At 40.8% G+C, this 144,179-nt stretch overlaps 4 protein-coding genes across 7 annotated transcripts in view; 3 read left to right on the top strand and 1 right to left on the bottom strand.

Annotated features, from left to right (window-relative positions):
* N4BP1 (NEDD4 binding protein 1) overlaps positions 1-3,633 on the top strand; it is a 22,238-nt gene extending 18,605 nt beyond the window's left edge. Inside the window, exons 5-7 of the mRNA XM_063312710.1 lie at positions 1,357-1,464; positions 1,990-2,097; positions 2,972-3,633. Coding sequence (XP_063168780.1) covers positions 1,357-1,464; positions 1,990-2,097; positions 2,972-3,305 — 550 coding nt within the window. The 3' untranslated portion in view covers positions 3,306-3,633. The remainder of the gene's footprint in view (positions 1-1,356; positions 1,465-1,989; positions 2,098-2,971) is intronic.
* Positions 3,634-25,214: 21,581 nt separating this feature from the next.
* On the top strand, positions 25,215-39,211 carry SIAH1 (siah E3 ubiquitin protein ligase 1). 4 transcript variants are annotated; one of them, XM_063313265.1, is made up of 2 exons: positions 25,215-25,316; positions 37,717-39,211. In XM_063313265.1, exon 2 carries the CDS (start codon positions 37,719-37,721, stop codon positions 38,565-38,567), a length of 849 nt encoding a protein of 282 aa, XP_063169335.1. In that variant the 5' UTR covers positions 25,215-25,316; positions 37,717-37,718; the 3' UTR covers positions 38,568-39,211. The 4 variants fall into 4 exon arrangements, with proteins under 4 accessions (XP_063169335.1, XP_063169337.1, XP_063169336.1 ...); XM_063313267.1 differs by lacking the exon at positions 25,215-25,316 and adding an exon at positions 25,553-25,614; XM_063313266.1 differs by lacking the exon at positions 25,215-25,316 and adding an exon at positions 26,573-26,703.
* A 5,935-nt stretch (positions 39,212-45,146) lies between these two features.
* Positions 45,147-85,763, bottom strand: LONP2 (lon peptidase 2, peroxisomal). Its single transcript, XM_063313166.1, has 15 exons — positions 85,454-85,763; positions 83,770-84,004; positions 82,370-82,501; positions 81,057-81,179; positions 80,448-80,611; positions 79,376-79,470; positions 78,972-79,230; positions 70,951-71,092; positions 60,035-60,185; positions 59,077-59,203; positions 58,125-58,255; positions 52,902-53,044; positions 49,137-49,344; positions 48,223-48,413; positions 45,147-46,486 (listed from the first exon to the last, which is right to left on the bottom strand). The coding sequence occupies exons 1-15, from the start codon at positions 85,687-85,689 to the stop codon at positions 46,265-46,267; spliced, it is 2,559 nt and encodes an 852-aa protein (XP_063169236.1). The 5' UTR covers positions 85,690-85,763; the 3' UTR covers positions 45,147-46,264.
* Positions 85,764-91,811: 6,048 nt separating this feature from the next.
* LOC134504090 (ATP-binding cassette sub-family C member 12-like) lies at positions 91,812-140,069 on the top strand. Its single transcript, XM_063313107.1, has 28 exons — positions 91,812-91,975; positions 93,603-93,758; positions 96,341-96,488; positions 97,509-97,742; positions 99,293-99,466; positions 99,924-100,071; positions 100,262-100,410; positions 101,262-101,369; positions 103,342-103,596; positions 103,756-103,827; positions 104,660-104,784; positions 109,493-109,565; positions 112,994-113,197; positions 115,509-115,643; positions 116,848-116,926; positions 118,933-119,022; positions 120,366-120,469; positions 122,344-122,538; positions 124,999-125,225; positions 126,435-126,572; positions 129,552-129,735; positions 131,941-132,030; positions 132,691-132,880; positions 134,157-134,316; positions 135,486-135,564; positions 136,636-136,749; positions 138,901-139,065; positions 139,980-140,069. The coding sequence occupies exons 1-28, from the start codon at positions 91,812-91,814 to the stop codon at positions 140,067-140,069; spliced, it is 4,050 nt and encodes a 1,349-aa protein (XP_063169177.1).
* Positions 140,070-144,179: the final 4,110 nt, after the last annotated feature.

Here is a 144,179-nt window from a genome sequence, read left to right as displayed (position 1 = left end):
AACTGGAAGGAGATCTGTGAAGATATCAGGGAAAAAAAGCTGCATTGAAAAACCCTAATTGTTTAAAAATAACTTGTGATTATTTATATAAACACAGTATCATGCTATGACATCATAAAAAGCTAATGATTTTCTTAACGATTTGGGGGTTAGTTTTCTTTTTTTCACCCCTTTCACTGTTTTTCTTGCTGATTGTGGCCTGGTGGGAAATTATCCCATCTGTGTTTCTCTAAAAGGAAGGGAGTCACCCTGAACAGCACTGCCTGACAGTCTTCTACACAAAGCATATTGTCTCTTCGTCACTCTTACTCACCAGATGTAAGACCAAACTTGGGCTCATAACCTTGTTTGCTCCCCAGTAAGCCAAAGAGATCTCTGGGATCCGTGTAGAGACAGGCCACTGGGAGGCAGTGTCATCCAGTGTTCCCGTGGTCTCTGTATTCCAGAGTTCAGTGAGGGTTCTGGCAGAACTGCCCTCCCCAATGCTAAAAAACCCCCACTACCAGCTGTTAACCAAGTAAATCCATTGCATGTCTGGGGCAGAGCATCCTAATTGTTCCTTCCGCTTGCAGAGGTCAGTGGCAATTGACCTCTAGATTGATGAACCACCAGTTGGAGGATAGGATCCAACCAACATCTTACCCAGAAACTGCATGTAAATCAGGCTTGTTATCTTAGTCTAGTAGTTAAGGCAACGGGCTAGAAACCAGGAGACAGTGAGTTCTAGTCCCACCTTACTGTAGGCATGAAAGCCAACTGGGTGACCTTGGGCCAGTCACTCTCTCTCAGCCCAACTCACCTCACAGGGTTGCTGTTGTGGGGAAAACAGGAAGACGAAGGAGTATTAGGTCTGTTCACCACCTCGAGTTATTTATAAAAATATTATAAAATTATTATAAAAATAATAACAGCAGGATAGAAAATAAATTTAAATTAAATTAAGAAATAACTAGGAACACTCTAAACATGAATTAATATTGATATCACCACTATTTGTCATTGTTCCAAAGATAGAAGCATATAAATCATATAAAGGAAAAGCAAAAGAATTGGGAAAAGAATTGAAAAAAATAATAAAGAGAAAAATAATGAACCTAGTTCTGTAAGTTTAATTAATACATGAAATAATGAATTTTAAATTTTATGATAATTTTAAACTTTGTTTATTTACTTATAAACAAAGTAAATAAAAGAATTTACAATTATAAAATTTAAAATTCCATTCTTTACTATGTCTCTACCTTCTTTTTTCTTTTAGGTAGCTATTTATTCTGTTCCTTTAAATGTCTTAATAATTTATTTTTTTTTAAGAATTTTTTCAGTGCGTTGATACTGATTCTCATGAATGTGTTATAGGTTTTTGCTGCACCTTGCTGAAAAAACTGGAGGAGTTATCGTTACCAATGATAACTTCAGAGAATTTGTAGATGAATCCACGACCTGGAGGGAGATTATTCAGAGGAGGTACTTGCGTTTTTGATCACCTTGCAAGTTGTGTTTGTGTGTGTACACAGTATAAATAATGACATCTCTTTATACAGGTAGTCCTTGCTTAATTTATCACAATTGAGACCGGCATTTCGGTTGCTAAGCAAAGCGGTCATTGAGCGAATCCAACCCAATTTTATGACTTTTTTTGCAGCAGTCATTAAGCAAATCACTGTGGTCATTAAGTGAACCACGTGGTTGTTAAGTGAATCATGTGGTTCCCCATTGATTTTGTTTGCCAGAAGCCAACCGGGAAGGTCAAGAATGGCAATCACGAGACCACGGGATGCTGCGATGGTCATAAATGCGAACCAGTTGCCAAGCACCCAAATCATGACCGCTGGGACGCTGCAACAAGTGTGAGCACTGGTTGTAAGCCGGTTTTTTGAGCACCGTCCTAAGTCTGAACTGTCACTAAACAAATGGCCATTAAGTGAGGACTACCTGTACTTTTGATACTTGCTTTCTTATTGCAAACCTCCCTCTCTTTCGCTGTGGTAGGCTTCTGCAATACACTTTTGCTGGAGACATTTTCATGGTTCCTGATGATCCCATGGGACGGAATGGACCAGGATTGGACCATTTTCTTCAGGAGGAAACGGGTTTCAGGTAGAATGTTTTAGGGGCTTCCCAAGCACTATCTTCCTTTTTTTCAAAAGAGGAAACAGAAATAAAAATGAGTTCTGGATCTCACGAAAAGATCATGAGATACAGAAAGACTGTATGTGCCTTTCTTTTGTGGAGCCCATGTAGGAGTGGCTCTGCTGTCAGATTTGATTTAACTTTTGTTGCCATAACTTAATTTATGAGATGTGTGTATATTTGCATCACATACTTGTATCATTAAGATGAGCCCAGCGTATTCTTACTAATCATCTCTTGCACATAGAAAATGCAGTAGGTTCCTTGTAAATATGATGTTACCCTGGTATCAGAGAGCATGCAACAGAGGGATCCGTGATGCAATTATTTCAAAGGTTGAAGTTTAAGCTGGAAGAAAATTGTACCAAGACACAAAGATCTAATAAAGCTTTTAAAAGTTTTCTTGGCTGCTTATATCAAATGATAAAGTACAAAGTGACGTAATTTTAAGGCTACAGTAAGAGCTAGATTGAGAACCAGTTTGGTGTAGTGGCTAAGGCATCAGGCTAGAACCCGGGAGACTGCGTTCTAGTCCCACAAAGCCAGCCGGGGGACCTTGGGCCAGTCCCTCCCTTTCAGCCCTAGGAAGGAGGCAGTGACAAACCACTTCTGAAAAACCTTGCCAAGGAAACTGCAGGGACTTGTCCAGACAGTCACCAGGAGTCGACACTGACTCAGAGGCACTCCCCCTCCAAAGAAAGACAAACCCCGCCCCCCAAGATTACCAAATGTAGGCTGTCTTCACGATGACTGGAGGTAGGCCCTCTTCCAGGGGCAAGCTTGCTTGTTTGTTTACCATTCAAAGACTCTTCACACTGAACGTTGTTCCTTTCTTCTCCAGAGCTGTTCCAACCCAGTACGGCCTTGCAAGTGGAAGTCATCTTCCTCTGGGGATATCGCCTTTCCTGATGCAATCTGAAGGGAATGGACAGTTGCCCCCAAGCCCACTATCTGCTCTCACCCCGGCCTTGCCTCTGTTTCCTACAGCGCCCCTGGCAAACTCAGGCCTTCCCCCGTCTCCAAGATCTGCCACAGAAACAACCCATTTAAAAGAAGCCTTGAAAAAAATATTCCCTACTTCTGAGCAGGGGGAGAAGATTGAGGAGATCCTTGCCCAGCATCCCCACATGAGAGACATGAATGCTTTGTCTGCAATGGTACTTGATTTAAGCTGATGAACTAAAACCCCCAAAACTCAGTTTTGCCGTTTGGATTGTTAATGTAAAGATGCATCTGAGTTGAAGTCAGGCCATCTGTGAATGGTCAAAGCTTAACCCTTTTGTATAAAAAATGTGAATATTCAGAGGATTTGAGATGCCCTCTTTGTTCACTTAAGTTCACTTTTTTTCCTTTTTTACAAATTTATACTGTGTACTTTTGAAAGAAAAAGTATTTATTGAGTTGGCTTTAAATCATTTACAAAAGCTACTGCAAGTTTTCTGAGAAGTGATCTGAAAGCAGCTCTAAATTCTACTGAAAGTAAATTCACACTTCTGGACTAAATGGCAGGTCATTAATGGATTTAATTTCTTACACTGGATTCTCGTTGTTGAGTAATTCCTTATTAAACTATGCACATTTAAGAAACCTAAATGAATGCAAGCAGCTTGACTTGTGTTCAGAAATAAAATGTGGGTGTAGAGATACCTTTGAAGAATTGGTGCAGGAGAATTGGTGCAATTTGTCTTCTATAACTAATTTTTTTAGGAAGACAAATTGCCGTTTTGGAGGACTTTCTAAAGCATGTTAGCAAATTGCTAGGTTCAAATGGCAGATGTACCAAAGGAACCTTTGATGTGATTCTCTATGCTAGTTTTTATTATGTTCTGTGCTCTTCCTTGGTTTTAAAAACAAAAGAGGCATTTAATTCCCAGATATAGGTTAATAAAAACATGGTGTTCTATGGCACACCTTGTAAACATAGCATTTTGCAGACAATTTGTGCCTTCTGGAAGCTCTGACAGATGAATGTGTCCAGACAAATAGGTCCTTGTCTGTTTGTGTGGCAATAAGGAATGTCGATCACAACGTACCATTTAACATTATATGATATCGGGAGTTCTGAAATCAAACATATTTTACTCAACCTAGAAATGGATATCAATAGGCTTTCAGGTATACAAGAAACAGCGGGGAGGGGAAGGGGGGGTGCTGAGATGCACAAAACATAAAATTTTCAAATAGGTTGTACTTAAAGGATGCCTATGTTTTTCATAAGATACTCCTTGTAAATGTAACCATCTTTGGTAAAGTGGGTACCTGTGTCTTCACAGCATGTCAAAAAGGTGCTGTAGCTCAGTGGTAGTATGTATGCCTCTAGATAAAGCCATCCAGATTTTATCTATGTCTGAAAATCTGGAGAGCTAGAGGAACAGAGATAAAGGACCGTGCAATTTTCTTTCTTTTTCTTGCCTGCTTCTTCTGCTCCATAGGAAAAACAACAGTTTTAGTGCAAGACTCTCAACATGCATCTCAGCTCCTCAGGAACTCCTCTGTGCTTAAAAAATGATAGAGGAGTAAACCAGTCTATTTATGCTGCAGTCCTATCTACCAGCTGTGTGTTTGTTTACTCACCGTTCACTAAACAAAATGATCTTGCAAAGAAACTAATACCATGAGTGGATCGCACAATTTGCTCATGTACAGAAAACGTCTATATGAGATTCTTGGACTATGCAACAACTATTGACTCGGTTAATTAAGAAACTCCAGCTAATGGTGGAATACAGGAGCCAATCTTTAATGGTCCATGAAATAAAGTCATTAAGGGGTGAATTACCAGCAAAGCCTATTCACAGTAGGGTTGGGCTGACTTTGTTATTTATGAAAACTGTCATGGCCCATTGAGGCTTTAAATTTACAAAGCAATAATTTGTGTTAAGTCATCCTGAGTATGTGCTTTTGCTTAAGAAGCCAAGTGTCTTACAAGCTTCCTCTAATATTCTTTGCAGCAACCCTTGCAAGTTTTCATTAGTCCATTGGAAGATCACCAATGGATTAGCGATTGCTTTTTGCTTATCTCTGGACTATAGCCTAAAGCATTGGTAAAATGCATACCAATAGAAGAACATAGAAGCTGTTAAGTGGGATACAGGGCATGTTCTTAAAATTCAAGCTAGCTGTGTTCCCTAATACCTGGGACAAAATTGCACACTCTGCAGCCCTATTGTGGCCTTCTCATTTGCTTCAGCTTGAGAGGGACTGTTGAACCTTTCTGCTCTTGTTCTCTATCTAATTCACTTCCTGTGAATGTATACACAGGTGAAGCCTTACTGTGCTACCATATCATCATCATCATCATCATCATCATCACAGTCTCCCTGGTAACTATGTGGATTCATGACCCTGCTTCTGCAAACATTCATCTTTGGGTTTTCTCAGCCTGATTTGTGGCTATTTGTGTTTCAATCTTTCTAATTACCTGAATTTCTTGAGTAGAGTTCCAACAAACAGGGATCATATATAGGATGTGAATAAGGATTTGATCTTGACTCTGTGTCACCATTGAAAGGAAAGCAAGATCAAAAACAAAAGGCTGAAGTTGTGTGAGCTAATTATCTTTGCTTCAAAACGGCTATAGGCAAAGTAATCTGGGTTCCATACTGCAAGAGTTGCTAAAACAGTAACCGTTTCAACAATTGCCAAGCGTGTTTTTGAAATGTCCTGTGAAAGACAAACAAGCTTGCAACATTTTTTTTTCTGGGTGGGAACAAGATAACATTGTTTTATTTCAGGGCAGGGGATGGCCACAGATAGCAGTCTTTGATTAGTTTAAGCTGTACAATTAGCTTAACCTCAGTACAAAAGTTTTGCTTCATCTACGCACACCCACTCTGAAATGAGGGACGGTGTGGGGAAAGATGTTTGAATCCTTTTGGTAATATTCAAAGCAAAGTTGAACCAATCAACAGGAAGCAGTTTTAAGAAACCATTTCAGCCAAGTTAGCTAGAAGAAAACAAGGAAGTGTACTCAAGATTTGTCTACAAACTATCCATGAGAAATGAAGAGACTTGGAATGACAATTTGCTGATCAAGTTTGGTCCCATCAGATTTTACGAGCAAGTTTCTGTTGTGAACTTTAATGATACAGAGACTTGGTTTGTTGCTAATTTGTTAGTTGACTCCCATCTGCTGAAAGTTTGGCCAGTCACTTTTCCAAGAAGGAAGACCTGCATTCTTTCATGAATCTGATAAGAGCCATTGCAACCTAGAACAGTATTTCTTGGAAGACTGGGAACAATGACAAGTTGTTAGATCACTGTGAGCTCCAAGCCCAATCGTGTGCCTCCTGGGCTAGCTAGCTGGCTGTGATGAAACAAAAATTTACAAAATACAGAGATGTAACGTTTTGGTACAAAGGGTCTGTTTAATTGCCCAAGCTGCTTTAGATTTTAAAGCTTTCTCAGCATTCATTGTTCCACTGTTTTAATACTTTGAATGTTAGGGATGTCATCTTGAGAGAGTACTATCTAAAGCAGGGTTTCTCAGCCAGGTTCCACAGCACCCTAGGTTCCACAAGAGGTCACTAGGGGTTCCCTGGGAGATCACGGTTTATTTAAAAAATTCACATTAAAGAGGTAGGTTTCATTATTTTTAGTTTAAGAATACTATTAAGGCATCTTTACAGGCCTACACATGAAATGAATATAATTTTCTAACTTCTGGCCTATATTTGAGCCTGAATATTCAGGGCTTCTCCAAGGCCTGAAAAATATTTCAAGGGTCCCTCCAGGATTAAAAGGTTGAGAAAGGCTGAGTTAGATGGTAACACTGCAGGTTGCTGGAGCCTCTCAAAGGACAAAATGTTTGGAAACTCCTGTAGCTCAGCTTGGGGGGGGCGGGGGGGGAAAGGCATATATAAACTATTACCACCAGATGGAGGTAGAACCTTGAAAACACCATGGCTTTGGAAGGGTAAGTGCAAAGCTGGCCCAAATTTTGGAGCAACAACAAGCGAGCAAGGGGCCTCACGTAGCTGAACAGCACCACAAATTTGGCAGTAAAAGAACTGATTATATATTGGGGAGGGGGGGCTGTTTAAAAAATAAGGAACAGAAGGAGGAACAAACTTGTTCCCATGTCCCCCATTAAAACCTCCAGAAATCCTGCAAACACACATTTTACCAAGAGAATTCAGGCAGCTTGGCATCAAAAATCGGTGGTGGGATTTAGAGGTGGGATTTTGAGGGTGGCAGCATTATGGGTGGGAAAGGGAGCAGTTTGCCTCCCATGGACTTCCAGTGTCAGATCTCACCTTTAAGATGTCTCAAAAACATGAAAAGGATTGAGAAGAATTCAGACTTCTGGTGACACTTTCACATCACTGAAGTTGCCCATCCACACTGCTGGAGGACAGCAGATGGAGCAAGCATTCAGGACATTTGATCACAGACTTCCTGGCCTTGGTGAGATGTGTAATTAATCTTTCAGGCCAGTCTGTACAATTGGAAGGGTTTGATATTACCCAACCACAAGCATTTGGCATGTGTAAAATAATAGAAGGCACTTGAAAGCTTTGTTTACTCTAAAAGGACCAAAAAGAGCTGCCAGCAGACATTGTCAGAAAGCCAACCAACATTATGTGACTGCACTGGAGGGAAAGTGTCTTTGGCTCATACTTGACTTGTTACACCATCAGCAGGATGGAACCCAGGGCATCCCTGGAGAGTATCTTACATAATGTGGCATCAAGCCTTCACTGGCTCACAAGAAGCCTCCAAAGATGAATATTTCATACTGAGAAAGAGAAAACAGCAACTGCTCCTAGATTGTTTTGCATTTAAATAAACATGGACATACCGTATGTCTGAGAGCCAGTTTGGTGTAGTGGTTAAGACATCAGGCTAGAAACTGGGAGACCATGAGTTCTAGTCCTACCTTAGGCACAAAGCCAGCTGGGTGACCCTGGGCCAGTCACTTTCTCTCAGCCATAGGAAGGAGGCAATAGCAAACCACTTCTGAACAACCTTGCCAAGAAAACTGCAGGGATTTATCCAGGCAGTCTCCAAGAATCGGATATGATTGAATGGATTAATATCTATATATCTATATATCTATATATATCTATATCTATATATCTATATCTATATCTATATCTATATCTATATCTATATCTATATCTACCTACCTACCTACAGTACTTACAAGCTGTGTTCTGGGCTTGTTTAAACAAATTATCCAATTAACACAACTTTTTTGGGGGGGGGGATCATACACCACATTGAACCCTAAGCTTTTGGGAAGCTGGGTTGGTGGGGCCAAAAGACACACAAGGGGGCAGGTTTGGGGAAATAGTCCTCTTTGTTTAAGAGGGCTATGCCTATTTTAAATTCAGAGTTCAGGCTAAAAGTAAAGTCTCCTTCCTGCTGTGTGTGACTTCTGCTGTCTTAAAGGACCTATCCAGGTTTTCTTGGCAACAGTACGGAAATAGTTGGCTCTTGTCTTCTTCCGGGAAGTCTGTTCAATGTCCCAGTCTAGCCTACAGCTCTGAGATTTTCTGGTAGCCTCCCATCCAAATACTAACCAACCTGTTCCTGGTTAGCTTCTAAGCCCAGACAGAATTAGCTAGGTACTACTGTCACCTGCTAAGGTGATGATCTTCATGCACAATCTTCATGCAGTAGAGCAAAAATGATGGGAAGTGCTGTCAGTTTCCAATAGTCTGGTTGGGAGTGGCTCAAAGGACTACAAAAGGCAACAAGGGAGCCGCAGGATACCCTTCCTGCCATTGGTGTCTGGCAGGGTGGAAGCAAGATAGTGGCTGTGGCATGCAATCAATGCCCCACCCTTTCGTCTGCACCCACAAAAGGGACAGGGCTTCATTCATGCAGCCACAACCACCATCTTACTTTTTTTTTTGGCTTCCACCCCATTCCATCTGTTTCCTGCAGTAGGCTAAAAGGTGTTGGCTAGTGAGTCATGGGAACAGAGAGAGAAGGAGAGAAAGAAGAAGAAGAAGAAGAAGAAGAAGAAGAAGAAGAAGAAGAAGAAGAAGAAGAAGAAGAAGAAGAAGAAGAAGAAGAAGAAGAAGAAGAAGAAGAAGAGATTTTTGAAAGACTTGATTGTACGGATTGACAGACACCCTTTTTGCTAACATTGCTAATTTTTTTCCAATTTTTTTTATCCCGCCTTTATTATTTTTATAAATAACTCAAGGCAGCAAACATACCTAATATTCCTTCCTCCTCCTATTTTCCTCACAACAACAACCCTGTGAGGTGAGTTGGGCTGAGAGAGAGGGACTGGCCCAAGGTCATCCAGCCTGCTTTCATGCCTAAGGCAGGACTACAACTCACAGTCTCCTGGTTTCTAGCCCGTTGCCTTCACCACTAAACCGAACTGGCTCTTTTCACGTAGCAGGCTAAATTTAAAGCCTTCATCATCATGATCTGAGTCAGAGAATCTGATTTCCATTTAGATAGATAGACAGAGATGGTCCTCAACCTTTTCCCCTGACATCTCCATTTAAAATAGTCTCAGTATTTACATCCTGCCTTTTCTCTGAAAGCTCAGGGTGGCATGCATGACACTATCCCCTCTTTTTATTCTTACAACAGCATCCCTGTGAACCAGACTGGGCTGAGAGTGAGTGACTGGCCCAAAGTCACCCAGGGAGCTCTATAGTCAAGGGGGGACTAGAATATGGATACAGTTTAACCACTGTACTTCAGTCAGTGCAAAAATGTGATTTATGAAACTAGGTCTGTAAATGTCAGTATTATGGAGCCTCATGGGATTAAATTTCTCTGAGGCTTTTGAAGGCAGTAGAAGGTTTGCATCTGGAGGCATGGACCATGATGGTGATCAAGCATACTAAGCACAATTGGCTGGGTTACATAGAATGCTAAACCAGAACAAAACAAATCAGGTTATAGCTTAGTGAGACTTATCCAGCCAATGTATGTGTATGCTGAGATCTCTGTGTACATATGGAATTATATTTGAGCAGGATTGTCTCCTTCAGAACATCCAGCGTATTCCCATTTGAGAAGCTCTGTCTGCTCAGTAAAGACTGCAAGGATCTCTGAGAATGAGAAGCATATCATCCTTGACCTCAACAGGGAGAGTTGGTAGCTCAGACTGAAGCGCATTGCATGCAGAAATTCCCAAGTGAATCCTTGGCATCTTCTACTGGAATGATCACACAGCAGGGGATGGGAACAACCTTGGCCAGAAACCCTGGAAAAGAGCTGTTTGTGCCTGTCAGACTGGACACCCTTGTACCCAATTAACAAATAGCATAACCTGGAGAAAGACAAGTTACTATGTTTATAGCATGACATTACATCTATCATAATACAATCGTACAGCCACAGACCAAGCTCTGAAGGGCTCTAGAAGACGATTTATGATTCCAATTTGGAGCAAACCATTATTCTTCAAATGTGTTAAGGTTACAGTTTCTGAACTCCCAAGAAGATGCATCCTGGAAGAGACCAGGATTGTAGAAACCTACATCAGACCTAGATCCTGGACTGTTCAAACTGTGATCTGAAAGAATCCAAGTCTCCAAATAGGTATTAAAATAAATTAGGTCTAGTTAATTTGGCAGCTATGCCTATTCTTAGTTTGGCTACATCAGAAGCTTTAATCCAGCCTTGCAGATGTCCACTTCTAGATACTTTAGTCTACCAAAGATATTTTCATATTCCAGAGATGATCAGGGACAAGGAGATTTAAAGGCCACCACATTGAGGAAGGCTGATGATCATGGTATGTCAGGGTGGAATGTCTGAGGATAGCACTTCATACCTTGCCTTCGCAGTGATAGCATGCCCATGTGTCTCTGCTCCTATCTATTCATGGCATTTGGGTACATGGATAAAGGTTTGATCTCGTCTCTTATCTGACAATGTTGTGAGGCATATTCTGTAAGATTTGAAGTTGGTTTCCATGCAGGTGATTGGTTTTTATTGGTGGTAAAAAATTACTGTAAAATATAAATGGTTTTATATTTTAAAACATTGCTGAAAAGAAATTGAAATAAGCTATAGCAAAAGCTTAGCTAGCAGATTGGCAGCTCTGTTACATTACTTGGGAACTAATGTTAGAAGCTAATGTGTTATGAACTGATGCCAAGATCTTTCTGCGCAGCACAGGAAAAAGTAAAAGTGTCAGTTTATTCTGGGATCTGCTTCATAGCATGCATGCCATCATGGGAAATGCCAAGATAACAAAGGGTGCATAGATAACCCAGTCAATTAGGGGTAATTGCTCAGTGGTTAGGATACAAGTACCCCCTTTATTGGATGGTTCTTAAAAAGCAGCATAGAGATTGACAGAAGAATGAAAATAAATTTTGCAGCGGCAATCTAGAGGGCTGTATAGAGAATGCCACTTTTCATAGCCATCCAAATATCCTGTCATTCTTTTTAAACAAAAAGTTATTTAAGTAATATCGAACAAATGAGTGCTTGAAAGAGCTAAACCAATAGAAGCAACTTAAGAGGTGATGAGAGTGGTGGCAGTAAAATATTAGCAAGTTGTTAAAGATTTCAGCAATGTCCTAGCAACTTTTTTTTAAAAAAGATCAAATCTACATCTGCCAGTCTATCATGTTCAAGCAGCTGTTTACCTGATACCACTCAAAATATTAACTGAATAGCAGCCAGGTGGTCAAGATGTAATTTTACTAACATTTTGCAGCTTTTGTGTTTTAAAAGTCTGTTTCTCGTTCCTATGATTTTTTTTTAATTAAAAAAACCCACATACAAATTAATTTTCAAAAGCATCCCATGTTAAAAACGGTCTGGGGAAAGTTGCTCAACCCTGCTAAAATTTCCTAGAGTTGTCTATCAGCAGAAAGAACACTTACCAATAAGGGTGTTGGCAGGAGTGGGGGTAAAAAATCAAGATGGTGGTCATGACTCTATGATTGAAGCCCCTACTTTTTAGTGTGCTTCAATTGTGTAGTTGTGGCCACCATCTTGCCTTTTTTAAAATGATCCCCCTGCTTACAAGATAGGACGCTATGAGGCTTTCTGATGAATCAGGGGTCTTCCCTTAGATCAGTGTTTCTCAACCTTGGCAACTTTAAGATGTGTGGACTTCAACTCCTAGAATTCCTCAGCCAGCATCTGCCTTAGATACTGGAGCTGGTTTCACACATTACAACTAAGCTAGAAATCCAAAACCAAATAAACAACATTACAGTTTAACATGCCTAATAACAAGTCACATAAAGTCATAAACCCTTTTTTTGTTTGCGTTTTAATTCACACAATCCTTGAACCCAGAACTGGGGGTTTATGACAATGTTGCACTATGGCTTCTTCAACAAACCAAGATCAAGCAAAGTATAGCCAATCCAGCATGTGAACCACCTTGGAGTTGCTAGAAAGAGCTGCAAAAAAAAAGTTGCTAGAAAGAAAGTCCTTCCAGTGAAAGAGGATCACTTGATATCTCTTGGAACAGGAGACTGTCAAACTGGACCTGTGGCCGCAGGATCTAGGATTACAGCAATGTGAAATTCTTTTGCTGGAAGTGTTGTCATCTTCATGGACTTCACTACTGACAGGCCTGCAGATCTGCTGACAGTGATAAAGTCAGAATCTATTTTCAATCACGACTTTTCTCAGTACTGTAAGCCATAAAATTTTATAATGTTCACAACTAGATGTCAAAAGCTAACTTTAAACAAAAGTCCCATGGATTTGGGAGGCCTAAGTAAAGCTCAGGTGACATTATCCTGTCCATGGACTATATGCAACAGACGAATAATCCAACACACTAATAAATTCACAGAATCCCAATTTGATAGCAACAGTAATGGCTGTTACTTGGGCATCATTGATAAACCAATTAAATATTTCCAGAATAAAAAGGGGGAAATGCTTTTTTTCCCCCCTTTCTACAAGCACACAACAGTTAACATAACTGTAATTTTCATTTACAAATCAGTTTTAGTTTCATGTGAATGTTTGAGATAAATCTCTCTTCTTAACTGGCAACTAAGAAACTGTTATGTCGAATGTATTTCTGTGGGTGATTTTAAGGTAGATAATATTCTTTTTAATGTTTCTTCTTTTAAAAGTTTCACAGCTCATTGTTGAATTCATGGACTGGTTTTACACTTTGCATTTAGATCAGCATTTGGTTTATGCTTATTCAATGTGTAGGTCAGCCTTGGATACTGCAGATAATTGGAGGGATGGGACTGAACAAGGCTAGTGGGCCACTGAACAAATGAAATTGTGTTAGCATTTTATAAATCTTATGCTGATGAGCCACTAATGCATGTAATATAAGCTTCGTACTGGACTTCCCTTGCATTCACTGGTTTGGGTGCTATGATGTCATAGCATTTCAGTGATAACTGCACCACAGTCTAGAGCAGTGTTTGGCAACTTTAAGATGTGTGGACTTCAACGCCCAGAATTCCCTAGCCAGCATGTGGGATGGATGGATTGATGGATGGATGGATGATGGATAACTGGCCAGTAAAAGCAAAGATGGGAATCAAAATCCTTCAAGACTGTTCCGGGCTTACTGTCATATTGAATATAACATGTCAATAACCTGCACTTGTTCCTGAATTAACCCGCCAGTTGTTCATTTAGGAACCTCAAAACAGCCTCTGCCCCCTTCACCCTATTATATTTTAGGCTTTTCTTGCTTAAGAAGATTGAGGAAAATAAGCTAATGAACTTCAGATGTCTCTTCTCTCCCTCTTGCCAAGTATGTGTAACTTCATGTCAACACAGATTTAAGATACAGACAAGTAGGAAGTCCACAGCCAGAAACCAACCTAGCATCTTCTCATTATGCAGACAGCTACATTTCCCTTGGTAAAATGAAAGAAAAGGATGTCTCAGTTTCTGGTCTTTCCCAGCTTAAGTTCACACTGTAAATCAAGCACACCAGGGTAGTGATCGCAAAAGTGCCAAGGGGGTGGGGGGAAATCCAGGAATGCCCATATTAATTATTATTATTATTATAGAAATGTCCAAATAAATAAATGTGCCAGCTGAATAAACTAGAGGTAATCCAGGATTCAGGAGTAAAAGAAAACACAGGAGTATTTTATCCAGAAAAAAAAACCCAATACAGTTCTAGAGGGCTGCAGGACTGTTCACCTTGAATGGGCAAAAATGTGATGGATGACTAAGGCACCTTTTGGACAGCTCCAGTGAGGTCATCAATTTGTCATGCACTTCCAAACCGTAGAACCAGTTTTGCTGTTTCTTTAAATGCTTTTGAAAGAATTTCCTACTTAAGTATCTTAGTAATGTTAAGAACCAAATTACATACTGTACAAAGAAAAATGTACACATGGTGATAGATAGTAATGCTCCAGTCGGCAAGAAGGAGCTTCATTTTCAGTTGCCACTTTTCTTTTCCATACAGGTAGTCCTCGCTTAACAATCACAATTGGGACTGGAATTTCAGTTGTTAAGCGAAGCAGTCATTAAGTGAATCTGACCGGATTTTACGACCTTTTTTGTGGTGGTTGTTAAGCGGATCACCGCTGTCATTAAGCAAACCACGTGGTTGTTAAGTGAATCTCATGGTTCTCCATTGATTTTGCTTGCCAGAAGCTGGCTGGGAAGGTCAAAAATGGCAATCACATGCCCACAGGGACGCGGCGATGTTTATAAGTGTGAGGACCGGTTGTAAATCAGTTTTTCAGCACCATTGTAAGTCCAAACCTCCACAAAATGAATGGTTGTTACATGAGGACCACCTGTACATTACACTAGACAAAGCTTTCTTCAAGGCAACTGAAAAGGAAAAAAGACTGAGACTTTGATTATAGGACACACACACACCAGCCCAAAATCTTTAAAAAGTGGGGGTGCAAGGTAGATGATGCCATGGTTCATGATTTTCCTGACAATGAACAATTAGACTATTTCATGGTTGCCAAAGAAAACAGTGTTACTCAAATATAAATCAATTATGCACTTTGATGTTCTTTCCAAACTTTGATTAAGCTTGGGATGGCAGTGAGAATTTCTAGCTTAGAAGAATAAGACAGGATTAATCTCTAGATACAGTGACAGCCCTGCAAACAACCCAGGAGCACATGGAAAACATATATGCTAAATCTGTCTTTGTACAATCTCTAATGGAAAAGTTATTTATCTATTTTTATTGGTTTTTAATTAATAACAAAGAAAAAGAAAAGAACAAAACAATTATAATACTGATGGAGATACATACATTGTCATATAGAGGAAAAAACATAAAAAGTGCTTTACAAAAAAGTCTAAGAAGTACAACAAAAAAAGCTAAGAAAAAGAAAAAAAAATAATGTAATCTGTCATTAGAGCAGTAACCAGTTACAATTCTATATATACTTATCTAACAGAAATATTATTCAAGGTCAAATATATTTCTAATACATTTGTGACTATCTTTTTTTTAACCTACTGTAATTTGTATAAATGAATGCCATTTTTCATTGTACTTGTCCATACAAAGTCTACGTCTATAGGCAATCCACTCATAGGTGGCAAGCGCAATCAGGTTTTCAATCCATTGAGTGAATGGGGCCATACATTTATCTTTCCAATGCTGCAATATCAGTCTTTTAGCCATAGTAAGGGAACGGAGAATCCATTTACTTTGTCCAGCTGTCAATGTACTAGTTCCATGTATTAGGTACTGCATATAAAACCATCTTTAATGGAAAAGTTAATCCAGGTCTATCCATCTAAATAAGGAATTGTGAGATAAAATGAGGTGGTGGTGGTGTTACAGTGCACAGCCCAAGGCAATAATCCAGGCAAACACCACTTTAAAATGGCTGTAATTAATTAAATTAGAGTAACGTGCCTTGCTTTTATTAAAACAAACAAACAAAACAAATAAATAGTAGATGTTTGGTCCAAAAAATGTGTTATTCATCCTAATGATTCTTCTCTTTGCTCCATTTATTAATTTCCAGCTCAATAACAACTGGCTGTCCCAGGAGATGTTTGTTAATATTTTATGCCATGTAAACATCTGGATCCAATTTAGCCAAGGAGCATTTGTGAGTTAAACTGGCATTTTGCCAAACCACTCCAGGCAACTCAGATGCTCCATCTGCATTTATTCTTGGGAGATAAAATTACTATCAATTTAGTTTTGCCACAAGTTATTTAGGATATATGCCTGCCTCCAAGCAGTTAGCATCTTAAGGGCAACAAGGAGATGAAACCTTCAGTCAAAAATAGGATTCCTCGAAGGTAGAATTGCAGAATTATTAGGTGGTACCTGTCTATAATAGCTGAGACGAAAACTTTCTTAAACCTGCAAAGAAAAGTAACAGGTCAGAAAAAGCCAGAGTAAAATCTGGACTCCGACAATTCGCTTTGTATCTAAAGGGAAAGCAGAGGGCATGCAAAGAAAGCCATATACATCTTTTTTGCAATATTTTAAAACATTATATTTGCTTATATTTACAAATTGAAGCAAGATTGGCTCCCCTATATATCATACATTAAATAGCAAGGCAAATTCAGACCCTCAGAGTACTGTTTTTAAGGGTGAATAATGGGTGTAAGGAGATCAGAAATAATTTCAATAAGCATGTTGATATAGTAGGAAGGTACAATGGGAAGGAATTTAAAACAATGCAGTTTTCCAGTATTGTTTTTCTTTCTCTTTTACTTTTTGTTCATTTTTGATATTCAGAGTTTCACAGAAATTTCTAGTTTTTTTTTAAAATGACCCAATGAACTTTAATTCCATGAAAAAAAATATATCCAGGTTATTCTTTATGCTGGTACACATGATAAAATTAGGGGTTAGATTCAGATTATGTTATAATGACAGTTTGTTGTTTATTCATTTAGTCGCCTCCGACTCTTCGTGACTTCATGGACCAACCCACGCCAGAGCTTCCTGTCGGTCATCAACACCCCCAGCTCCCCCAGGGATGAGTCCGTCACCTCTAGAATATCATCCACCCACCTTGCCCTTGGTCGGCCCCTCTTCCTTTTGCCTTCCACTCTCCCTAGCATCAGCATCTTCCGCAGGGTGTCCTGTCTTCTCATTATGTGGCCAAAGTATTTCATTTTTGCCTTTAATACCATTCCCTCAAGTGAGCAGTCTGGCTTTATTTCCTGGAAGATGGACTGGTTTGATCTTCTTGCAGTCCAAGGCACTCTCAGAATTTTCCTCCAACACCACAGTTCCAAAGCATCGATCTTCCTTCTCTCAGCCTTCCTTATGGTCCAGCTCTCACAGCCATATGTTACTATGGGGAACACCATTGCTTTAACTATGCGGACCTTTGTTGTCAGTGTGATGTCTCTACTCTTGACTATTTTATCAAGATTGGTCATTGCTCTTCTCCCAAGGATTAAGCGTCTTCTGATTTCCTGACTGCAGTCAGCATCTGCAGTAATCTTCGCACCTAGAAATACAAAGTCTTTCACTGCCTTTACATTTTCTCCCTCTGTTTGCCAGTTATCAATCAAGCTGGTTGCCATAATCTTGTTTTTTTTGAGGTTTAGCTGCCAGCCAGCTTTTGCACTTTCTTCTTTCACCTTCATCATGAGGCTCCTCAGTTCCTCTTCGCTTTCAGCCATCAAAGTGGTATCATCTGCATATCTGAGATCATTAATGTTTCCTCCAGTGATTTTAACTCCAGCCTTGGATTCCTCAAGCCCAGCATGTCTCATGATGTGTTCTACATACAAGTTGAATAGGTAGGGTGAGAGTATACAGCCCTGCTGTACTCCTTTCCCAATCTTAAACCAGTCCGTTGTTCCGTGGTCTGTTCTTACTGTTGCTACTTGGTCGTTATACAGATTCTTCAGGAGGCATACAAGATGACTTGGTATCCCCATACCACTAAGAGCTTGCCACAATTTGTTATGGTCCACACAGTCAAAGGCTTTAGAATAGTCAATAAAACAGAAATAGATGTTTTTCTGAAACTCCCTGGCTTTTTCCATTATCCAGCAGATATTGGCAATTTGGTCCCTAGTTCCTCTGCCTTTTCTAAACCCAGCATGTACATCTGGCAATTCTCACTCCATGAATTGCTGAAGTCTGCTCTAATCCTATATATTAATGGTATCTAATTTCTAAACTTGTTTCAGTTACGTTCAGTTTCAGCTACTCATGATCCTTCTTCCTTCTCATTGTTTATTTTCTGTTTACCCAAACAATCCTGCTAAACTCTTAAGAACAAAACCCTAAGATGGAAAAGCCTGCTCTTTTGCAGATATCAGTCGATTCAACTGATAGAATAATACATCAAAGCCCAGTTATGTTTGGCCCACGGCCCCATTTATCACGGGCAAATTGTTCCTTTTTTTTTTTATCTAAGCCTTTAAAGAGGAAGGTGGCTACATGTAAGGACTGCCGCTCAGCCAAAATAAACTTTTGGGGCATTCCAGGGCCTCACTCCACTTTTACAATTTCTGCTAGTGCTAAATCAGCAGCTATACCTTCTGGCTGTATAACTTTGTGCACCTGGCTCTGCTAAAACCGCCTAATCAATCTCTTTACAATGGTTGGAAGTCCAAAGGTGTTCACTGTATGCAAACACAAACTGTCAAACGCACACAGCCCCAAGATGTGTCAACAGCTATGGGCTCATATTCACCATTAACAAGTGAAATAGGTCAAATGTTCTGTTCTGAGCAAGGATATTACCTTATTCTTCCCTCTAGTAAACCTGATTGAGCCTCTCTTCTCTTACATCTCTTCCTGTTCTGTACAATCCGAATATCTGCCTTAAAGAAGAGTGATCAGAAACAGAAACCATCCTTGGTATGTAAGAGTAGTTGACGCATTTGGTCATAGGAGTCAGTCATATGCATGAATCAAAGGCCCAAGTCTATCCGGAGCACCTCTAGATGTGTAGTGATATGTGGGAATGACCTTGGGAGACAGGGGGAAAGAAGTACTGCCTAGGGAATGATCAGATAAGAGAGGGCATAGCCCACAGCTGCATAATGGGAAGTGAAAGAAACTCAGAAAGGAGCCTCCCTAACTTCTCAGGCTGTAGAAGAGATGGCGGGAGATTTGTACTTTCAGACTTGCAAGGTTCTGTTAATGTAGCCTCATAATAAATTAGAATTAGCTCATCTGGACATGTTTTCCATCTGGTCTAACTGGGAAGGCTGACAAGATGGGCTAGGAAAAAAACAGCCTAACATCCCAAAAAGTCACTGAAGCAAGGCACCCCATAACAAAGGGGCAGGGCATCAATCGTGCGGGCGTGACCACCATCCTGACTTTTTTGACCACCCCTTGCGGACACACCTGCACTGAATTCGGTAGACGGGCCGGTATGCTTTCAAATGTGAGCCATAACATCATTTAAACGTTCATATTCAATCTTCCTACCTTGCAGCTTCATTTTAGAAAATGATGCGATCGTTACATTTAGGCACACATCCACACAATTTATCATCTGTCTTGCCTAAGACTGACCTGTCTTACAAGTCAGTCACAGGCATGGTAGTTGTTGGCCTCTTAAATTGTGCCTACAAAGAAATAGCTGATGTTTCTCTCCCACCACTTAATCATCTTCAGGTTCCAGAGAAATGTTTCTACTGTGCTGAACAGCAGTAAAAATTTTATACAGCTCTAGTTTAAACAACCATTTCCCAGTGGATGGAGGAGGGGGGGGGGGTTTTGGGGGGGGGGAAGGAGGGAATTTCTAAGATGAAATGTAAACATGATTGCCTACGCTTGAAGATGCATCCAGGAGACACATAAGCAGCTTAAAGCAGATTGATTTTGCTCTATGGCCATGGAAGGTTTATTAGGGAAGAAACTGATAACTGGGGGAGACTGTGGCTTGCCTGGAATCTTGAGGACTAGCACCCCACTTCCCTACTTGTGTCAGGCCTGATTTTTGCATAGTGACCCGTTAAAACACTGTATTAAAAATGTCTTGCGGCCTATCTGTACAGTGACTCAAACTGGCAGCTGGCTGGATAGCTTCTAAGTTTCGCTTTCATTCCTCCACTTATCTAGTAGCAGGATTATTAACGTCTCTAGCGTATTGGCTCCTGTGCCTTTAACAACAGCCTGATAACCAGAAATTCATTGGGAGTCATCACACTGTTTCTTGCTGCAGAAACGCATCAAATTGATACTGCTCAGTTGCAGAGTATTTTCCTGCCAAAATGGTACAACCCTCTCACGTATCTTTTAATTGCAACTACCCACAGAAATTCTCTCCCTACAAGAGGCTGACAGGATGAAGCCACAGCCTGATGGCTTTTTAATTTCCCTGATCAGACCCACCTCTTGTTAATCCTTGCTAATTCATCAAACATGCTCTCTGCTTCTCCCCGCCTTCCTTCCTGCTGGGAAGCATCCCATTAACAAATAACAGCCTTCTCCTCTTCTGGCTGCTTCCAGATGTGCTGATCTTCTTTTACTGGGGCAGAAAAGGACAATAAATAATTGTAAATTATCATCACCATCACCGTTCTTGTCATCCCCAGCCAACACACTCACACTATGCTTAACGGAGATGGCAAGGCGTTGTAAGGCATTGCCATAAAGGGTACCAGTCTGGCAATGCTTCTGATTCCCAGCCAATAAGCAGGAGAGGCCTACAGCTCACCACTTTCTTGTTATGGTAAAGGTAAAGGTAAAGGTTTCCCTTGACGTAAAGTCCAGTCGAGTCCGACTCTAGGGGGCGGTGCTCATCTCCGTTTCTAAGCCTTGGAGCCGGCGTTGTCATAGACACTTCCGGGTCATGTGGCCAGCATGACGACTCGGAACGCCGTTACCTTCCCGCCGAAGCGGTACCAATTAATCTACTCACATTTGCATGTTTTCGAACTGCTTGGTGTGCAGGAGCTGGGACGAGCAACGGGAGCTCACCCCGCCGCGCGGTTTCGAACCGCCGACCTTCCGATCGACAGCTCAGCGGTTTAACCCGCAGCGCCACCGCGTCCCTTGTTATGGATGTGCCACATAATGCCTCTTCTCATCCCCTCGGGCCAGCTTGATCAAGATTCCGATAACTTCACATCTTACCGAACAGGATATTTATTTTCTTCCACACAGATGTTCAGACAATGCCAGGGCACCCACTGTTGCTCCTATGGAGACTGGGAGAAAATCACTTTCCAGCAGTCTCCACCAAAAACCGCAGGCAGAGTTGGGAAAGGATTATAACTGATTGTTTCATCAGATACCATTGCCGTGTCTTTCACTCCTGTGCATGCACACAAGTTAAAACATTCGATGGAAGAAGATATTTTTATGGAGTTGAGAGATAAAAAATTTTTTCGGGCTGAGCTATGAATGGAGCATTTTCCAAAAGAATTATGTGTTCAGAACAGAGAAGATGGGGAAGACCTGAGAATTGCCTTGAAGAGAAGAGCTTAAGAGAGGTTTGTATTTAATGTTCTGTTTGCTTTGGAATATACTGTATATTTATCCTTGCACGGATGAAGACTTTTGAGCTGGAAGTCAGGAACAGAAATCCTTCCAAAGAAGGGCAATGGTCAAAGAACCAGCTCCTTGAGGACAAGATAATATGACACTGTAGCTGTCTAGGAAGCAACATTTTAATAAGGAGAACACTGCCAGCAATGCTCAATATTACCATAGTAAATTGGATGGTTTACATAATCCTACTGTATTAACTTTCATCGAATTATCCTTGCTTTCGAGCAGTCAGTGCTTGCCAGATGTATCTCATGAGGCCAGGATAAGATGACAATGATGATGGATTATCAGAGAATAAGAAGCTAGTGTGCTGCAAGCTTTCTTCTATAACAGTAAAGGGAAGAGGGGTGCCTTCTTCTGACAAAACCTTTTCTTCCTAGTTATTCATCCCAAGGAACATTACGCTCTAGGCTTCTTCAGCACTTGGATGCACAAAATATGTCTGTTTTAGAGTCCTCTCAATCCTCTAGTACAAAAAAATTGCTGCTTTGATTTCCTCTGGTTTTCTTTAAGAGTTACTGATCCATAAGCAGAGCTATCCTCTTCTCCTATAGGTTGGACTTATATGTGCCTAGTACAAACCCTGATGATATCACACATAACATGACACCATCATACAAATGGCACAAATTATGCAATTTGTGTCATAAAATCAAGACACATGTGAAAGCTGTTCTGGATGCCTATGGCCGATATATTCCTGTGGGCTAAGCACTCAAGGTCTCAATCTCCAGGAAATGAGGGAGGATGTCGCACAGCATGGTCAAAAAGTCAAGATGGTGGCCACAATGATGAGATCAAAGGTCCACACATAAAAAATGGACAGAGCTTCAGTCGCATTGTTGCAGCCACCATCTTGACTTTTTTGACTATTTATTTATCTATCTATCTATCTATCTGTCTGTCTGCCTGTCTATCAGATTTATAAGTGCCCATCTCCCCCCTAGGAGGGACATTTGAACTATACTCTGCAGATACCACTGAACAGAAGCAGAAGCATTGTGTGTGATTATACCTTGCAACGGGTCTGAAGGCCTGGCTTTTCAGGATCCAATTTAACAGTTCCCCATCTTGTTCTCCCTGACTCAAGGACAATTTGAAAGCCAGGGGCACGAGACCCAGAAGCTGGCAATTTGTATCAAGAAGTCCTAGAATGTCATGTCTTGAAACCCCAGCTTGTTCCAGTCATCCCTCTACAAATAACTTGTGAAGATTTGTAACCCCATATAATACAGTCAGAAAACCATCTAGGAGTCAAAGAGAGGAAGATGCATATTACTTCAGGCAAACTAACTGCAACAAGATCCATCACATTGTTCATTAGCTATCTGAAACTCATGTTCCAGACAGCAACATTCAATCATTCATGAAAACGATAAACAAAAGCTAAATAAATTTTAAAGATCCTCCAACACTAGATTGTGATAAGCTGCAGGCTTCTGTATTCCAGCCTGTTAGACCCTTACACTCACCCAGCTGGTACTTTTTAAAATCTAACCAACAAGAAGAACCAGGCCTTCCTCTTACGTAGCTCAGTTACAACACAATTGCACGTGGCATTCTGTGGCTCTGCCTCTATGGATGTCCAAATTCCTAGAAATACTCTGGTGTTAACTCTTTCTAGCTCCAGTAAAGGTGACCCAGATGTTCTTCCTCTAGTATAATTTTAATAATCAGACTTCTAAGGTGGTGCCTCATACCAAAGGATGTCTCTATCCGATGACTCAAAACCTTTCAAAACATTACTTTATCTTTTCTAATATATGCAGATGGAAAGAACACTTTTTCCTCTGTTATCTTCATATCTTTCATTTACCACAACTTAAGATTCATTTGTTATACAATGGTCCAGTTGCCTCCCTAACTTCTTTCTGGACATTTGAATGCTTAATTTTTATATACTGTATATATTACTGATACTACTATGCCTATCTGGTTATTAACTGTCCCCATTTCTGTTTCTGATGCACGTTTATACCATATTCTTTTTTGTTCTCATTTGCAAAGCACCCACTTTTAAACCTTTGCTGTGTTGCTTTTTAACTATGGTGGTAGACTTAGTAATCTTTTCTCATCTGTGGTTCTCCTTTCTTTCTATGTTAACTGCATATTTTAGTACAGTTGGGATTCTTTTTTCAGTTACAATTTGCCCACCCCAAGCTCCAGACCTGTGTGGTTCTTCAGAATATGGAACAGGCAATAGAAGCACTATGAGTCTCATTAATTCAGCTCTATGTAAAAAGATATTCAGCCCTATTGACAGAAGGGATTACAAGCAATAATGTTTTTCCTGAACCCGACCTGCTAAAACATATTCATAGAAAGAGCTGGATATCTTTGAAGTGGAGGAGATTAAGAGGAAGGCAGTGATAGGTGTCTTCAAATACCTGAAAGGCTATCCTGCAGAAAGGGTGTCTAGTATTTATCTTCGCTTTAGGTAATCTTGTGGCCTAGATGTTTTAAACTACAACCCCACTGAAACTTCAGAAGTATGGTCATATGGTCAAGGACAATAGAAGTTGCTGTTTTGAAACTGGCTACTTTCTCTATAGGAATCAGATTTTGAGTAAAAAAAAAAAACCTGGAGAATCTGTAAGAATCATTCAACAATGCAACAGCTTGCCTTTGGAAGTAGCAAGTTCTCCTTCGCTGGAGATCCTGATGCAGAAGTTGATGGACCATTGTATCCTCCATTTCAGATGAGAGATTGGATCAGATGACCCCCAGATCCCTCTTATCACTAAACCCTTTTGAGTTTCCCAATACCCCACCTGAAGCTGAACGAGGGTCTTGCAGTTAAGTCTGCTAAGTCTTTGTTGGAAAAAGGCTTTCATTTGGCTTCCCTTGCTTGCCAATTTCTGGAGTGTTGTCCACTCATGATAAAAGGTATTGCTGTTGCACTCAAGCATAGCCATCTGAAATGCTGCCTAATTTTGTAAATATTTTCTCCTCATTTTTACACTTCCTGTCCCAAAGCCCCTAAATGCAATAGAGAAAAGGGACAAATAAAAAGAAATCAAGTTCTAGGACATTATTTGAAGGGACTAAAGGTCAAGATTGTTAAAACTAAAAGGAAGGAATATAAAGTTGGTCTATTTGATCAAGGTTAAAATAGATACAGTTATCTCTGGTAACCCTTAATGGACATTTGTTGATCAGGACTGAAATGATAAGGCTTGAAGGATTTGTTTATAGATAAGAGATGGGATATGGGAAGAAGAGATCATTTGTTGTATTTTAAGAGAAGATGATAAGTTATTGAAATTAATTTATTTTAAAAAGACAATTCAATTTCCCTGTTTTTCACATGAAGGTGAAAAGCAGTGCATTAAGTGGTTCCATTTGTACAGTAAGAGTTAAATGACCAAAATAAAGGGCAAAAGTGAGTTTTTGAAAAATATATAAATCTGAAGGACCACTTTCCTAAATAAAGGACTGTCCTTTCTAAGAAAGGACGTATGGGCACTGCATATATGAAATGGGTGGCTATATACATCTGTATAATAATTTTTCTTTTATTTTTTTCTTGAGCCGGGTGTTCTGCTGGGTTGGTAGAATAAGCCACCATTGCTGGACTATAATCCATGGTTTCTTCGCAAGGACCGACTCACCCCCCCCAAGGTCTCCTCCCTCCCTCCCTAACGGCAAGCCAGGTTCGAGTGCGCCTGCGCGTCAGGTGAAAGGGGCGGGGCAGTTGGCGGCAGCCTCGCAGCTGCCTTGGGAGGGCAGTGCCCGCAAAGCGGGTGCGCGCGCAGCCGCCGGAGAGCTCCTTCGTGCCCCCCTCCTGTCTCGGCCGCGCTTCGGAGAGAAGGGGTCGCCTCGTTCGGTCGGTCGCCTTTTTTCATTCTTCTCCTTCTTTCTTTTTAATCCTCGTCGGCTCGTTGTTTCGTAGCGCCCGCCCGTTCGCCCGCCCGCGAGTCCCCGTCGGAGACTAGAGGAGCCACGCAGCGCCGGCCGGCCCGCCTCCCCGCCTCGCTCCCTTTTTGTTTGTGTGTTTGCTGCCTCCCTCCCGCCTCCTTTTCTCCTCCTCCTCGCCCTCAGCGACGCCCGCTCGCTCCTCGCGGTCTCTCCGGGTGGGAGCCAGGCCGCGGCTCAGCCCAGCTCAGCCCAGCCAGCGCCCACAGGTGAGGAGGGAAGGAAGGCCGCCGCGCCGTCCAACTCTCGGCCCGGCCCGCGACTGCGGCGCTCCCCTCGCCGCGGCGTAGCGGCGCGCGCGGCCCTGCTTTGAGGGCAACGCCAGCCGGGCCTGGCGAAGCGGGGGCGCCCCAGGCCGGCCCGCCTGCCCCTCCCTCTCTCGGCTTAAGGGGGGGGAGCCCGGACGAGGCGGAAGGCCGGCCGGCCGGCCGGGAGGGATGCTGGCGACGGAGGAGGAACCAGGCCGCGGAACAAAAGCGGCTGCTCCGGCGGCGGGGAGGGGAGGGAGAAGGGTCGCCCCGAGCTGGGCTGCGCGTCGGAGGGTCGCAGGCCGAGGTGTGGGGCGGCCGAGACGGGCTCGTGCGCTGCGGCTGGGACGGAGCGAGGGGGTTCCCCTGCGCCCCCCCCACCCCACCCCACCCCACCGTTTAATAGTTAACTTAGTTTTGATGGTAGACTGCCTTGCAACAGGCCAGTCTTTGTGAGATGGAGAAGCAGAAGCTCTGTGTGTGTGTGTGTATGTATACATTTATCTCTATCTCTGTTCATCTAATCTGTCCACCATCTATCTATCCTATCTGTCTGTCTATCCACCATCTATCTATCCTATGTACCATCTAGCCTTGTCTGTCTGTCTGTCTGTCTGTCTATCGGATTGTAGCCTTATGGCTGAGAAAGACTAAGGTGCCCTTTCGCACCTCCTTCCTTTTTTTCTCTTCTTTGGCCCAGCCTTCATTCTTGTTCTAAAAAAGGGGGTGGTGGTGGATTGTTTTATAACCCTTCCTCTTCTCATGCCTGTCTTTAGAAAATATACTTCTTTGATCCAGGGGTTTGCCCTTTGGACAGTTTATGAATGCAGAGAGAAAGGGCCAAGGGAAGCTCAATTGCTTCTCTTTTTCTGGGCCCATTAAAAAAAAAAGCAGCTGCTGGATGGCAGTTCTGCATTTTGGCTTCAGGATAAATCACAGTCCTTTTCAGAGGTGGTTTCCCTTTGGTGGAGTGAGGTCAGAAGTGCAGCTTGACTATAGACTGATTACCTGGAAGTAAATCCCACTGGGTTGAGTAGAGCTTCCTCCCAGGTAAGTGTGCCTGGGACTGTAGCTCTGGTTATAAACTGTGCTGGATTTTTGCAGGCTGTCCCCATCCCTAATTGTCTTACCAGAGATTCCCAAAGACAGGGGCATTCTAGATCTCCTTTCTTTCTTTCCACCTTAGTTCACTTCTCTGGTGCTCCCCAGTTCTTACATTATGCCATGCCTGCCTATGATACACATTGCTATGTTTCTTTGATGTACATACACAGTTGTATCATATTTTATCTTTGTAGAGTAAGGGGGAACAATTCAGGGCTGAATTTGCCTTGTGAAAAATTTGGTACGTGCCACAGGTACTGAAACTGAGGGTGTTGAAATCAAGAAAACTTTCCATTTCCTCCCCAAATAAACGAAATTGTAAACGTCAAAGAAAGGCTTGCAGTGTGTCACAGGGAACTTGCATTTGTAAATATAAGTCCAGCTATCCCTTGGGCTGTGCAAGATAGTTGAATAATTTGGATCTTGGCCATTGCTTTTAAAGATAGCAGCATCCTTCACTATTGTGGAATCAGTGGAATGCATGGACACATTTTCTATTTTAACTACAGATAAGCAAAGTAACTTTTGTTCAGTTCAAAGCTTACACGTGTAGTTTGAAAGATTCAATACGTTTTTGTTTTATGTTTATAACTCTTAAGAATCTTTGAATCATATTAAAATGTGGCTTCTTTTGAGAGCAGATTATGGAATGGTGTTAAATGGTAATAGTAATCACCAGTCTGAGTTTGTTGTATTGTTATTTTCTAACTTTTCTCTCTGCTGTTTTGTTTGGTCTATGTATTAAATCATTTTGTATTGCTTGCAAAAGTGACAGTACTGATATCCTGTGTTGACAGATGAAGGGTACTGCAGGAATACTGCACTTTCTCAGTACCAGACTTAAAAAGCAAGCATAAGGCTCCTAGGTATATCTTGCACTGAGATTAGTTTTTGATTTTTCTTTAAATCCTGATCAACTGCGCCACACATTGATTTCTTACGTTAATTATATATAAAGATAGTTCATTTCTTTTCTAGATATAAATAATAGCTTAACTGAAAGAAAAAAATGCAAGCAAGTTGAAACTTCCGCAGTTCTAACTATGGAATTTGAAGACAAATTCATTCCTCATTGGAACTTGCTTATAATGAATTTGCTTTGAAATTAATGCAGATAGGACCTTCAGAAATATGCATATATAAATTGCAGGCCAAACGTAAATCGCTCCTAGTGATTATATATATAACCGCCCAGAGTCCCCCGTATGAGGGAGATGGGCGGTGATAAAAATATGGTAAATAAATAAATTTATGGTTTGTAAGAAGGTCATGAAAATAATTGGAAGTTCATTTCAAACTCACCAAGTATTCCAGGATTCTAAGGAGATGATGCTACACTGAAACAAAATTAAGTGTAGGTGAGCCTTTTTGTAGTTAATTGGAATATAAACTGCTCTACCTCCATCCCCCTAAAAACAATAGAGACAGGCACTTAGATATTAACTTTGATTTCCTATTGTCAGACACAAAACATCAGTTTGAGATGCTGGCCACAAGCAATTTGCACTTCAGAAATGGTTGCTAGTTCTTCAGCCTGAATCCATATACTATCTATTATCTGTTTTCATCAATTGAGTTGTGATATATCTCTTGTATTATGTAGTTTGCTAGATTAGTTTTGTTCTAGTTTGTAAGCACTTGATATATTAGGATATGTACTGAGAACTATATGTATTTCAAGTGATATCTATTCAAAAATATCTTTTTAAAGGATTTCAATAACATTGAAATGCATGTATTTATAGCCCACTTGGGTAGCAGCTTGTCACCAAATGTGGCTGAACTTGGAAAACTAAGCCTTGTTAGTACTGGATGGGAGACCACCAGGAAATATCAGGGCTGAAGGTTAGACTGGGAAGTTGGAAAAACATCCTGGGAAAAGGCAGAACTATACAATTTTTGTATTGCCAAGAAAACTTGAAGGATATGTTCATGAGGTCACCATAAATTGAATACAACGCCAAGAAGACTTGATTTGTTACTTTATACAGTATCTTAACGTTGAAAGTGTGTAAAAATAGAGTTTCTTGTGAACCTAGAAATGCCTCACAGCTTTTATATGAGAAATTGAAAGAGATTTTATTAGGTTTGTATTACAGATGTATGTGGATGGCACTATCTCTGTCTTCATTGAATGGCTAATTAACCAAGTTTCATGTGTGTGTGTGTGTGTGTGTTTGTGTATCTCCCCCAATACATACTAAAGGTTTATGCAGCATTTCTAGAGAGATGGGATTCAAGAAAAGTCTTAAACATTACTTTTCAGACTTCATGCTTGCAAGTGAAATCTCCTTTGAGTTGAACTAGACTCCTAGTGACTTATATATAGTGTTTTTGATAACAAGAAAGTGGCTTGCCTTGTTTTTTCTTTTTCAGTTTCTTAATTTAGCTTACAGCCCTGGTATTTCCTAAAGGTGTCCCATTCATATACTAACTAAACCCTGTCCTGGTTAAATTCCAAATCCAGATAAGGTCACAAGTGCTACCAGCTGAGTCTTTGTTTATGCAATTACATTCAATTTATCTCATTGATTCATTAACACATTGATTATGTTAGGACTCTGAAAAAATAGTATAGTCTTAAATAAGACATAAGTAGTAATTTCAGCATTGGTAACAGTGCATAACATGTGATCCACATAAATTTCAGTCTGCATCTTCAGAAAAGTGCAAAGAAATCCTTACTACTTGGGCCATCTTCTTTTGTTTTCTCAACTTTATTGTAATGTGTTGAGAAATACTTGAATCTCTTTCCACTGTGTTAAGAAATGGGATTAGCATTAGGGGAGGCTGTGGATTAATGGAGACTGTTTCAGAATTGTTTTACCAGAATTCTTTTTACTGAAATAAAGACTATTTAAAATGATTCCAAAATTGTAAGACCAAAATACTAATAAACAAATGCTGTGGTGGTGGTATTATCATCATTATTATATACACAACAATGTGAAATCACAGCTGCCAGTTCTTTAGCTGGTATTGCCCTTCATTCACATCAAGTTCTTCCCAATTACCTAGGATGTCCTAATGTATCATCATAGTGTATGCGCCGATCCAAGCAGTGTGGCCTTTTGTAATTGACACATGGAAATGTCAATGCACAGATTTTCTAAGTGCTGTCCAAGTTTTTTTGGAATGGCACCCAGTGTGCTGATAACCACTGCGACCACCATGGCCAGTTTATGCCATAACCTTTCAACTTCGATTTTCAGATCTTGACACTTTCTTGATACATTATTGTTGTTGCTGTTTCCCACCTTTATTTTGTATAACAGCAAACTGCTTGATATGTAGGTCTGAAATGAGTTAAGATTTAAGACTCAGCACTTCGATTTCTATTTTCAGCAAGATTTTCTCCAATAAAGAATTTAGAGATTGCAGTTTTGAATAAAACTAAAATATTATAATCATGAAATCCCTACATAATTTTAATAGCTGTATTCATTGCTGTGCTCCATATGTTTAAAAATATTGTTAAAATATTCCATGTGTGTGTGTGTGTGTGAGATTCATTTATCCTGCCTTTATTATGTTTATAAATAACTCAAAGCGGGGAACATACCTAATACTCCTATTTTATTATTAATTAATTGATTGATGTCCCCACTGCTATAATTATCATATTTTAGATTTTTAACTCCATTCTTTCTTACCTATAAAAACTTTTTGATACTTGAAAGAGTAAACCACTCACTAAGGGTCATATTCCTCCTAAATGACAAGTAGTTGTCACATTCTGACATGTAAAGCCCCCATGGAATATTCCAATGGAATATTACAGGACTTATTATGGAAGGGTGTTTCTTCAGGCAAAAGCTCAAAAGCCCTGAAAATGTCTTCATGACCCATCATTGCACAAGAGTTTCTCAAAATAGGGGATCAAGGCAGGAAATGAGAATGCAATTTTGGAGCTGGCCTGACACAAGAAAAAAAAAATATGTAGGTTTGAAGGAGGTGAAATTTTAGGCCCCCATTGCTATGTGATGACCTTCCTGTTAGCTGGTTTTCTGGAGCCTCCAGCGAACATAGCGCTGATTGTTACACAGCCTGAAATGGCCTTCCAGCCAGGAATGTACTTCCCATCTGTCTTCCTGTCCCCCTAGTCTCACCGTGCTGTTTTTAAAAGTTTAGTTTGTATCCGCTAACCATTTTTTAAAAATGGCAATTTAATTATATAAACCTATATGCAGTATTTATATAAATGCATATGCCTTTAAGTATAAAGCTGTAGGAACCCTAGGAATTCACAGCTGTTTGCTCCATGCGTCATCAGATAAGTCGTGTTGTATCTGGTGCTATTCCTGGCATTCAGTGCATCAGAGGGACAAACTTTTCTTGAAGGCTGCATGCTAAAAGTTAGTGACAGGGCCAAGACAGAAACCAGATTTGTTTTGATTTCATATAGACTTAAGTAAAATCAAATACAATTACTATTATTCTATAATCGTATGTTTAATAATTCCATTATGTCACATTAGCATTTAATAACTTTTGGGGAGATCCTTGGAGGCTTACTCAAGGCTTTCAAAGGGCATTTGTGGCTCTTGGATCAGGGGTATACATCTCTTTTTGCCTGCCTATATTGACTGCGAAGTGTGTTGTTCTCTCTCTCCTTTGCATTAAAGAAGCCTGGAATTTTGTCACCCTAAGTTGATCTACTGAGATTTGTCTTGCTCGTCTTTACCTGAACAATCTCAGTAGAAATTACTGCTCATCTATCTCAGGGGTGTGTGTGTGTGTTTTAAATACATCCAAGTATAAAGAGTAATTCTCATGGGAAGTCTCCTTGGTCTGTATAAAATGTCTTGTATTCCATTCTTGGCATTTCCAGGTATGGCAGGGACTCTTTTGTAACTGTCGGCCTATGGACAACATGGAGAGGACCAGTGGTCTGAATAATCATAAAAGGGATTGTTTATTTCAAAATAGTGTCCATATTATAGTTTAGTGAGTTGAGCTTATCTAGGGACTTGCATGGGGATATCCATGCAATTTTCTTGCTATTGTATACAAGAGATTTGCTGCTGTCTCTTTGAGAATATTGTTTTGATTTTTCACTCTAGCCTGCCATCCTGGGATTTCCTGGTGGTCTCCCCTCCAAGTATTAATCAGGTCTGAGCATGCTTAGCTTCTGAGCCCAGATAGAGTCTGCCACCTGCTGGACCTTTCTGGGAATAGGAAAGGAGAAGGTTAAGCTTAGCTGCTGGATAAATCACCTGATTGGCTTCACAGAAGTCGTCTGCCTTCGCTGCTCTTTCTGTTTTATATTAAACCATCTTTGCAAGAAGGCCACTAATTAAACTCACCAGCTGCTTTTGGAGACAGTCTGGTTGTCGGAGGGGGCGGGCCGGTGGAGTCCAGGGCTGTAGTTTGCATTTTGCCTTGAGCTCGTCTTCTAGTCTAGCTGTGGCTGGGGAAGGGCCTAGGGCTCCTTTTCCAGCTTTTCCTTTCCTTTCCTGCATTAAGCACGCTCTGCTTTGATGGAGGCCTGCACTAGTTGGCTGCGTGCAGAGTCCAGCTGGTCACGTGAGACTGGCACGCCCGTTGGCTGGCCAGCTAGCCTCTTCCTTCCTTAGGCCGAGGTGAGGCACCGCCTCCGTTCCGTGGCTCCCTCCCGGGTGTGTATCAGGAGCCGAAGAATAGCCAACTCAGGGTTCCTTCAGCAGCCAGTGGCTTTGCTGCACAAGGCACTGGACTGAATTCTGGAGCTGCTGCTGCTGCATTTGGATTTGTGCTGTCGCTAGATCAGACTTCGGAGATCACACAAGATAACAAATAGGCTGGGTGGTGGAAGTGGAAATGCAGGAACCATTATAAGAAGCTTTTCTGATCAAAGTGGATCTAACTGGAGACTGGCTGGATTTGCAACTCTATGGTGGCTCGCCTTTCCCCCCTTCCTTTTCCCAGTTGGATTACTTCGGAAACTTTGCTGAAAAGAAGTGTTGGGTTTCCACGCCCTGGCCCTGTTCGAGAAACTGCCTGCCTTTCATGGATTTGTGCCCCCTTCTGGGTATTGTGTTTGCGCCGGCTGTCTGCAAGCCTAGGAATTTCCAGGAGGGGCCTCTGTTGTGGATTGTTTTTGTTTCTATGGAGAAACGCAATGAGCTGTTTTACTCCTGATGACTGGGAAATCCGCCTTCAGTTTTTTGTATGCGTGGAAAGGAGTACTCGATACATGTCTGCCAGGAAATAAAAGCAACAAAAGAAAAGGTAGCACATTTTTAAATTGGCCTTGTTCGGAGCCTCATATCCAAGAGTCCTAGAAGTCTGCTGTTGCCTGGCATATCTCAGGCATTTGTTGTATCTGTTTGTTTTAAGGGAATGTGAGAAACACCTCAGCAGATGGTAATTTAGTTGAATTAGTCCTTGCTCTAAGTAGTAGAACCACCTATCGCAAATAAAAACTTCACATCTTTAAATGGAAATAGAATCGCTGCTAATGTTTCCTTTAGCTTAAAATTCACTATATGTCTGACATGTGACAAAGAAAGAGAGGAATCACTATGCATATGTTTATGTTCTCTACAGTACCAAGTAACTCCATCACTTTGGAATTTAGCATGCCCTGAAACAGTATGCCAAAGAAATATAATTTGGCAATTTGTATCTGAATTCTTGAAAGCCTTCCAAGGACTGATCCCAATTCAAAATCATTATCTTTCTTGTCAGAATATTTTGGAGAAGAGTGGGCTCATAGTTTCTTGACTGACTGTACCTGATTTTTTTTTCCTAGTACCAAAACACAGCAGATTCCTAAGTGTTCCCCCCTTCTGCTAGAGCAGAAGTCCTAAAAATAACTGTGCATAATATAATTTTGGAATCTAACAAGTAGATAGTATTGTCACATAATTTCCGACTGTTGAGAACCAGGGGCTTTTAGTATAGGTTGCAAGTAAAGCTTTGATGTGGTCAGAAAACAGATTTATGTACATTGTATAATGTTTGAGATCTGTTTTACAATTGGGCATGATCTGACAAGCTCCATGATAACGAGGCAGGATCCCACATTTAACCACACCCTGTCATTTGTATTTTGAGAAGGTATACAAAATACTTAAAAGTGGTGAGTCACTGGCTGATTCTCTTGCTGGATAAAGATCAGCTTCAGTTCTCTACTCTCAGCACAGCAGGCTTTTGCATATATTTCTATTTGATATTGATGCATTTTGTTTTTGAAGATTTAAAGAATTGGGGAGGGGGATAAAAATGGACAGCATTGTAATTTCAGCTGTTAATAACTGGTAATTTGCATGTGTAAATATTTTAATTAATATAACATGGTATTAAATCTGGCCTATAGATAAAGGCAGTAGGGAAAGGTAATTGGAATCTCTGATTTTTTTTTCATGTAGTACTTCATATAACTGTTTGACAGTAATTTATACTTGGAATGTTACTGTTTTGGACCCAGAAGTGCTTTAAAAACATTTAATAATAAAGCATGAGCCGTATAATAGTGGGGCTAATTCTTCCTATCAACCAATAATCTACTAATGTGAGCACCATTATACTTAAAGAATTGGGAAATTAGTTTCTCATTAGGTCAAATAAGAATTTAGTACTTTAATAACATGCCCGGATTTTGTAACCTCTAGGAATGAAAAATCAGGTCAAGTAAGCTAGATTTTAAGTTCGCAAAACATGTTTTTAGTAAAGTCAGTTCAGTTTAAATTTAAAGAAAGAGCCAACATGATACACTGGTTGGGGTGCTGGATGATGACTCAAGATTAGGTTCAAGTCCACACTCAGCCATGGAAACTCACAACCTCTTTTCCCATTATACTTCACAGGATATTGTGAGGATAAAACTGGAGAAAGTACTATATATGGCAGGAAAGGAGTTAAATGAATAAATAGAAACTTGCACCTGACTAGCTAGATGACTATGATGGTGATCAGCTTCATCCACAGTGATAAGATTTCATCACACAAGGGCTTTCTCTTCTGGCAAAAGATTGGTAAAATGCAAGCTAAAAAGTTATTTTAAGCAAGCTCAATAAAACAGCCTGTAAAACATATGTACTAATACGTTTAATACAGCTTTATATATTCTGTTCCAAGAGGCCACCCAAATAAAATGTTTATAATTGGCAGAGAATCTGATTAGAAAACTTTTCTAGAGCATGCTCTTGTCAACATAGATAAACAGAAAATGTGTATGAGAATGAGTTGCCTTCCTCACTTTTCAAGAGTCAGTGTTACTAGATTCTTGATGGATTCTATAAATTGTGGGAATTGTTCTATAGTAAGTGTAAACCTGATGATTAATCTCTTGGTGTACTAAATAATTAGGGTTGAGCTTTGATAGACTTGATAAAGTAGTTGAGAGTACTTGCTGTATGATTAAAGGGTGTGGAAACATGATTTCTAAATCATTCTACAGGATTGAGAGGTTCTTGTACCTGTATTTTGAAATACGTGGCCTGGTTGAGTGTGGTTGTATGTGTGTAATGCCCAGCTTTTTGGGTGTGGGTACTTCACACAACAGGGTATCCAAATACATGTTTGACCATCCCCTCACTATAGTACATTTGATTTAAGGAAAGTCTGCTTGGTCAGAAAACAGTTCTGGAGGAAATTTATTCTGAGTTTAATACATACACAAGAGGCATTTCCTCCTCTTCTTTTTTTAACAAAAAGGATAAATGTCTTCCCAAGATGGTACATGTTGCCCTTGCTTTTTTAATTACAACAGCTGAAACATAGCAGTACTTTGTTTTAACCATGTTTTCTTAGATTCCTGGAGGAACCTGCTGCCAAGTAAATTGGGGCATTGTTTTAATTTGAATACTTTAACTGCTGAATCCTACCCATTAATTGGCTTAAGTATTTTCACCATAGTTTGCTAGAGCTTGCACATGTTTCTTGGTATGCACAGTGAGACTTCTAGCAGCCCACTGAGGTTAGCTATATTTAGATATAGGTATTTAATAGTGTTTCAGCCACACCAAAAATGTAGCCAGATGGCCAGGGAAATATTTTATGAAAATATTCTGATTAGTATGAAAAACAAATGTAAACTGTCATGCTGTTTGAAATGTGGCGCCTTCACAATATTGATGTTTTCGTCCCTCGTGTTTAAGAAGAAACTACTTTTCTATCTTCAGTTTAAATCCCTGCAAAGCATAACATGCTGAAACGTTGGCTAAGGGTGCTGCTGCTGCTACTCCTGTGCATAATGCCATCGCTTGCCTCCTGGGTGATTGTCACTAAGGTGAGAGCAATCTCTGCACTGCAAGTGGCCTGGCAGAATGGCCAATTATCACCCAGGGTGTCTTGAGGAAAGGCTCTCAATGTATCTGGAAGCAGGTTTCTTCAGCAGCGCAAAGCTACCCAGGGAAGCTTTTTATTTTTAGCTAGCAGCTGATTTGGTGATGTTCAAAAATCTTGACTGATCTCCATTATATTATTAGCAATGGGCATTTTCTGTCAGTTAAGGATTTCTCTATTTGGGGTAAAAAGATGCCATAAAACAAGCCAATTTTGATGACAAACACTGCTGGATTTCGCTCATAGTTTTGGCAAAAATATTGTGGCTACGTTGTGTTTTTGTGCTGTCTAGGGTGTGGCTACAATCACAAGTTTGGGACCTCTGAAAAGAAGCTTTCTTGATAATCCCAATTCCGGGGTGTGTGTGCATTACTCACAGATCCTTTTTAGTCAAGCAAATCATAATCAGAGTCCCCCTTTGGGGGGAGATGGGTGACAGAAATTTTATATATATATATATAAAATTATATATATATATATATATATATATATATATATATATATATATATAACTGGGACGCGGTGGCGCTGCGGGTTAAACCGCTGAGCTGTCGATCGGAAGGTCGGCGGTTTGAAACCGCCCGGCGGGGTGAGCTCCCGTTGCTCGTCCCAGCTCCTGCTCACCTAGCAGTTCAAAAACATGCAAATGTGAGTAGATCAATAGGTACCACTTCGGCGGGAAGGTAACGGCGTTCCGTGAGTCATGCTGGCCACATGACCCGGAAGTGTCCTATGGACAACGCCGGCTCTAAAGGCTTAGAAACGGAGATGAGCACCGCCCCCTAGAGTCGGACACGACTGGACTTTCCGTCAAGGGAAACCTTTACCTTTATATATATATATAAATAAAACATTTTGCCATACAAAATAATTTTTTTGAGTTACTTCTTGATACCTTAATTTGTTGCTTTATAAACTTCATAGGTACTTGGGCTGAAATGCAGGCTTACTTAAATATATTTGCATTCTGTTGTTTTCAGTGAGACATAAAAGTGCCTGAGGGTATCCCTTATGTTTTAAGGAACAGCATGAGGTGGGCACTGTTCCCAGATATTAAATAGAGTAACATTTTGTATTAATGGGTCACCTAGTGAAATTGATTAGTGAAGACATTCAGTGTTGACAAAAGAAGGTATCACTTCACACAATATTAAATATGTGGAATTCATACTCAGTGATGATATTCACTGGCTTAAGAAAGGCATTTAAAAAAATAGATTAAAAGTATCCTGAATCAGCTTACTAGAGTTGGTATTTAAACAAGCATTCTTTTTAAATATTAACTTTGTTAAGATCATAACAATGCTTGAGGAAAAAATGGGAGAAGTGCTCATATAGTGATTCCATTTCAGGTAAAACCTGTTGCTGTTATCAAAACCGCCACTATCTTTCAGAGGGCCTTCAGAGCAGATCTGAGACCTCGCTAGAGGGTAACTCCTTTAGCAGTGGTGGCTAGGGGAAATTTCATAGGCTATACACCTCTAAAAACCAGTTGCTCAGAGAGGGATATAGCTTTTATGCTCTCTTTATCTGGAAGTGAAAAATAGTTGCTGGAGTAAACGCACTGCAGGTTCTGCGGACCAGGCCAGTCTTGCATTTGGCTGTACGTGAGATTTTTTTCCCGTAAAAATAAGATTGAGACTATATTTGCTAGTTAAAAGGAGCTCACTTTTTCCTTTTTCCTTGCAGAAATGAGTCGCCAGACTGCCACAGCACTTCCTACAGGTACCTCCAAGTGTACACCGTCCCAGAGGGTACCTGCCTTGACGGGCACCACTGCTTCCAACAATGACTTGGCCAGCCTCTTTGAGTGTCCCGTCTGTTTTGACTATGTACTGCCACCCATCCTCCAGTGCCAAAGCGGCCACCTGGTCTGTAGCAATTGTCGCCCCAAGCTCACGTGCTGCCCAACTTGCCGAGGGCCATTGGGTTCTATTCGCAATTTGGCTATGGAAAAAGTTGCCAACTCTGTACTCTTTCCTTGTAAATATGCATCCTCTGGCTGTGAGATAACTTTGCCACATACCGAGAAAGCTGACCACGAAGAGCTTTGTGAATTTAGGCCTTACTCTTGTCCCTGCCCCGGTGCGTCTTGTAAGTGGCAGGGCTCTCTGGATGCTGTCATGCCACACCTCATGCACCAACATAAATCAATAACGACGCTACAGGGAGAAGATATTGTTTTCCTTGCTACAGACATTAATCTTCCGGGAGCTGTTGACTGGGTTATGATGCAGTCTTGTTTTGGCTTTCACTTCATGTTAGTGCTGGAGAAACAGGAAAAATACGACGGTCACCAGCAGTTCTTTGCAATCGTACAGTTGATAGGAACGCGGAAACAAGCGGAAAATTTTGCTTACCGCCTTGAGCTAAATGGTCACAGGCGGCGATTGACTTGGGAAGCAACTCCACGATCAATTCATGAGGGGATAGCAACTGCCATTATGAATAGTGACTGTTTAGTTTTTGACACCAGCATCGCACAGCTTTTTGCAGAGAATGGCAACTTAGGTATTAATGTGACAATTTCAATGTGCTGAAACCCCAATCTGACATTTTCAGGGCCAGTGTCTAAAAAAAAAAAAAGAAACAAAACCTCAACCCAGTCCACTGCATTCAGTTTCGCCAAAACCGTGGTAAACATCTGACTGCTAGATGTGAACAATTGGGAGGGAGAGGCTAGCATAAATGAAGGTAAATTAATGGGAAGACTGTTCAAGTGCAGATAACAGTTGCATGTAATAACACTAATATATTTAAAGTGAGTCAGCAGTAAACCACTGAATATATATATATATATGTGTGTGTGTGTATGTATATATATATATATATATATAATTATATTATATATATACCCAAAATGGGCATCCTTTTGTATTAAGAATTGATTCTATGAAAAGTGCTGTAAAATAATTCTAAACTTCTTTGTAGATTAATTGTACTTTTGAAAAGGATACTGTTTTGTGTTTCATTTGTGTTTCTTTTGACTGACAAGCCATGCAAGGCGGTCTAGGGTTTGACCGCTGTTTCTCCCCCTCTTCCTTCTTCTTCTTTCTCCCTTGCTTCTTTTCCTCCCAAGTCACTACATAGTATTGCTGCTGTTCTTGTATAAATTTTCTGTGTATTTGCTAATTTTTATTAACTTCTAGTTTTTCATTAAATAAATGACTTTTCTTTCCTGTGATTCAGGTTTTTTCTTTTCTTTTTTTTGGAAGGGGGCCTTTTGAAATAAATTACTGGTGTCATCTTCTGATACAAAGCAAAATTGCTTATGGTAAAGGGTAGACTTCCATATATTGGTAATTTATTTTTGGGGTGTTCTTCTGCCACTGAGGATGGTGCAGTTATACATATGACTTTAATAGAGACACCATTAGACAAATTCCACAAAAGACGTTTTTTAGATTGTAGATACCATTTTATTTTGATTTCAAACTTAATTTTGAATCATTTGTTCAATAATCTAATTTATTTTAAATTAATGGGAATTTCAGGCCCATTTTCAAAGGAATTGAGATCTTGAGATACTTTGAGGTCATTCTTGTATTAATTAGTTGTGCAATACAAGAAGGCATAGTTTACAGTATTTGTAACTATAAATGCAGGCCATTCGTTTAAAGGAGACAGTTGACATAAGCTGTTTTGGTCTTTTTAAAATTCTGTCATTAAAAGAATTTCTGGCAAACTGAAAAATCTTAAGTGATGTTGGCTGTTTCATTTTTTGTTTTTGCAATAAGGGAATGGAAGCAAACTAGAATGGAATTATTCCTTGCAGTTTCTTCTTCCATGCCAAGATCCTGCCTTTCTTGCAGCAGGCTATTCTGTGAATGCTTATCTGCCTAACTTTCTTTGGGGCATTTATAGATGGGAGAAATGTGAGTTTAGAAGTGTGTTTTCTCTCGCATTTTGTATTTGTTCCTGGAAGCCATGCATTTTTGCACAGATTATGCCAATACATTGTTTTTAAAGTTACCTAAAATGAAGGAAATTCTGGGTGATAAAAGTAATTGTTCTTTTGATGGCAAACACAAGATTTGAAGCAGCAAGTGAGGGGGAGGATCAAGGAATGAATGGGAGGGTGCTGTTTATGGGTTATAGGCTACTGGATGCAGATTAGCAAGGCATGTGAAACCTTTTATTAGGAATGTCCAGATACACCTTGACATAACAGCTATGGAAAGGTGTTATTTGCAGTTCATGTCATGCCTTGGCTGTGAGGGATACCATGTCCATATATTCTGTGCTCCAGATCCATAACACAATTGTAAACGAGTTGGCATAGAATGAAATGGGCTGCATGATGCAAGACAGTAGTACTAACCAGTTTTGACTTCAAAGGAGGCAGCTGCATTAAAGTAATGTATGCTTGCAAGTAAGCATTTTACTTAATGAGGTACAATGCATGTATGTCTCAGGTGTGCTCAAATGGTTTTTATACAATTTGATTTTGAGTATTTCCCCCTTTTTTATGTGAAACTGTACAAGGTAGAGCAAAACTGTCATGTATTTTTAGATACCCACTGAATACTGTCCAAGGGTATATCTCTAGAGGAAACTTGTCAATTTTTTAAAGAAGTACTGTGGGACTGGGATGATTTCACAAGCTTATTTGAGTCATTCTTTGAGGCAGCAATTATCTCAGGGCAGCAGTGAAACAGTAGTTGGATATGTACCAAAAATTTTGGTGTTTTTGCAGATGATACTTGAGAACCACTTTGAGTCACACAATACAACCAACTATGCTGGCTCTAGCAGCAATACCATACAAAACTATTGGACTCTTCTGTTAGGAGGTTTTTTGTTTTGACAAGAGTAAATTCATTTGAATTATAGATTGTTACTCTGCCTTTTTGCATGGTATATGTCTGTACTTACCTATGTACGTGGGATTCTAGGTGATGAATTGTCCCAAGATTGATAAAAACTTGCTTACCTTTAACAAGCTGGTTGCATCATCTGTCTTCAAACTTGTAACCATAGATAAAAGAAGTTGCTATAGGTCCATCTAGCCACTATGGTCTAGATAGTATAACCACCAGTGAGATCTGATGGGAAGCCTTTTCAGCCTTTCCGAGTAAAAGCCCTCTTCCTGCACAATTTTATTTTTAACAGAAGTTCTCTTAAAGATACCTAATAAATCAGAACTCCATGATTTTCTCTCTCCCATTCTTTCATATGTTGGTTGCCTTGTGGCAATTATTTCAGTTGGCATTAAAAAAAAAGTGGCCGCTATCACCCACTTGAGACAGAGAATGATATGCACGGAGCTTTTAATATTCCTGTGTAAATGACACAAAGATTAATGCAATGCTATCCTTGCATAATGAAGCAGAACAGTATTGCTGATCTCTCCATTGCATGCATCTTGAATGGGTTGCCTCTGAAACGGCAGCGGGAAATTTCTTGCCTGCTTCTTTTCTTTTTAAATCCCACTTAGAGTGAATCTGTATATTAAAAAAAGGAACAAAACACAGAACCCTGGTTATCCTTACGTATCCTTTTTTTAAAGTCCTACTGAATATACGCAGCTCTCTCCTTCATGTATTTACTTGGAAATAAGATCTGATCATTTTAATGTGAGTTATTTCAAATGATTTGGGAGGGCTGCAATTGTATTTGGAAACCCATGTTAGAAAATAAAAGCAATGCACATTTTAGTCAATTCTGGAATTCATTTATATGCAAGAGCAAAACAAATTACTTTTCAACTTGGTTGATTGGCTTTGATCTGGTTTGTTTTCCCTTTGTTTTTTGTATTTCTCAGGCTAAGTTCAAGAATGGAGTATGGAAGTATTACCGTAAAGGTGTGTGAGGATTATTGGAGCCAAATGTATAATGAGAGATGTAGATTAATGTAGAAACGTGGTTCATTCTCCAGGCCAGATGGTTTCACTGACGTGCAGTCTTGTGGGTGGGTCTCTGTGGCCTGTCCTTGAAGGACCTTGGTGTATCTGTCTGTAGGAGTGAAATATTTCCTTCATTCTGATTTGGTTTGTTCTAGGCAGGAACTCTAATAAGATTATGTGAAAAAGGAAATAGTTATTTGCCATCTGGAGCCCTCAACAGCAGTTAACTGCCCAGGTCTTCAAATACTAAATAAGTGGGAACAAGACTGTGATGCTAAGGGGAAAAAAAAACAATTCCCATTTTCTGGCTGCTTGAGAGAAATAGCTGGGTGCAAGTTTTCTGGATTGACTTGCAATCCCTCTTTGAGGGAAAACTTCAGATGCAAATTTCTTTGCCGGATAACTAGTCTTGATGGTCCTTGAACTTGTGAAATGGCATGTGTTCCTTTGTAATAAGTTCTGTTCCACAGTCACTTGGTTTGTATTTTAGTCAGCCTGAAGGCAGAAGGGAAAATTCTATGATAGGCTGCCATATGCCTTGGACCTTTGTATGTCTCACTGGGCCTGTAGTTTTCTGTTTTTTTCCTATTAATGGCTTATTTCAGGTTCTTGCTCTGAAGTTTACCCAAATGGTGTACAGCAGTGTTTCTCAACCATGTCAACTTTAAGATGTGTGGACTTCAATTCCCAGAATTCTCCAGCCAACATCTTAAAGTTGACAAGGTTGAGAAACATTGGTGTACAGTATTGGTGAGGAAAGGTTACTGTGCAGTTGGGGGAGGAAAAAAATCCCTGCTCTCCCAGCATTCCCCCTCAACATGTTTCCCCAGTCACTTCCTCTCACAAGTAAAATGTTATGGAAAGATAAGCTGCATAGCTTCCCATTCCAGCAGAGCCCAGGGAATTTGAAGGATTTTCTCAGATGTCACCAGACTAGCTAGGAGGAGGACAAAAGGTTGCATTCCTTAGCAGTGACAGTGGGCGGCTATAAATTCCCACAAGGCTTGCACTGCAGGAGTGAAGGGAGGTGGAGATCTGTTGTAGAACAGGCCATTGCTGAGCCAGGAAAGCCTACTCTTAAGCAAACACCAGTAAAGTAGGATTTAAGAATGATAACAGAAAAGGCAGGAGAGAGAGAATCAGGAGTGGTATGTCTCAGAGATAGGCTACTGCCATATTTAAGAAGATGCCTCCTCTCTAAAGTCTGATAAAAAGGACATTTAGGACTACAGCGATCAATAGGAAGCTACCCTCCTCTATAACACAGGCTGCTTTAAAAGAGCCTGAAATAATGCATCTTGCACTGCAAAACCTGCTCCAGAATTCTCTCTCAAGGAAAACTCCAGCAAAATGGAGTTTCTGCATTTGTGTATCCTTCAAGCTGGTCTTTCCCAAGATACTCTACCTTTTTCTAAACTATTGGCTGCACTGCTTTTAATGCTTACATTTTCATGAACTGCCTTGTGAGAATATTTTCCAAGTGGCAATGGATCTTCCCTCCAATAGCAAGCTCAAGTAGGGAATGCTAACAGGATTACAATCTAAATGGGGCCACTGAGAAAAAAAATGTTTTTGAAAACCTGAGAATGGGAACAAATATGACTAGCAGACATGCAATGTGGTCATGTAAGAAGAAAAAGTGGAAAACAATGGGAGGAGGAGGAGTAAATTGCCTTGTTTACTCAACTCTTGCAGCTGCGACCAAGAGGGGGCAGTCATTGGCTGCATGTGGGCTCCCAGATCGTACTGCCAAATGGAAATGGAATGAGTTTTCACTTTGAAAAAAATGGTTAAATAAATCTGTAAATCCAGATTGAGGCTTAACATCTCTGTTTTAGTAAAGGAAGAACCTATTCTGAAAATCCAGGCCTTATCCTCTCCAATGGCATCTCTGTAACTTAGTTGCTGGGAGAAAAAAAAATGAGCAAAACAATTGGTAGCTTCCAGCTACAAAATGACTCCCCCCGCTCCCCAAATCTTACACTGTCCTGAAGGCAACCTTGCATCAGAGTAGTTCCTCAACGCTCAAACTTTTTGTTACAGGTCATGCCTTTAACAAAAAGGAGAAACCTGTTTCTATTGGGGTAGGAATTGGCAAAGAAGCGTTTAGTGTCATATAGTGTTAATAGTTGTCTATATCATGATAGCATAATACATGGAGATGATTTCCTGATAAGCCTGCCACAGACTCTTCATTTAGGCCTATGCAGGCAAGTCCTGCTCAAATCTGGGGTCTTTATTTCTACGTTAAGTGCTCTGGATTAAAGCCTTGGCATGTTCTTAATGAATCTTCCAATTTGTTTTAAATAGTACTCCTACATTAAAGGACTTTAAAAACATTTGGCAGCTGGTTTGTTTTTTGGAGTAAAGATTTTTGACAACTTTTATTTTGGAGAGTGGGTGAAAATGAACAGCAGCTGCCCTACTTAAATATGTCTTATTTTGCAAGCCAGAGCATTTTTCTGTAGGTGTTGATATATTGACAAAGGGTGTGCCAAATGGTTCACACATATGCTGACCCAACCAGTACCACTTGAATCTAGCATTGATCAAGTACCATCTGATACGAGGAGGTAATGATGCTGGAAGGCTGTTTGTGACCAGAATAGACTTGCAGGGCTGGCATGGGGTATGAACAGCTGAAAGAGCAATAAATAAAATGCAGTGGAAAATGATCCAGCAGTTAAAGCAGATTGATTGTATGGCATGTTAGAAGAATACATACAATTCTAGTTGTACACGCAGTTAATAGTATAATTAAATGTAATGCTGTTTCTGTGTCTACTTGCTTTATTTGAATGACAACCTACAGTCTTGCAAGATTGGCTGTAAAGTTGCTTGGATTTGCAATCTTAAGTGACAGTGCATGTCAGGACAAGATCTGATTAAAACTAATGACAAATAACACTTTCCATGATGTCCTTATGGACAATGGCTGCTGCCACGTTGTATATACCCAATTTGTACTTCATGGAAGAGGACCAGTGTTCTTCCAAGGAGATGGTACTTAATACCAAGTAACATCATAATGTATTTTATTAAGCCATGTCATTCTACTAGGTTTCAGCTAGGTTCCCCACATATATAAAAGCATCCTAAAAATGTATCTAAATCTTGCAAAAGTGAGTTTTATATAGATGAATACATTCTCTGAAAGTGTGCCCTAAAGAAAAATCTGTGTGCTATCAAACCAGTGTTGACTTTTAGCAGCCACATAGATTTTCTCCATGAAAAGAAAAATACAATTATTAAAAAAAATAGGTCAAAACCAAATTTTCATATAGGAAGAGTGCATTTGCTCATAACATCCAACAATACGTTTGCTTATGCATTACAAAGACTTCACTTTTCTTTATGTCACATTTTACATTCATGGAACAGGAAAATGACTTGGGTTCATTGATGCCTGTATCAGCCAGCTAGCATTTTGAGATAGTTGAGGCTATCTGCCCTGACAGTGGTAAAAACAATCAGCATCTAATGGGCTAAATGTTCCTGTGATGCTCTATGCACTGTTGTAGGATGTGTGCCTGTCCCACGAGGGAAACGGTTGAACTATCATGAAAAGGAAGTTGTGTCTTACATGTTAATGCACCTGAACTTAAATGGCACAACTTCAGTAAATAAAATATTGTATATGCTGACAAAATTAAGTTTCCAATTAAACATTAAATAGCACCGTTACAAATTTGCCTGAAAGAAACCAATTGTTTCTTTGTCCATCACAATTATTAATTTTCAGGAGTTCAGAAGCAGCAGGAACCAGGAGTTCAATTCAGACACAGTTTCAAAGAAATTAATGCTTCCTGGTGGCCTCACCAGCCACTGTCTAATCTGAGGGGTTTGGCATTGGCCTATCAGTTATTGCACATTCAGACTTGAACATCTTCTCTGCACTGGCACTAGAGCTGGGGGCAGGGGCGCCTCTCAAGATTATGCTTGCAATGCTTCTTCATTTATGCATGCTTACTGGGGAAAGGAGAAAGCTTTGCCTGGCAACAACAATAAATTGACAAGAACTCTGACATTCCAGCAAAGTAAATCTCAGTATTCATTCACTGAATAAAGGGGGGGACAAAGCTTTCTTGAGGGCTCATGTGATGAGATACTGCTATTCTGTACATGTGTAAATCTATCCCTTAATAGCATTGGGAAATAACCATCCTTAAGAGTTTAAGCATTCAAATCTATCTCTGCAGAACATCCCCAATCAGAAGCAGCAGCAAGAGATGTAGCTGTTCCATTAAAAAATAACCCCTTCCCTCTCTGAAAAAAAAATCTAATGTCAGGTGGCCTACCATTGCCCTTTTTAACGCATGCTGGCATTTTACAGGCTACTAGGTAAATACCAGCTTTATATCTTGTTCTTTCGGTGAACTTCATCAATCTGTTTAGAGTTTACTATTCACGTGGTCAAGACTGGCCTTTGAGGAAAATCCCCCATCAAAGGCTGCATTAAGAACATCGTCCAGGGTGCTCGCCATCACAAAATTGAGGTCCTGCCGTACATTTGCTGGAATTTCTTCAAGATCCTTTTCATTCCTTTGAGGAATGATGACTCTCTTCAGGCCGGCTCTGTGCACTGCTAGCACTTTGTCCTTTATTCCACCAACCTATTCAATACACAAAATAGGGAGAATCAGAACAAGAGAAAATTGAGGGCTTTCAGCAAGAAAGCCATTCGGTGACTCATGTCAGTAGGGTACACATTGTGTTCCCAATCTTGGTAATTCTTTCGTGTTAACTGTATTATAAAGTAGGTTCAGTGCAGCAGCTGCAACCTTATTCTAGCTCAACAGAGAAAGCATAGCAGGCTCCTACTGTTAGTCTTCAACTAGGAGACAGGACTGGAACCTAACAGGCAGGGTCACAAGAATCCAAGAACTTGTGATAAGCTGTTTTTATTGATGCAAAGTTAGGATGCATAACAAAGGAACTCCAGCAACTCTCATTTTTCAATAGGAAGCTGCATATATAAAATCAATACAGTATACACATCCTTTTGTGCCCTTTTCTCTTGCACATCCTATATAACGAGTGGGAGTCCCAGTTTCTTCTGTTCCATGTTTTGGCAACAGTTGGATCTGCCACCATACTATTTCTGTCAGACTGTGTAAGAACTAACTTTTGCAAGAAGATGCCACCCTCTTTGGAAAGTAAAAATATAAAAAGACAGCCATGTTAGTTCCTTAGACTCTGAAGGAGAAAACCTCCCTTCAAAGCTTTTATGTTAAGGAGTCCTTTGGCATGGTACCATTTTGAGTTACTTATACTGGATTAGAGTGGAGGTTAAATGACGGCTGCTTGGCTTGTTCTTTGATAATAAAAGCTCTGGTAAGAGGTATTAATTTCAGAGTGGGAGAAACTGCCAGCAAGCAAGTTAAGCTAGTACAAGCCACTACCTTTAGCTTTCTAAACACATTCACTGTATTCAGTTATTGTGCTAAGCCATGTTTGAATGAATCACAACTAATTGAGTACATATGACACAGAAAGCCAAAACTAATAAGCTCATGCCTTAATATACTTAGTAAAGCTGGTTATAAAATGGCCTACTACTGGCTGGGTGCTGGTTAGCCTTCAGCTTTATCAGTCACAGGTTGCACAGGGTTATGGTTTATGGCTGGCTAAATGTTCCAAAAGGGCAACAGTTAGGAAAGAAGCAATCATCTGCCTGTCTCTAAGCAGGTTTTTCTCTGTGCCTTATAGCATGTTAGTGGCTGGCTGGCTGGCTGTAATCCATATCCATGCCAAGGGTTCCCACTCTAGATAAAGATGTACACCATGTGCCACACATCTGTAAAAAAACCTTCTGTTCTCCAATCCAGGTTTGCAATAAACCCAACACATTTTCATTCTGAAAGGAGATACATTTTAAGGAAATCTAGATGTTTATCAATACCCCCAAATCTTCAGCCGCAATGCTTCTCAAGATTAGAACATTCCTAGGTACCATCAAGATGGGAGTGGGGAAAGATTTCAGTCTGGTAAGGAATTCCTTAACAGTCCCCTGAGCTTAAGGTAATGATGTAGCCACAGTTTCCAATTAAGCATCATCTGACAAATTTAACCCTGCTGTTGCGAGAAATCACTGTTACCTGCTCTTTCATTATCTTGCAATTGCCATTGGATTGCTAGTTTACTCTAATGCAAAGGAGTTGTACAAAATCTAGTCTGCAGTAAGTGGCACAGCCCTGTAAAACAGAGAGCTAATAACAGAAGATTTCAGAATGCTCTCTAGGAAATGAAGATGGTCTGGATAGGTGTCTTAGAATAAAGAAGGGAAAATCGAAGCTCATATGGGGGCGGGTAAAAGGTTTAACAAGCATGATCTCTAAACAATACTTACTGGAAGAACGAGTCCTCTTAGTGTAATTTCCCCAGTCATGGCTACATCTGAACGCACAAGCCGCCCACTGAAGAGGGAGGCAAGGCAGGTTACTATGGTAACACCAGCAGATGGTCCATCTTTTGTGACAGCTCCAGCTGGGAAGTGCAGATGGATGTCTGTGTTGTCAAGGAGATCAAAACTTCCAGAAGCTTTAAGAAAGAAAGGGATTTTCAGATTGGTGGTATGCTGGTCTTTGTTCTAAAAATAAATAAATAAACCCACCCCAGCACTAGAGGACTTGAATTCCTAACATGCTTCCATTTGGAAGAAATGTGTTTGAAAGCAGAATCAGTGCCAGCAAAAAGGGTGGGAGAAGGGGGTGGGTGGGGAGAAAACACCTGCATCAATATACTCTTTCAGCCTTTAGGAAAAAACACTTCCCCGGATGAAATAGATTAGATTAATGGCAGAAGGAAGGTAATGCCTTTCTCATATGATGATGCATGCTAATGAACCATCTAAAAACAAAGACAATATTATTTACCCTTCAAAATCACAAGATTACTGCTTCTTTGTTGGTAAGTACATTTATGCTAACGGCATTCCGTGTAGTCATGCCGGCCACATGACCACGGAACTGTCTATGGACAAACGCCGGCTCTTCAGCTTTGAAACGGAGATGAGCACCGCCCCCTAGAGTCGGACACGACTGGACTTAATGTCAAGGGAAACCTTTACCTTTACCTTTACAGTTATGCTAACTGAACAAGAGACCTTCTGCATGTTCTTTGCCCATATAGGCTGCAACCTTTTCCCACAATTGGTGATGCTGCATCCCAAACAAAAAGTGTGACTGCTGGATGGCTGGTCTACAGATCTGTAGCAAGACCCCACTAAAAAAGACCCATCAGGTTTGCATCAGCCTTCTCTACCATTTGTCAGCTGGTATCTCTTTGCATTGCTGCGCAGCCAGCTGATCGCAAGATGGGCCGATTCCTTCATGACATCACCCAACTGCCCGGTCAGAGTCAACTGGCCTTCCCCATCCATCCGACTGGCTTCTACAAACATGATCTCTCCCCCTAATGGTGTCCAAGCCAAGCCTATTGCTACGCCTGGTTGATTCAGTCGCTCAGACACCTGAAAGAAAAGTGAGACAAGAGGTTTACAAGACATCCTTCATCTGACCTGGACCTCGAGTTAAGCCTACATGCAATTCTTGGCCTGAATTTTGAACTGAATTTTGAAATGCTAAACTAATTGCTTAGTGAAGAAGTGGACTGAAATTTGAAATTAGTGAAGAAGTGGACTGAAATTTGAAATTAGTGAAGAAGTGGACTGAAACTTGAAATGCTAAACTAATTGCTTTGACACACCATTACATTCAAACTGGCCCAAAATACAGCTGTTCCATGGTTGGGTGGGACAGGCTGGGCAGAATACATATCACTTGTTCTTAATGGTACCACAGGCAATCAAGTAGTTTTGAATACAATTCATTCTGGTTTTAAACTTTAAAGCACTGTGCAGTTTGGGATGTAGACTATAAAAGACAGCACACACACACACATAATCCAGTCCAACTGCAGCCATATTTAAAAGTCCTTTTCCAGATGCTACAAGCTCATTTTGAGATGAAGATAGCAACTAAAAGTACCTTTTCAATGGTAACCCTTGTGCTTAGGGTCAGATCTAGTTATAATGTGGATGCAAGCTAACCAGGGAATCCCAAGGTTGTAGTAATGGAAGAAAGAGGGAAGAAGACAATCCCACACCACCTCTCCACTTGGATGTATCCATGTAGTTGCCAGAGGTTAAGCTCAGCTTGAGAGAATCTTTATCTTTTAATACGGCTTAAGTACCACTGATCCAAACTCTGCCATTTTACAAAATGGTGTTTCAAATCCAAGTTCTTTTCAAGCTTGTATTTCAGAATTCTACTCAATTATACATATCCAGACTGCATCACTTTACTTCCCTAAATGAGCAGATTTTGATTCTGAAGTGTCCAGTTTCTTTGCAGGAGCTGCACAGAGCACTAGCACTTGTAAGGTTACAGGCCTAATGTATTCATTTTAAAGTATTTCATTTGGAGAAAAGGTTTTCCCCTTTCAGAAGGCTAATCGATTCAATTAATTTAGGTTTTCAATTTCTCCTCAGGATGCTTCCTTGAGCCAAGCACTGACAGGCGAATTGCCCTGGTGAGGTCTAGATTTCCAGCTAGTTATTGATGGCAGAGAGAAGGTCAGAGGTGAAACTCTCAGAGCCAAGGAGGAAAAAAGAGTGAGAGGCCCACTGCAAGCTGGAGAAAAGAAAAACAAATGGAGCCAATGTGGAATGTTTTCCACTGAGACCAAAAAGAACGGCAATGGCAGTTAAGGCAAAGGAAGCTGTTTTAAGCACACATCCTTTGAGGCTACTACCTAGTAATTTTGGCCAATGGCCACATTCAAATGATGTCCATCTGGAGCTGCTTTCAAAAATTCTAAGTTAAGGTTCAGGATGCATATATATTCCCTGAAGATTTGATCTTTGGTTCCAAAGCCACTGTACGTCTCCAGCTTTAGACCTACACTTTAATGGAAGCTACTACTACAAATCATACATCAAGGTAGTAGTTCCCACTCCCATCTTTCAGATGTGACCCGAATTGCTTTTATTTCCAAAGCAGTCAGAATACAATTTATTTGACTTTTGAAGAGCGTCTCTGAGCTGCTAGTCACAAAATTGGTGAGAACCTTTTGCTCTTATCAGAGAACTTTTGTTGGGTAGGGGGGTTACCTTCTGAGTCATGACCTCTGGAACAGAGGTAAGAACTGCTTGCTTTTGCCATAAATCTCACCTCATTTCTGGCCAAGAGCTTTTGAATTTAGGCAAAGGTCTCCATGGAATTAGGGCTACAGATTGTCTACCTATTGTATTCCCTAAGACAGAGAATCCAATTACACTGAATTCTTGCAATACTCAAAGGGAAAAAAATGGTTGCCAGAACAAAGCTACAATCTAGAAAGGGGTATGCAGGTTTTCCCAGGCTGGGGGCTATGCTTAATTTCTGAGCGATGGGGGCTGCACCCTCAAAAGTTATAGGGAGAACAGGTCAAACACCATATTTAATGAAACACATACATTTAATGAAGTTTGATGAACATGAAATACAGTCACGTATTTAATTATTTCCTTACACATTAAAAATAACAATTTAGTAACTGCTAGAGATTTGGGGGGCTGCTCCTAAGGATTTTATGGTCCACATCATGTTATCAAATTGCAAGCCTCTGCTTTAGCACTGTAACTGAACATCAAACTATAGACATTTCCTGGATAAACTTTTTTTTATATTAAAGCAATATTTTTCCACCGCAACCGCCCCCAGCCCCTGAAATTCCTACAATAGGCAAACACTGATTAAGAAATGAAGAAGAAAATGGTCAAAGCCATTTCAATCATTTTGGTACACCATCATCTTAAGTAAGCAAGCAAGCAAGCAAACAACTCATTCTGGCAGTAGGGTGATATAATGGGGGGCATGGGGCCAGGTTACCTGAGGGACCGCCTCTTCCCCATTACATCAGCCCGTCCCTCCCGATTGTGCAGAGAGGGCATGCTGCAGACCCCGTCTCTAAGGCAACTTCATTTGGCGGGGTCCAGGAAGCGGGCCTTCTCCGCAGTAGCTCCCGCCCTATGGAACATGCTGCCCCCAGAGGTGAGATGGGCCCCATCGTTCCTGGCCTTTCTGTGGAGTCTGAAGACCTGGTCCTGCCACCTCGCTTGGGGTGGAGAGGGGAACAGATCTACATGGGGATGGCTGCTACAGACCACTCCTCCCACACTTGGGCTGCTTCAGATTCTTTTGCCACTTGGACTTTTTTATTTTTTACTCTTATTTATATTATTTATTATTGTACTTTTATACTGTGGATTTTATGATGGTTGTTTTAACTGATTACCGTAAACCGCCCAGAGTCCCCCGAAGGGAGGAGATGGGTGGGGACAAATTGGATAAATAAATAAATAAAATAAATAATGTGGACTAATCATGAGTACTGTAGTAGTATAACAAGGAGAAAATAGGCTCTTCAACTATCCTCCCAAACTGATGGCCCTTGACTCTCAGAATTACCCACCAGCACAACATTTATGAGAGTTAGCCCAACGTAACAGGAGGACACCGGACTGGAGAGGACTGATTTTGGGAGTTCAGGTTGGCTCCTATTCTGTGATCCTAGTGATAAACACTGTCAAAGATGAGAGCATGCATGCATATACAAAGAGTATACACTGTTGCACTTATATAAAGACAGAGGATATATTCAGAGCCAAAAATTCAGAGCCAAATATAAAAAGACAGCATCTGCAAATAAATTCACAAACTAAGAATAGAGGCCAGCCTTGCCTCTGGGTGGAATGTGAGCAGAAATGGCGTAGCATCAATTAATGCTGAAATTACTGCCAAACTGCTGTCTGATTGTGGAGCTCCACAATCCAACAAACACCTCTTGTCTGCAGGTTGTTTAAGCTGTTTGAATTGGATGTGCTTATAGCTTCCAAAACCTTCAGATTCTAAGATGCCAGGGAGGGGGAGGATCCATCTTTGCAAAGATTATCCTATCAAACAAGATGACAATTGATTTGTACAAGCCACAAAGCCCGTCCCCCCCAAAAAACCCCAAACAAGAGAAGAAATTAAGAATTCATACTTCAAGTTCATACATAGGTGGCCCAAGGATGTCTTTCAGGGCATGGAAGTCAATTAAAATTGGCATTTCAGGTGGCAGAGCTAGGTCAGATGTGTCATTGATAGTATCAGATTTTGTATCTTCTGTGATATGCTCTTTCCAGTCTGGAAGATAGTTAGAAAAAAAAACCTATCACTTTCAAATTTGAATATGGAATAACGTTCTGATGGCAGCTTTTAAAGAGAACCACTATATTCTGTTGAATGAAGATCAATTTAATAACCCAAAATATGACTAAGCCATCGGGTCATATATGCACACAGCCCATCTGGACAAGCAAACATTGTCTAAAACCCTATAGAATCTAATCTTGGTACAAAAGGTTGTGCTGTATAAAAATGAATTCACCTAGACCAGGTTCTGTTTCAGGCTAAGGTGCAAGCTGAAGACAGACTGGGTTCAGATACCACATGAAGCCATGGTTTGCTGAATAAGCCAGGGTTTATGTCATTCAATCAAAGCAAAGTAACCATGGCTTCTTGGCCAATTTCTGATTTGTTCTCCCTCTTTGCACAGGCCTGCTTTCACTTTGCAGTTTTGTAGACCGGAACAAGCCAGGAACACATTTAAAAAACCATGAGTAAGGCAAGCAGGTCTCTTCACACATTGCCTTAAACTATAGCTTCAGTGAGTAAACCAACAACCAATTCTGGTTTCAACCTGATTTATTGCCTTAATACACACTAGTATTTCTTCCCTGAGCCTTGTTTGCACATTATGCTATGCACAAAAGCACAGTAGGCCAAGCTTCAAACTGGGTTCAAACAATATTTTGGCCATAATACAATTTCCTTTGTTATTTTTGGCTTAACATGATGGGCAAATGAGGAGAAAATTCACTTTCCAGTTCTGCTCTTGTTCAGTTTCTGACACTTGAATTAATCCCTCATGGAAGAATTTTGTGATGGGTCGTGCCAGGTTTTGAGATCTTTACGTCGATGGGATTAGATACAGGGCAGGTGCAAGAAATCTGAGACTTCATCCAAGTGCTACATTTTTGCCAACATTCTTTTAAGTGTGTTAACCAGAGTGCAGCTTTATTCAAAGCCTATAGCTGCCTGCAGATGTTTTACCTTGGGATTTGCTCTCATCAGATTTTCATTAATGGTCCTGCAGCAAGATGGGCTGAAGCTGAACTCTGACTTTTTAAGAAGGAATTGGCACAAAAATAAAATGCAAGTAAGGGAGACTGGCTAGAACACCAGATGTTTTTAAGTCTCATGCTAGGTATACACACAAATGAAATGGAAATGAAAAAACACCAACAACCAGAAATCACCCTGGGATTGTATACGTTGTTCATAAAAATCTGATTCTCCTGAAAACAAATCTTAGGTTGACCATACCCCTCCCCCCAAAAATTGTATATGCAGCAGAGGTTATCAAATACAACTCATAAAACAATGTTCCTTTGAAGGAAGATTCACATATTTCAGATTTCCTTTAAAATAAGGTCGAAAACATGACTTCAGAACACGCTTCAAGATCAGCTTACTATCTTTCTGTGTTATAAGATGGTATTTTGAGACTGTGTTCTACATACAAGCCAACATGCAACATGTTAGAGCTGGGGCCCACAGTTATCCATTGAGTGGCCACACTAAAAAAATAAAGGCAGATTTGGTGCTAAGACAAAGCAAAACTCAAATAAATTTATTTAAATTTCTCAGTATCACTACCCATGCACTTCATAATTATCCCCTTCTGCACATTAAGCTTTACAACCAGGCAACAGGTTAGGAACGCACTCCAAGCTTTGAGGCCAGCATATAATTTGGGGTTTCAGGCTGGGAATGTTGGGCATAAAACCATCAGATGAGGCCCCTGCAACATAAGACCCAAGATGGATATTCCCCATCAGTCCCACAGGACAAGCTATTGGGGGCTCAGCAAATCGCTCTTATTTTTGCTGCCTGCCCAACTGGAATTGAATGAAGCCTTGACAAACCACATGGCTGGTGAGCTGGGTTCAGCTTGGTGGTTGAAGCAGAGCAGGTCTCCCTTTGACTATTCAAGACAACTTGACTCGCTCTGGCATGGACAAGCGCAGCCTGCATGCTCTGAGACACTTGCTCTCCTCCTCTCTCGTTTTTTTAACAAAGGAAAACCCCTTGCTTTTTTTGAAAACGGGGGGATGCAATTCAAATGCCAGCACCAGGCAAAGGGCAAATCCTCTCCCTGCCCATTTTGTCAGCCTCTCTTTGATTACTCTGTTTTGCCTGCTGCCATTTCAGACCACACAAAGACAACTGGTCGCAGCATTGTGCTGTGGGGTTTCCTCCAAATGGTCAAAAACAAAGACTGAAAAGGGGAAAAAAAAAAACCCTTGAATTTTACACCATTTGGAAACATTCAGCTTGCTGTTCCTTTCCTTGCTGGCAGCAATTTCCAGCTCTAGTTTCAACACTGTAAATAACTCCTTTGCTGAATTAGGGGGGATGTAAAAGACAAGGCTGTCTTTTTGTTCTGAGTTTAATAGTAAACAAGTCACTCTAATGTTGGAAGGGAGGAGCTTTCAGACTCTTCCATAAGTAACCCTAGAAACCTAAAAAAAATGCATCTGTGGCCTGTGAGGCTTTGAAAGGGATGGGAGTTGACTACTGTAAATTGGCTATTGGCATTATAGGCAAAAACACTTCAGGATCTTATAATCTGGGCATCTCCTGCTGCTACAAAATCATCACTGTTCTGCTCTACTAAGTGAAGTCCCACGTATGTGTGTGCGTTTACATCCTGCTATACTCCATGTACTTGAGTAGGAAGGACATACATGCATAACGAGGGACAATTCACTTCTGTCCTCCCCCTCTAGCCTATCACAAGAGAAGTTACTGCAGCTCTGTATTTCATCCCATAGATACTTTGAGGCTAAAGGATAGATTCACTGATAAGGTAGGTTCTTTTTTAAGAAGGCAGAATGCCATTTTTGGGACCTAGCCCAGCAGCCCTGAAGAGCATCAGATCATGGAAGGGTCTCCTAGGAAAAAACTCTAGTCACCAGCAGTCATGTTGACCTTAAACCTCATAAGCTATTGAGTGAAAAAAGGTGGTATAATGATGGAAGGCAGAGAATGCTTTACACCAGGTCAGAGTGTCTGTCTAGGTAGACAGAATCAGGCCAGTACTGATGCTTACTCTGACTTGTACTGATATCACAGAGACTCAGGTAAAGGTCTTTCTCATTGCCTGCAGCCTGATCTTCCAACTAGAAATGCTAGGGGTTGGATTTGAAACCTTCTGATGTGGGCCCGTGATCCACTCTTGAGCCATGATACCTTCTAAAGTCTAGCTGAAGAGTGGAAAATCCAACTGTGAAGTATGAGAAGGAAGTCTACATATACAGTTCTAAACCACAAGGTCCAGACTGTAATGTTTGCTCAAACATCTATAGGCAAAATATCACCATGGGCAATGTCAACATGCTCTCTCCAAAGTTCTACTACAGAGAGTTCTAGGTGAGCTGGTGCTTCACTGTAAGGCAGAAAATTCTAAGAGAAGGGAATGGTGGATGCAGCAGGGCATCTTCTTGAAGCAAGAGCTCCACTGCACAGGGCAACCAGTGATTATCATATTAATGCTTTGTATGCCTACATTAAAAAAAAAAACTTTAACCATATGCACATGAGATTTGTTCTGATCATTCCCAAATTATGGGAAGTCCTCTATTGGCAGCTACTTTGATTTGCCACTCCTGCATTCCAGAAGGACTTTCAGTCTTTCTTTTTTAACTAGGCCTTTTGAATTAGGCTAAGAATAATTTCAACTCTTTTTAATTGCTCAATTCTTTCTCCTTTAGAATAAAAGGTGGGTGGGAACAGAAATATATTATAAATAATTAGAATACTTACAAGTTGCTTTTGAAATATATATTAACAATCTTTAGACAAGAAAACAGAGAAACATGCCAATAGAAATAATTGTGATAGGCTCCGGCTGACATCTGTTTCTCTCAAGTGTGTGTGTGTGTGTGTGTGTGTGTGTGTGTGTCACATCACACAAACTTATGGCTAGCAAACTCTGCATCAACTTCTCTCTTGCCACCCAAAAGAGTCCCATCTAAAAAAAAAGATTTGAGGTACAAGTTCAAGAGGTTACGATTTTCTCACATTGCACAAGATTGTAAAAATATTCCTCCAAATCTCCCTATGGTGACAGAATACATTCTCTGCAATGTCTAACTTGCTTTCAGCCACACATAAAATGACTGCTCTATAATAATGGTAAGTCTGCATCCAATATAAATATGTCTGAACAATCAGTGAGTTTTAAATCTCAGGTTATATTAATATGTGGGAAACACGCATAAGCTCAATGTTTTGATCATAATGAAGACATGCACATTTTTCAGGCAGCTTGCAAGAATTTCTGAATGCAAATATTGTAAGAGTTAGAGCCCATAGATGAAATACCTGCTACGACAGATAACTTTTTGTTTGTATGGCAATCCAGAGTTCTTTTCAGTGCAACAAATACAGACAAATTTCCAGCAATGCCGCTGGGATCAAACCCCAAAACTAGTCAGAATTGGAGTTGGAAGGTGTTAGTTTTAGCCCCAAACAAGCTTTTATCTTGTGAGCGTGGACGGTAAGTGGAAGGCAGAATGAACATGGGAAAAAAGGTATGGGGAAGTCTCCCCACCGTAACACTAGCCTCAGTCAAACCAGATTTTTTTTCTTCCATTTTTTCCAAAAAATGGCTAACTTGCAGAAAATGACTGGCTAATTTCATGGTGACTGGGAGGCTGTCACAGATTAGTATTCCCCCCACCCCTGGGTAGCAGCTGATTGGCTGTAAGCACAGCCTTTGAAGAGTAACACACGAAGGGGGGCCCGAAGGTAGCAACTTATAACAGATGGAAGATGCAAGCCATCCATAGCCTCAGAGATCAAATTGTGAGCCAAGCAACTGGTTCAATCATGCATTAACCTCTCAGCTACAAACTCGGCTAAGATTTCCCTTTGCCAGCAGATGTGGGGCAGATAATTCTATTGCTCGCTAGGAGAGATGAATGCCAAAACCCCAAAACTCTGCATTTTTATTTCTGTGAAGGACAAAACATATGCAAATCTAAAACTCAAACACGGCAAGGCCCCTTCTTGGGAAACCATCCAAGCCAGGAAGCTGGCAAGAGCCTGAGATTGGCAGAATTTTTTTAAAAAGGAAAAAGACAAAAAGATCACAAACCTCCTTCTGTCCCTTCAGAGCGATCCGGCCTTGTCTCCTTGTGTTGGCTTTCAGCCACTTTTACGGCAACTGCTCGGCAAATGGCTCCAAGTTTGCGATCCAAAGAGCGAACTCCTGCCTCTCGGGTGTAGCTAGCAAAAAGCAGCAGCCAAGGATGTTCAGTGCATGAACAGAAGCAGACACCATTCAGGAATCCTGGATGTGGCTATAGATGTTACTAACTATACTGCACTTCTGGGTTCGGTGAGATGCTATCTGCAAATTATCTAAAATGCACAACAGTATAGGCCAAGAGTTGCAATACAGCGGTATCCGCACCTCAGTATTTCTGCAGAGGATGCTGATTATGTACTGCAATGGTGGAGCCAAAACTCACAATGAAAACATGGCAAAATTTGGCTCTCAAAGTAACACAAAGGTAACCAAATAATAGGAAACACGCAAACTGGAAATAGTAGGCCAACACCACTGATCGGCCCTAAACTGTTTCTTCTAAGACTAACAAAAATTGTCCCCCACTCCATTTTTGTCCTCTTCCAGCTACTATAGTATAGCTTTTCTCCTTTGGATATCTCTTTTCCCTTTTCTGAAACCTAAATTGAGGAGGCCCCTTCACAGACTCAGGATGTAAAAGTCATTACCTGTGGAATGTTTTTAACACTGCCTGCCTTTTCAGCTCATTCAGCTAGTAATAATAGGTAACTGATGTTCAATATTATTGTTGTTGTTGTTGTTGTTATCATTGTTGTTATACTGTCTGAACTCCCAGTGACACTGGGTGGTGTAGATTTAAAATTACTAAGAATTAGAACCTTGTATTAATAAGCAGAGACATTTTTGTTGCAAAATCCTGCTCTTTAAAAGTTCTTTGATAGTAAAACACTCTAAATTCAAAATTACTCATTTCCCACAAGCAAAAATGTACAGAATTTAAAATGTAGTAAATCATTACCGGGTGATAATCAACAGTGTTGCTTCTTGGGGAATCTGAATCTGTTGAGGAGTCAGCCCATGCTGTTCCAGCTGTTTTGGAATCAAATGCCGATGCGCAATTTCTATCTTTTCTTCTTGTGTGTATCCTTTGAAACGGAACATGTTATTTATAAGAGATAGGAACTGACATTTAGAAATACCATTGCAACCTTAATTTGAAAGTGAGAGAGGAAGATGGGACAAGATATTCCAGATGATGCCTTATTAACGGATGGCAAATGGTACCAAGAAATGGAAGGCAGAAATCCTGGGTACGTTCATCCTGTGCAGATGATATACTTTACACCCCCAATGTATTCATCTCTGAAGAAATACAGTAAAAAGGGACACTCCTTGGGCAAATATTTCTTAGCCAGAACACCAGAGCTGAGATGGGCACCTCCCTGGCCATTACCTGTTATGCCTAATCATGGCAGGAGCACTCTGTGGAGGTCATCTGGACAGGATTCAAGGCAGGCCTTGGGACCTTTCCTGATCTGCTCAAACCACTGATTATGCAATGTAAACCCAGCTTCTCTGACAGTTAAACTGGGAGAAACCATTTGGATGTTCAAACAAATTTGGAAACTGCAGCTTAACGGTATCAGAAATACCATAAACTGCTTCAGGTAAGGCTGCTCATGGATACAAACAGGAAAGTGAAGGGGGAAACATCATGCCCAAAATTATATTATGAAATGCCCATTTATGAAGTAGAGTAGCAACCCATTTCAAAGCAAGGACAAAAATACCACGTCCTACTTCTGAACTTCCTAATGGCATCTGCCTGGCTGGCCCCTGCAAGAAACAGTGGCAAATCACAGACCTGTTGCAATGACAATATGTTTGCATTACAAGCAGTTACTGTTTCCCCACATCCCCCACACATACCTGTGTGGATGCACAATATGCACAAATGCAATTCATTTTTGTATTACCTGGAACCTGAATTATCTCCATTCTGTCCAATAAAGCAGCTGGGATGGTGGAAGTAGTGTTCGCAGTGGCTATGAAGAGGACTTGAGACAAATCAAAGGCCACATTTAAGTAATGGTCTGTGAAGCTATGGTTTTGCTCAGGATCCAAGACCTTTTAAAGCAGAAACAAATGATTTTTTATAAAATCACCTTGCATATGTAATTTCTCTCCTTTAGTCAAAGAGCTAAATACGTACTGTTACATTCTGTTGTGGGGTCATGCAACACAAAAATGCAGTTATAATTTTAGGGTAATTTCTAAACAGCAGCAAAAAAGATATTTTAAAAAAATCTCTTTGTAATCCTTAAAAATATGAGGAAAGTGAGTAGATGTGACTGGGAGTACTGGAAAACTAGAGAATGGTGTGTGAACTCTGACCTCCTGCTTCAAAAAAGAGGCCTTGTTATTGCAACTTTTAGCTAAAATTCTTCTAGGCACCTTCAAGTTCTGTCCCTTAAGCTACAGTTCCCAGGGTTCCATGGGAATAAGAGAGAATCCATTGATTGGAGGCTTCACATGCAAGTGGTCCCATGCTTCACTCCTGCCATAACCAAGTACATGACAGAAAAAAGCTCTGCCCAACAGCTCCGACAGCAACTGATGCTTTCAGTATATGAATATTGGGCTAGATCAATAAATAGTCTGATATGGTAATAACTCTGTTTCTCATTGTCCCCAGTAGCATCTGGGTATAAACTGATCCAAGAAGGGCAAGGGGAAAGAAGAGCATCTCCATTTTAAAAAACTAAAAAAGGTTGAGGCTGGATCCTACCAATGAAAAGGGTGAGGATTTATGTTTTGGACCACCCCAGTGCTGTATAGGGAGAGTCACACCACTAGGAAGGAGCATACTGGAAAGGCTACCATGACTGTAAATGCTACTATATAAACATTAACATTTAAAAAATCATGGCACATGAAAATCACTGAACAGTCAATCCTGACAAATATGATGAACCAGGCTTGAGCATGCCATAGTAATTTCTCGATCTAACAATGTTATAATTTCCTTGCAGATCAAAGAATAGGAAGAGAACCAAGGAGCAGGCAGAGGCAAAACTCTCTGGCATCTGTGCAGGCAAGAAATGTGCCCCACCCTATTGGTTAGCAAAATCAGTGGGATGCCGTAGTGGATGGATAAAAACAACCAGAGAAGAGAGTTCAAACATCAATAATCAATTTTTTAAAAGGAGGCTGAAACAGGTACATGTCAGAATCAAGGCAAGGAAAGAACACCAAATGCAACCAGCTTCTTTGGTTACATGCAGCTCAACTGCAGGCTGTTTATGTGGTTGAATGTTTATTAGCCAGAAACCCTGTGGAGATCATTAAGATGGAAACATGAGGATAATTCACCCACCATCAGAAGATGAGCAAATGCCAGAGATACAAACATTTACAACCAAGCTTGGTTGTATTTCACAATACAATATGTATTTGGTATATTTCTCTGCCGAACAGCCACCCAGGAAATATGTCACTGTCACTTGAATAATGGGGTGCTAATTAAAGCTACGTTAAATGAAAATGTCATCCTGATTCATGTTGCATTTCAAGGTGAACATCAGAGTTGCCAGGACCAGCCTACATCACTTGGCTAAAGATCTGGAGACTGAGGCGAGCAGCAGGCTGGCCATGGCAATGGCTTCTCCTTATTTCTAGATGTGTACTACATCTCAACTTCTGTTGATAGTTTAACAGAACTATCTTCGGAAGAACATATGCTGCAGGGATGGACATACAGTGAGTTCAGAGATGGCAACTGGGTCAGGGAAATTGTGTTTAAGTGGAACCTTGTAAAAAGACTAAGATGGTAGAAATGTGGACCGTGCTGTTTTAGTCCAGAGATGGGGTTAGTCCTTTTCCATAACATATAGTTACTTATAAAGTAGGTTTTCTACATGGCACACATACACCCACATCATTGACTGATTTGATACAGAACTCCACTGAACCTGGGAAACATTTAGAAACAGCTGGAAGAACCCTAGGCTGCAAGTACTAAGATAAAAAGGTACAGAATGTATTTTTTAACAACTCATTTTGGTAGGACACACCGATTAACCAAGAAACCTGAAATAAAAAGGTTCATAGGATGACAATGCATCCAACTCTATGGAGCCATTCCTCTGTTTGAAGGGCTACCACTCCAACTTTAGTTGAAAGATAACCAGAAGAACGCGGGGAGGGGGGCAGAACTGAAGTTGCCCATTACCAGTTAACATGGAGCCAGGAGGCAGAGGAAGCCCACAATTCCCCTGATCCCAGTCTCCAAGCCAAGACGGGAGATGCTCGATTTCTATGAAGTTGTAGTATTCGTTTCTAAAGTGACATTTAAACTTGTACATTATTCAGATCCATGTCTAGTTTTTCCTTGGGGGGGATGGTATATTTCATCTCATTCGATAATGCATGAGTGGCAACCTGCTACATATCAAATGTATATTAAGCCGCTGTCATTCTCTCCAATCTGTAGGCGTGCAAATTATTTCCAATCGTTTCCAAGCTCTCTTGTGCTCTTTCGTTGCTAAGGCAGCAAGCAAAAGCCAACAAACGGAACTCAGAGGAAATCGTGTAACTCTGAAGTAAACAAACTAAGTTGTGGTATGGCATTATGGCAACCTTTAAAGTGAGCCACCTTTTCAAAAAAGGAGGCTGCTGTACTTCTTACATGACCAAGGGAATTTCAGCTGGTTTGACTAAAAGGAGCAGGGCTGAAGTTCAAAATTAACATGTAACGTGTTGCGTTTTATTACCTTATCATTTTCATTATAAAAATAAAATAAAATTAGTGGGCATGGCTCTATTAAAGAGAGGTTTCAACTCCACTGAAGCATGAGCACTTCTCTTCTCCAAATGAAGACTCCCTAATTTCAGGAAGCCTTTGAGTGTTTTACACAACTGTAAAATGTGTACAAATTCCATATACTGGGAGTTAGATTCAAATCAAGATGGAAAAGAAGACCAGGTCCAGGCTATTCATACCACAAACCAGTTGCTTGCATGCACAATCCGGACCCTATTAGCTAGATGCTTCTACCTTTCGATTCTGTAACTCTGAGAAGACAACCAATTTGAGCGTTTCAACTCTCCTACACATGAAGCAGTTCCAGTGCAGAAAATACAGCCATGTAAAATTAGGATATGGATCTACAGTAACCATATTTTTTATTCTTTTTATTTTTATTTCTATTTATAGTATTTTTACAGTATTTTATTTTTTTGTATTATTCCGATGGTTTTAATCACTTGTTGTAAACCGCCCAGAGGCCTCCAACGGGAGGAGATGGGCGGGGATAAATTAGATAAATAAATAAATATTTTTGACCCTCCAAAGTTCTGCATGAACTCAGGAACAAGCTTTGTTGCATTAAGACATTGTGAGCAAGATCCCCTTGGAATCCCAGGAGGAGGACAAGACTTCACACCTGCAGCTTTGCTCTGGAATAAGGCATTCAAGCCACAAACCCACAGAACCTGACATCAACAAAACTGCTCAAAGGCAAGGGAAGACACCCAATGATTCATAGAATTACCACAAGGGATTACTTTCTATACACAGAAAGACAGCAGAAACTATGATAGCTTTCAGAGCCTATTCTAAGATCTACAGCAGCCTCCCATAACCTTCAGGTTGGTTGGAACTATAAATTCCAAATCAGCACAGGAAAAGCTGCTTTTCAGAATGAATTCTCAATTCTCAATTTAATTCTAAATAAATAAATAGAAAGCCAGTTTGGTCTAGTGGTGAAGGCACCAGGCTAGAAACCAGGAGACTGAGTTCTAGTTGTGCCTTAGGCACGAAAGCCGGCTGGGTGACTTTGGGCCAGTCACTCTCTCTCAGCCCTACTTGCCTCACAGGGTTGTTGTTGTGGGGAAAATAAGAGGAGGAAGGAGTATTAGGTATGTTCCCCGCCTTGAGTTATTTATAAAAACAATAAAGGCAGGATAAAAAATCTAAAAAAAAAAATCACACTTACTAGCCAAATATTTCATGTGCATCTTACGACCCATAAACATACAAGGTAATTAGAAAAGGCAGCAATATTCAAATAGGCAAATCCATACAAACCCTATAAAGGTAGTAGGAGATATACATCAATGGATGTAGCCCCTTGGTTAGTGAACAGACTTCATATTGTTTATTCGTTTAGTCGCTTCCAACTCTTCGTGACTTCATGGACCAGCCCACGCCAGAGCTTCCTGTCGGTCGTCAACACCCCCAGCTCCCCCAGGGGAGATCCATCACCTCTAGAATATCATCCATCCACCTTGCCCTTGGTCGGCCCCTCTTCCTTTTGCCTTCCACTCTCCCTAGCATCAGCATCTTCTCCAGGGTGTCCTGTCTTCTCATTATGTGGCCAAAGTATTTCAGTTTTGCCTTTAATATCATTCCCTCAAGTGAGCAGTCTGGCTTTATTTCCTGGAGGATGGACTGGTTGGATCTTCTTGCAGTCCAAGGCACTCTCAGGATTCTCCTCCAACACCACAGTTCAAAAGCATCAATCTTCCTTCTCTCAGCCTTCCTTATGGTCCAGCTCTCAGCCATATGTTACTACGGGCAACACCATTGCTTTAACTATGCAGACCTTTGTTGTCAGTGTGAGGTCTCTGCTCTTAATTATTTTATCGAGATTGGTCATTGCTCTTCTCCCAAGGATTAAGCGTCTTCTGATTTCCTGACTGCAGTCAGCATCTGCAGTAATCTTCGCACCTAGAAATACAAAGTCTTTCACTGCTTCTACATTTTCTCCCTCTATTTGCCAGTTATCAATCAAGCTGGTTGCCATAATCTTGGTTTTTTTGAGGTTTAGCTGCAAGCCAGCTTTTGCACTTTCTTCTTTCACCTTCATCATGAGGCTCCTCAGTTCCTCTTCGCTTTCAGCCATCAGAGTGGTATCATCTGCATATGTGAGATTGTTAATGTTTCTTCCAGCGATTTTAACTCCAGCCTTGGATTCCTCAAGCCCAGCATGTCTCATGATGTGTTCTGCATAGAAGTTGAATAGGTAGGGTGAGAGTATACAGCCCTGCCGTACTCCTTTCCCAATCTTAAACCAGTCCGTTGTTCCGTGGTCTGTTCTTACTGTTGCTACTTGGTCGTTATACAGATTCTTCAGGAGGCATACAAGATGACTTGTTATCCCCATACCGCTAAGAACTTGCCACAGTTTGTTATGGTCCACACAGTCAAAGGCTTTAGAATAGTCAATAAAACAGAAATAGATGTTTTTCTGAAACTTCCTGGCTTTTTCCATTATCCAGCGGATATTGGCAATTTGGTCCCTAGTTCCTCTGCCTTTTCTAAACCCAGCTTGTACCTCCGGCAATTCTCGCTCCATGAATTGCTGAAGTCTACCTTGCAGGATCTTGAGCATTAGCTTACTGCCATGTCAAATGAGTCCCACTGTTCGATAGTTTGAACATTCTTTAGTGTTTCCCTTTTTTGGTATGGGGATATAAGTTGATTTTTTCCAGTCTGATGGCCATTCTTGTGTTTTCCAAATTTGCTGGCATATAGCATGCATTACCTTGACAGCATCATCTTGCAAGATTTTGAACAGTTCAGCTGGGATGCCGTCATCTCCTGCTGCCTTGTTATTAGCAATGCTTCTTAAGGCCCATTCAACCTCACTCTTCAGGATGTCTGGCTCTAGCTCACTGACCACACCGTCAAAGCTATCCCCGATATTGTTATCCTTCCCATACAGGTCTTCTGTATATTCTTGCCACCTTTTCTTGATCTCTTCTTCTTCTGTTAGGTCCTTGCCATCTTTGTTTTTGATCATGCCCATTTTGGCCTGGAATTTACCTCCAATGTTTCTAATTTTCTGGAAGAGGTCTCTTGTCCTTCCTATTCTATTGTCTTCTTCCACTTCCGTGCATTGCTTGTTTAAAAATAATTCCTTATCTCTTCTGGCTAATCTCTGGAATTTTGCATTTAATTGGGCATATCTCCCCCTATTACTGTTGCCTTTTGCTTTCCTTCTTTCTTGGGCTACTTCTAGTGTCTCAGCAGACAGCCATTTTGCCTTCTTGGTTTTCTCTTTCTTTGGGATGTATTTTGTTGCCGCCTCCTGAACAATGTTGCAAACTTCTGTCCAGAGTTCTTCCGGGACCCTATCTACTAAGTCCAGTCCCTTAAATCAATTTTTCACCTCCACTGCATATTCCTTAGGAATATTAGTGAGCTCATATCTAGCTGATCTGTGGGTCTTCCCTAATCTCTTTAGTCGGATTCTAAATTGTGCAGTAAGAAGTTCGTGATCGGAACTACAGTCAGCTCCAGGTCTTGTTTTTACCGACTGTATAGATGTCCGCTACCTTTGGCTGCAAAGGATGTAGTCAATCTGATTTTGGTGTTGTCCATCTGGTGAAGTCCATGTATAAAGCCGTCTCTTAGGTTGCTGGAAGAGAATGTTTGTTATGCAGAGTGAGTTGTCTTGGCAAAATTCTATCAGCCTATGCCCTGCTTCATTTTGTTCTCCCAGGCCATGCTTACCTGTAATTCCAGGTGTCATTTGACTGCCCACCTTAGCATTCCAGTCTCCTGTGATGAAAATAACATCTCTTTTAGGCGTGTTGTCCAGTAGGTGCTGCAGATCCTCATAGAACTGCTCTACTTCAGCTTCTTCAGCATCTGTGGTTGGGGCGTATATTTGGATCACTGTGATGTTAGATGGCTTGCCCTGAATTCAAACTGAGATCATTCTATCATTTTTTGGATTGTATCCAAGCACTGCTTTAGCCACTTTACTATTAATTAGGAAGGCTACTCCATTTCTTCTGTGGTCCTCTTGTCCACAGTAGTAGATCTGGTGGTCATTTGATGTGAAGTGGCCCATTCCAGTCCATTTCAGTTCACTGACGCTCAAAATGTCTATCTTTAATCTTGACATCTCACCAATAACCACATCCAATTTGCCCTGGCTCATAGACCTTACATTCCAGGTTCCAATGGTGTGTTGATCCTTAGAACATCGGATTCGCCGTTCACCACCAGCACCGTCAGCCGCTAGCCGTCCTTTCGGCTTTGAGCTAGCTGCGTCATCACGTCTGGGGCTAGTTGAACTCATCCTCTGTTCCTCCCCAGTAGTATTTTGACCATCTTCTGACCTGGGGGTCTCATCTTCCGATGGTATACCGACATATCTCTGGTTGTACTGATCCATTTAGTTTTCACGGCAAGAATACTGGGGTGGGTTGCCATTACCTTCCCCAGGGATCGCATTTAGTCTGACCTCTCTGTCATGACCTTCCCGTCTTGGGTGGCCCTTCACGGTTTAGCTCATGGCTCAAGCTCCAGCACCACGACAAGGTAACAATCCTTTGCTGAAGGACTTCATATTACACAACATTCTTTTCTGCTAGCCACATTTATCAGTGATTAATGTATTATACACACATAAATCTCTCTCTCTATATATAATATGTATATATGACTATACAGATTATACATACAATCTACAAAATATGGATGATGGCCAGGAAACTAGCCAAAATCTCACCTCTGTATATTGATGTTTGAGAGACAGCTACTCTCATAAATTTTAGGTACTCACTGAAGACTTGACATAATAAGACTTCTATGAAAAAGTTATGCTTTTTGTTTTTTTCTCTTTCCCTAACCCCACTTTTTAATGCACATTTTTAGATTAACTCATTTTAATTTACTTGAATTTTATTACTGCATCATTATCATTTTTATCCTATGTATCACTTCAAGAAATGGATATGGAAAACTATATTAAAATATATCAGAAAAACAAATATTGAAACTTATGCTTATGCATACTGAGGCTCCCTTAATTTTTCATTGTTCATTAGTTTCCTTAACTCCAGCCTACCCGCATTCTGTGATTCATGCCTCTTCATTTCTGTATTTCCCGCTCCTCTAAAGCTCTCACTTGAAGTGTGTTAAGCAAGCAATGCTACATTAATATGAACAATTCTCACGTAATACATGATGAAACCTCCACAATGCTGAGCAATTGCATGCTGCTGTCAACATAATTTATCCTTTCCATTATGGCACGAAGACATCCTTTTTGCTTATCAGCTTGAGTTATGGTCTAGAATAGTGCTGCTAATTAAAATTATATATCACACATGGACATGCAGAGTTTGAACATTTGTCAAAGACAGAAAGCCATCTAAATTAGCTTCTTACTATAACTTTTTAAATAAGTATAATACACTGAAAGAGTTGAGAGAGACTCAACAGAGATGGATCAGAAGTTCTGCTGTCTCTTCTTCCAGGGAACTAAAGTTTCAGCCGAATCCCAGTCTATATCCTACTTCAAAGCTTCTTCCATGGCAATTCAAAGTAGCAAAAGAGGCACCAAACAGTTCTTCCTATCCTGTCCTTATAATAGAAATAAGTTATCTTGCCCAACTTTTATGCTGCAAAGACCTGAAATTAATTTTTAGCTATCAAGAAATGTTACAGTTATTTGAAATTCCCAATAGCTTCCCTTCGCACAGAAATAGGCTTTCATTCACAGGATTCAAGGCAATTATCCATCACAGAATCACTAGTCTTGTACTGAGTAGTCGTTTATTAGCATACAAGAAATCCCCTAGAGAAACTTTGCCTTTTCTAAGAACAGTACTGCTGCCTTAAATTAAGTTTTATTTAGCATGACATTCAGTCACAGAGGAGACCTTCACAAAACTCAAAAAGAGGGTGAAGGTAGTAGTCTGCCCCATTTGTTTTAGTACCAAGATACTGTTTTCAAATAGGAAAACATTCAGGTGGCTACTGTGATCCATAGCACCTGAGCAAAAAAGAAAGATGAAGTATCATCTTCAGACTCTTTGGATGATGTATTTGTGGCACAAAATCATTAAATACAATCCTCACTCTCTCAAACACCAAAGATGAATTAGAAATTGAAACAATGGAAAGTGCATTCTTTTTTCTTTGCATGTAAATAGGACAAAAAAGCAGCTTATGTGCACTCAAAATTCCTATCCCAGAACAGGCAGAATAATCTCTGCAAGCATTTAGTGACTAGCCTGTTCTTTCTGCATGATTTCTCTTGTCTACAAATGCTTTCCATTAAGAAGCACTTGGATCCTTTTCTGTCCACTCTGACCTTCAAAAGAGGACATCTAAATATAGAATGAATGTTCCCTTGTTGACGAACGTAACTGGAAATAGGAAGACATTCCACTCTGGTCAAGCAACAAATGCACCTTGACCCTAACCAGAAACTATCAACACATTTAAAAACTCGAGCCCTTTCGTCCAGCTACATATGACAGAAAATATTTATTTAATATTCAGACAAATTGAACCTCATGAATTATAGCGTCAGTTTTCTGAACTCTTCAGGTGTGTTCTCAAATATCATAGCTGAGGATGTATGACTAAATACTCAATGCTCAATATTAATATTCTTAATAACATGCTTTCCCTAAAGGGGTATAAGTATTTACAAGAAACTTCTAAGTGCTTATACCCTTAAAAAGTAAAGAGTTACTATGGGCAATTCACAGCTGGCAAATCACCATCAACTCTGTATTGCATCTGTTCTCAACTGTAAGTTGAGTAAATCATGGTCTCCCACAAAAAAAAACAAGACGGTGGGCTAGAAGGTCTTTCCAGTAAAGCTATCTTTGAGTCAGCTCAGCTCTTAGTGATTTTATGGAGGCATTTATATAATTTTATTAGCAACAATGTGGAAGTGGCTTTCTTCTATGACGCTCTTCAAATTCCCAGTCTAGATTACAGACCTGATATTCTTTAGTAGTCTGTCATCTAAGTCTTAACCAGGACTGATTCTGATTAGCTTCTGAACTTAGGCACGATTGATATTACTCCCAACTGTATTCTTGGCAGCATTTCATAGCCTGTTAGATAAGCTGACCAGCACAGATGCCAAAAGAAAAGGAAAGCATGGGTGTGTATTTGCATGTATGAGAATCAATGCAAAATGGGGAGAGAAGATACCAGCCATTGGTAGGACCATCTCAGTCACAGTGTGGCTTTTCATCTTCATCTCCCACTGTGCGTGAAAATGGGAAGCAAAATAGAGAGCCACTTTGGTGTAGTGGTAAAGGCACCAGGCTAGAAACCAGGAGACAGTGAGTTCTAGACCTGCCTTAGGCATGAAAGCTGGCTGGGTAACTTTGAGCCAGTCCCTCTCTCTCAGCCCAGCCTACCTCACAGGGTTGTTGTTGTGGGGAAAATAGGGGGAGGAAAGAGTATTAGGTAGGTTCCCTGCCTTGAGATGTTTATAAAAATAATAAAGGCGGGATAAAAAAATCTAAAAAAAAAAAAAAAATGCCAACTCTAACAGAATATTATTTGTAAATATTATGAATATCAATGGCAACAAAAAAAATATATTTTAGGGTAGTGCAGATATACAGAATCGAGGGAAAAATGATTCAGAGCATGCCACAGTGTGCATGCATAGTGTCTATTGGTACCTCCTTAAATCAAATGCATCTTTTCTTGGGATGGTGTGGTGGCAGCTGCACATGCCCAGGTAAATATCAAGTACTAAGGAGCTGCTGACAGACAGGTATTACATGCACGCACACGCATATGCACACAAATCTCCAAATTTCCTTTTCCCTTTGAATCCAAATCTCTGTACAGCTGTAATGCCCTTGTATCCTAGCCATGCATTTCCTAGTGGCACCTAATTTATCACTGAGCTTTCTTACTCTCATCGAATATGTCCCCACATCCTAAAGTCTTGTGTTTTGATCAGAAGATATATTTCTTCCCTACTTGGTGTACTCCAGATATGTGCAGCTTCCAGAATTTGGGCTGAGAACTTTGGAAGTTGAGATCCCAACCTATCTGGAGAGCATGAGATCAGAATCCAGGTCCTCGTTTGTTAGAATGCATTCAAATTCTTACCTCAAGTAATGCAGCTGCAGGATCCCCTTGCAAGCTCTTTCCAAGCTTGTCCACCTCATCTAGTAGGAAGACAGGATTGTTAACTCCAACAGTCTTCAAGCCATTGATGATACGCCCAGGCATACTGCCAACGTACGTGCGCCTTTTAAGAAGAAAATGGAGAGACTGAAACATAGACAATAAGAGTACTGAAAAAAACGAAGATGCAAGCTTGGCTCAAGTTATGTATGCACACCAGTAAGAACGAAAAATTACCTCGACAGACAGAAATACATGGGATATGTTGTGATTTTGAAAACAACGTATACAAATGAAATAAAGGTATGATCAGAGATATGAATACATATTTTAGAGAATCAGGTCAATTCAGCTAGTCCAGGTTTATCTGCTTGACTGTAGTTTTTCAAGATCTCAGCAAAGGGTCTCTCAAGAGTCCCTAAATCAGGCTTCTTTGTGAAATGGCCCATAATTTCAGAAAAATCACTTAATAAGGCACAAACAACCCAAACTGATTTTTCTGCTAAGTGCTCATCAACATTAATTGCAGGTGAAACTGGACATTCAAACATACCCACATGAGTTCTTGAATGCCAATTGATGGTGCTACCGATTTTTTTTTTTACATTTCTAGTTCAGTTAAACACTAAGAGGACCAGCTCAAATCTGAACCAAGAAAAAAATTAGAGAGTTGGAGAGCAGGCCTAGATGTAATAAGGGTTATGTTCAAGCATGATGATAAACCATATTTTTATTATGGCAGGGACAAATCTAGTCTCCCTTTAGGCTTTGGTACAAGTATGTTTTTATTTATCAAAAAATTTGTGTGTATGTGTATAGTTGCCTACTCTTACTTGCAGTTCATCTATGATATATTATCACTAAACAATACACAATAACTTTACATGGTGAAACCCTAGCAATGAGTTCATGAATTTCCTGCAACTAAATACACGCACAGAGAAATAAATCAAGTGATGTGGTGCATGATTATGAGCCCTATGTACTTCATTTAGCTAAACTGATGGAGAAAATATTGTGTTATATAATGGGGTAGCTGATAAAATCCAGCTGGGGACGGAATGTTTTGCCAGGCTCCTTCCCAGGACCCAAATGATGTCAGAGGGCAGGATGTAAGCCAAGCTCCACCCCAACCCCCCCAACCCCCAGCCTCCCCAGTTGCTTCTGCATAGGCTACAGTGCAGTGAGACCGAGAAAAACTCTTCTCCTGCATGGAATAGGAAAATAGTTCTTCAAAGCAGCTGACTTGCTTCTGTTGTCCTGCGATTTGCTTTCCCTCGCCTCAAAGGTTCATGTTTACGAACACTCTGTCACATCAGAGCAGTCTGCCCAAATGGCTCAGAGGGTGTGTAGGCTACTCCATGCAAACAAGTTCCTAACACTGCACTATTATTAGACCTAAAGAATGTAGGCAATAAAGGAGTCATTTTCCTTTTTTCGGCCCAGCACTGAGCACTGGCATGGCTGGTTATGACTACTATTTTCCTTGAGATCTTTGTTAGCTCTATCCTAGGATTAAAATGCAAAACCAAACAAAACAAAACTTCTCCCAGACAGCATCCAAGTCTAAGGTTTCCACTCTCTCTCCAGCATAAGTAGAGGAATTTAATAAGTTTATGTTGTTTCAAAGGAATAAATGATGAGAAACTTTCTAAGCTCAGGGCAAGATCATTTAATGTCTGCTTCCACAAAAGGGGCGGAAGAGCAAATGAACCATGCACAGAATCAGGCAAAGTAATATGTGAGATTTTGTCTTTTTTATTTGCCAGAAATAACAAATACTGGGTAGCATCAAGAAAAGTTAAGGATCCTCCTTATATAAATCCAATTAAAGAAGCATGAATAACTTGGTGACCTGATTCAGATGTGCTGGCTAATATGGATTTATTCGCCCCCGGTCTTTGGCAATTTCATGTCCACTCCTTAATTAACAGTAGCCATAGTTTGATTGTCAGGGCAACCAAACTGAGCAGAGCACTGATAATGTTAACCAATGTTTTCCTTTAAATAACAACTGGAAACCCACTTGAAACCACTGCCTGGATCAAACTCTTGCCACTAACAGCTACAGGTTTGCCTAATTTGAATGTTATGACCAAAATGTGGTTATATGAATCAGCAGGTGGAAAAGGGAAATGGTGTGCACAGAGAAGGAAATTTCTAATGATCAGACCACTCTAAAAAATGTCTAATGAAAGAGTACTTCTAGTACACTATCCCCAGCACGTGGTTGGACCAAATTGTTCACCTGCCCCCCCCCCCAAAAAAGAGTGTATTGTCCAACTGCTGTTTTATCCAAGGAAGACTGTATAAACTCTGTCAACTATAAGCAGCCCCAAAAATGAATATAGCATGGTGACATTTTCACAGTATAAAAGGTAAAGGTTTCCCTTGACGTAAAGTCCAGTCGTGTCCGACTCTAGGGGGCGGTGCTCATCTCCGTTTCTAAGCCTTGGAGCCGGCGTTGTCCCTAAGGACCCGTCCGTGGTCATGTATAGGAAGAAAATATTTACAGTATTTTCTACAAATAAATAAATAACCAACCAGATTTTTAAAAAATGCTTTTCAAGCTCACTGAATTAATTAATACTGATACTTTCTTGGCAGTGATTCTTCGTACAAAACATCTTAAAAAGCTGACTCAGCTACTCAAATACTGTATGTGAAACAACTACTTGAGGGTGAACAGAGTCATACATCTCAATGGAGCCAATCAGCTTTTTATAAAAAAAAGAAAAATTAAAACCCCAGAAACTCTACACTATTACGTGACTAGTTTCAAAGTGTCTTTTTGACTGCCGCCTGTAATGTGTGCAGGGAAATTATGATCTAGTGGTTACAAAGGTCTGTAACGTTCCACTGGGCAACAACCAGAAATTGGCTAATCTAGGGCTGAGCTCAGAGACTAAGAGCGAAATCCTTCTCCTTCCATTAGTCTAATTTATATGTAGTAAAAAAGAGAAAAGAGTAAAAGCAAAGCTACTATCAGGAGCTAAAAATTATTAAGTTTTCATCAGAAGCATGGTATTAAAAGCACTGGAAGCAGTGTGGTTATATAAGAATGAAATGTGCTAAGCCCAGACTTAACTGGCACTGAGTTCCAGCACTTACAGTTTGTTTAAAGATGTCAGGAGTCTTAAAAAGGACAGGAGGCATTGCACTAAGTCACCATTTTTAAGCCACGGTTTGTTGAACAAACTAAAAAGCCCGAGACCACAAATGAAGCTAAGACATTAAGTATGGATTCCAGTTTGCAATGTTTGGGCCTGCACATCACGCAGAATGAAACAAACAGCATTCTGGCTTAGCTGTGATATCTGAACCCAGCCAACCTGTTCCAACTAAAACAGATACTTCTCTGAAAATCTATAAGCAGTTGAAACTGAGTGCACAAGAAATCAGACAATTATCAGGCCTGGGAAAGTCAAGAGGAGGAAATTATTATAAATGTACGTGCCCTGCGAGACTTCCTCCACTTTTCACATATCCAAACCCACACCTATTAGGAAGACTTGGTGTGGATAAAAGGATTTTTAGGGAAAGGCCCAAGAGAACAATGGACATTGCAAAGCAGTCTGGAGTTCAAAGACACATATTCCCTTAAATCTATCTCACTGAAACAAATCAACGAGACTTTAAAGTGATTAATTTTAACTGGATTGCATTCCCAAGAAGTTAGCCTGATGCAGCAAATATACGTTGCATTTGGACTGGGGAGAGCAACATTCAAAGTCCTGCTAAGCCACAAAAATCACTCCGCACCCCCCACCCTCTCTCTCAGCTCTGAGTTATTGCAGTCAGAGAAATTTTGCCATGGAGGAGGGGAAACAGTTCACCTCAATGTATAACACTTGGAGCTCCTTGGAGGAGGATGGTAAATGAATTATTAACGTTTCTGCCAATCTCACAGAGTCAGAGACTTTAAACTGCAGCAGGGATAAGCTCTAATTAAATCCAAAGCACATCCTGTTTGATACACATAAACAGAATGTGTCAAAAATGTACCATGATTGACAAAACCGTGTAGCTATGTAACAGATATACACAATACAGGGATGTCACTTTTCACAATTCAAGTAAGAGGTTGGTCCAAGTAAACTGTTTTCTTCCAAAGAGCCAGGATTTGCCCACAAAATGCTTCTTTTTATAGAGAACCTAAATATTAAGAATGGAGCTGAAATCCTGAAGCTGTCTGCAGTATTATTTTTCTAAAGAAGTCTGTCTTAGATGGAAATAAGGCAATTTTTTATACCCAGGGAGCAACTGCTCAGCAAAAGGAGGAGACAGCTGCAAACAGCAAAGCGTGTGTTCAACATTCTGCATTTGCAGAATGGGAAACAGTACTGACTCCTCCAAACTGTAACATGGGTCAGATCCACATGCGCCAGCAACTCGAAGCAGGTGAGCTGCCCTTACCTGGCAAGATCTGGGTGTTGCTTTCTTCTCATATCTGAATAATACATTGAAATGCCCTGCAGCATTCGTCGATGCTTTCCTTTAGAGCAGCGTTTCTCAACCTTAGCAACTTTAAGATGTGTGGACTTCAACTCCCAGAATTGAATCTGGCTGGGGAATTCTGGGAGTTGAAGTCCACACATCTTAAAGTTGCTAAGGTTGAGAAACGCTGGTTTAGAGTATGGGCCAGGGTTTCTCAACCAGGGTTCCGTGGAACCCTAGGGTTCCGCGAGAGGTCACTAGGGGTTCCCTGGGAGATCGTGATTTATTTAAAAAATTGTTTCAAATTCAGGCAACTTCACATTAAAGAGGTCAATGTCATTCTTTATTTTTAGTTTAAGAACATGGTTGATGCACATATACAGGCCTACGCATGAAACGAATATAGTAATTTTGTAATTTCTGGCCTATCTTTGAGGAAGTACAGGGGTTCCCCAAGGCCTGAAAAATATTTCAAGGGTTCCTCCAGGGTCAAAAGGCTAAGAAAGGCTGGTATAGACTATCTCTACTTGCCATGCCACCCTTTAGAAGTATTAACAATATAAAGATCCAAGCAGCTATTCACCAAATGGCATGAGCAAAAGAGAAAGCGGTGACGTGTAAAGCAGCATAGGAGGGCAGGGATCAAAAAGGCAGATGAGGACTCTGTTAAGTAACAAAGGGTTTCTGAAATTGTAAAGAACAGTAACCTGGCATTCTGATCCAACACTTCATCCGTCCTTCCTGTTCCTTGGGCCAGCCCTGTTTGTTCTTACGGGGCCAGTAGTTCTTTAAAGCCAGGAAAAAGCGCATCTGGGGATCAACTCTAATACTGCAGGGTTGGTCCTACAGCCAAGCAGGAGGCAGAGTCTACTTTTCTCTCTGGGCTTCACCGAGCTGGAGAAAGGTGGCTCAGATAGTACTGCTACTCTTTGCTGATCTCCAGAGGCCCTGGCCGCTCTCCTAAGTTTCTGTAGACATCTCCGCTGCATATGACTCATGTTACTTTATGGGAGGGGGGGCACTGCTGCACCACTTAAACCTTTGGAAGTTTTATTGTCGAAAGATGTTTTAATGGTTTATTTTCACTGGATGACCTTGTGGACAGACACAAGATCTTTGTATAAAACTTTACAAAGTGAAAAAGAAAGAAAAAGAAAAAGGCAAAGAAATAAAGAAAAAATGCTGGGGTTATAGAGAAACCATAAAGTAGCCCTAATCTAGTTCTGTTGGCAAAATATGGTGCCCTAGCCTTCCCTCACACCCATTTAACCCTACACAGACTTTCTAAGCCAATATTTCTCAACCTTGGCAACTTTAAGAGGTGTGGACTTCACCTCCAAGAATTCCCCAGCCAGCAATTCTAGGAGTTGAAGTCCACACCTCTTAAAGTTGCCACGGTTGAGAAATGCTGTTCTAAGCAGTTGCTCTCTTCAAAAAAGCACTTCTCTTTGGGTTCTTCAATGAAAGGCCTATAACAACCTCTAGTGGTTCCCATTTGAACAGCAAGACACGTTCTGCTTTTCAGAGGCCTAGTCAACAGATGAAGGATATGTAAACAAACTTACCAGCTTCTGCCCTACACTAGTCATCAGCATATGTCAGAATGTGACATAATTTGAACCGAGCAAATGGTGATGGGGCATGGACTGTTTTTATAATGTATCTGATGTCCTGGGAAATACATTATATGGACACTAGGAACATCGACACTTGAAAGCCTTTTCCCTAAATTCCAGCAGGTTTCTGTTGGCAACAGAAGTCTGTAGTGCTATCAGCCCCAACTTTCCTGCACTGGGTACAGGAATCCATAGAGGAATTCTATGTGTCTTTGATAAAATGCACGCATTGGGACACCTGATAAAGAAGCACTGCTCTGTGCTATTTGCTTGAACAAGTATATAACATTCATGTGATTAGAATAGTTAATAGAAGCAGTGCAAGAGTTCTAACAAACTAACCTGAAACAGACTGATATACAACCATTACTAAAGCCCAGTAGTTTCATACAGCAGCCTGAGGAGGAGACTTTCACCCAGGTTATGAAAAGCAATGCAAATTAAAGCTGCACAAAAGGTAAACAGAAGGGGCCTCCTTGCATGGAGAAGACCAAAAACCTTGCTTCACTTGGCCAGGGTTGCCAGCTAGGCAACCCTTGCATAAACACACACTTTTTTTCCCAAGGGATCACGTGTACTAAATTCAAATCTTTACCTCACCCTAATTAAGTCTTTATATATTGCCTTACATAGGAAGCCTGCACTTTGATTTACGCTCTTCCAACTTGCTGTCATGAGCATAAATTTCAATGTACTAGATAATTTTGGCAACCCTTTTAACTTTCCCGCAGTCAGCACATCCTATTCCAGCTGAGCACAAAATGGCAGCTGTCAAAACTAGCTCAGCCTCCTACTGCTGTATTTCGTCCCCTTCAGAGCTTCTGTAATGAGCCTTTTTAATGGTGATTCCGACTGATCTTTTTGATGTCCCTCACTTAAACAGCCCCAAAGTCCATCCCACTGTGATTGCTACAACTATGATTTGATCCTGGATACTACATGTACTCCTTAGGCTTCCTCTATAATCTTCCTTTAAATAATAGCCTTCCACTGTCACTACAGTTACACTGACCACCCAGGGATCAGTTTTGTCCTACTTGGGACCTGTCAGACATAGATAGTCAGATGTTATTCTATGGGGTTCAGATCCCCTACTGTGAATTCATGGATATTTGTACTTTAGGTGACTACATACATACACCTTTAGAAGTGTCCAGGTCCTGGCACTCAGAAGTGGCAGGATGGGATATATAGAATCTATATATCAGAATGGCATATGCAGCCCACCTTCGCTTTAGCTGTCAGAGCAGACAGATGCAGATGTTACATTATGTCATGTCACCATGTATGGGGTTAGTCAACTAAAACCCTGTAGATGCTGACAGATGCTGTCCCTACAAGTAATTCTTGCAGCTGATCCTTTAAGGCAGCACTATTGACATGATTAACAAGAATGCAACCTTTTATTCAGGCATTCAAATAAATCCACTTTCTAATCAGCACTCGAAGAAAAGGATTGAAGGCAGCATGGTACGCCTTGTAAAGCATCAAGGTGGAGCCAATCTGCCTCTACAGAGAATTTCACTTGCTCAATGCTGATAAATAAAAATAATTTACATACTTACATTAAAATAAGTTTTATGAAGTTCAGTGCAATGTATTCTCCTCTATATAGGTTTAAGACATGTAAACTTAAGCTGTGATTACAAACACACTTAATAGGGAGTACATGACTGTACTCAGTAGGCTTTAGTTCCAAGTTTAGCAACATAAACAAAATCTGAAAAGAGATGGAAAGCTACTGCACTTTTTTCTGTGTCTTTCTCCTGAAGCCTGCTCCATGGCAGAAAAAAAATGTGCATGTGTATAAACGACAATGTATCTTTCTCTCTAAGGACAATCCATACATCAATGTGAAGAAGGTGGGACTGAAGTGGGAAAACAAAGCGAATGTTTTTCCACAGCCTGGAATTCATCAGGTACCAAAAAAAAAAAAAAGACTTAAAATACCTGTGACCTCGGATGTCAGACTGGTCACACACTCCACCTAGCGCGATCCGGTGGAACTCTCGGCCCAAAGTCTTCGCCACAGATCGGCCCACACTTGTTTTTCCAACTCCAGGGGGGCCTACGAAGCAAAGGATGGGCCCCTTTAAATTGTTCTTTAGTTGCCTGACAGCCAAATATTCCAACACTCTCTTCTTCAGTTTCTCCATAGCATAATGGTCATTGTCCAGAAGAATTCTGGCTGCACGGATATCCAGGCAATCTATTAACCCAAACATAAAATCTTTTTACAGACTGAGATAAAACAGTCTTCCAATAACCACAATAATACCGCTATTTAAACAGAGGATGTCTCTATGTTCTTTTTTTTTTAATGGCATTTTCATCCTAAGAAAATAGCCATTGACCTTTTGTACTTTTGCTCCACGGTAGTTCCACCATCAGTTCCAAATAATTTCGGGTTAAGGCATATTCTGGCATGGATTGAGGCATCTTCTTTAACCTAGAAAAGTAGATAAAACTGTTAACTGAAGAACCCAAATCCAAGTCTATAGATATAACTGCAAAGAAAAGGAAGTACAACCAGCACAATATTGGAACATTCAATGATATCCTGATGATGCTATCCATTCAATCATGTCCAATTCTTGGTGATTCTATGGACCAGCTTTCTCCACATTTTCCGATCTTGTACAGCTTCTTTTAGTTGTTTCATGCTCTGGCTGGTGTCAGCTTTGATGGTGTCTAGCCACCATATTTTGACGGCCTCGTTTCCTTTTACTGCTGACCATTCCAAGCATAACTGCCTTTTCCAGCAAGTTTGATCGCATGACATGGCCAAAATAAGTAAGGCAGGGAGCTGTGATTTTGCCCACCAGCGATATGTCTGGTTTTATATGCTCCAGTACTTGCTTGGTACTGATATCCTAGCTTGCACCAATATTAGGTTGACATTCAGTTTGGTTCAATGTTCAGAATAATGGTCAACGGTTACAATCTAAAGGCTCCTGATACTGCTAAACAGGTGGACAGGAGACCTCTTCCAATAGAACCATTTCTAATTAATTCACAATATCCAGTTCTTGTACTTATAAGATCCCATTTAGTGTATCTAAAACCATAGCATAAAAACCACATCTCAGGAGCAGTATTATGCAACTAAGACTATAATCCTAAGCATGCATATTTGGAAATAAGCTTTATTGAACTTAATGGGAGTGTCTTCTGGGCAGAGCTGCCCTTTGAAGCATGCTTATTGTGATTCATTAGATTTATACCCCACCCATCCTTCAGGAGTCAAGATTATATTGAGTCTTTAAAACATCACATGGAACAAAACGGGTTATCTTCTGAGCAAATATAAAAACCAAAGACAAATACATCCATAAACTAAAAATGTATATTTTTGCCATCCATAAAAAACACATGCTTCATATCAAAAGGAGACCCACAAGAAAGCGATGGGAGAATTCACTGGACCTTTTAACTTCCTTGACACACACTTTGAGAGCTTGCTCAGGCATGCGAGAGGCTTGGATCTTTTTTTCAAGAATTATAATATCATCATGGTCTTCATCCTCCTCCTCCTCATCCACAGCACCTGGAATGTGGCCGATCCGCCGCATAGGACGTATTGCTACAATCTAGGAAATTGAAAAGGGGGAGAGTAAAAACTTCAGGCAACTAGGTATCAAATGAATTCACAATCCTCTAAAAGTTGCTAAGGAATACAAAATACTGGAAATCTAAAACCCACATCCTATATTAAAAAGTGGAAAATGAGTTCCTTATATCAAGTCAGACCATCATCCATCCAGCCCAATCATGTCTCTATTGCCTGCTTGCAGTTCTCCAGTTTCAATCAGAGCCTTCCCTGGCCTTGTCTGGAGATGCAGGAGACTGAATTTTGGACCTTTTGCAGAGAGCATATATTTTACTGTTGAGTTACAGCCCCATTAATTCACCTCCTTATTGCCTTCTGTTATTGCTAAATCAGTCCTATTGCTAATACTTATCCTATGCCAAATAAATACACCCACACAGGTATATACATGCACCTTGAAGTAAATTGTTTAATTACAAAAATACCCTTTTGTCATCATCCTGCTTGTGTTTTCTGGTCTTCTGCAGAAGCTTCAAACCTTCAATCTGTCTAACAAGCAAGGGTATGGTCATTTTGAATCGTTCCTCCAAACCAACGGCGTCCAAGATCTAATAGAAAGGTACAAAAATGTTAAGTGTATGTTCTTTGCATGCTTCTCAGATTTCAAGAACAGCCCATATCTCATCACAAAATATAGTATTGCCTAATCTGAAATGTGTCTGAGAAAATTAAAACAACATAAGCTATCAGAATTTATCCTGTCTGAGCATTTGCTCCACCGCTATTCATGAGGGAAAAAGGAGCAAACTGGAGATATCCCATAATAGGGATTTGCTGAGCAAATAATCTGTTCTATCTGCTGTTTTTGCAGTATTTGATAGTGCTATTGATATCTTTATATTTGTACTGCTAGGCTGCAGTGAATGAAAATGGGACACAAACATTGCAAAATAAACAACAATACTATCCATCCTTAGAAATGTTGGAAAAGATTGCAAGCCCGATAGCAGTGGAACCATTTGTCTCCAGATGTGGAACCAGAGAGAAGGAATAAAAGTGCAGGGGTTGGGAAAGGGTATTAATGGAAGCCAGGCAGGTACAAGAAATCAGGTTTAAGAAAAGAGAAAAGCCTGTCTGATATGGCCTATCTTGTTCTGTACAAATTTTCTTCAATCTGGCGCCACCAAGATGTGCTGGAAAACAGCTTCCATTATTCCAGAAGATAACAGATTCCGAAAGCCAGGGGTGCAGCACTTCTTCCAGGTCTTTGGTATTTCACCCCCACCCCCAATCTCACCACCCAAGATGCTTTTACAAGTAGTCCTCGACTTACGACTGTTGATTTAATGACGGTCCGAAGTTACAATGGCCTCGGAATGGGTGCTTTAGCGTCACAAAATGTCACCCCCCCCACAATCACGTGATCACATTTCAGGTGCTTGGCAACTGGTTCAGTGTACAAAACATAGCATATGTCGTCACTGGAAACTGATTAAGTGGGAACCATTACCAGATACATAGCTTCCAGCAAAAGCAATATGATTCCTTAACTACTGGTATCTTTATGGTCATATAAGCTTTCACGGATGAAGGAACATTACACCAAATGCTTGGATAATGAATTTGTTAATCTTTTAGGGAATCAGAAGTGTTGAAGGAACGACAAGAAGACTATTTTTGCTCCAGCTTGGCAGTCCTTAGAGTTTTGGTAGGTATAAAAATTCAAAATTAAAATGGCTAGCTGAAAAGGTAGGCTCCCTTTCCTTTCTGAAACCTGAATGAAAGCAGCGCTCGATACCTGAAGCTTCTCCTGGTTGCTGGTACGGATGATCGAAGTGACTATATCTGGCAGAGCTTCCCTGGGTAGATTGTCCAACAAGCGTCTCAGTTTTGCCACTGCAGGGATCGACATATCCAGCATCTCAACCAGCTTTGTCAAGGGTGGGAAACAGAACGTATAGCAACATTTTAATACTGGTATTCGTTCAGATCGCTCAGCACTATAAACCAATCTACTGTGTAGGGCAACAAAGGACCCATCCATTTCCCAAATTTCAGTTGTGCCAAGGTCATTTGTTCTGAAGGGATCTGCCCTAACCAACAGAAGAATGGTCAAGAAGCCTGTAAGCTCTGCTGTCTCAAGATCTGAAGGACTTTTTCCTATGCCATCTGAACACCTTTCAGATACAGCTATCAGCAGGATTCACGCTCTTTGCATCAGTAAACATCTTCCTCCTGGCGGCAAGCAGCAGCTTTTTCAGCATGATGATAGGAATCACATCTTCAAACAGCTTTATCAGCAAAATAAAGAGATAAGCCTCTTATGCCCTTGGTCAGAGAAGCAAGCCCTTGAACGCCCAGAGGGCTGTCAACATGAAGCTATGGGAACCTCTACTCCTTCTTTCCATATACAGAACACACAGTGAAAAAACTGTGTACTGAATTTTGCAATTGTGCCAAACTATATCATTTCATAACGCATTATCAGGTTCTGAAGTTTTTTCAAAATAAATTTTGCAAAGGTCAAATATGCACACATTAAACAACTGATTTTTGACACCCACAAAATGATCATTTGAAGGATACTTTGCAGCTGGAAAGTAGACACACATATACTAGAACTAACACGCTGACCATTACTCTATATACCTTACAGGTACTCTGAAGGTATATAAGAATGTGTATGTTTACATGAGATTCTGAGTAAGCTGGTATAAAATTGTGCATCTGTGAGCGCATACGTGAAACTCCCTTTGCAGTGTGAATGTATGGAAGGATGCATGTATGATAGGATTGTTGAATTCTTTCCTTGTACACTTATTCTTCTAAAACTGGGAATTCATTGAGATATGAGATGACTGTCACTACAATAGGGTTGTATGTATACTTGTTAAAATTATTTAATCAACAGTAATTAATAATTAATTAGTTTAACTCAACATTTGTTTTGGACCCAACCTCTCTGGCATGGCCTGACCTCTTTTTGCAGTTCAGATGAAAGAGTGCTCCCCTGATCTTCATGAACATGTCCTCCTCAGCCCAAATGCATAATATTTCAACAGGAAAAGCGAGTGACTAACACTGGGCAGCGTGGGCTTTGCTACAATTCCTTTACACACAATTCCTTTACACACAGTGATCATGGGAATTTCCTCAACAGATACTGAGATCTGTAAGTCCCATTTCAAGGCACCTAACCTGCACTGCATATTTATAAAATTGCTCCGACAGCTCTCCCAGCTCCTCCTCAGATGAAGACTTGTCGGTAAATTGTTCTAGCCGATCCAACTGTTCAACGTCAGAAATGGGATACGGTTTCTCCTTCACCAGCTGCAAAATCTGGAACCTGCAGAGTCCCGTCAACAGCAAAGTATAATGGGGCTTGGGCCAGTTGCTGCCGACCACCTGAACAGCCAGTGCAGCTGTGCCAATCCTGAAAGTGCCAAGAAAGCAGGTATTATTTGCTATGCCACAATAGGAATACGCTTGAACTAGAGTTCAATATCCAAGGAGCTGTTTTGTAAGATGGCGTCCATGGCAATGGGGCTAATATGTTAGTCCTAACCACAGGAAAGACATAGACTAAGACACTTTGAAAAAGACAGCCAGAAGATGGGATTCCTGTCTCAGGCATTTTTGCTTATCCCTACCTAGAGATGCCTGGGACTGAGCATGGAACATTGTGCACAAAGAACCTTTTCAACCATTTGACCTTGTACTGGTCTATGACTGTAATAAAGATCATTTCATTTCATTTCATTCAACCATTTGACAAGATGAGGCATTAAGATAAGCTTAAACTCAAGCATCAAAGAAGCAACACACACTTGCAGAGAAGAATTCAAGGTAGTGAAGTTTTCCTTGTGTTTCTGCAGCCACCTTTTTGCTGAAGAAGCAAGCTGGTTTTTCAAACTGATCAATTAGTTGCCTTCCCACCGATGGCAACTTTAGTTGTATGGAGTGTTCTCCTTACATCCATGTCACTTCTTAAAAGCCTGGCCTATATAAAGGTCCACACAAATCTTCTCAAACCACTTTAAAGTACAGAACATGTGACTCTCCCGGGCAGGTACCGACTCGTTTTCCCCACACCATTTCATCTAGATCCATTTCCAGAAACTAAGTTTCTAAAACTAGCAAGCAAACCTTTTTAACACCTAATTCTATAAACTCTACTAGTTACTGTCACTGAACAGAGAGGAAACTGGAACTCATCCATTCTGTGCTCCACGTTGAACAGATAGTAAAAAGAAGAAGAGAATTGGATGGAATTGGATTGTCAGGCAAATTTATAACCTATGTTATTTATTTATTAAATTTATAGAGTGCCCATCTCACATATGGGGCTGTTTATACACAAGACAATGCAAGCTTTGATCCGTTTTGCTGGCCAACCGAAAAATAAAGGGATAATTCAGAATCATTTCCATGAGATGGGCAGCTATAGAAAGTGCTTAAATCAAGAACAGAGCTCAATGTCTTAACTCTAATAGGGTAATAATTACTCTGTGCCAGTTAGGAGCAAAGCACATCCCCAGGCAGAAAGAAAATGACAGCAACGAGGGGGCTACCGTCGCCATGGCAACCGTGAACCTAGGTGTGACCTAGGTGACCAGAGAGAGGGAGGGTAGCTCCGTGGCAACATGCCAGACGGTGACCACAGCAACGCAACTGAGGGTTCCAGCGAAAATGGCTCGAAACTAAGATAGGTGGCCGGGGGTGGGGGGGGGAACGAAGGGGCGTGGCTTCCTTATGTAACTGCCGCCATGTTGGGAGGGGCGAGGCGCCACTACTCGCGGAAGGGGCAGCTGTCACAGCAACGGGGGAGCGCGGGGGCACCGGTTGCCATAGCGACAGCGGAGGGGAAGGCTGGGTCCCGGACCTGTGGAGCGGCGGCAGCGCGTCTAGGTCGCTGGCCGGGTCCTTAGTGTCAGGAATGACGCCGAGGATGGTGCTCTTGAGCGACGTGCCCTTCAGCAGCCGGCTCCGCACCAGCTGCATGTTCCGCGGAGAGTCCACGCTGGCGCGCATGGTTGAGCCCGGCAGCAGCACGGCCTCGGGCGTCAGCAGCAGCGGCAGGCGGGTCGGGATTTGGATGGCGCTGCCCGACGACGCCATGGTGGGGGCAGGGGACTGGCGGCTTCGGGCTCGGCTCTCGCGCAAAGGCCCGCCGCAGCGCGTGTTGGGCGAAGTCCGCGCGTCGCATGCAGGCCGCGCTACGGCGAGTGGCGAGGTCCAAACAGCGCGAGGCTCGCGGGCTCGCGACCGCCCCCTCTGGCCGTTGGGGGCATTGCGCCGTCTGGTTTAAGCCGGGTGGGTCAAGCGTGACGAAAAGACGACCACAATAGTAATTGATTTAAATAAATAAATAACAGCATCGTTGAATGCCTTTGCTTGGGGGAAAGGAATGAGGGGAGTTTAAGCCGGCCAAAGCATTAAAAGCGTTATTTGCTGTGCAATCTACAAATGTGTCTCTTGCAAATAAATTCCTCTTGATTTCAATGGGGCTTCCTCCCTTGTAAGTCCATGCAGGATTTACAGCTTTATTAGTTACACCATCAAGAGTCAAAACTGAAGCAAGCTCTCCCTTTCGTTCGTGCATTAAGACAGAGGAACAGCTTCTCTCACCGTCTAATTCAGTGTTTCTCAACCTTGGCAACCTTAAGATGGGTGGACTTCAACTCCTGATTTCCCCAGCCAGCATCCACCCATCATAAACTTGCCAAGGCTGAAAAACACTGCTCTAATTAGTTTATTCGGCGTTGGTCCCTTCAGGATCCACTCTAGATCCCACAGGAAGGTGCTCTATGGAAAGCGGGAGACACCTGTTTCAAGTGGTAGATCTTGAATGCCATTAGGGCTAGTAGAAGGAGAGATGAGACAGATCCCTCTTCTTTGGCTTCATTAAGCATGTCTGCTGCCTAATGAAATGAATAGGGGTTGTGCCTAGATGAACTTTGCATTGTTCTTATGTCTGGAAGGATTGCATAGGAAAACTTATCAGTGGCTTGTTCACTACAGAATATAATTGCTAACTAACCAGGGAAAACAAATTATTTGGCCTGATCTTCTGTCTTTAAGGTAGTAACTTCATCTGAAAAAAAAATAACATGGATGATCTGATAAAGGTAATTTTTTATACCTTCCAGTCAAGTGACTGCTAAATGCAGAGTAGCAAGGAACAACAACCCTGTATGAAGTTTGAACTTCCAAATTACAGAAGAAAATAAACACAACTATTGTTCTTACGGAACAAATTATTTTACTTTCCACTTGGAAACAATTCTATATGCTGCTAAACAACTCCAGGCTCCCTCCTCTTGCTATTATTAGTTAGATCCACAAGATGTCAGGGCATCACACATTATTTAATTTCCTGAGTTGTAATACATGGGATGTTTAAGAAAGGCTATCTGCACATGGCTCAAGGGCTACCAGTCCCATGACTTACTCATTTAAATAAATATTTTAAATATTTTATGGAGACCCACTAAAAACTTGAGTTCCATTTATTTCATTATGCATATGTTAAGACTCCATCCAGTGTTTCAGAAAATAAAAGATATTTTTGTATATATTTATTGATAAGTACAACAACCAGAAGATATAATAAAGTACAACCAAAAATATAGCAGTGCTAGTAAAATCAGAAAAAAGATATATAGGATGATGAATAAGTGAGTAACATTTGTAGAAACTAAAAGTATATCCATAAAATGTTAATATAAAACTAGCTCAAAAAAGTAAAGATATTAAATCATACAGACACATACATGTTTAAAATAAACAGTGCACCAGTACTTCTAAATCATATGGAGTGCTTAGTAGAGTTAAAAAGTGGAGTACAAAGGCTTCCAAAGGCCTCAAATTAGTGATTGTGACATGGAAACCCTATTGTTTTTGCATTGGATGCCCCTGATGGAGTATAGATCATTTAAGAAAATAATAATAATGAATTTTCTAGGCATCTCACTGTGCAAGGCTTTGGCCCAAAGCCATTCAGTGAGTGACACCTCCCTTGCTCCCTAAATTCATTGGCATTTTGTACTTCTAGTACAAACTCTGTTTACAGTTAAATCCATTAATTAAAGAAACAACTGGTAGCTTATATAAAAATGAAGTCCTAGGATCAAGTTGTTTTCATTATTTTAATGGAAGGCAGTAACTAATTACTTAAAGATAGTAGCTTTATGTAATTTTATCACCAGCCTAATCACTTACTAGTTTCATATATTGTGCTAAGCTAGGGTTTGTCTAACCATGGTTTATTGCATAAACCACAATGAGCAGGGTTCATAAGACTCCATCAGCCATGTTTTATAGATCGTGGTGGGTTTGCACAACATGCTAAGCCAAAATGGATCAATCCACACTGTGGTTTAATTATGTGAAGCCAACTTTAGAAATGTGCTTGGAGTGAAGCAATGTGCTCTACGCACACAACATTTCTAAAACACTGGGTTTTAGACTGGTCAGCTATGATGGCCATTCCTTCCCAATCATCAGGGCCCTTCCTAAAGGCCATGGGCTGGAAATTTTGGCAATCCCAATGCACCTGGAATGCCCCAGATTGAAGAAGGCTGAAGAGGGACTTCAAGCAGCTGAAGATTCTGTGGTCTTTTATTTTATGAGCCAAACTCTAGATTTCTCTTAAATGACCTTGAAATAATTGACCGCTACAGCATTACTGGTTCCACCCTCACCTACATGCAACTCTCAAAAGCGCTTTGGTATCCAGGAAATTCCAGTTCCACAACTATGTTTCCCAAGGGAACCTCTTCCATTTACTGTTACCAAAAGTAGTCTTTGGTTCTGACTCTGCAAAACGTGAGGTCATTAATTACAAAGTTTCCCATTATAATTGATAGAACGAGGTCATTAAAAAAAAGGCAGCAAAAATAGAGCAGTTAACTTTCTCATTGATAATTTGATCTGAAATACGTTGGTCAACCATGAAGGTTGAGTGCTGTGATGAACTGCCATTCTGTATAGAGCTTACAGCTTACTCAACTGAGGCCATACAAAATGTTTGTACGGTAATGCAGTAGTTCGACAATGAAACCAGTTCCTTAGGGGCATGATGGGTACCCTTTCAAAGATGTGTTCAAACTTGTCAGCCCCACTAGGGCCTAGTCTGGTCGATGAGACCAGACCAGGAAATCAACTCCACAGTAAGGCTATATCTACTTTTATTGAGATTGGCTGTAATAACAGAATCTTGCCAGTCTGATTGTGCTGCAACTCCTCCTCCTCCTCCTTCAGTGAATTAGAGAGATGTCTGTCTGAGCCACTTCTGAATGTTATCTGGCCATTCTGGACTTAAAAATTGCTTCAGTGCCTTTTACCTAGGCAACAGACACTGCATGTCTCCATCAAGGTCATCTTCCTTACTTTCTACAAGTATGTGTATTTGTCCCATTTTTAGCTCTGGTTAGCAGGTTTTGTGGCAGCGGAATCTTACATCAAAATGTCACACACTGCTCACATTCAAAATCCTGGCTGTTCCCATGTTCTTATTCATTTCCCTATCCATCCCTCTAACAGCCAGCATACTGTATCGGTTAAAAATGGGCAGTTTTCCCTCTTCCCAAAGCTGTTTTACATTTTCTGCAAAAGTTAGGGACCCCTTGAGCCAGTAAATATTATCCTTGGGTTAGGGGTGTGAGTCATGTAATTTTGGCTATAGAAGGCAACAATTTCACCATAGCATCTAGAATACCCTCTAGAGTTGCACTGCATCCATTCATGGCAGTGAGGGTTACACAACAGATGTTCACAACAGATCAGCAATTGCAGTTCCCACTGTTCACAGACTGGAGTGTAAGTTAGACTCCTTGGTAATTAGAAAAAGTATATAGTCAAAAGTTAAATGGCCAATTTCATGAGCAGATCTGCACATAATATTGTAATTCTCAATGGACCATACATAACTCAAGCATCCTGAAGCTGCTTCCTTCTCCTTCTACCTCTTCTTTATTATTTGTCTTCAAGATACTTTGCAGTGTCACATCTGTGCACAGAACAGAAGTGGAGGAAACCATACTTTGCTTCCTTGACATGAACACTTGCTGTAATTCTTTCTGCATATGGAAGAAGCGGGACTGAGTCCATCTGCTGGGAGACTCATGGGCTTCCTTGTGCAGTCGGTTGGCCCCTGTGAGAACAGACTACGGGGCTACAGTAGATGGACCAGGGGCCCGATCCCGCAGGACACTGCTTATGCTCCTAATGAATTAATCATGATGTCAGCTCCATTAGGCAGACCAGGCCAGGAAATCAACTCCAGAGGATGGCTAAAGCTACTTTGATTGAGATTGGCTGAAATAACAGAATCTTGCCAGTCTTATTGTGCTGTATCTCCTCCATCTTCTTATAGTTCAGTGAATTAGGAAGGCATCTGCCCGAGCCACTTCTGAATGTGTATCTTGTTCTGGACTTTAAAAAATATATATTTCAGGCCTTTTGCCTAGGCAACAGATCCTGCATATCTCTGTCAAGACCATCTTCTTTATTCTCTACCTTTACCGATACCTGGGAAGTAACAGCTGGTTGCTGAAAGAGCAAGCTATGTGCCATGTGGTTAGCCTTGCATCTCTTAAGTAATGCCAGATACATCCATCACAAGCTGATGAGTCTCAAGGTTCTATTAAGAAATGAAACAGATCTCATAAGCCTGAATTCTTCCCATCTTTCTTATAAGCTGCTCACTGGTCAGAACCTTTAGAAAGTTCAACAGAAGTCAGGAGGGAGAGCAGGAAGTGTTCCAGAATGTTCTCTATGAGTCTGGAGTGACAGTTGAGTCAGACAGTTGCAGAGAGACAGAAGCTGCACCAGTTTGGAAGATCAGACAAAAAACTTCCTTCCAGGTAGAAGTGAACCGAAGGAGTAGCAATGTGAAGGGATAGGGGGACATTATATATTTAGTCTGTCAGTAATCTCCTGTGAGAGCAATGGCTCATAGAGAAAAGAGTTAAGCAGTGCAGCCATTGTATAGAAGAGCAAAACCAGGCTTATCAAGAGGAGGAATGAAGTTCTCAGATTTGTAATGTTAACTCACGGGTTTTGGAGCATTTGCATATCTTTCTGCTAGACCTTTCTCCTGCTGGCCTATTGATTACAGTAAGTGGCCACACAAGGCTACTGACTGATTTTCTTTGATCTCAGAGTTCAGCTTGTGGAGGGGAACTCATTTTAGAAGAAGGAAGATTTGCAAAAGACAATGTACTGATGTGAGATAAGGGTTCATTACCTGTAACATGTATGTTAAACCTGCCCTCGACATCTATATGCTCTCCCTTCCATTTCACATTCCTTTCATCTCTGCAAATTGGGCAGGGTAGCAAACAGTTCAGTTGAAAATCCATTCTTACACAACATTAGCTCCAGCTTTGAGGGCCTTCACCAGCCCTCAGTGCTTATCGCTATTTTCCATTTCCTCCTCTCTTCCTTTTGGAACAATAGTGGGGCCAGACCATGTCCAGAAGACCAGGTACCATCATTTACCTCCGGAAAATGGCTAGATCTCCCCCAGAATGAGTGGATCAGTGTGACCCAGAAACAAAAGACATAATAAGTTTTACACACCCCAACCATAAGCATATCCTCCTTCATCAAATGGAATGAGAATTGGTAGGAAAAAATGCAGGTTATTTTGTCGGACACTAGGTATGCATGCAAAACATGAGTTAATGCCTGAAGAAAGCCCCATCAAACTCTATTGGTGAAAGAATCAACACAAACTGAGGCATAGTTGTGATGTTTCTTCTCCTTACCTCAAAACCTAGTGCATTTTCATCTAAGCTGTTCTTTAGAAGAGGAACATATGCAGAGTTGGGGAAGGTAAGAGATGACTAAGGAAGACAAGAAGGCCATACAGAATAAGAGGATAGGCTTGTTTGGGCTTTCCTTAAGCTATGAATTCCTGCATGCCTAGTTGCTATGTTCTTGAGAAGAAGAGGATGGTTGCCAAACAGAGTCAATCAACTATGCCCTATTGATAGGTGTTTGGGATCCTTCTTAACCTGCTGAAAAATTGACGACTCTTAATGCCTCCAGAATTAGAATGGCTTTGCAAAAATGGTCTATGCAAGCGTATCAGCCTTTATCATTGACTGCCAGAGATTTCTGTTAGTCTTCTGACTCCAAAACTTCCAGCTTTTAATTTTTTTTTACAAAAAGGAAAATGAAAAGAAATGGTCGTTTGAATTAACCACCTTCTCTGTTTACCATCAAAGAGAAACATGGCTGAGGACGGCAAGCTGTGGTACCTTCAGACCAACAGGATAATGATGGAACATTATCTGCCTCCTGATCTCAACCAAAGGAGTGAAAGAAGTGAAAAGACCTTCCACCAGAAATATTTACCAAGCTTAAGAACCATGATTCCCATCCGCTTAAGAGCAAGGCAAGTTGCTTGTTCTCATACTAGAATACAGCATTGAATAAGATGTCTGTGATGGGCACCACAACTCCTGAATGAGTCAATCATATCATTTATGACCATCAGAGGCCTGGTTTTAGTTATCCTGACTGAGATGTAGTGGATGGGTAGAGTACTTAAATTAGCCTCATAAATTGACAGACAATGCTTTAAAAATATCACAGGTGGTCAGCTTGCAGACAAGTTCTGGACTTATTTGCATTGTCCCTTGACCTAATTTCCAAAGGTCTCTACATGTTTCAAATTTAGATTTGTAAGAAGGGCAATCTATCTCTTCCTTGGGAACCTACAAGGCAGAAGGAAGAGAAGACAGAAAGAAAGAAGGTATCAAAGATAGAGAGGGAGGTCTTCCTCACTTTCAGTCCCTACCTTCTGTTTGCATCATCTCCACTCATCACAGGCATGAGGTCTTCAACAGATTTCCCTTAACAGTAAGAAGGTTGCTCACCCTAATCTAAACCTTTGACATGCAGGATTTTTCTGGCTGCTGGCCACACCTAAATTCTGAGTGTTGCACTAGGAGGATGCATTCTAAAAAGTAGGCGTATGGATAGCATTCCCCTTTGTTGTCATTAAAGATTACAATTTCCTGGTAAACTGATAAGCTTTTGGTGCCTCCTCAAAGTTTTGGGGGGAAGCAGGCTAACGCATTGGTCTGGGATCTTGGGTTGTACCACCCTGTGAAAGAATGTACAGCTGGTCTTGGGATGGGGATAGCATGGCCAAACCATTAAGGAGGAGACTTTCAAAAAATAATTCAGTCCTGGGAAAGAAGAAAGCATGAGAGAGAAACTCAAAATAGCCCCACTTTGATTTTGCTTGGTATGACATGGGGCAGAGAGAAAACGATAGACTTTCAAGATTTTGTTAGCCTTCAAGATAGACAAGGTCAAAAAGCAGACATGGCCAGGATTTCAGGAATGATTTTCATTGTTGTAGGAGAGAATAACAGAATCTGATCCATTTGTATCAAACAAAATCCAAGTGGGGTTATCTTGACTTTCTTTCTCATGCTTTCCTCTTTCTTGGGACTAAGTAATCTTTTTAGAATATTCTCCCTTGTTTACTCATTCCTTCCCCATTCCCAAGGCCAGTTTTACATTCCTTCACACACATACAGCCCGATTTACATTTATCATGGAAACTGAATGATTGGCAAACACAGGAGAACTGAGAAAGAAAGGCTAGTGAGATTAAAAACGTATCTTTGCCTAGTGTTGAAAAGACAACCAAGTAGGCTGACTTATTTGAGACAGCTATTCAGTATCTAATGCACTGTTTCTCAACCTTGGCAACTTTAAGATGTCTGGACTTCAACTCCCAGACTTCCCCAATTGGGAGTTGAAGTCCAGACATCTTAAAGTTGCCAAGGTTGAGAAACACTGATCTAGTGAAAAGATTGGAGAGCTCTTGCTAAAAGGCTGTGGTTGCCTGGGATAAGTAAAAGTTCTTGCTGATAAACAACTGCCAATCAAAGAGATGATTAAGAGGACTGGATGGGCAACAGTTCAATGTAGAAGGCAGTTTTTGATTCCTGTAATATCTTCCCCCTCCCCCAATTGTTTATTCCCTCTTTCTCTCCTACTTGCAGGTCTTCAGAGAATCCAGTGGACAATGCTGGACTTTTCTCATTTGCAACATATTCTTGGTTTTCCTACATAATGCTCCAGGGATACAGGGGCAATGTCAGTGTGGCTACCTTGCCTCCTCTCTCTTACCATGATAGTGCTGAGCCAAATGCCAAAAGGTACAGCTGTTATGACACAACTATTATTTTAAAATCTCTCTCTACCCACCCCAATCTCTCTGCAAGAACCAACATGGAAACAAGAAGGTTGCACTCATTTGCATTCACTGGACCTTGAGGATAACAAATCTAATAGGCAGTTGTTTGTAAGAAAATAATAGGGTTTGTGGCATCCTGCTGTTCCATTCCTGAAAGGAGAAGGAGAGCAGGGCGCTAGGCCAAGCGTAGCACTGTAATTTCTACATAATTTGGGCTGCACATGAAACGCTATCATCCTGATTTAAGTCTTCTTCACAGAAATTCTTTGGGGAAGGTGTGCATTAACAGGATTGATAGCAGCACCTGGTGCTCCTGGGCTTGTCAGCATCCCAACAATGCTAATATTCCCTGATGACAAACTTGGTTTGAAAATGGTAGAGAGATTGGTTTGCATTTAAATGTTGAACTTTTGGAACAATACGCCCAGGTGAAGCTTCATTCTCCTTCAACATCTCCATCACCAAATCTGATGATACAATATGCCAGTTTTTTTTTAAAAAAAGTGAACAATATGCATTTGATGGAGAAAAGGGCACCGAAATGGGTATAATACTGAAAATAATGTGCAAATAGATCATATTAGGGAGCTGCTTCCTAAAATATACAGGTATGCAAATTCTGCAACTTAGGACATATTGGCAGAAAAATACACAAGCATTTAATTTTATTTATTTATTTATTTATTTATTTGATTTCTATAGCTGCCCGTCTCAGCAAGTGACTCTGGGCAGCTTACAACAATAAAACAATAAAACAGTTAAAACAATTACAATTTAAAAAAATTAAAATACAAAATAAATACAAGATAAATATACATGGCTGCCAAGTAAGCAATGTATGGATGATAATACAGCCAAGAGGAGGGACCATCCACACACTCGAGGCCCCAGGCACAAAGCCAGGTCTTCGCGGCCTTATGAAAGGCCAACAGGGACATCCTAATTTCTGGAGGCAGGATGTTCTAGAGGCAGGTGCTACGGAATAGAAGGCACGCCTTCTAGTTCCCACCAACCAACACTCCCTGGCTGATGGGACCTGCAGCATACCCCTTAGGTAAGCTGGTCCCAAGCCATGAAGGGTTTTAAAGGTGACAACCAGCTCCTTGAATTGCACCCGGAAGCACACCGGCAACCAATGCAGCTCATGTAGCAGTGGTGTTACATGTGTCAAGTATCCAACATCATTTACTACCTGCGCAGCTGCATTCTGCACCAGTTGAAGCTTCTGAATGCTCTTCAAGGGCAGTCCCATGTAGAGTGCATTATGGTAGTCCAGACGGGAGGTTACGAGGGTATGATGGAATTTTCCTGCTACTGTTATAAAATCTTATATTTATGCAAAAAACAACCTGCCCTGATCACCCTGTGATTAGATACTGCTGCACACTTTGCATGGGGCTACCCTTGAAAGCTATTTGGAAGTGGCATTTGACACAAAGTTGGCAGTTGGGCAACTACTAACAGGGAGAGGTCGGTTTAAAACATCACACCAGCACTTTAATCACTGTATTGCTGCTGATAGATTTCCAGGTGCAGTTCAAGTTGCTGGTTTTAACCTATAATGCCCTATATGATGGCGTATGTGTACTTACAGGTGAATCTCCCTTGTCCTGATCCAACCAATTCTATGTCCTCTTTTTGTGAGGGGCTGCTGAGAGTCCACACTCCTCAGGATGGGGCATTGTGGGCAATTACAATTCAGTAAATAAGCTCAGATACCAAGGAGGGCCGTTAGCACTTCTCAGCAGCTACTGCCCACTGATAGAAGATGAACACCAACAGACCCCATTCTGCCTGGAGGTCCAGAAACTTGGAATCAACCCTGTGCATTTGTGTCAGCCCTTTGAGATAGACCAGATGAGGAAACCAACATTATGAATGCTAATACTACATTTATTAAAAGGTTACAGTTACAGAATCTTGCACATCTGAATAAGCCTCCCACCTCCTTCCCTTTATGTTCAAGACAACTAGGGAGGGTCAAGCCTCAGATGCTTTCTCAAATTACATTTCTTCCTGGGACTCAAATTTCTCTTGCCTGACCATTACCTTGGTTGCAACTCTTCCTCCTGTTCCTCAAGGTTATTTTCACTGCCTATTACAATTTGTCACCTTTGCTCAGGGAAAGCAGAGAACATAGGGTTAGCATTTTCAGGAATTAATGTAAGGCAGTCACTTTAAGCAGAAGATTCTCTGGGAAAAGGTGGGGGATATGCAATTCCTGTCCCTATGAAAATTCTTGCTCATGAAAATTCTTGGTGTTACTTGAAGCTCCAAGTAACACCAAGGATGGGAAGGAGATTCACTACAAAGTGCAAGACCAGTGAAGCAACAATAGGGTAAGGTAACTTTCAGAAAAGGCATTGGCAAAGTCTTAATTCACATTTATCCAACTCTAGACTGAATGTCTGCTTAAAGCAAGATACCCCATTCCATCTCCTCAATTTCCTATCCTATGTAATAATTAATTGACAACTGCAAGTTTCCTTTAACAAGCATGCACATGGAAGAAATACATAATGTGAATTGTTTGCTTTTTTACAGATTTCGACTGCTCTGGGAAGCTGAGGTTGCCAAAGCTGGACCTGAGAAAGCTTCTTTAGGGAAAGTGTTCTTTAAATTTCAAAAGACAAGAATTTTGGTCGACGTAATAGCTAATATCTTTTATGTCATTTTCGCTGCTTTAGGGCCAGTGAGTAACCTGGAACTATATTTTGAGAGCTGAGCACAAATAACCTTTCAAAACACTTTGGATAGAGAATTTGATTGGGTGATTTCTCAAAATTTCTCCAGGGGAAGGAGAACATTTCCAACCATTGCTCAAGGCAGAACCTGTGATGAAACCACCCCCACTGAAAAGGCTTCACGGGAGTAGTTTCTGACATCTTTCTTTGGGATTGAAAGAAAATGTGGGAGGCCAGAGAGTCTGTAGACCTAACTTCCTGATTGCTCTGTCACTAAGAGCAGAGAGAGAGAGAGACAAAAACTCAGTCCACTTTCAAGACATTCGTTGCAATTGCCATCTGCTTTGAAAGAAATTTCAAAAGCAAATTCTCTTTCATCAGATTGAATAAAAATCCATAGACAAACTGCCAGAGAACTCTGCCTACTGCTATTGCATTTATAAACAAATTTAAAACGTGAGATCTTATTTCAGTGGAGAAACATTCATACTACATGCAAAAGATCCCAGTTTCATTCTTGGCATGAACTTGGATGTGAAACTTTTCTTAGGCTAAGAATTGCATTGACCTTGGCATCATCATCCCAAAGTAATGAGTGATCTAGAACAACAACTGGAGCTTGTTTCATAACAGAATACTGTTTCGATGTTGGTAACGATGATGCCAGTACTGGTGACATGAATATTGCTAAAACATGTCTTCTCCAAATACTTTGATGTGTAGAAAAACACTCAAAAGGGATCAAAAACTGAAGTTGGAGAATTTATGTTGTCAATAATACTAGACTAGATGATCCAATAGTCTGAAGATTATTTTGGACTGGTAGAGTGGTTTTTACACCTCTACTGCCTGGGAAACCTGTCAATTTTTCACATTTGGTCAGATTTAGAGGAAATCACACAGATAAGGGGGAAAAATAAATCAGGCTGTATTGAATAATATTGACTGCTTCAAAAATATATCAACTTAACAATACACTTTTTCCTTCCCCCAAATAATTTAGACTTTGGGTTTTTTGTTTTTGGCAGACAGCGATCATTCATCACATTCTCCTGTACAGTGGAAGTGACTCAAGAGACTTGATTAATGGAATTGGCCTCTGCATAGCCCTTTTTTTCACTGAATTTTCAAAAGTTGTGTTCTGGTCATTGACATGGGCTGTCAACTACCGCACTGCTATCAGGGTAAAAGTTGCAGTAACAACTGTTGCTTTTGAGAACCTGCTGGCCTTTAAGTCTTTGAAACAGACATCTTTGGGTGAAGTAAGTCTTCAGGATCATATCCTCATCTGATTTTCCTAGAAATATTTAAATTGCAAAATGTCTTCAGTGATTTTTTTTCCAAAAGGGATATTGTGAACTTATGATTAATGGGTATAGTCATCAATGGCTGCTAATCATGATGCAGTATGGTATCTCTAGAATCTGACATAAGAAATAAAGTTGCAAGAAGGCAGTGCAATAGCCTTCATGTTCTCCTTCAGAACTTTTGAAGAGTCACCTTCTTGGCCATTATGCAGAACTAAAAAATGATGGACTAGAACTTCGTTCGGATCCTCCAGGACTCTTGTGTTCTCATGATATCTCCATTCTGACATTAAGCTGTTTTGGAGCACTTCTCTGAGTAGCCATATATATGTGTGAATACTGCAAACTCACAAACAGGGACAACTATAAGGATTCCCATCTGATTGACCAACTCAGCAGGTTATAGAAAAGGTACTGATCAGATGGAAAGACCCATTCAGTTGCCCCTATTAGATTTAGCACCCACACACAAAGTTACATGGACTATTAGCATTTTGCAGTTTGCAAGTGATTTGTGAGTATAAGGAAGATGAGCTTGATGCAAATATTGCAAGAACCATTACCTAGGCAAAAGGGGCCAAAGCATTTTTTAAGTCTAGAAAAATGAGGTAACATTCAGAAGTGGCTGACGCAGATGTCTCACTAATTCACTAAAGTATAAGAAGGAGGAGAAGATACAGCACAATCAGACTTGCAAGATTTTGTTGTTGTAACCAATCTCAGTAAGAGTACTTTAAGCCATCCTTTGGAGTTCATTTCCTGGTCTGGTCCACCTAGTGGGGCTGACAGCAAATAAAGCCTGACTCCAAGTCATGAAAACCAGCAGAAATAAATGAGTGATCTGTACTTCACGTAGTCTAGGCTATATTACTTACTGATTTATGTATTTATTTAGGGTATTTTTGCCATCCCATGATTCAAGCATTAAAAAAAAACCCAAGAATGCCAAAAATAAAATGTGAAATTGTGGTATTTTTGTTTGCTTGTTTGTTTGAACCAACAACATCTCGGGCCAAACTGAAGCATGCATGGCAAGTCTCTTTTTCAACTTAGGAGACCAGTTTTGACCCCAGTCAGTGGATGAGGGTGAAATATAAAACCTGCAACTGTTTATTACTTGGGCTTTCATGTCTTCTTTGATGTGTTAACAATATCTGTAAACCCATGGTCACCTCATTTTTGTAAATAGAGCAAACCAAATCCAGGTTACCAACTGAACTATTCCCATTGAAATCAATACAGAGTTAAGTCATTAATGACATGTTTCATTGATTTTAGTGGGACCAAAGCCCAATAATCTGGAGACACTCCAGTAGTTATAGCTTTAACTATCATTCTCATTATTCAAGGGATGATCAATGCAGATCTTCATCTGTTGTCTTTAGGGTTGGCATCCTAGAGATATGAATCAGCCATCTGATCCTGACATTAAACATTGATTGACAATGATTTGGAAAGCTTTCAATGTAAGATCACGTCTAACCAGTTTCTTCATTGTTTTTCAGATGATTAATTTCTTTGCCAATGATGGTTATCGAATGTTTGAAGCTGCCTTGTTCGGCCCAATGCCCATGACTACACCTCTGTTGATTGTTGTTTGCACCATTTCTTCTTGCACCCTCCTTGGTCCCACAGCACTCATCGGAATATTCATTTATATTTTATTCATACCCTTACAGGTAAAATGTTATCTTTATACTTATACCAGACGATGTATCTTACTGTCTCCGTTATTAAAATAAGGGATACCTCCCCCCCTCCCTTTTAAGAAAGTTAGTTAGTGGCAACCTGGATGTGCAACTAAATGTGAAAAGTGGGGAGTATAGAGGATATTCTAATCTGTTCCTATTGCATCTTGGTTTTAATGCTTTTCTTTCTTTTCATAGATCTCATTGCAGGTTCCTTCCTACTGGGATTTTTCTAAATCTCTTGTACCTCTTCAAAATGTGTTGATACCTCCCTCCTCCTATATGTGATCAATGCTGTTGTGGATATTTAAGCAGTAACACTCACAGCCTGAATTTGAACAACAGAGGGGATAGCTATGATTATGAAGACTGTTTCTTAGACATGGGTTTAGCATTTAGCCCTGTATGATGTCTGTGCTGATTATGACATTTTGCCCATTCCCTACAGATGCTCATGGCCAAATTAACTTCTTTTTTTCGAAGAATGGCTATTTTGATGACCGACAAACGCGTGAGAGTAATGAATGAGATTTTGACGTGCATTAAGTTGATCAAAATGTATGCCTGGGAAAAATCTTTTGCAGAAGTTATCACAGGTACCTGGAGGAGACTTTCATATTTCAGTGGAATGCTTTAACTAGATCATTCTCTACCTAATCTATGATTCACCTTTAATTGAAGATGCCAGGGTATAATTTGCAAAATTATACACCATTGTCTAGAAAGATGTATGATTTATCACTTTGCTCTACATCATAATAGGATGATGTTTTTTACCCTTTGCAGGCATCAGGAAAGCAGAAAGAAAAATACTGGAAAAAGCAGGATTTGTCCAAAGCGTGAATGCTGCTCTTACACCAGTTGTTTCCACTCTGGCAACAGTTATACTATTTTCCCTCCATACCCTGTTAAAGCATGAACTAACAGCTGCTTCTGTAAGATGATATTTCTATTTCTTAGTTGCCCCATTGTCTTTACAATAGTCATAAATCTCTAACCAAGATGATGCCAAAATGACAGAATCAACATCAGCATGCAAGCTCCACCTTTTGTTGCTTGTATTGCAATATGGCATGCAAGTATGTAAGTGGCCTATGCTCTTTAAAACATTTCATGCTACTGTCCAGCTTCCAGCAGCAATAGACACAATGGCTGCAGCAGCTTCTTTTCTTCTCCAGACTTTTGATCCACTCACCTGTGGTGGTGACCTGAACTCTAGGTGCGCCTGGCAGCAGTTAGAAATGCAGGATGGATCAAAGGACTCAGAAAGAAGCCGAGATCTAGCGGTGACTGCATTTTCACCAGAGAAATATCATGGTCAAGGTCCACATGTAATCTGGGAGTATGAACATACTGTAATGGTATGTGGGAATGACCTCGGGAGACAGAAGGCTATTCCTAAAGCTCTGAGCAGAATCTTCTGCCTCTCTTAGGAAGAGTGTAGGAGAACCTGCTTGCAGTTTTAGGAATGGCCTGTCTCCCAAGGTCATTCCCACATACCATTGCACCTACAGACAAGTGGTCTGTAAAAGAGACCATGTCCCAGTTGTTTTTGCAAATTCCAGATGACTTCTGAGACTACTTTAAGACTGAATAGCTGGCAATATGGAGAGTTGTTGTCCAACACACTTAGCAGCATCATGTTGGGATGGTCTTTTACACCAAATTGGTAAATAGAAACCTGGGGGTTGGAAGTTAGAAACTCTTGAAAGACATGCCTCACCTGCATGTACCCCTCCCTCCCCCATTTGATACTAAGAATCCTTTAAGTCCTTCTCTTTTACAGGCCTTCAGTGTGATTTCAATATTTAATATAATGAGGTTTTCAATTGCCATTTTGCCATTTTCGGTGAAATCAGCTGCAGAAGCCAGTGTCTCCTTAAAAAGACTGAAGGTAGAAATTAGTGTTTTGGGGGGGGAAAAACCATTGCAGATATTTTGGGATTGTTAAGCAAGTGCATAAAAAAGAATATCCTCTGTTAGGTACAATACTGTACAACTCTTTTTTTGTTGTTTATTCGTTCAGTCACTTCTGACTCTTTGTGACTTCATGGACCAGACCATGCCAGAACTTCCTGTCGGTCATCAACATGCCCAGCTCCCCCAGGGACGAGTCTGTCACCTCTAGAATATCATCCATCCATCTTGCCCTTGGTCGGCCCCTCTGCCTTTTGCCTTCCACTTTCCCTAGCATCAGCATCTTCTCCAGGGTGTCCTGTCTTCTCATTATGTGGTCAAAGTATTTCATTTTTGCCTTTAATACCATTCCCTCAAGTGAGCAGTCTGGCTTTATTTCCTGGAGGATGGACTGGTTTGATCTTCTTGCAGTCCAAGGCACTCTCAGGATTCTCCTCCAACACCACAGTTCCAAAGCATCTATCTTCCTTCTCTCAGCCTTCTTTATGGTCCAGCTCTCGCAGCCATATGTTACTACTGGGAGTACCATTGCTTTAACTATGCGGACCTTTCTCTAGATTCCTATATTATGTTATGTTTGTTTTACTGTCAATGTCCCCTAATTTATTATTGTAAAATTATTATTATTATTATTATTATTATTATTATTATTATTATTATTATTTTGTGCCTTCAAGTCAGTGTTGACTTCGAGTGACTGCCTGGACTAGTCCCTGTGTTTTCTTGGCAAGATTTCAGAAGTGGTTTGCCATTGCCTCTTTCCTAGGGCTGAGAAAGAGTGACTGGCCCAAGGTCACCCAGTTGGCTTTGTGCCTAAGGCAGGACTAGAACTCACGGTCTCCCAGTTTCTAGCCTGGTGCCTTAACCATTACACCAAACTGGCTCTCTGTATTATTATAATATCAATCACATTTTGATATTTGCCTTTGCAGCAACAGGAAATGGCTCAGAAGCTGTTTTCTCTTAACTCTGCAATAAAATTCATTTTCCAATATCTATTTTAACCATGGTTATTTCTAAATGCACATGAGTGATTTCTGAGTAGTCACTCACACACAAGATAACCAGTATGTATGTATGTACACACTGATTCAGATGCACACACAGCCACTGTACATTGATATATCAAAATATATTAAGTAACTTATATATAAAAAGAAATAAAACAAATTTGAACATAAACTCACAGTATCACTGCCTAAGAAGAATCCTTCAAGATCAGACCAAAGACTCTGTAGTTCAATGTTCTGTGGCTATAGAATGAAGACCCAGCTACTGCATTCTTTTCTCAGAAGAATTCCTTGGTCATCTTTCAGCCTTAGACTTCCAAGACAATTTACTGTGGCTGCTGCACAGCCCTACAGTCTTATGAAAATAGGAACCTGATTAATTCTGTCTGAGTGTAAAGAGCCATGGAGATGCCTTGAAGGGAAGATTCAGAAGCTGTTCCTGAAACAATAAGGCCAGAAGCATTCCGTAAGCCCTGGGAAAGGAGAAAGTATTAGGAAGAGGCTCAAGGTGGCTCTTCCCTGATTCAGTGGGGTATAAGAGGTAGGGAAAGTAAAGCACAAGTAGACTTGCAAGATTCTGTTGCTATAGCCTATCTCAGTAAAGTATTGTTCTAGTCATCCTGTGGAGTCAGTTTCCTGATCTGGTCTACTTCATAGGAATGACATCAATCTTGCAAGTCCGATTGTGCTTTTCCTGCTTCTCCCCTTGTTTCTGTAATGGCTTCTGGTTATGCCCTTCAAGAAATCTTCACAGCTTTCTATGAAGAGAGACAATTTCTTCATGCTTCTCTCCAGCAATCTCCAGACTGGTTCTCCTGAGTAGTGATACCTGGAACTGAATCCAGGATCTTCTGTATGTACAGTTAAGACTGTTCTGCTGGGCCTATCACATCCTCATAGCATTGGGCCTCATCTTAGATCCTGCTTTTTCTCTTGTAGAAAATTCTCACTGCGAAAATTCCTCCTGCATATGTGACGACCCTGAAGGGCTCCAAAAATGCTGTGGTGCTGGAAGACGCCACATTGTCTTGGGAATGTGCTTCTGGTGATCACCACACCAAAAGTAGCAAGGAAACTCTTCTGAATGGGAAAAGTGTCTGCAAATACCCACCAAGTCACTCTCAGATACCAACTCTTGGGAACGATAACTACCATAGCTTTCTCCTGCAGAATATAAGTTTTATAGTAGAGAAAGTAAGTTTATGGGAAGAATAATATTTAAACCAAAGTCAACCTGGTGATAACTCATATTAAGATTTAAGATTTGCTCTGGGTTTAAATAGCTAGCACACTGGTGGGAAAGATCCCTTACTGCCATGTATAAATTATATTCAAAATAGATTTCCTTCCTAGGGCAAGGTTTTGGGGATTTGTGGAAACATTGGAAGTGGAAAGAGCTCGATCATTACAGCAATATTAGGACAGGTACATACGTGTTTACACTTTTCTCAGCTCAGTTCTAATGTAATGTTTTACAATACGTTACAACAACGTGGTTTTTTCTCCTACCTATGTCTATGCTGATCAAGTCCAAACTTCGACATCCTGTGGTTGCCAAAGTCAGGCCTATGCTGCATGAACCATACACCATTCTGCTAATATGTTGACCCTCTCAGCTCATATGGTTACTGCATACCAACAGTATCTTTGTTTGCAGGAGTTTTACTATTTGTTTAAATGGAGGAAGCAGATTTCAATACATGCATTTGCTCTCCAAATCTGTATGTAAATTGCCTTTAGATGCATTAGAATGTCTAGGACAGAGCCTTGGAACTTTTGGAAGAACGGCTAATCCCATGGATAGCGAATTTTCAGTTTGCATATAAATGTAAGAGGCCCTGATCAGACAGTGTTGACAAAGATGAGGTTCCTTAAGCTTCCTTGAGAAGATGTAGGAAAGCTTGTAGAATTAAATGTTTATTTAAATATGAATTGTGGGAGGAACTGGATTCATCTGCACTGAACAGACTAAGTCAAGGTGCTAAAAATAAAATAAGAGCAAAGGAAATAATCACTCCCACGAGGTTACCTAGTGCCCAGAGGCTGGAGTTGATGTCTCGTTCGGTTCTGATGGGAGGGCTGGTCTTGGTATGTACGGGTTTCCCTTTCCTTCCCTAACTTTCCATCATTTTCAAGTTCTCCATCAGAAGCAAAATAGGTATCTAATAATTGTGATTTACTATACATAGATTAACAGATAACAGGGAAACCTAGTGAAGCAGATTTGATGTCTAACCATTTCTTCTGCTCGCTTCAGATGTATCTGTACCATGGGACAGTCGCTGTGGATGGCACTTTGGCATATGTGTCACAGCAAGCATGGATATTTCATGGAAGTGTCAGGGAAAATATACTGTTTGGAGAAGACTACGATGAACAAAGGTAAGTATAAAAATAATAAAAGAGATTAAGATTAGAGGACTGCTGGGAGCGTGTTCTGTCTTTCAAAACTATTACCTTCCCTTTGCTATCCTTGGTTCTGTTTTTAAAAAAGGAATTCAGTCTTTAATCCTTTTATTTTTAGACATATATGGGAAAGGGTAAGAATTCTACTCAATTACATGCTAGGATTTACAGTTAAATAACTGCTATCATACTTATTTATGGAAACACCTACTTATTTCTCTTAGCATATTTATAAGAAATGCCCTGGGGACAGAAAATGAAAATAACAAATTGAAATACTCAGAACTGTAAATCAAATAAAAAACACATTAAGCCAAAGCTTAACTGTGCAGTTTGAGATGAAAAGGTGGCATAAAATGTCAGCTGCTTTAAAGTTCTCAGATTCTGACCCTGCAGGAGAAGTTTCGGAGGCAAGGTGTCACGAACAAAAGACTATGCCTGTAGCCCTCCTACCTGAGTGGGTGATGGTGGGAACTGAAGTGAGGCTTCAGAAGTTGTCCTGAATGTTTGAAGAAGTTCATTTGAGGACAGATGCAATTTACACCAGGCCTTCTCTATTTATATTCTGGTTCTTCCAAAAGCCTATAGCAAAGCAACGTTGTGTCTAGAAGGTCCTAGTTCAGTTCCTAGCATCTCCTGGTGGGGATGGAAGAATCCAGGCCTGAAAATCGGAGAGCCACTGTGAATCAGCACAGATGGCACTGGGTGATCTGATCTGACTGGAAACCTTCCAAACTGCTGCTGTACAGTAGCTTCATAGAAGCAACGTAGGGGCAGTCCCAATTTAGATTGCGTGAGGTGCCTGGACTCTAAAAAGAATGTGTCTGGCCAGGTTGAGGGAAAATGAAGAATGAATGTGTATGAATAAATTAAATAAAAATTTCCAGCCACTGGCCTGGAAGAAATGTGTTGGTTGCGGTAAGAAATAGGTCAAAGAAGAACACCATTCTTTTCCTTTATAATTTATTCAGTACTTAGTTGAAAGAATCTTGGGAGGGAGGAAATTTGCCTGGAGAACGCATTTCTGATGCTTTTTAATGGCGGCCTTCTTAAGTGGGTGTTTTTTTTATCTCTGGAGAGTCAGCCTACAGTTCTTCTATCCCAGTTATTGCTTTATTTCAGATTCCAACAGCTGAGGCACATGTATGAAGCCCTGGTTTGTTAAACAGGAAGCTGTCTTACAGTGGATCGCTTCATGGGTTTGTTTAGTGGATCTGCAACCCCTTCATTTCCAAATAGCCATTGGCAAATATTGGGAATTATAGCCCAGTGTAATAGACTGGGGAAGATGGATATTGCCCAACTTTGTCAATAGTTACTGGCAAATGGCAGCTTCTATCCATTTTCCTAGACCGAAAGAGCTATAAAAGTCCTTCTGTTCAGAAGAAGGCCTTTCTAGAACAAATACAACATTCCTGGTGTTGAAGTGTTTCTCATCTCTAATTTCCTAGGCTAGCTTTTCTTGAGTGACTCAGCTGCTGATTCACTTCTGTTGCCTATAGCTCCTCCATGGCAGACCTTACATCAAGAGAAAACAGTTGCAGGGTCTTCATTCTGCGATCTCTCAGAATTATGACTTTTTCAAGTCTAAGGCTGATCTTAGCCTTTGAGTAGCATGTCAGAGGCTGCACTCCCAGAAAAAGGTGGTGCCAAGACAAAAGAATGTAAATGGATTTAATTGAAATGTAATTGAAATCTTAGTAAGATCGAGCTAATTAAATACATTTAATCTAAATACTCCTCGTATATTTAATGCTGTTTTAGAATGTGTCAAATAAAAAATTACGATCTGTTTGGCCACTTTAGAAGGTCTCTGGGGGCTTCACCCAAGGATTCTGAAGGCCACAGGTAGCGCAAGGGCCTCGGTTGCACAACTTGTATTAGAATAATCAAAATGTAGGAAATGCCTTAGCTTCTCATTTTCAGTAGACTTTATGTATTCCCCAGCAAGTCCTTTGTTTTAATGAAACCACAGGAGCTGTTCTTTCTTATTAGTTTACTGAATATTATACCGCACCAGTGTACTCAGCTGTGAGAGTAAATGGTTGCTAAATATCACTTCTGTCATTTCCTCAAGTTATATTGGAGTGGATCGTACCAAAAGAAAGAAAGAAAGCAAGCAAGAAAGAAAAGCAATTTTTCCATTCCAGCTGAGCAGGAACAAACAAATAAGCAAACAAATTTCCCAGGAGCGCGATTTACCACTTCTTCAAAATGGCTCCAGGGAATATTGCTAGCATGTCATGAGCCATTGGCTGCTGTGGGGAGGCATTAAGCTTTGTTGAAATGATATGAAATGGAAAAGGAACCTTCAATCCAAATATTACATAAAATGTCTAAGGCCAAAATAATTGATAAGGCCCAGTTATTTGGATTCGTTCTCTGTTTGACTCATTTCCATCTCAGCTGGTTATTGGAAGAGCTCTACAAGTTTAAAAAGTAGTGCCTGAGTTAACTTCCCTCCCCAACTTATTTCTAATTCTTTACGTTCTTAAGCTTATAGTTAATTTTTCTTTTATTTGAAGACAAAGGTAAACTCACCAGGTAGCTTTTCAAAATTATCATTTTGAAGATCTCTGATATCCTCTAAATAGGTAGTTTAGTTAAATAGGTAATTTCCGAAAGTGATTAGAAAGTGAAGTTAACAAACTCGGTGTCCCTTAAAAGGCTCCACTGTGGTTGAGAGCGTGATCATTCCCTTCATCTCCTTGGCGTTCCAACCTGCAGGGAACCACTGTCCTGTGGTTCCCTTGTGAGGAGCAGCCATCTGGAGCACAAATGGGCAATCTCCCATCCTCTCCTTATCTGGAGAGGTTCTGTGGAACTGGTCTACTCCCCAGTCCTCTGGCACATTTGCAGATGTCTTAGCTCACCATTCTTCACCTGGAAGCCCAGCTGCTCAAATGATGCAATTTCACATGTCCATTTAAAGTACATTGATGGACCAGGAGGATTCTAAGGCTGCTGTGCTTTGTTGGCAGAGTGCTAGAAAGCATTTGGCCCAGGAGAGATCAGAAAAGTCACACACCAGGCATTTCTATAAAAATAATTTTATTTACAGAAAACAAACATATTTAAAGACTGTTTGCTGAGAGGAGAGATTTCTCTCAGCTGCATATTCTCTGCAAGCCTACACAGAAGGGAAACTGAAACTAAAACAAGTTCAGGCAAGTTCCTCCCTTAGGCAATGCAACCATTAACACATGAAAAAGGGACAATTAAATTCAACCTCTTCACCCGGCCATAATGATTAGTTACCATAGTAACCTTAATCTGTAGTAGAAAACATATTAACATGCTTTGCTTTAAAAGCAGACTGTGCAAAGTCCAAATCTCTTGTGGAGTGAGTCTGCAGTGCACAGTCAGTTCATTCACTGTGTTTTCAGAGTGTTGATGGACCTGGACTGAGAACTTCTAGGAATGGAATATCAAGCAGTAGCAGCTCCAAGGAGAACTGGATTTGCTCCTTCATTCTTCCTAAGTGGAGTCTCATGCCAGAGGTCCCACATTCAGTCCATTGGGAAGCACTGTCACTGTACATTTCTGAGGAATACCATGGATTTATTAAAAGAGCAGAATAGACCTAAGAATAGAGCCTCGCATGGCACAGAGTGGCAGGCGGCAGTATTGCAACCGAAAACTCTCCCCACGACCCGAGTTCGATCCCAGCAGAGGCTGGATTCTCAGGTAGCCGGCTCAGGTCGACTCAGCCTTCCATCCTCCCGAGCTCAGTAAAATGAGTACCAGCTTGCTGGGGAAGGTGATGACTGGGGAAGGCAATGGCAAACCATCCCGCTATAGTCTGCCAAGAAAATGTCACAAAAGTGGCATCCCCCCAAAGGGTCAGACATGACTCGGTGCTTGCACAGGGGACCTTTCACAGACCTAAGAAGCATTTCTAACTCAGTCATCACAATCATGGAATAAACCAACAGATGTATAAAATATTTCTAGATATTTAAGATTGCCAAATGCATCCCTCGGAGGGTGCAAAAAAATGTCAGAGTAATTTGTTTCTTCAGTTTAGCTGTGGGATTTCTAGTCCTGATTTGGAAACTGAGTGGTTGATCTCTGGGTTGGCATCTCTTGTTCTGTCCATGGTGCTGATCACCCTTACTTCAGGTTGCATCCAGAGGCATGCATATCATCTTGAGGTCTGTTTTGACTCTGAAACATCTCAACTCAGCCTTATGGGAAATGTTCCAATGTTGAAACGGACCCTTTTGATTGTGAAACATTGATCAGAAGGCTTGTTCCAAGGTTGGAATAAGTTGTCTTTGGTCTGAACATTACAACTTTGAGATTTTTGCAAAGCTATAGTGGCATCAGCTATCATCATTACCTCCTGTCAACATCATATGCCTGACTTTGTGATAGAGGAAGACACAGCACTGGTGTTTTTCAGGAAACCTTCCCATGGTTGCTAACTTGTTTGAACACAATAACTTAGGTTTTTGTAATGGCAGATCCAATGAAGTCTGAAACCCTAAGGTAAATGATAAGTTTTCTATTTGATTTTAAGTGTAGCTCATGATAAAGCAAAGACTGGAGAGCCGGCAATACTAGACATTCAAGGAATCTTCTCCAATAACAATCACAGTAATTATATAGGGCTCATTTATAGAAGCAAAAAAAAATTGCTGAGAATCTTTGCTTGGAGTTCAGTTCAGTTTTAATATTTCAGGTACAATCATACCATCAAAGTTTGCAGTCTCAAGTCAGATATGGAATGTTTATCATATGGAGATATGACTGAAGTAAGTATAATTTAGGATTATTTAATTTAAGGCTGCTAAATTAAGCTGCCAACTTCCTGTGGTTTACTTAGTGTATTTATATTTCATCTGAGAACTCAGGGGAACATTTGTGGAGATCTTTCATATACACAACAACCTTGTGAGGTACATTGGATGGAGAGAGAATGACTGATCCCAAATTACACATAGAGTTCTTTGATCAATTGGTTAACTCCAACTACAATATTACATTTGCTCTTACTTCACAGGAAAATACATCAGTGGGGCTGAAGCCAATAGGCCAAACCAGCCTTGGACATCCTTCCTAGCATGAAGGCTACAAAACCTGAACCATAATGTTAATTCATGTTAAGCATCTTTTGATGTTACATCAGACTTGTGAAATAGTGATACAAATGGGTTTTCTATACTTTGCAAGGAAGATTTCAGGGTGCTGTGATTCTGATTTCAGGGCTGCTACAGATTTAGACTGAGTTTTTAGAACATGCTAAGCTATCCTTTGGTTAGCCATGGCTTATTGAATAAACCGCAATGTGTTGTGCACAATATACTAAGCCATAAAGCACACTAATACACCACTGGCTTCAAATAACACAATAGGCTAAGTTAAAATGGGATTGGATCCAACTTGTGGCAACTTATTTACTATGGGCCAAGATGTTAGACCAATCATGCTAATTTAGTTTCGATGTGTTGCATAAATCCAGCATTTGCCTTAATGTGTCAAGCCTGAACTAGGCCACAGTGCATTTTTATCACTAAAGGATTAATGGATCTGAAGGGGAAAAAACCTTGCTTTAAATATTCCTATTTTATTATCTGAGTTATCTGCTGTATTTTCCTGGGAATGGCTGGAACATGAGCAAGTATGAGCTCTAGGGGAAAAAAAATCTGTTATAACAGGATCTGGCAGTTTGTCCCTCCAAGCTATCTTGTCAGCTTACATTTTCATTCTAGGCACTCCAGCTTGCAACATGATCTAGCTTGGGACTCATCGTTGCAAAGTACTTTTGCCCTGGCTACCTGGCTCAACATCTGTGGATGTTGTGAAAATGGCACTAGTTGCTTCACTGGAATTCATATATCTGCAGATGATTTCAGAGTTTCTGACATGCTGATAGATCCCCAGGAGAAAAATTTGAACCAATCTTTTAGGAAGGAGCTTGGGCCAGAAAGTAAGTTTGGCAAGTTTGAGGAGCAGACCAGGTGCTGGGATCAGTAACTAAGAAAAGATGAAATGATCATTGGTCAGGAAAATCTCATAATTTGTCAGCCCTTTGAGGTCAACCAAGTCAGGAAACAGACACCACCAGGACTGCTGTAAACTACTGTTGCAGGGTAAAATAGCAGAACTTGAAAGCCTGACTGATATTCTCTCTCCCATCGTATACCAAAGTGAATCATGGAGGGGCAGTCTTGAGTTTCTTTCTCACTCTCTCCTCTCTTCCAAGGCTAAGATGGTGTTCACCAAAGGGCTGTGGAGGACCTTCTTCAAGGCCATCTCCATACTCCTCTCTGTAATTCAAGCAGGAGACAGCCACAACTCACACTCCTCCCTTTGGTGGAAGCAATAGGAAGGATGGGTAGAATTAGCCATAAGTGTGAAGATACTTCCCTAAGCAGCTGCTACCTGAAGTTTGGTGGTTGGTCAAACTGGCAAGCTTCCATAGAAAGAATCCTCTTGAATCAGAACAAAGAGATTTTAAGGTGGCATTCTAGTTTCCCAATGGCCAGCCAGATGGCTTCGCAAAGCAAAAAGCCATGCACAAGGGCACTAGAACTTTCCTTGTTCATCTTCTCCAACAACTACTGCCAAGGACTAATTACCTCTGATATTGGCAGTAATATATAGCATCATGATTAGTAAGCCTCCCTAACTTGATCCTCCTTGGGTTTATTCCATCTGCTTTTAATTCCCATTTGAGCAAGAACCTGCTCTCCTGAGCCATTCTAAAAACAATGGCTGACAGGGGACCTTGGAAGTGCTGACCAGTTATGTTCTATTGGATGATGCAAAGGGTTACACCTTTCTTCCATGTAACAGAAGCCTACTGATCAGGGCAAATCTTAATTGAACATCCAACTGAGATCACATCCTTGAAGTCAACAGGCTCTCTTAGATAGGCTGAAGACATTATTGGTGTAATGTAATAGTCATGTTGGCCCAGGGACTTTATTTGTTAACATTCACTGAGATCCTTGAATATTTGTACACACAGACACAAAAACAAATAGCATGGAGCGTTGTTGATTGCCTATGTTGCCTGATTAATATGTGGCTATTTTATGATACTGTTATCACAGGTTTGTGAAAACTGGCCTTTTGTTGGCAAAAACATTCCCCCAAATGTTGCTTTCCAATGTGGAGGTATGACATTTCCCAGAATTCCACTGCCCCAGTGCAGCTGTATGGTGCCAGTTTGGGGAAGGCTGATGTAATGCTTACAAATAAACACTTTCTTCCAGGGTACCCGTGAGGGGAGGTCTAAAAAGTCAGGATGTCAGCCATGACTGTGTGATTGAAGCCCTATCATCAACACGGCAGTCATAGTATGTGATAGATCACACTGTTGTGGATGTCAGCTTGTCTTTTTTAATCCCCCCGCTCCACACACATGGACGCACCTGTTCTCTTCATAATTTATTATCAGTATTGGGGCCTAACATTCTTCTTTTTGCATTCTGAGATTTCTGTTTCCTTCTGCTGAATAGTTGGCCAAACTATTTTTTTCAGAAAATTAGGCTGAATCTACAGTTCCTTGGGATGAAGACTGTAGCAGTTATATCTGCTCTAACTAAAAAGGACATTATGGTCTATGGGATAAAGAATCAGTAATATGAACGTTTTTCATAAATGCAGGAAAATCTTATGATCCAACAATGGAATGCAATACAATTGTTACATTCCAATAAGGATATAAAGCTTTTATTAAATGGGAAGCTGTTACATTTGGGTTTATATATAACATGTACAGGTAGTCCTCACTTAACAACCACAACCACAATAGGGACCAGAAATTGATTGTTAGGTGGTGTGATCATTAAGTTAGTCTCCACATGACCAGACCCAATTTTACAACTATTTTTATGGGAGTCATTAAGCAAATCCAGCTTCTCCAATGGATGTTTTTTGCCGGAAACCAGCAAAAACCGTTGCAAATTGCGATCATGTGACCATAAGGCGCAGCAACTGGACGTAAATGCGAGCCAGCTGCCAATTGCAATCAGTGACTGTGGGGGTGGTGCGATGGTTTGCAACCGTCATAAGTGTGAGTACAAGTTGTAAAGCACTTTTTCCAAGGCCATCGTAACTTCGGACCATCGTTAAACAAACAGTCGTTAAGCGAGGACTATCTGTATAGCTGTTATATAAACATTATATATTTGGGTTATGCTTTGATTCATGTGTCACTTCTGTTCTTTTAAAGATAGGGGAAAGAGGTTTGAACCTTTCTGGAGGTCAGAAGCAGAGAATCAACTTAGCTCGTGCTGTGTATGCAAACAGAGATATTTACTTATTGGATGATCCTTTGTCAGCAGTTGATGCTCATGTTGGAAAGTATATTTTTGAAGAATGCATTAAAGAAACTCTTAGAGGGAAAACCATACTTCTTGTGTCTCATCAGCTGCAGGTAATGAGCAGCTGAAAGTGATGGGAAACAATCTAATCGGGAATGGCTATGCGGGATGGAGCCACAAATCAGAAACATGCCTAGGATTGGCCTGTTTGGGGTGGAACAAATTCAACAATCAGTTTTACAGGATGGCTTCTGATTTTTTGAGATTTTTAAAAAGTTTTTTTAAGGCTTTTTATGGCTTCTAAGGTGCTTTTTTAAAAAAAAAATTTTTTAAGTCTTTTTTGCACTGGGGCCTATAACTCATTTTCAGTATTATGGCAGACAGTCTCTCATTTTCTTCCCAGAATATTCCACGCCTTTCTTTCTCCCCCCACCCCAATTTTTTTTTCACTCTTTCTCGGTCAGTATTTCTTGAATACCAAGCATGTTCAGTGATAGTCATCCCTGAGCAGCTTTCCACCACCACCCCTCAATTTTCCCCCCTATTTTTTTTTAAATTCCTGCAAACCATTAGAGACTCTTGAGAGCTGCTAATATTTTCCTCTTGTGTGTGAACATTCACTCCATAATGACCTACACTTGGAGAGTAAGTGTGCTATTAGTTTAGAAGTAACAAGCATTCTGGTTTTTATGCCTCTGGAGAGAGGCAATTGCACAGTAAGTCTAACATAGAGAAAATGAATCAGAGCATTTGGCAATGGATTGTAACAGTGGGGGCAGCATGCTTTGGTTCTCAGGCAGTGATGGTTGGTGGGAGAACTGAGGTCAATGACGATCCATCCTGTTCATAGTAGATGTGATGTTTGCAGGTCTGTTCTGAGCTTTTGCTGCCCAGGTCATATTTTTCATTGTTAAAAGACTTCTCAAAACCATTCCTGCAATTTTATTTGGCCGTTTCCCTTTGGTTCTTTCCTCTTCCCTTCTCGAAAAATAGAATAACATCGCCTCACCAGCAGGGGGCACAGAAGGCATGAAATTCTCTTTAGAATCATTGATCCATTTAATACAGATATATAAAACAGAAGAACAGAAACAAAGATACTCAGACTAAAGAATGGGGAGGATTTGTATTATTTGACCTAAACAGAGCCTTTGGGGCCTACAAATTTTATGCTCTTCCCAAAGCCATAGCAATTAGTTGAGATTTTTTTTCTACAATAGTGCTACTGTTTCAGCCAGGTCTAAGAAACCAGGCTGTGCCCTATAAAAGTATTTCCTAAAACTCACTCTCTTTTTCTGTTGAACAGGACTCATCTCTGTCTCTCTGTCTCTATATCTTTATACACCCAACTCTGTCAGACAACTCTGTCTGTTTGTCTGTCTGTCTCTGCCTTTTTCCCACTGTGTGTGTGTGAGAGAGAGAGAGAGACTGAAGTATGTATAAATCAGGCAAAATCCATTTGGTTGGTTTGATTGAAATTTGTGATCTGATTCATTTCAGGCTTCCAATTTGATTTCAATCACTCTGAATGTCTAAGCTGTTCAACCAGTGTGATTCAAACTTCCAAATTTGATTAGAATAAAGGCTTCTGTGCACACTCAGAAGTCCTTCAACTGATCCGGATCAATTCAGTGGCATCAACTTGATTGGACGATGGCAACTGACCTGCTGATTTAGTTCAGAAATCTAGTCTGATTCAGAGATTCAGTTCTATTGCCTTCAATCAAATCTCCAAACTGAATACTTCTGTGCTGCTATGATACAAGATATATACACACACACACACTATGTCTATCCATCTGTCTCTATTTTTTTATTGCTATCTGAATTTCTATACATGTCAGAACCAACAATCTTACAATCTCTCCTCCTAGTAGCAGCAAGACAGTTGAAACTGTATGTGAGAATAAGCAAAACAAGAGTTTTAAAAATGGCTTACTTAATATACACATCAAATCCAGAAGTATAAAGGCTTAGGTTTTTGCCCCATTTCAAAAGAGAAAGGACAGATTGAGTTCGCAGACCCTCTGCAGGGATGAGGAAAGTGGGGGGTTCCAAAGGACAGAAGCTAATCCATCGATGTCCTTGGACTGCATAAAGAAGCAGCACTAACTTGAGAGGGAAGGTGACCTGCTGACACCTCTTAGTTTGCATCGTGTTCAAAGAATCTTTTTAATTTTAGTATTCCCCAAACGTTGCCATCATGAGATATTTCTGACTTAACAAGGGTGGCCAAACGAAGACTTGTTCCTTTTCTTCCTTAGCCTCATGCCCAGATTGCATAATTTGCCTATAATAAGCTCTAAACTGTTATCCACCAAGCAAGAACATGTCAGCACGGAATCCTTCGCAGGGGCTGAAATAGAAGTCCCACAACCTGTTAATTAGTGGACTGACCCTTTTCTCTTTCCTTAACACCAACAGTATCTGCGGTTTTGTGATAAAATCGTCTTCCTGGAAGATGGGGAAATACGAGAAAGTGGTACCCATGCAAAGCTGATGGAAGCAAAGGGCCATTATGCTCGCCTTTTTCGTAATCTGCATGCAGAAGACGCAACCGTAGGTCTTAGTTCTCAGTACTTATGTAGGGCTGCTGTTCATTAGCGGCCCAAAGGTAGTTCTTTTGGATTCTGCCCTGCTGGAAGCTGGTTCTGAGAACTTTGGTCTGATCCAGCATAGCACTGAAGCTCTGATGCCTCTGTGATTTCTAGCAACCCATTTGGTAGGATAGAGGAATTCATTCGTAAGATTCATAATTTAATGCATCATTCACACTTCCCAAGCACGTGTTCAGATGAGAATGTGGCTTATGCACCAAAATTTGGCCCTTGTCTGAGATTTCCAATGCAATCTGCATCTCACAAACTGTGCAAATGGTGCGTAGAGGAGGAGAAAGTGCACAGCAGCAGCATCTGTGTGGAAGGCAACTGATGCAACCCGTATCACAGCATTGCGGTGCAATCCCCAACCCTTTGCTGCATGCATTGTGATATCCCAGGCATGTCCCAGAAGGACAGAGTTTATGGTACAACATCACAATGCTGCAAGAGCCTACAGACACCTCCGGTGCCTGAAAAAAATGACAAAGTAGAGAGAAGTGTGGACTGAAAAGCATGGCTTTAGAGATATTTGTGTGCAAAAAAAAAAGTGCTTGTTATAATAATGTGAGTAACAACAGGTCCAGTTACTGCTGAATCCTAACTTCTATAAGCCCTAGCTAGTATAGCTAATGGCAATGTGCGATAGGAATTGTTGTCTAGCAATATCTGGATGGCTATATGTTGCCCATCTCTGCTGCAGTCTAATTCATAACATTTATGGCCCAATGATCACAATAGCTTTAGGGTAGCCCCTGGACAAGAAAGGCAATGAAAGCAATTGCTGGGGAACAATATCGGGAAGTAACACCCATGCTGAGCTTGTGAGCAGGAGACATCTGCTTAGGCAATGTAGGCAGCAAGCTGCTGGACTAAACCAGCTTGGGGCTGAACAAGCAAGGGTATTTTAATGTTCTTAACAGATGAGAAAAACTTTCAGGACTCAGAACAATTAATAGTCTCTAGAAACAATAGCTAAAATAACTTCCCTTGGTCAGTGACACTGTCCTTCCAGTATCAGATGCTGTAGAAAAGCAAGAAGGAAGGCGTGTTGCTATTCTAATGACCCATTTATGGGCTCTCCTGTGGGATAGACAGATGTTGTACTTGACCTAGCTGGGCTTCTTCATTCTCACCCTGAAAAATTCTGAATTTGTTTACTTTAGATTACAAATGAATTAACGGAAAAGGCTGAAGTTCAGGACCCCAGTTCAGATGTCTCTTTCAAAGGAGTGGGAAATCCTGGTAAAATCAATTCATATCCTCCTTTATTATTATTATTTTTTATTGACCTCAAGTATTAGCTTGGCCTCCTTCCCCCCTTTCCATATACCCAGCATTTGATAAGCCTGATAAGATAAGGATCGAGAAAGGCCTTGAAGGAGGAATAGTAAGATGTATATTTCACTTTGTCTTCCTGCATGATGAAATCACAAAATCTCACTGTCAACCTCTGGTTAATGCAAAAGCACCCAGCCTTGCTTCGATAACTGCTTCAAGGTGGCCTTGGTACCTTTATGATGAAACAAATGTTGTAAAGTCAATGTTAAATAAGAAGACTTTTTTTTTCTTCATCAGAATGTGATTACGCACTAAGTTGGATTTGCTTAAGCAAGAGATTTAGCTTGCTGAAGAAGTAGTGGAAGAATAACCTACAGTATTTCATGTCCATCTGTGTGAGAATTCTAGAAACAAATTAACTTATGTTGGCTGGGCAACCTCTCCTTGGTAGACATCATTACTCATGCTAAGGGTGTTCTAGCTTGAGAACCGTACAGCTGGATTCTACGCTTGGTTTAACATAACAGTTGCTGGGTTGATATGCCATGCGATGTTCTAACAAATAATATTATGACTTCGTATGATGGTCGGGTCACGGAACATGCTGAATGCAAGCCATTTTCGCTTGATCGAACGTGATATATAAACACACCCCCTGTAGTTGGCAAGTCAAAGAAGTGAGAACCCCACAGATTTCAGAAAAGTATCTTTAATGCTAGTTTGGGGTAAAAAAAATAAATAATCCCCAAAACTGTAAAAATAAATTCCAAGGAGTAAGTTCCCTTAATTGCCCAATTGGTGAGCATATTAAGACAGAGTTTCCTTCCTACTCACCCACTCATACCTGGGCTGCGTGGCCTTTTCTCACATAAACTCCTCCCTGTCCCCTGTGTGCTTCCCACACTGTCTCACACTAACTGACAAAGAAACGCCACTTGGTTCAATCCGTTAAAGTAGGAAGTAGGGCTGAAGGATGTTCTCTGCAGGAGAAATTTGTATGACAGGTTCCTAAATTGCTCCATATCCTTGACCAGTGTTTCTCCTGTTGGACATTATTATCTGGTATGACAGCGCAGATGTACTCTGGAACAGAATCCTTCCCTATATATGTCAGTCTAGCCTACTGTATTGCCCGTGGTAGGGGTGAGGAGCTAAACATTTGGACTGGAATCCATTTTCCAAAATCAAAGTGATTACCAGGGAATGGGATTTAAGGAGGGAAATCCCCTTCTCTTTCCAGAAGCCACTTCCTCTACTCCCTTTAGGTGTCATTTATTCACCAGGCTGAAGCTTATCCAGCCCTTTTCTGGGACTGTAAGAAAGGGATGCTATGAGCCAGCTAACAGGCTAATGGGCTAGAGACAAGTCATATTTAAGGCTTATCATATTTCCTCAGATATGGTTAAGGAAAAGGCATGTCAGAGATGCTTTCCAAACTGAACTGAAGTTACGGGAATGCCACGAAATCCAGGAATTAAATAAAAAATAATATAAAATACCACCAAGAGACATAGTGAATTCTACACATAAACAGTTCAGAGGGAGAAAAGAAAGAAAGAAAAAAAACTCACACCCAAGTGATATCAACCCCTTTGGGCAGTTTTCCTTCTGACCTGCATATGCTTTGTCCACAATCAAAAGGCAGAATAAGAAAATCAATTGGGTTTTGCATCCCAGCGCTTGGCAGTATTGATCACTCCAGGTAAATCAATGTCCTCTTCAATTTCATTCTTGCCACAGACTTCAATTCATTCAGCAGCCATTAGAAAAACAAAGGGAGCATTTTCCATATGGCTTCATCCAGGGGGACCGGCAGCAGGAGCACTTTTTGCCAAGGCCCCTGTGAAGTTGCAAATGTTTATTTTAGTTGATAAGCTCAACTGACATCCAATTTTGCTTGAAATACATGAGATTTGTCAGCCCAGGATAACATTGTGGTGTGAATAAACGCTTGATGGTTTCTGCAACAGCTCCTGCACAGCAGCTTGTTCAAAAAGAAGAGAAGGCAGACGGTCCGGTTACATGGGGAACCTATCACGCTTACATGAAGGCATCTGGAGGTACATCCCACAACTGGTTGCGCATTTTTTTTTAAATGTATTTGCTCATGATAAATTTCTGCAAAAGTCATATATGTGTGTGTGGGATGGGTGAGTATATATGCGTATGCACATACACACAAACGCACATATATAATGTAATATATAATATATGGGTATGATGGTACAATGTGCAAAAGGAAATGTGGTGAGAATTAAATCATCTTGGAAAATCTAGCTTCCAAACTGAATGGATTGGGACTGATTTTGAAGCCTTGGTGTTTGGTTTTGTTGTCAAGCATTTATTAATGCTATGCAGATTATCTGTTTGGTCTTTTCTTTTCTTCCCTTGCAAAAGAGGCATCTGCCTTTCCACCCTTTCTGGGTGCATGGGGATTCCTTCAAGATTTATCTTGGCAGCATTGGGCTTTTTTTTTTTTTTGTTGGCAGTGGGAAGGAACAGCTACTGACGTGGGTGGGTGTTTCCTGTGACGTATTTTTCCACTGCTCTGCTCATAACTGTAAGACCACCATTCTCCATCCATGAGAATTCCATTGAATTTTGAAAGCAATTTCTCTTTCACCAGATTGGATAGGAACTAATGGGGGAGGGGGGTGGAATGGCTGAACTACACTTCCCAGCAGTGGCCAATTATGACAGAGGCTGGAAGGTACTGTATAGTACAATAACTTCTGGAAGCCCAGATTTCCTTTTCACTGGCCTGTGCTAATTGATTATATTGAAAGAGTATTGGTGGAACAGACGAAAGGAAGCATTTTTTTACACTGCATCAAATAAACTTCTGGAAGTGATGGCCACTAAAAGGGGATAAAACTAAATCATGGAGGATAACGCTGACAATGGGTATTAGATGTGGGGTCTACATGCTGCTCCAGGATCAGAGACAACATGCCTCTAAATACCAGTTGCTGAGGAACAATTGCAAGAGAAGTCTCTGGGCTTCTTCTTCATCTTGTGAGAACCTTGTTGAATATTATGGAAAGAACAATGCTAGACATAATAAGTCTTTATTCTGATCCATCGGAGCTCTTTCTGGCTGTGTTCAGCCAATACACTCAAATTCATTACTAAATTAATCTCTGGATTAATCCTTCACACAATTTATTGGATAGTAAACTAAATAAACTGGCCACCTTCTCACAACAGGCTAAGCCACAAAAGAATTAACCAAGATCCCTTACCCCCATCCCCCCAAAATTTATCATGTTGTGCAAATGCAGCTGTTAGCTCTCTACCTTAGCTGGTTAAATGTGTTATGTGAACTCAGCCTTCATATCTCCAGAAATGCAGCATGGTTTGACATCCCATGTCTTCATTCCCAAGGCCTGACATTTCCTTCTAGGTTTCCTATTATGGTTTTTCATCGTTCTTCTCTTTGCTCTGATGATTTCCTGCTCAGTCTTCAGCAACTGGTGGCTGAGTTTCTGGTTAATGCAAGGATCTGGGGTAAGTAAGTGCAATTTAGCACCAAAATATTACTCTATGTCCTCCATTAGAAGCAGAACATGGGTTGGCAAAAAGTAAAGTAAGACTTAATAAAGTTTCATTTTGAGAATGCTCCCTTTCTGCAAACTTCCCTCTACCTTTACCTTTTTGACAAAGACCCAGAGGCACGAAAAGGCAATTTGCCTTCACAAGAATCAACTTTCAAAACCAAGTTCTCTTCTCTTGAGACAAGGTTAATAATACCAGTGTTATAATGCAGGGCACTTTCCTAAGCATTAGTGATGTGTTAATTGCTTTTCCCAGTTCAAGGGCAACATGGCCTGCACATTTGGGATTAAATTCTGGACGGGCCAAAGAGGTCATGTTTGCCTAGTGACAGAGAGAGAAGAGAAAAAGAGTCATTTGTTGCATACCAACAAAACTTTAGGAAGAAGTTTTAGGGGAAGACATGATTATAAAATTTTTCAGCAAAAGCTGGCTGGGGCCAGGTTATATTAGCAGATTTCTGGGACATCATCACTTCAGTCACAACTCTTCCAGAAATCCTTACAGCTGCTGTCTGTAAACCCTATTTTTATTATTTTTTAAACAAAAGGATAAATATGGGATAATTAATCAATGGTCATGTGGTGCTTTGAAACTGAAAGTGGATAGTCTGCTTGAATTAGGGGTAGGTATGCAATGACTGACAGCTCATTCAAGGTTCACTTCTATCAGGCCACAAAGACAAAGTCACACCATAATTGAACAATATGCTATTACCTATTTTACATAATACCTCTTTTCTTATGGCTGTGGAAAGCCTCCTCTAGACTTAATTCCATTACTGTTGCAAGTTTTTCCCCTCACTTCTACTATACAAGGTTGCACAGGTACATGTAGTCTACCAGATGCATCCTTTCCTGGACTAGAAGGCCGTTCAGCTTGTCACTCATGCCTTAGTCACCTCATGAATGAATTACTGTAATGAACTTTGCATGGGACTTCTGTTGAAGACTACTCAGAAACCACAGCTGGTTTAGAATGCAGAGGCATGAGCAGTGGTGGGCATGGCTTGTTATGCCCATGTGATTCCTCTGCTCTGTGAGCTCGCTGGTTATTGGTTGGCTTCTGGGCACCACTTAAGGTGCTGGTTACCATTTATAAAGCCTTTCATGATATAGTGCTTGGTTATGTGAGGTATCACCTGTCTCTGGTTGTTTCTGTCTATCCAGTGAGATCAGGCAGAATGGGCACACTTCAGGTTGATCAATTAAGCAGTATCATCCAGAGGGACCCAGGAAGCATGTTTTCTCTGCCATGGCATCTGCCCTCTGGAATATTCCCCCCAGAGATCTGGATGGCTCTCACCTGATGATGTTCAGGAAGCTATTAAAGACCTGGCTATTCTCTTAGGCTGTGGGGCAGAGTGAAAGTTGAGACCCTGCTGGATGAGTTTTCTTTGGTTACATGTTGTTTTTGAGGCCATTCATGGTTCTTTTGGTTTTGTATTTTCTACTTTTAATTGTAAGCCACCCAGAGTCTTTGGGAGTCAGGCAACCAACAAATTGTATAAATAAATTGATAAATAAATAAATAGGTTGCAATGATCTCATAAAGGGTCACAAACCCTCACTGACCAAATCTCCAAACTGAGAACTTCTCAGTTCAACATATAATTCCCTTCCTGTGTTTGGGTGGTGCCATTTTGGTTATAAGACATTCAATGCCTGGATGCTAGAATATGTTTGAAATCTCTTTTGAGGGTCCTTTGTTTTTTTGGTTCCCATTAGCAAAATTATTTCTTTGGAAATCTGTCTTGATAGTTGCAAAGATATAACTGATGTTTCTTTCTCTCCATCTCTTGTTTTTGTTTCAAATCTGTTCTTTAGAAGGTGACCTGTAGCTATCCTCAAAACACAACCTGTGATGTGGGCAGCATCACCAACAATCCTCACCTGCACTTCTACCAGCTGGTCTATGGAATGAGCCTTGTTGCCATGATTGCCCTAAGTTTCATGAAAGGTTTTGGTTTCACTAAGATGACATTACGAGCTTCATCCACCCTCCATAGCACCATGTTTTACAAGGTATCACCAATCTTTGGTTAGTCATCTTTGTGATTCTGTTTTTTAATAGGGAGCATGAAGGAAAGTCAATTTGATAAACCTAATTCAGGGGGGTCAGAAAGCCATCCAGCATCTCAGCAATTATTCAATAAACTCTGCTTATGCAAACTGTGCCTTAAGATAGTGTGAGAACTTAGTCCAGAGTCCAGTGTGGCTCATCAGAATCTTTGTGTCTTGTCCAGAAGATGCAATTGAGCATCCCTTCCTTCAAATGGGGGCCACTACTGAGGATGTAACAGGACTTCTCAGTGCTGGCTGCCATTTTGTAGACATTCTGTCCCTGCAAGTAGGGTGGGCCTTACTCTACAGGTCTTCTGAACACAAGCCAAAGCAACATTTGTCAGGGGTAAATGAATGGCCCCTTTTATATACCAAGGTTTTTTAAACATGTTGATTGTTATTATATCTGTTTTTGATGTCTTCTCTTTGACTCTGTTGTATCTTGCTCGGAATCTGCTAAGACTGGGGCAGGTTGTAAATGTTGATGATAGATGATCGATAGATAGACAGACAGACAGACAGACAGACAGACAGACACAGACAGAGAACACTACATGGAGAAAGAAGTAAGATCTGGATTTTTCAAGGATGGGGTCTTCCTTAAGGCCAGGGCAGTGCACAGACAGGCAAGACAAAACTACGCATCCAAGATGAAAGCATCAACTTGTCATTCAGAGGGGTGAAGCAAGTGACAAACTGGGAGAACTGGGGAAAAAAATCAGGGGAAAATTACATGACAGTGTTTCAAGCACCATCTTACCACTCTTCCAGCTGCATCACAGGTTTTTTTTTTAATGCAGCCATTCTGTTGGGATGGATTTTTGTCAATAGTAGAATATCAAGTCAGAGGGAAGCACCTGAGATTCAGCTGTCCCAGGAATGTACTATAGTATGTGTTGTACCATCTTCAATAATGCAAGCAAGCCCATCTACAGACTAAAAATCTCTCATGTCCATTGCTCCAATTTTGGGGCCTCTAGAGCTCCCTAGGAGCAGGGCCCTGAAATTTAGCAGCAAAGTTGATTTTCATCCATACCATCTTCTTTTTTAAAAAATACAAGAGTCAAAAGAGATTCCTTAAATGCTGTTATCTTCTCTTTAAAAAAAAATCAGATATCCAAACCCACATAACCTCCATATAGTTTGCAGCATTTGAGGGCCAAATTAAAATAAATAAATAACTCCTGGCCACGTGGAAGTTGACTGGCTTGTGATAAAGCCATTGCTTTCAACTGCATATAGATTGTTTTTAAATAAAATAAAATAAAAATAAATAGGGCCAGGGCAGTAAAGGTAAAGGTAAAGGTTTCCCTTGACGTAAAGTCCAGTCGAATCCGACTCTAGGGGGCGGTGCTCATCTCTGTTTCTAAGCCTTGGAGCCGGCGTTGTCATAGACACTTCCGGGTCATGTGGCCAGCATGACGACTCGGAACGCCGTTACCTTCCCGCCGAAGCGGTACCTATTGATCTACTCACATTTTGCATGTTTTCGAACTGCTAGGTGAGCAGGGCCAGGGCAGGGCCAGGGCAAGAAGCCAGGGCAAGAAGCAGGGCCAGGGCAAGAAGCCAGTAAAAACTAAAGCATAGAAAAGGCCTTAACTTTCTGATGAATTGCAGAGATGCAGGAAACAAAGGTTTAGGAAAGTTGTGGCCTGAATCCACTTACAGCTAACAATCTGGCATTGGAAAGTAGTTTTCTTCTACGTCAATGAAACTCTCTGCTGGGTATTGCATTTCCAGCAAAGGATCTGACTGGACTGCTCTGCTCAAATTGTGGCTGGTTTTGCAGTCTGGGTTGATACTGATCAGCCATCTCTAATGCGTCCTCCACCCACCCCCAGCTGTATAGACTTCAGCTCCCAGAATTTCCCAACCCACTTAAACATGACTAAGAATTCTGGGAATTGAAATCCTCTAACCTGGAGGGCACCTTGGCTCAGGAAGACTGGCATAAATTGATGAAGGGAGAACAGATACCCGGTGGATGAATCCTAGTGCCAGCCTTTATGAGAATCCAGCAATGTTTTCCTACTGTTTTGCACTTAGCTAAATCGGGAATTAAGATTCTGCAAAGATTCCCATTTCTAGCAGAAGACTTTATTTCTTGCACTGTAGTTCTAGTGTCGTAATTCTTACTGATTACGGACTCTTTTTTCAAGCACATCTGCTATGAGAAATGAATCCAACCCCTGCTCTGCTTTTCTCGTTCATAAAACAGCCTTTAAAATCACTTCTAGCCATCAGACAAAAGAAAAGAATGCATGGTTGCATTTAGGCTGAAGTCCAGATGAAGCTGACATATTTCTGCCATCCAAACACTGAGTACTACAAAAGATTTATTTACCACCTCATGTTGTTGTTGTTGTTGTTGTTGTTGTTAGTGCTGTCTTTTTCCCCAACCCCCACCCCACTTATCCACAGATCTTGCAGAGTCCAATGAATTTCTTTGATACCACTCCCACTGGCAGAGTAATGAACCGTTTTTCTAAGGATATGGACGAAGTGGATACGAGGCTGCCGTTTTATGCTGAGAATTTCCTGCAGCAGTTTTTCAGAATCCTTGCCATCCTTACTATTGTGGCCACTGTCTTTCCTTACCTCCTCATCAGCCTGGCTGTCCTAACAATTATTTTCATTCTGCTCTTCCAGTAAGTTGGATGTTCTGCATTTACAAACGTTCACTCCTTTGCCTAGTCTAGTGAAAACTGCAGAGTAGTCCATCAATGTATGTTCAATCTGTGTCATGTATGATGCAAAGACACCCCTGTGGAACCCAGTCCCATGTCCACATTTTCCATATGCAGAAGGGAGTTCACAAGCCCTGAATTGACTGATAACATCCTGGCTGACTTATTCTTCAGTTCTCTACTCACTTACCTGAAAAAAGCCTTGTAGAATTCGGTAGAGCTTCAGGATAAGGCTACCATTCAAGGCTCTCCTCTGTAATCTGATGTGAGTTGTGTGATTGGGAAAATGCAAGATCTTTTCTTGGTTGATGTCTCAGTTGTGGATTCCAAAGGATAGTTTCTCAGGTTCCACTTTAAATGGGGTTCTGTATGTGGGAATGACCTTGGGAGACAGGTGGAAGAGTCGCAGACTAGGCAACAGTCAGACAACTGGCAGCTGAGTCCACAGAAGGAATGGGGGCATGGCAAACGTCTCAGAAGGGACCCTCCATTTCTTGGGCTGTAAAAGTGAGGGGGTGGAGAGATGTACTTTCAGACTTGCAAAATTGATGCCAGCCTTGTGAGGTAGTCCAGACAAGAAGCACACCCAGAAGTACTAGCTCTATGTTTATTGTAAGGTTACATTAACAGAATCTGGCAAGTCTGAAAGTACATCTCTCCCTCCTCACCTTTTCAGCCCAAAAACTAGGGAGGGTCCCTTCTGAGATGTTTGCCACATCCCCATTCCTTCTGTGGGCTCAGCTGCCTCTTATCTGATATTTACCTAGTCTGGGGCTCTTCCTCCTGTCTCCCAAGGTCATTCCCTCATACCATTATAGGTTCAGATAGCAAGCAAGAATGTGGGTATTTCACAAAGCACTGAGGACTCTGACACAGATTGCTTTGTTTTATTATTTGCAACCTACCATTCTATTTTGTCTCCATGACACACAAGATAACTCCCATCCCCAAAGGAGAACCTTGCAAGCATTAATGCACAAATGCCATTTTGCACTACTCCAGTCTCAAACATGGGTTACTGCCACAGTCCCAGTCCCAACCCACCTGAGAGGAAGCCCCTCTGAACTCAAGATTGCTATCAGGATGGGGACCCCATTATGTTGTGAGGTTCAAGGTTACTTCCATAATGAGGAATATAATTGTGCACAATATACCTGCATTCAATTACAGAATTTTTCAGCACACCATCCATGACCTCAAACGAATTGAAAACCTGAGCAGATCTCTGTGGTTGTCTCTGATCTCATCTTCAGCCCAAGGTCTTAGTACAATCCATGCCTACAATAAGACAGAGGACTACATAAATCGGTAAGTGTCCTGGCCCCAGATCACTTCATTTTTTTCCACTGCCCATCTCTCCACGCTAAATACAGCTGTTTTACTATTTTCCACCTGAGCACCGATCTTGTACCTGCCGGGAAATTGATGAAGCCACTCTGCTATTGTGCTATATAAGTGGGAGATAACCAGGGGTTTTTCATTTGCAGAAAATGCTGAGCTGCAGGGAAGCTCTCAGATTGCCCTATGGATTCTCAGGATTGTCTCTAAGTGCAGCCGTATATAACCCCCATGAGAGCACTTTATATTCTTTTCCAACCATTAAACTATTCTTAAGATCTGGTTTCTAAAGCAACAGAATTCAACGTTCATGTCTTCTGCCAGTTTCTGGCAGAATCTGAGGCTCACTGAAAAAGCATGTAACCAGTGACCCAGTGTGAGGACAGGCTGCCTTTTCTGAGCCAGTAGAATTGAGGGATTTTGGTCATTTTCCCACAAAGCAACTTACAGCTTCTACTGTCATCCAACCATCACTGGACCAAAATAATAGTAATGGAGACAGGCTTCATAGCACTTCAGTGGTAGGTTGGTGATGCTAAAGATGCTTTAAGTCACTTGTGGGAAAATGGCTTTAGTCCTCTTTCCCTAAGAGAGCTGTAATGGTATATGGGAATGACCTTGGGAGATGGGAGGAAGAGCTGCAGCCAGGACAATGGTCAGACAAGAGATATCTGAGCCCAGAGAAGGAATAGTGGTGGAGAAAGCATGTCAAAAGGGACCCTCCCTAGTTTTTGGGAGATTAGAAATAAGGGAGGGGAGAGATGCTTTCAGACTTACAAAATTCTGTTACTGTAACCTTACAGTAAAGGTAGTATTAGTACTCGTGGTTGGTGCTTCTTGTCTGGACTACCTCAAAGGGCTGACAAGAGCTACAAATACTTCACACAAAAAGTTCATGCCACACACCTAACTAGGTCACTTAAAAACTGATAAACGGCATTCATACAACATACAAAGCCGGACTAGTGTTGACCTTCGTTAGGATTTTGTGGCTTAATGTATTTGGTTAAATATGTGATTTGATCCATCACATGAACCAGAAAATGTGTTAATTTAGCAACTAAGTTAAGCATGTTATGCAAGCCCAGGCCATTGAGTCTAGAGACTTGATGTGGAGAAGTGTTGTGGAATCCCACCACCTTGAGACAGCACTGGCCTTCTGAAGCCCCCCACAAGGATAAAGAAATATGCTCACATTAAAAGAAGGAAGAGGTGGAGCAGAAAAAAAAGATCTCCCTTTCCCACCCACCCCAAGGGTGCAGACCCTACTGTCTTTTTTTCCCTTCTCTTTTTACTGAACACTGTCTCATTCAACCAAAGCTAATGGTGGAGTACTGTGAAAGACCTTCCCATCCAAGCTGCAGTCTCCATCGTGGTTTGCATGAATATTCATGGCATTACATGAATGTTCTGCCACAGTTATAGTTTTTCAAGGAGAGATCTTGGCAGGATTCCCCTTGCCATCAAGCTAGCCCCAATTCTCGTCACTGCCCAGCGAAAGCAGAGAATACCCATGGAAGGAGGAAGTTCTTGTTTTTAACACTGCTGTTCAATTATTTGGTCTTTCTATCAGGGAGAAAGAAAAAGGGGTGATATCTAGGAAGGAGATCAATCTGTGACTTAGCCTCAATTTGTTTTGTGAGCCTCAATAGGGGTTCATTAACCATGATCTTGTTGTGACCTAGGCTAGTTTCACATGATCCTTCCAAAAATATCACATCCCATTTTATCCAGTCTGGCAATAGATCAGCTTAGATCAGCTGTGAAAGGGACCCCTTCCAGTCCAGGACTTGTGCATCACTTCTGCACTTCCGTGGCACTGTCAGACATGAGTCTTTGCTCAGCTGACATCCCAAAAAAATCCTGGAAGTCTTTCCTCTGGAACTGTGGGGTGGATGGTTTCCCATTAGTGGGAGCAATCATATAATCCCATCTCCTCAGGTTTCCCCCTCTTCTGTGAAGCCAAGGAACTTGGTGCTTTGCTTTCATTTCCCTAGGAGAATAGCTTTCCCATTCCCCCAAACAATCACTCTTCCTCCTTCTCCTTCTCCTTCTCCTTCTCCTTCTCCTTCTCCTTCTCCTTCTCCTTCCTCCTTCTCCTTCTCTAGACTGCTAACATGTGCACTTCTGCACTCATGAGGTTCCTCACAAGGAGGCAGTGAAGATACTTACAGGGCTGCATAATTCTGGGAGGTTGAGGAGTGAAAACAGTAATTGTGTGGCTATGTCTTCAGTTCCCAGATTTGGTGGTACAGAGGCCCCAACACTCAACCAGAGCACTATTTCAGCATCATACTGGTTGAATATATCATTGGTTTCTGTAAGACTACATTCCAAGCTTAATATCGAGGACTGACTTTTAATGCCAATTGCACTGGGAATGTGCAACATTGCACTTAATACTTAGGCCCTTTTCTTTTGAATGGCTAAGTGCAAAGACAGTCAAAGGTCCTATACTTTTTTTTTAAGTGACAGTTTGAAAGTGAAAAAAACATACTCATCAAAAATAGCCTCTCCATACAGCCATGCCTGCTATTAAGTGTACTTTTACACCTTGCAATGAAGTAGTAGAATGAATATTTGTCAGCTTCTTCTGCTCTTTCTTTATCTGTCCCTCCCACCCCCACCAGCTTGTGATAATTTTCACTGCAACCCGTACAGAAACATTTATCTATGAATTCCATTTCACCACAATTTGAGTAGGTTCTTTGCTTCCTAGATTTTGCACAACGGCCTCAAATTATGTTCTTTACCTCCCCCCGCCCCCCGATTTTTTTCCATGACTTCAAAAGAAACTTGAACAATAATCATGTAAAAAAGCACTGAATTTATTTAGGCCTTGTGCAAGTATAAACTGCTTATTCTGATGCATTTAGAAATTTTATTTGGTATCATTGCCAAAGCAGCCCAAGATAGCTATTGAACAACTCATCCTTGCTTTCATTTCAGTTTTAACATGTTGAATGATGAAAACTCAAACGATTTCATTTTGTTTAACTACGCATTACGATGGTTTGCATTGAGGACAGATATTCTCACGAACGTCATGACATTGATCGTATCCTTGTTTGTGGTCCTCAACCATTCTATCAGTGTTGCAGGAAAAGGCTTGGCTTTATCTTACTCTCTCCAGGTAAAAACTTGGTGGTCAGGATCTTCAATTAACTCACCCTTCAATTCTAGGGTGCAAACTGGATCTTTATTGGCCTGACATTAATAGTGTAAGAAGAATGATTTTGCAACATGTGAATGGATATCTCTCTCATCTTCCAACAGGTACAGGAGAATGAGAATATATATATATATACACACATAGACACAGATTGCTTTGTAACTAATTCTGAAGTATCTGAAAGCGGTCTGCAAAAAGATCGGGATCTACCTACAGATTGCTGGGAGATTTGCAGTAGCTCATCATCATCTACTTGCTTAACAACTGCAACACAATAAGCCCTTCCATAAATAATGGGTTTGAACAAGATAAAAAGCTTCAGGGGAAGAAAATGGCCATGTATTTGTTGTGCTGAAGTCAGTCAATACAAAACAAATTTCTAGACATAGAATTTTTCCATTCTAAGCTCATGTTGTTTTTCAAATGCATATCGCAGCCCCAAAGTGGGTTGTTAAAAACAGTCCATGGAGCAAAGACTCATGCAGTTTTATCCATACGGTGGATCTCAGGATACCAATTAAAAATAACACACGCACACAAAATAAAGCCTGCAAGTCTGACATTTGCCCACCCCTGTGGTAGAACACTTTCCCGCCTATCACTCTACTACATTCCCATGAGTTTTGGAAACGTTAATTTGCTATTTGGGGGAGCCTGTTCTACCCTTTGATATCATCGCTTCATCCTATCCTGCCCAAGAGTAGGGCCAACCCCGTCACAGGCAACTTACGAATGACCCTCAAAAAATGTAAAGGGGCTAAGCAAAAGATCTGCCATAGGTAAGCTTCTGTTCCTTTTAAGGTATTCTGTTTGTATAAAACCAACTTTAAGGACAAAAAAAAATGCAGCAGAACATTTATCATGCAATTGAAATCATAATTTTAATGCATGCACACACACGCACATATCTCTAACCTTTCCTCACTCTGGTCCAGAAGTTCTATTCCTACCATTTAGCAAGCATACAGCAAAAGGGGTACAAGAACCCATCAATTATTTGCACAGGATTGTCCAAAAATCCAGTTTATGCTTTTAAATGCACAAAAGGAAAATGCATGGGGGGGAATGTACAGTAGATGTCACTCCAAATGCTGCATTTCCCCCTTAAGATCAAGGTAGTTTTTTTGAGTGGGGAGTTAGAATTGTCAGGATAAATTATCAAGATAAACAGAGGGGCTTACTCTTGAGCAAACATGCATAGAGCTAACACTGTATTAAATATTTCATGCATGCAAACATGCATAGAATTGTACCAATTAAATATTTCATTCTAGTTAAAATAACTTTGATCAGATCCCTGACTCCATGAGCAAACAGCAAAATATCCTATCACCAATGGTTGTGAAGACCCTCAAGGAAAGGCCTCAGTAAAGTGTTCAAATGCAAGCCACAACTTGTTTCAAGCTGCACCTTTTCCTCCCTACCCTTTATCTTTTTTCCTCTCCTAAACCATGTATATGATTTTTTGTGCCAGTGCTTATGGAAGTAGAGAGCATACACACACACACATGCAATGAGTTTGCACCAATTGCCTTGGTGATGGTTTTTGGAGTACCAGGTTGACTTCCCTGCAGAGCTGTGGGTGGAAAGTTGCCAGAAAAAGCAACAGCAAAGAAGAGGAGTAAAAGACTGAAATGGAAATATTTACAGTAAATACTGAATATACAGAAAAAGGAGAAAAGCATGTTTTTTTGACCAATAATGGTCAAGAGTTTATCTACTGTTCCATCAAATTTCCAAAAAGGAAATTCCAAATCACATTCATATGAATTTTTGAAGATGAGAAGATCCATGCTGGATCAGACCTGCATTTATCTAGTTCCATAATGGCTATTAAGATTCCTCAAGCATCATTCCAACAGCAGCCCCCTGGCTACTGTTCCCCCACAACTGGAGTCAAGAAATTTCCAGCTTCTGAAACGGTTTTATTTGAGTGGTAACTACTAAAAGCCTTATCCTTTATGAATTTGTCTAATCTCCTTTTAAAGTCATTCTTGATTTATTTATTGAGGCCACATACGTATGCTGTCTACTCATGCAGCTATGAGATGGCTATGTAACTGTCCTGGAACTGGCTGGATTTCTCAAACTAAGTCTGTCAAAAGACCTATCCATACACTGCAGTAAAGTTTCCTCTGCTCCCCCTTCCCCCATTGTTTTCTCTAGCTAAGTGGACTTCTTCAGGTGTGTGTGAGAACATGCATCGAAACACAAGCCAGATTTACTTCTGTTGAGCAGATAGCAGAATACATTTTGGTAAGAAAGGTTCCCCATCAGAGGGATGAGTGTTGAGATTTCCATATTTTTCTCATGCACCAACAAAGCCCCAGCACAAAACATATTTGCAGAAATCCAGAACACAAAGGCATAAATTAATAGAAGTTATTTGTCATGGTTGAAAAGCTGGTGTAGATACAATATTTGGATGGCATTTACTAGTTTATACATTTAGTTTTCCATTGCTTCTTATAACTGAAAGTGATTCAAGTGTCAATAACCCAGTTCTATAATTACACAAATAAGTAACATTAGTTATGAGTAATAGGTGAAAGAGAGCTGGTTTGTGTGGGGTGATGGGGGTGGTGGTGGTGTTTCAATCTCTAACTAAAGTTATTATGCTACTGTAGCAATAACCTTAAGGAACAGGAGGAAAAGGCGCAACCAAACAATGGAATGGCCAGATAAAAGAAATCCAAGTCTGGGGCAGAACTGTAATCTGAGTAAGTGCCTCAGACAAGACCCTCCCTAGTTCTCATGAAGATAAAGGGAAGAGGGGTGAGGCACATTCAGACTTCCAAGATTCTGTTACTTTAACCTTATAATAAAAGTAGTATTAACATTCATAACTTTGGTTCTGGTCTACTTCAGAGAGCTGACAGATACGGATTCCTACCATTTCTTCTTTGTTCCTTTCAGAAGTGCACTCCTGAGGGATCAGAGAGCACTCCAGTGGTTACCCCTCCCCCCAACTGGCCTGATAAGGGTGAAATCATTTTCAAGAACTATCATATGAAATACCGAGAAAATAGTCCCATTGTGCTCCAAGACATCAACATCAGCATTCACGGCAAAGAAAAAATTGGGATTGTTGGCCGCACAGGCTCAGGTACAGTCAGTTCTGTCAATTGCTTTGTCCATTGTGCAAATAATGAAATGCCTGTCTCTTTATGATTTACCCAGGCATGGTGGTAAATGGGGAGGCTTTGTAAAGACTAGGAAAATACACACATAACTTTTTTATCTGGCCAGTAAAGGCCATACATTGTACTGAACAATATAGGATGGTTTTTGTCCTCAATACAATCCTTACTTTAACCAAGGAAAGGTATGGCATCCTTTGGTTTTGTAATGGGGGAATGACCTTGGGAGATAGGAGAAAGAGCCACAGACCAGGCAATGGTCAGACAAGCAGCAGCTGACTCTGCAGAAGGAAAGGGGGGAAGGCAAATGTCTCAGAAGGGACCCTCCCTAGTTTCTTGGGCTGTATAGGTAAGTGGGGGAGGGGAGATGTACTTTCAGACTTGCCAGATTCTGTTAATGTAACCTTACAATAAACATAGAGCTAGTACTCCTAGGTGTGCTTCTTGTCTGGACTACCTCGCAAGGCTGACATCAATCTTGCAAGTCTGAAAGTACATCTCTCCCCTTTCGTCTTTACAGTCCAACAAATTATATTGTTGTTCAGGTTTATAATTGTTTGTTTGTTTGTTTTTTGCTCCCATACCATCTTCCAACCATTTAATAGGTGTTCTTGCTGTAATTTTTCTAGTGGAAAATAAGGAGGGAAGAGAGGTCATGTCAACTCATTCTGGCATATGTAGAAGCAGAAATATGTATTCCCCACATCAAGAAATATTCCTGATAACAGATGAAAAATGCTTTCTTATTACATTGGAGAAGAATTTGAGTTTTATCAAGGTCCCTTTGCATTACAGAAGTGTGAAAATTTTCCATCATGGAATAATCCAACCTTGAAATAGACTGTTCTTAACTCAAAACAGATCCATTCTGAGGTTGGACACAGCCTGTTTCAAAATCAGGATGTTCTCTAATAAAATATTTTGCCACATCCAATTTATTCTTTCCAATCCTAGAAACACAAACAGTGAAACTTTTTAAGTTTAAGTTAAGCTTTAAAAGCTTAACACTGCACTAAAATTTTGAGCTTTTGAAGTTTCAACCTGCACTAGGACTTTGGGACATCCTGTATTTTGTGGTGTAGAATCTAAAGAGTAGACTAAATGATCTTGCCCTAAATTTCAAGAAAACCTTTCTTGGCCCTGGGATGTTGTCCTCCTTGACATTTGGCCTGGCAGATTTTTTAAAATGATTGAAAAACTCATTTAAAAGTGACCCATGTTGGCATTCTTCAAATCTTGCAGGAAAGTCATCTTTAGGGATGGCTCTGTTTCGACTCGTGGAGCCCACAGCTGGCACTATCATCATCGACAGCATTGACATCTGCAGTATTCGCTTGGAATCTTTACGGACAAAGCTGTCGGTCATTCCACAGGATCCTGTTCTGTTTGTAGGTACAGTAAGGTAGCTGTTGCAATTATCAATTAAACTTTCCTGCCAGTGAAACCGGTAATACTAGTTTCAAGGCCCTCTATTGATGGTGGCAGCAATATTTCATGATTTGGACTCTGTGCTACAATCTGATGTGACCAAAGAGAGGGGCTATGAATGAGGGCTCTGCGTGATTCAATAGACTCTTTTTTTAAAGACAATGCAATTCTTTGCACCAAAGTACTCAATTTACTTGCTGCTATTTCATCCCTTACCTTTAAGATCCAAACTCTCTTGTCATTTTTATTATAAGTGCATTTATATCCTCTCTGTGTACTTGGGATAAAAGAGTTTGTCCCAAAATCACTCAGTCTCAACCCTTTGAAGTAGGCAAGGGGCACAGCAAGGGTTTCAGGAATACTTTTCATGGTGGTAGGGTACTCTTCAAAGCCTGTCAGAGTTTCTTTCTAATACATCTTATACCAAACAAACACAAAGGGGGTTGTTTTGAATTTTTTTTTTCTCCTGCTTTGTTCTTTTCATTGAACCTCCTCCTCCTTTGATACTCCATTCATCTCTTCCCCATTTGCAGGGCCATGTTTGCATTTCATGCCACCCACACTGTTCCCTGGTCAAATGGAAACTAGATCCTGGGTCCAATCAGTGCTAGTCTAACACCGTATGGCTGTGCTATCCAGTATTGTGGGTTATAATGACTTAGTTGATTAAATTAGGAGACAGCCAATCCTTCTAATGGTCTTCTTCCCATGGATTTATTGGTCTTCCTGCCTATTGGAGGGGATAGTTATGAAAATTTATCCTACATAGTTCTCTATTATATTGTATGCAAACACAGCGAATAGGTTCACCATCTCATTAAGCCATAATGTGGCTTATTCAACTTAATGTTGTGTGAACCCAGATCATGTGGCTTATTCAACAAATTGAAGTGCCACTAATTGCCACTGGAAACTTATGCTTTGCATGGTTCTTGGCTGCTTTGTACATTAAAGGCTATTTAATCTCAAACAACCCATATTGGGGCATAAGATTGTTTTGATTATCCTGAAAGGCAGCATGGTTGTGAGCATTCAGTGGTAATAGAAGTTTAATAATAATAATAATAATAATAATAATAATAATGTTAGAGTGATGTTTCCTTTAAACAATATACTTCTTGGATGCCAATTCCTACCTTGCAGGTACAACCTAGACCCTTTCCATGACCATACTGATGATCAAATCTGGCAAGTTCTAAACCAAACTTTTATGACAGGCAAGGTATGTTATTTATGTTTTTTACACCGCATATCACTGAGCCAGTTTGGTCTAGCGGTTAAGGCACCAGGCTAGAAACCGAGAGACTGTGAGTTCTAGTCCTGCCAGCTGGGTGACCATAGGCCAGTCACTCTCTCTCAGCCCTAGGAAGGAGGCAATGGCAAACCTCTTCTGAAATCTTGCCAAGAAAATTGCAGGGACTAGTCAAGGCAGTCTCCAAGAATTGGACACAATTGAACTGATTTTAAAAAAACACATATTATTGTGATTATAATATTGAGATTATATTATATTGAGATTAGCTCCCTCCCTCCTGGACTTTAGGAAACAGCTAAAGACCTGGTTCTGTAATTATGCCTGGGGCGGGAGGGAGAGTAGCCATTCCTGGGGATGGTTAGTTTCTTAGAAAGACCCAGCTCTGCCTGCAAATCATAAAGAACTTTTAACCATCGAGATTTTTATTATATTTATTGTATCTGTATTATAGGGTTTTATAGTTTTATATTTTTTTCTATCTTTTATTGTAAACCACCCAGAGTCCCTTTTGGGAGATGGGCGGTGATAAATTTGATTAATAGAAATAAATAAATTATTAACTGATTTTAAAAAAAGACAACACATGGAATGAATGAATATATATATATATTCATTCAAACAAGTTACCCATCATTGGATCCTTTAACACCAGAGGGCAGATTTTACGGCAACTGGAGTTCTTCATTTTCTCCCAGAGAAAAGAATTGAGTTTATCTAATTATTCTATATCATGTTACCGTTCTATGGAGATGGTTTGCTGGAGAGAGAAGCTGTCCACCATCCCTAGATGTTGCACTCCAATATGTGACATGGACCATTTCTTCCACTTCCTTTCTCAGCTGGTCCTTTCTGCTGCCTGCTTCCCTTCTTCCTTGCTGTCACCAAACATTTAAGTCACTTATTGTATGCTCCATTTACATCTGCATCACTTTACCCAACAGAGAAGCACCCGTATAATTGCTCAGATTCGTTGCCCACATTCGCTATTGTAAGCATCAGACAGATTGTTTCAGCTCAGTGGCGTTTTCCTTGCTTTAGATTTCCAAACTACCAGGAAAGCTGGAGGCAGAAGTGGTCGAAAACGGGGAAAATTTCTCAGTGGGGGAAAGACAGCTGCTCTGTATGGCAAGAGCACTCCTTCGAAATTCAAAAGTGAGTCCTGCAGGGATCTGACATTACTCAGGCTGGTTTGAATACATGGGAATCCCTTGAAGTTAAAACATCATTCAGTCTGCATTTCTAGCTAGTTTTACAGTTATGGTGAGGGGGCATTAAAATGCTGTATTCCTTACTACTATTTAAAGGCAAGCTAGATAGTATCCTTGGTGTTTATATAGATTATGCTCAAAATGAGGCTCTAAGCAGGGGTAGGAATGACCTTGGGGACCAGCAAAGGTTCAGTTTGGGGATTTAACTCAACCAGATCTCCAACTCAATTCAAATTGCTGGTCTGGATTGTTGTTTCAGATCAGATTAGTTACATCTGAATCTGATGATCCAGCAGGCTTCCACAGGAAGGCAGCCAGGGCAGAGAAGGCCCACCTCCTGGGACCCACCAAATGCAAGTCCCTGGCCGAGGGAACCCATAGCATGCCTTCCCTGCCAGATCTAATGGGACTGGTTGTTGTAATTGGGGAGACGCAGATAACCCATATAATATATATGATAACCTATATAATATATAATATATTGTTTAAATTATACTGCAGTTCAAACAGTACGGTATTTTGTTTTAATCTGGTCATGTACAACATGCCTGCAGCTATTCCAACTAATTCTGGTTGATCCAAGAGGCAGGATTCTGCTCCCTTTCCAGTCACTGCTGTCCCTTGGGCTGCTATTCTTAATTAAAAAGGAAGATGGTGCTATTGTTTAGATGACCAGCAGGCTCTCTCTTGCAAAAAAGTCAACTCTACCTGATCTTTTTAATAAGGAATCCAAATATTTGTTTGCTTAAATAGACTCTAAGGGATAACTGGTTTGCTCTGTATTTCTGCTTGCCATCACTGCTTTTTTTGTACCAAAGATACTCATTCTGACATTTTGCTGCCCACCTCCCTGAGAAGCCATGGGTTCTTTAAAATCTATAACATATCATCCAGTGCAAATGTGCAAATATATATTAATACTCAAATCTTCATGAATGGTCCTACAGCTGCCTGACCAGTAGAATGTCCATATGTAATATTTAAACCAGTCCATCCTCCAGGAAATAAAGCCAGACTGCTCACTTGAGGGAATGATATTAAAGGCAAAACTGAAATACTTTGGCCACATAATGAGAAGACAGGACACCCTGGAGAAGATGCTGATGCTAGGGAGAGTGGAAGGCAAAAGGAAGAGGGGCCGACCAAGGGCAAGGTGGATGGATGATATTCTAGAGGTGATGGATCTCCCCTGGGGGAGCTGGGGGTGGTGACGACCGACAGGAAGCTCTGGCGTGGGCTGGTCCATGAAGTCACGAAGAGTCGGAAGCGACTAAACAAATAAACAACAACAATATTTAAACCACTGGAAGTCCCAGAGGGTTAATGAGCACATTCTACAAATGGTGAGAGATCTCTGCAGGAAGAGTGGACTGCTCCATTTCTTGCTCTCCACCTGGGTGCATAAACGTGATCACAGACAGAGACCCCAGGCCAAGTTACTCCAAGAAGCATGAGACTATTTGCACAACTCAAATAGCCTCCTGTCCACTTTACTAAGCAAAGTTGGGAATGTTTGATTATTATATTCCCAGCCTTGATTCACAGGAGCCAGTTTGGTGTAGTGGTTAAGGCATCAGGCTAGAAACTGGGAAACCGTGAGATGTAGTCCCTCCTGAGCCACAAAGCCATCTGGGTGACCTTGAGCCAGTCCCTCCCTCTCAGCTCTAGGAAGCAAACCATCTCTGAAAAACCTTGCCAAGAAAACTGCCCGGACTAGTCCAGGCATTCTCCAGGAGTCAAAAACTGACTCATAGACCAAAAAAATAAATACATCCTTGATTCACACAACACACTAAATGTGGGTTTTTGAATAAACCACAGTTGTCTAAGTTCACGCAACATGTTGCAGCATCAGCTGTCATCTACGAATCACAATGGCCAGGTTCATGCAGCACCCTAAGTCCAAACCAATCCAACCAAACTACATCATGGCTCAGTGTACTGCACAAGCCCAGACCATCTTTGCACAGCAACACTCCAGCTGGTGAATTGCCTTGTCTACTTTGTGTGCAAACATTCATTTGTTTTTCCTTACTTGTACTCTGTAAGGAAGAAAAGAAGACCATTGCCTAAACTGTTTGAATTCTCTCTATAGATTATACTTCTTGATGAAGCCACAGCTTCTATTGATTCTGAGACAGATATGCAGATTCAGAGGACCATCCAGGAAGCATTCATAGACTGCACGGTCTTGACGATAGCACATCGCCTAAACACCATTCAGGAGTGTGACCGTGTTTTGGTGATAGATAAAGGCAAGGTACTGTGCCAGAGAAAAGTTGCAAAAGACTCAGTTCATCATGTAACTGACTTACTGAACAATGTGATGATTTTCAGAAATGAATTCTTTTGTGTCCTTTTTTAATAGTTAGAATTCATTCCACTGAAAAAGGAAAATGCCCTTTTTTCCCCTACGTAAACAATATAGGGGGATGCGGTGGCGCTGCGGGTTGAACCGCTGAGCTGCCGATCGGAAGGTCGGTGGTTCGAAACCGCACGGCGGGGTGAGCTCCCATTGCTAGTCCCAGCTCCTGTTCACCTAGCAGTTCGAAAACATGCAAATGTGAGTAGATCAATAGGTACCACTTCGGCGGGAAGGTAACGGCGTTCCGTGAGTCATGCTGGCCACATGACCCGGAAGTGTCCTATGGACAACGCCGGCTCTAAGGCTTAGAAACGGAGATGAGCACCGCCCCCTAGAGTCGGACACGACTGGACTTTACGTCAAGGGAAACCTTTACCTTTACCTTTTAAACAATATAGGAGAAACTGTTACATACATTTTATTCATAACCAACACCCAAGCAGGCACCCAAGTCATGTTAGGGGAAAAATACAAAAATGAACTAAAACAACCTTAATGTGAACTAAAGAGCTGGAAATCCATGGCAAATAGTAGGTGCTCCCAATCGTGATCACTATTTTAGAAAGTGTCCTGCAATGTAGGGGCACCGAGGGCAGACCAAATCCACAATAAAGGCACAGAACAAGTGAAATATTTTCTCTTATTAGCGTTTCTGGGTTCCTCCCCCCCCCCCATCCCTATTCTCCTTCCCCAAGGCAACCTTTAGGTGGGAGGAAATTCATGCAGGAAACCCACCGTATTCTTGCTTCATACTTGACATTTGCTAATGCATCTGACATTTGTTATCTCTCGTTCCTGATGATTTTCAGGTAGTCACATTTGGCAAACCAGGGGAAGTTGTTCAGAATTCCAAGTCATTTGCATCTTTCTTAGCCATGGCAAGGAGATTCACATCGTAAGAGGACAAGATCATCATCAGTGCTTTTTCGGTGGACTTTGGACAACTAAGGCATTGCAGAGAGAGGGAAAAATAGAAAAGTGATACCTAACTCACCCAGACTATCAACCAATTTTGTAACCTTTCACCAGTGATCACATCCTGCTGGTGAATTCTGAAGCTGGCATGAGGCAGGCAATTAAAATAGGGAACTTGATGAGGATAATGGAAAGGACCACAATGACCTGTATTATAAGAGACTGCTTTCATATTGTATTCAGTGTTTCAAAATAAAAGTAGCCACCACTCCATGTGCAAAGAAAAATGTTCATATGGTGCACTTGATCTGCAGACTTGTGGTGGGATACCTTGTATAATTCCCTGATAGCAAAACAGAGAAATGATGAAATCCTGAACTCTGAAATGGCTGCACTCTATTAGACTTGAATATATTCCAAAATAACAAATGTTGTTGAGTCCAACTAAAGTCTCACTGACTTTAGTGGAATTTAATCACAATTAGCACTTTCAGAGCAGGGCCACCATGCAAAATGTGGATGGCTTCTTTAAGGAACCATTCATATCTTTGGGAGTAACTTTGTACAGAGCGAGACTTCCTGACTTCAGTGAGATTTAGATTTAAACAGCTTAACTGAGTTGCAAGGAGCAGTTTTTATCTTCAGCCTTTGGTGCATCCAGTAATAGTAAAGGGGGACAGTACAGTCCAAATGGGCATTTTAAAACTCCCATGCCTTCTAAACAGAGTGAATCTAAATCTATGTGTAAATGTCTCATTGCAATCCATGAACTGCAGAACAGCTTACCTACAGCTGGACTGGGCCCAATAATTTTGTACATGCCTTAAGATCTATTATTCTCTGCAAGGTGGAGGAGAACAGGAAAGACATAAACTTCAGTGCCAAAAACACAGTGAACCATTTTTATCTCTCGTGGTTCGTTGTTAAAGTTTGTAATAAAAACGGCTTCACCTTTTTTGCTGGCTGGCTTGTTTTGTTATTTTGTTTGCTTTCTTGCCTTAGCTTTCAGTGTCATAATTGATGGAAATATCCCCCTTTTCAGCTTTAATATTTCCAGGCGGAGCATGCCCAGTTTCGCCAAAGATGCCACTGTCATCCATCCAGGATGTAGAATTTAAGCTGGGGTGGGGGAGGGGCAGACAGAAGGCAGGGTGGTTAGGCAGATTCCTCTTCTCCCCACCGTTTGCCGTTGATCCCAATTTAAATCCCACTTCAGTCTAGCCACTCCATTGTGTCTGATGAAGCCTGCTGTAACTCTTGAAAACATGTGCTTTTTCATAAAATGTGTTTGTCTGAAAAGGTGTTACCGGCTTCCTTCTGATTTGGGGACCGCGGAGCATTTTGTTGTGTTTTCACTTCCAAAATTAGAAAAAGGCTGGCTTAAGAAAAGCATCCTCTTTTGTATACCACCAGAAGGGGAACAGTTGTAAGGCTGACCTTGATTGTTAGCTCAGCTTTTAAAGGGAGCTTATTTACCTGGCAAATCCATCCCAGGTTATGCTGATTTATCTTACAGATGTTTGTACGGAATAACAAACAGTCCTCTTGGGAAGGATAAATATAGCCATTTAATTAATATTTGCTGGTTCCCATGGTTTTACTGCTCCCGGATTGCCAACTCACTGCCATTTTATTATGTACAAATAATAATATTTCTACATTTAATATCTGGCTTTGAACTTCTCAGAGTACTGTAAATTATTACGCCTACTACTCCTACTATGAAGCAATTCCTTTTGTTTCTTCTTAGCATTAAGAGTAACAAAGTACAAGGGCTGCTTTTGAGCAACCACGAGCAGCACTGTAGTGAGAATCTAAAATGCTCCTAATGGATGCTGAAGTGGAACATCATACGGCTAAAGGTAGCTACAATTACATGGACACTCTTCAGATGTTGCAGGATCAGGTGTGGAAGGGAACAAATGAAATCCTCCTGCTAAAAGTATACCAACTGGCATGACTCATCTGCAGTGCAGGAATTATCAAAGCAGAGCATTATAATGTTTCCTGCTGGAGAACTGATCTAGCAGAGGGTGCCTTGTTGAAAGAAGCTATATACTGCATAAGAATGCTGGCTCTCTGCCTAAAGTATTGATCATTTTGATCTGCCCAAATGGTTGCAGTGTGGAGTGTTTGTGCCCCTTTTCAGGACACTCCATCCCTTACAATGCTATTGGTCTTTCTGACCATTTCCCCTCTCAATCATCAGCCACCATTTCAGGGTCACTGAGTATGCTCGGGAAGACATGGCCAGACCTACTGTTAGGTAGAATGGAGCAGTTGCCTTAGGCAGCAGATGCTAGAGGACAGTGAATGACAGTTTCCTAATTGGTCTATTCTTCTCTCTTGAAGGACAGAGTGTGTGAACCACATGGCCTGTCCAGCATTGCTCTAAAATAGTCTGCTACTCTTAGATGCAATACAGGATCCTATAGCATTGACAATGTTGGGGTAAGATTCAACTGTCACCACCCCCAGCTCCTGTACATGGAATGGAGCTAAAGTCTTCTCCTTTAGGATAAAGTCTCCTTTGAATTCATCTTGAATCCTGATGGGTACAGGGATATGTCTACGCAGCTCTCTTAGCAACATTACAGCAGTGGTTTGCCATTGCTTATTTCAGCGATGTTTTTCAACTTCTCAATCAAATCTACAACTCAGGAGTTCTTTATGTCTTCCCATCAAAGTGCTAACCATCTACAACCTTCCTTAACTGTTTTGAGATGAACTAAAGTTGGCTGGGTTCTTTATGTGAGGAATGCTTGCATTCCACTCCCCCACTTCTCACAACCTGTAGAGATACTTGCCTACTGATCTCTGTTATTTGCTTTGAGAGTAGCAAAGACAAAATGCAGTCGCTGCCAGAGAACCAGGTGGTCTCCATTCAGTCCAAAGTGTAGGCTTTGTTTTTCTCCTCCATGAGTTCAGTATAACTACTGTTATTCCTTTAACACATTTATTGGCAACAGTCTGCTAGTTGGAACATGAACTATCAATATGTTGACTAATCCTTTGAAATACTGTGGAGAGAGAAGGGGATGGGGAAGCTGCTGGTGAATGAAATCTCACATTTTTGTACAAGGTCAAAAGAAAAATGGTGGTGATCTTAGTTACGTCTTCAACGCACTCCATGAACTTTGCAACATCTGCCCATGCTTTAGCAGTACAAGCTGGAGTCCTACAGCTGGGCGGGCCTGGAAGTAGGCACAGTTGCTTTAATAAGTCACAGACAAGTGCCCCTTCATGCTCTGAAGGACCTCTCCTCAATTTAATCTAAACCATTGCCAGGTGCTGCTAAAACGACTTCCAGGCAAGTAAACCTTGTGGAACTCAATGAAATGTATTTCCAAGCATTATCCAAGAATTAGGGTCTACAGGTGAAACAACTTCAGCACCCCCACCCCTTCCTTCAGTTCAGGTATACAAAGTGAGAATTCCTTCAGGTGATTCTTTGCTGGCATCAATGACAACTTTAAAGTCTCATGGTCTGGTCTTCTCCCTTCTTGCAGTTGCCATCTGTACATCTTTCCTCTTCAAAGGAACTGGCATAGAATCTAGAGTTGGTCCTCCACTTTCTACTCTTGCTTTTATGCCATTATCTTCCCCTAATTCCCATTGGTGAATAGTTTCTCTTTTCTAAAGGGTTTTTTCTCTCCTGTGCTCCATGTGAAATAAGCAGTAGCATCTCACCTTGGGATTGTAAACTCTATCAAAAGTAGAGACGTGAACACCTGAAAAGAGTCCAGAAAAATTGGAAATAAAATGTTTTTCTTTATTTTCAAGACTTCTCCCATTTTTCCAGTTATTTTCCCAAATGTTTCACTTTTTCTCCAGAGGCTTGGATGTTTTCCTCTACATTTATCCATTCCCAGTGAAACTCAGGATGATCTTGCAGAAGTAGCTTAGTGCCAAGACAATATTAGAAGGGGACACAAGTCAATTCCAAGCTGAGTTGATTGTTAGTTTGATTTGGATTGTCAGTTCAATCTGATTTGACAGTTCCAATGATTTGGATGAATGAGTCCAAACTGATTCAGATGTGACTACATTAAGATCCTTGTAGGCTCTAGAAACATGCTTAGGCTTATAAAGGT

The sequence above is a fragment of the Candoia aspera genome, chromosome 11 (genome assembly GCF_035149785.1).
Source record: "Candoia aspera isolate rCanAsp1 chromosome 11, rCanAsp1.hap2, whole genome shotgun sequence".
NCBI classification, from domain to species: Eukaryota; Metazoa; Chordata; class Lepidosauria; order Squamata; family Boidae; genus Candoia; species Candoia aspera.
Note: the sequence above shows the minus strand (reverse complement) of the source record. Positions and strands in the feature narration are given on the sequence as shown.

Excerpts from the sequence above, each read along its gene's own strand:
- LONP2 (XM_063313166.1), bottom strand. The coding sequence starts at position 85,689 with ATGGCGTCGTCGGGCAGCGCCATCCAAATCCCGACCCGCCTGCCGCTG. Across the intron at positions 79,471-80,447 it reads TGTGTCAAGGAAGTTAAAAG|GTTAAAGAAGATGCCTCAAT; the intron begins GTCCAGTGAATT and ends CTACTTTTCTAG. Across the intron at positions 60,186-70,950 it reads CTGCAGCTGCATTACTTGAG|GTCTTGGATCCTGAGCAAAA; the intron begins GTAAGAATTTGA and ends CTGCTTTAAAAG.
- LOC134504090 (XM_063313107.1), top strand. The coding sequence starts at position 91,812 with ATGGCTGAGGACGGCAAGCTGTGGTACCTTCAGACCAACAGGATAATG. Across the intron at positions 99,467-99,923 it reads TTTTATTCATACCCTTACAG|ATGCTCATGGCCAAATTAAC; the intron begins GTAAAATGTTAT and ends CATTCCCTACAG. Across the intron at positions 100,411-101,261 it reads ATGAACTAACAGCTGCTTCT|GCCTTCAGTGTGATTTCAAT; the intron begins GTAAGATGATAT and ends TCTCTTTTACAG.
- SIAH1 (XM_063313263.1), top strand. The coding sequence starts at position 32,877 with ATGACTGGGAAATCCGCCTTCAGTTTTTTGTATGCGTGGAAAGGAGTA. Across the intron at positions 32,968-37,716 it reads TAAAAGCAACAAAAGAAAAG|AAATGAGTCGCCAGACTGCC; the intron begins GTAGCACATTTT and ends TTTTCCTTGCAG.